The sequence below is a fragment of the Vicia villosa genome, linkage group LG7 (genome assembly GCF_029867415.1).
Source record: "Vicia villosa cultivar HV-30 ecotype Madison, WI linkage group LG7, Vvil1.0, whole genome shotgun sequence".
NCBI lineage: Eukaryota > Viridiplantae > Streptophyta > Magnoliopsida > Fabales > Fabaceae > Vicia > Vicia villosa.
Window position 1 is genome coordinate 63,589,173 of NC_081186.1, and position 144,179 is coordinate 63,733,351.

Consider the following 144,179-nt stretch of genomic DNA (forward strand, 5'->3'; position numbering starts at 1 on the left):
TATATTTATTTCAGAAAATTTATTAATGCAAGAGTGTATGCAGATTTTTTTTTTTGAAAAGTTTTTTTTATTTGGTTTTTTAGGATTACCATTTCCAGAAAAAAGCAAAAAATAAAACACATAGTGTAGGGAATTCAAAATGACACTTTATTTATGATTCATTTTTGAAACAAAGCCCTAAACACAAAACTCATTTGTCCTGGGCAGGACAAAGAGGGAAACTTTTAAAACAAAGCCCTATACACAAACTTATTTGGGCAGGACATTTAAAAGCAAAGCCCTATAAAACATCTCTCTGCTTTGGGCTAGGCAGGAGGTCAAAATAACAGCGAGGTGATTACTTTGAGCGGCGAACAACATTCATAACGTCGACAGCTTTCCAGTAGCAACGAACTCCTCTGTGTATTATGTATTCAGGAAAATTCTCCTCAGAATTATCTTCAGTAATGACATTGACCGCTGGTCGAGCAGGATTTGAAGGTTCCGGTTTGTCACCCTTGTTCTTTGTAGAGTTGGAACGGTCTTCTTCTACTTCTTGAAGAGCATAAGATGAATCACAATCTTCAGAATTTTTAGGATGTAATTCCCAATCCTCAGGATGAAGAGACTCATTGTCAGAGACACTTTCCAAGTCAACTGCGGGGCCATCTTCCCCTTCATCTTCAAAAATTGCATTAATGTGATAATAACCATCTTCAGGATTATAAATCTTGGTAGATGCGTTGAAGCCGAAATCTTCATTAATTTCAAGCTGCTGAGAAAATTGAGAGGGCTGATAAACCTCTTCTGGTTGACTATTATATTCAAAGGAATCTCCCCATCCAGTTGGTTGGATATCTTCAATCTCAATCTTTGAACTTTCAGGTGCAGTATATTTCACCATATAATCATATTTGCCACTTGGTTGTCCCAAGGTGTCCTAGACCTCTGCAGGAACAGGCGCAGTTTCATTGGCACTAGATTTCTCTGAAGGAGGATAGAACGGTGCATATGGTTCTTCCTGAGATATGTATCCTGAGTCACTGAGATAACATTTCCATTCTTCTTCAGGATCGGGTAGACCTTCTTCGATGCATTCTTCGATAAGGACATTAACCTCTTGAGGAATCGGGTTAAGGAACCCTCCACTAATGAATGTTTCTTTGATCGGACGAAGGGTTTCATCCTTCTTGGTGCAGTTTGAGAACGTTGGTGAACATCCGAGTTCTATTCTGGTTTCATTCTTGGTAGGGATCACAACTTGCCCCCAGCCAGTGGTAGTTCCATCTTTCACTACTTTCACTGCCTCTTTGTAAGAAGAGATTGATGCTTTCTTTTTAGAAGATTCTTCTTCTAAAGAGAGACCTTGGAACTGCGTTCCTTCCTCATTATCAGAACTTATGAAAGAGAAATTGGATAAATGGCTCACCATCAAGGCTTGCTCCCCACTTATTGTTACCAATTTTCCATTTGTTACAAATTTTAACTTTTGATGGAGCGTAGAAGTTACTGCCCCTGCTTCATGGATCCATGGTCGTCCCAACAGACAACTATAAGCAACTTGAATGTCCATGACCTGGAAGGTGATTTGAAATGTATGTGGACCAATTGTCATGGGAATATTGACTTCGCCGATAACAGATTTTCGCGATCCATCAAATGCTTAGACTACTACACCACTGAACTTCATAGGCATTCCTTGGTAAGACAAGCGAGCAAGAGTCGTCTTTGGCATCACATTCAAGGAAGATCCAATGTCTACCAACACGTTAGACAAAGAGTCTGACTGAGAGTTCATAGAAATGTGCAGAGCAAGATTGTGATTTCTACCCTCCTCGGGGAGTTCTTCATCACAGAAGCTTAAATTGTTGCAAGCGGTTATGTTGGCTATTATCCCATCAAAATGGTCAACAGTCACATCATGATCCACAAAAGCTTGATCCAAAACTCTCATCAGGGCTTCCCTATAAGCTTCAGAGTTTAAAAGCAATGAAAGTATTGATATCTTTGAAGGAGTCTGCATAAGCTGATCCACAATCTTGTATTCACTTCTTTTGATAAGCTTCAAAATTTCATCAAAGTTAGGATTGACATTGGTTCCACTGGATTGGCCAACATCAATGCTTGTATTACTGATAGGAGTTTCCACAGGATTCCCCACTGGTGTATCTACAGGATTTTGCCTGGTTGCAGGAGGAACGGGTTGCTTTGGAGGTAGTGGAGTGTACACACGTCCACTTCTTGTTACTCGACTTACATCAGTGATATTCACGACAGATGAAAGAGTAGGTAAAGGAACTTCTTGTCCATCCTTTATCATTGTTGCATTGTAGTTGTAGGGAACTGCTTTGTCAGAGTCATAAGTGTCATACCCCAAAATTTGGCCATACTATTTCTCTTATTCAAATTCAAATCAATACACAAAGCTCCAAGACACACTATCCTAAACAAGGCTCAGAAACTAGGGTTTGGTTTGTTCAAAAGAAAAACAGTGAATCAAATGGCTCTAAGGCATCTCATATGGCTCAATATATCCCACATTACCTCCATGACAAGTATCAAGGCCTATCTCAAAGCTCTGGTCACTCAAAAGTTCAGAAAGTCAACAGTCGACTGGTTAACCTAAAAAAGTCAACTGTGGTCAAAGCAAAGTCAAAATTCCTGATTTTTTTGTCAAGATCCTCATATTGAAGTATCATTCACCATTTGATCAAGAATTGATCATGGTTCATCAAGGAAAGATCAGAAATCAACAATTCAAAAAGTTTCTAAATTAGGGTTTTGTATAGGAAAAGTCAACTAAACTTTGACCAGCCATAACTCTCACATGGAACATCAGAAATTTTCCATCCAAAGCTCATTTTGAAGGAAATTTGTTTCTCTAAAAAATTGTCTCTCACAGGACAAATCCAAAAATGCTTCATTTGAGAGATATGGACCAAAACATTATAGGCCCTTTTCAAAAGTAAACAAAAAGACACTTTTTTTAAAAGGACATAAAATGAGCATGGAAAATAATTTTGATATGAGACCAAAGGCATTGATTAGAGGACTCTCTAAGGTTTCTAAAAAGTCCTAGAACACCTCCATACCTCAAAAATTGAGGGAGATATGCCTTGTCAAAGTGGGTCGATTTTAAGAGAAAAAATGTGAAGTAAAATGCTTCAAAATGGATTTTTTTGCAAATGGGCCCAAGTTCTTTTTATCCAATCTTGTTATACAAGTCATCTAGAAGTTCCAATCTTTATGTCACGAATTATTGATGATTAATCGATTTTATGTGAATTTTTTTTCATTAAAAAGTCAATATTAATCAAATATTTGAAAGGAAATAGGAAAAGATGGATTTTATTTTGGTTCTAATCAAATTAAATCATCATTTAAATCATATATTTGATTTAAATTCGTGCTCATATGGCTTAGTTGAAAAAGATTGAGATTGGTTGCAAAATTAGAAGTTTCTATACAAAATTTTCCAAACAAAGATTCATCGTGAAAATAGATGATTCAATATGATTTTTACCCTAATCCATTCTATTATAAGTATGCAACTTCTCTAAACACAAAGGACAAGGATTGCTGCCTAGAAAATCGTACGCTCCCTTCAACAAACTCAAAGAAAAAGCCAAGTCGATTCTGGAATTTAAAGAGGATCTGGAAACTTCTGGAGAGGTACAGATAATCCTTGAGGGTTCAGGAAGTGTGGCAAATCATTCTTGAAGCTCGAAACGCCTGGGTTCACGATCAAAAAGCCACGGTTTGCTCGTTTTGTTGCTAGTTTCGATTACGTTCTCTCATGCATCATAAATGGATTTTGTTTATGTAGTTGTTTTCATATTGATGCTTAGATCGTTTCTATACGCTTAATTTGATTTTCATTGCGGTTTGAATGATCCACCATGTTTAGGGTTTTTTGATTGTGGATTGGGAACTCTGATTACAGGTAAAATTAGCCCGAATTAGGGGCTCCATTGGACTCGAAAGCAAATTTCTAGTCGGTCCATGTCTCCCTCGTGAATTTATGCTGTGTATTTTGTGAGTTTGTTATTTGCAGGAATTGGCTACCATAAACTCGTGGCTAAATCGTGGTTATGTGGTAGCAGCAAAACCAGTCCCACGAGGAAGATGACAATGCTGGGCGCGCAAATCCATTTGAATTCTTGAGTCAATTGCGTTTTGTATAAGATGTATAATGTTGGTGTAGTTTTCAACGACTGATAAGTGGCGTAGTGGTAACACGTTGTGCTTTGATCCGCAGGGGCAAGGGTTCGATCCCTGCCTCCTGCCTTTGTTCTGCTTATTTTCTTGGTTTTTCTTGTTTCCAGATCCCATGTTGCAGCTCCATGCGTGACTATCATGTAGCCTCAGCGCACCATCATCAGAGACGTATCAAGCAAAGATTCAACGCATCAACGCTGAAGGACCACCAAGGATACTCAAAGGCCAACAGCAGGGAATCAAAAACGCTAAGTCTCCTATTTTCTTTTTATATTATTTTATTTTCATTTGTATACACTTTAATAGTTGTTTTTTTAATTTATTTCATTAAAACATTTTTTTCTTTTATCATTATAATTCCATTATTTAATCGAAAATTCGATTTTTTTTATATAATCTTTTTTTTTGTTTATATATTTAATTAAATAAAATATTAGGTTTAACCCTATAATTATTAGACTTGGTGTTGGTTATTCTTTTAATCGAACCCTCGATTCCATTAACCTTTTAGGATTTGTTTAATATCATTTTCTATTTTGTTTGCCGTGTGAGCTGAAATAGGGTTTGTATTAATAGTCATGAATCTGTAAATACACTAATTTTAATTTTTCTTCTTCTTCAGGGTTATCAATATGGTTCCTTCCGACAACGCGCCCGATCAAGACTCAAAGATAAGTACTCTATTTTATTTTTAAAAGTCTATTTTGTTTCCTTTTAAAATCAGGGTTTGTCTTGCCCTCATTCTTCTGCCTTTGCCTTTTTTCAGGGTTAACCCCGAGGCTTTCCGCCAACCATATCAGATCAAATTCGAAGCTAAGTGCCTGTTTGTTTTGTTTATTTTAAAATTCATTATGTCCTTATTTTTAGGGTTAATGCTGTTTGCCTCCGAACCGATAATGCACTCACCCTTCTGGTTATTCTTTCTTTTCCAATTTTCAGGGTTTGTCGAAAGCCAAAGCTACGCGTATTGGTAACCCTAGACCCTAACTCTAATATTTTCTGTTTTTAGTTGTTTAATTATATCCCCTGGTTTCAAAATCCCCTCTCCTCCGCTGGTTACAATTTCCCTTCCCCATTATTATTATTTATATTATTGTGTGGTTAGTAATCTTAGGGAGTGCAAGCCTTAAATAAATGTAGATAATTAATTATAAGATAATTTTCTGAATATAATCACATGATTGTTGCACACACGCACACTTTTGGGTATCCTCTCTGTTGCCTGTTGCCTGTTGCCTGTTGTCTGTTGCCTGTTGCCTGTTGCCTTGTTGCCTTGTGTTTCTTTGCAGAATAGCCAGTCCCTCGAATACGAGGATGCCTCAGCCATGTTGCCTCGATTAAAGATCATGGTCCCTAATGATGCTGCCTTCGATATACATGATCTCGACCCTCAGAAGTTGCCTACGAAAAGGCTGAGGTATCCTCTGGCTGCCTACGAAAGGCTATTCTGATCCTTCCCTTAGACTACCTGCCTCTCCATGGCATGGGTCAGTCTTATGGCGAACGATAAAGCGATGACCCTTCAACCTCCAAATGAAAGGCTTCCTGCCCTCCATGGCATGGATAGATCCTTTTACCCTGAAAGGCTAAAAGAACCTCTTTTTCAAATTATAAGGTAATTGCCCCTAATTGCCTTGCTCTGGCTAAAATGTCTTTTATCAACTTTTTCTAAACACTCTCAAGGCTACGCTCATTTACGAGCTAAAGTCCTTGTTTCTTCATCTTCTATACATTTCTAAACTTTTGGTTTCAAAACTGAAGAGCAAAGCAATTAAGAGCCCATGGAAAACCATGGGTGCAAAGGGTGCCTTACACCTTCCCTTTGCATAAGTACCCCCGAACCCTGTTTTCTTTAAAAAGGTTTTTTCTGTTCTTTTAGCCTTTCCGATATTTGGATAAAATAAAAGTTGGTGGCGACTCATGCTTACCGCGACATTTCGATAAAGTCAGTTCACCGTATTACAGAACTGGCGACTCTGCTGGGGATTTTTTCGATAAAAAGAGGGGTTACCTTAAAAGTTTAGGATTCACTTTAAATGTTTTCTATTGTTTGCTTTGTTTGTTTTATTTTTCAGGGGCGTTTTGGGAATTAACTGAAGGACGAATCCTACACCCGGATTCAAGAACACTTAAGATTAGGAGTGGCATAGTCATGGCGACCTCTTTCACATATGTGGGAGATGAGTCAATATGAAGTTCACACTTGAGTTAGGACTCCATAGCATATGCACACCTTTCTCAAATGAGGAAGGTCTATGTATGTGTCTGTGGGTGCGCCGGAGCTCAAGGACCTTTAGTTACCCTTAACCCATCCTGGCCTTTAAGAACGTAGTGGGGGTACTACTCTTGACAAATGTTAAGAACTAGTCGCTACCCGATGCTACAATTCAGATAGGTTCTTTCTCAAAGTATCATTGCATGGTGCGAATGCATCATGTCCAAGGGTGCTTTAGAAGGGCTGACAATTCTGGATAACTTATAGAACCTGTTGCTGAAATCTCCTTATCCATAGAAATACCCTTGGGAAGGACACCTGATCAAACTCCATGCAAGCCTTAAGCCAAAAATTGTGTGACTTGTGTGACTCATTTGTGTTCGCTACTAACCTTCGTTTCCTTGCAGGTTTTGTTAAAAGGACTTATTTGTCCTTACTATCTCACACTATGCCTAATGCACTGCATTCGCATAACATCCATGACATCATGACATCATAAGCATAACATGATTTAACTAATCCTTTCAAGGATCTTAGGAATTTAGGGCGCACAATTTCAGGTGCTCTTATCAAAGACTGATCTCCCATCAAGGGGCAAGAGGATTTATTTTCCTCTGGCCACGTGCCTTCCAATTCAGAGACTCGATACTTATCAAGGGGCAAGAGGATTTATTTTTCTCTAGCCATGTACCTTCAAATTCAAAAGTATCCCGAATCAGAGGCGATGACCCACTCGATATGGTGAGCTTGATTCTCAAAGAAAGACGTTCAAAGACAAAATTCAGATTTCTTCAGACAAAGACGCGACCAAATCATTTTCTAATGTTGCTAACTAAATGCCTAAAGATCCTTGAAAATACTGCATTTGCATTCATAAACATTACATCACAGGTTTCATAAAAACAAATGCCTCATCTTTCCGCTGTTTATTTCAGTAAGAAAGATGGATCTCGAACAATCTGTCAAGAATCTCCAAGCTCAGAATGCTGAATTTCAAGCCTTGATCCTGAACTTGTCCAAGGGGCAAGATGAACTGAAAGCTCTCCTGACTAAGAAGACGAAGACTCAGAAACCCAAAGGAGTGATCAACTTAGGAAGAAGGTTCAGAGGCCGTCCTAAGAAAGCTGAAGAAGCTGAAATCCCTAAGGATGAGGAAGAAGAAGAGCATGATGGTGACGCTGAAGGTAATGGGGACTCTGATGGTCAAGGTGACGACGAAGAAGAGGATCCTCAAGACGAGGATGAATTTGATGAGAAGTATAGGCTATTGGAAGAGCGTCTGAGAAGCGTGGAAATTCAGAAAGTACCTGGGCTGGATTTTGAAGAACAAGGACTCGTTCCTGGGGTCGTTATTCCTCCGAAATTCAAAACTCCTGCCTTTGCTAAGTATGATGGAGTCTCCTGTCCCAAGATGCACTTAAGGTCGTATGTAAGGAAGATTCAGCCTCACACTACTGATAAGAGGCTCTGGATCCATTTCTTTCAGGAAAGTTTATCTGGAACTCAACTCGAATGGTACTATCAACTGGAGGGTGCTAGCATCGTTACTTGGGAGGATTTGGTTGTTGCTTTCTACAAGCAATACCAATACAATTCTGATCTTGCACCAACTCGCATGCAACTACAAAGCATGTCTATGGGACCCAAAGAAAGTTTCAAGGAATATGCGCAAAAGTGGAGAGATCTAGCTGGAAGAGTCAAACCTTCCTTGACTGATAGAGAGCTGGTAGATATGTTTATGAATACATTGACTGGCCCTTTTTATAGTCATTTGTTGGGAAGTTCATCATCTGGATTCACTGAGCTCATGCTGATTGGGGAACGTGTCGAGAGTGTCATTCGAAGTGGTAAGATTCAAGTGGCTACATCCTCAGGTACTACAAAGAAGCATTTCAATGGGAGGTCAGATTCCAATGCTGTGTATGGGCAGAAAAGGATAAACCATGATCAATCTATTGGGGCAGTTCTGAGCTCCACACCGGTGCCTCAACAAGGTCGTCAAGACAAACAAGTTACACCCAGACGTCAATTCACAAAGATCAACACGTCGCTAGCTCAAGCTTTACAACATCTGTTAAAGGCAAATTTGATCACCTTGAGGGATCCTCCTAAGAATCCTAACACCTCTGCTCCTAGTTATAAGCCCAATGCGAGGTGCGCATATCATTCTAATAGTCCTGGGCATTACACAGAGAATTGTTGGCCATTGAAGAACAAGTTCCAGGATATGATCGACGCTGGTGAAATTGAGTTCGACCCTCCTGCAACTCCTAATGTGATCACTGCTCCCATGCCTAATCACAACAAGATTGCTAATACTATGGATGGCTAGAAGGATGAACTTTTTAGATCATTAGATTTACTTTTGTTTGCAATTTCTATTCTGTTTATTTAAACATTCGACTTATGATAGACATTATCTGTTTTAATAATTATCATCAGTGCATTGCGTATGTTTGTCTTGAATACATTATTTCGTTATCACTCATTTCAAATCACGTATTTACTTTGCATATGTTTTGTGTTTATTCAACTCCTGCTAAGCTGTAAGCCTTTTGAGGGAGGATGACGAAAACGATACCGCAACCTCATACAGTATGCTTTTGAATAGACTATGTTGACGATGTACAGGCATTGTTTCGATTCCTAAACAAGTGGAGATATAAGGATGTTAATCCCTCGTCAACCCCTTTGAGCCTAAGAAGTAGAAATTTCTTTCTTGTACTAATTAAAACCCTTGATCATGACCTGGGGAAGGGTAGTTCTCAGTTAATTTGGCCGTACATTCTATTTCAAGAGAATCATTCAGTACACCTTTTTTCAATCACAAGCGTTCATCCGCACACATCAAAGAAGTGTTAGAGATGTCAATCAAAAGACAATGATGGTTCATTAATCATCAAACAAGGCAGTCAATAGCCTTTCGAAAAGAAAAAGAATGATGACAAAACGTATATACAAAGAAAATCCTGCTAAGTCAACATCAAAAAGATGACTTAGGCAAAAATCAAGGCATCCCGCTGACTGTAAGCTCAAAATAGACAGTTCAGGCAAAAGTTAGGGATATCAAAAGAAAAAAAGAAGTCAATAAATTCTTGAACAACTCAAAGGTGTGACTACCAAAAGGAAGAAGTGACTGCCATCTCAAAAGTTCTCTCTGCTTGTGAACCATCATCATTATCAAAGGTGAAAATCCAAAAGTCTCTTGGAACCTGAATGCATAAGTCGAATCAACTGAGCTTAGGAATGAAGAACATCACGAAGAAGGGGATGGGTATAAATAAACTTTGAGCCTTTATCTTTTGTTTCTTAAAACCGTGAACCAAGCCACGTTACAACCCTTGAAAGTCCTAACTGAAGCATGGTTAGTTCGAAAGCATACTATCACCAAAAAGGTATCCCGACTCCTTAAGGTTTACTAAAATGCTGAGTGGATATTTCGCTTCTACAAAAAATAGCATGTTTTACAAATATCACGCTTTTACATCTCCAGTTTTAATGTTTTCAAAAAACTCAAGACAAACGTATGCATTGCATCTCATGAATACATTATTAAACATATTCTGCTACATAATTTCAAATGTTAGCAACAGAAGGAATTTGCACAGGGTACAACTAATGACTGAAAAAGACATCCCGACAGACAATATTACTCCTAGAAGCCATGTCTCTTACGTATACAAGGGGCATGACATGTTTTGCCCAATCAATCTGGGGCAATCAAGTCAAGATTCCAAGAATATATCAAGGATGCCGATCAGGGTCATGCATCCAAGAAAATCTAAAGCTACTTATCAACCAACATAGGACATCATCTCGGGCTTATGATTACTAGGGGCATGTCGCCCGTAGTGCACACCTCATAAAGTCCTCGCGAGTTGAATCTCTTCAAGTTCCTACTAGCTGGGGCAAAGTTATACAAGGCATGTTCAAAGCTTCGATCAATATCCATTGGCATGTTCTAATCAACACAAATCCAGGAATGACAAGTGCTATGATCACTGGGGGCAACTGTCAAAGACACCCATGTCTCCCCACAGAGCCAGGTTCATAAAATCACATCCCCACAGAGTAATCCTCAAAAAGATATCTTCAAACATACTCGTCCAACAAAAGACATAGCTCCTCAACAGATTTTACCTCTTCAATATTGCCGGTTCCCCGACACCTTTATCTCCTCCAACATGGGTCACTAATACTTTTGTCCCTAATCAGGGTACATCAAGTTACTGATCATCCCCAAGCAAGAATCATAAATTCCCAGCTGAGCATCTTCAAGACAAGATCAAACATCAAAATTACAACAACAGAAGAATTTATTTTCTCAATCGAGATACTTCAAATAGCATAAATCATGTCCATACATCATGTATCATAGTAGATTCATACATAACATACATACGCCTTATTGCATAGGCATAACACTCTCATTCATTTCAAAAATTACAATGCATGCATCACGACATTGCATAAAACTAATGTTTCTTTTTCAGCTTATTTCTACAATCAAATAAACATTGTCTTCTAGATATAGTGCAGAGATAATCAAGTCAAAGATTTAATTCTGACACTCATTCAAGACAGAGATTTAGTTTTGACACTTAATTTTGGATATTTTCCAGAGATAGTTCAGAGATAATCAAAACAGAGATTTAATTTTGACACTTAATTTTGGATATCCTCCAAAGATAGTTCAGAGATAATCAAGACAGAGATTTAATTCTGGTACTTAGTTCCGGGTATTCTCCAGAGATAGTTCAGAAATAATCCAAACAGAGATTTAATTCTGGTACTTAGTTCCGGGTATTCTCCAGAGATAGTTCAGAAATAATCCAAACAAAGATTTAATTCTAAAACTTAGTTCCGGGTATTCTCCAGAGATAGTTCAGAAATAATCCAAACAGAGATTTAATTCTGGTACTTAGTTCCGGGTATTCTCCAGAGATAGTTCAGAAATAATCCAAACAGAGATTTAATTCTGGTACTTAGTTCCGGGTATTCTCCAAAGATAGTTCAGAAATAATCCAAACAAAGATTTAATTCTGGTACTTAGTTCCGGGTATTCTCCAAAGATAGTTCAGAAATAATCCAAACAAAGATTTAATTCTGGTACTTAATTTTGGGTATCCTCCAAAGATAGTTCAGAGATAATCAAGATAGAGATTTAATTTTGACACTTAATTTTGGGTATCCTCCAAAGATAGTTCAGAGATAATCAAGATGGAGATTCAATTGTGACGATCATTTCAAAGATAGTTCAGAGATAATCAATTCGATGATTTAGTTCTGATACTTAGTTTCGAGTATCCTCCATGAATAGTTCAAAAGACGTAGATCTAATTCAGTTACTATGAACGGTGCTGACATGATCAATCTCTAACAAATACTTCTCAAAAACTTCTCAACAAATTGGATTTAGTCTAATGCACGACTTATCCTTCAACCTAACGCACAGTTTTCCAGACATCATCTGCTGATGCAAACTAAACTCATCAAACACATAACTCATTCTATTCTCCAGAAATGATCTAACGTACGATGTATTCTGGTTCTCAATTCTATCAAGCTCGATGGCATCTTTAAGCCCATCTCCGACAAAAGTCCCTACTTCAGCTAGGGCAAATTTCTTGGTATTCTAGTGTTCAATCATCTTCCACCTTCAGATACCGACTGACATACAAACCACTCTACATCTTCAGGTTTAAGATAATTGAACAGGGGCAGCTGTCATACCCCAAAATTTGCCCATAATATTTCTCTTATTCAAATTCAAATCAATACACAAAGCTCTAAGACACACTCTCCTAAACAAGGCTCAGAAACTAGGGTTTGGTTTGTTCAAAAGAAAAACAGTGAATCAAATGGCTCTAAGGCATCTCATATGGCTCAATATATCCCACATTACCTCCATGACAAGTATCAAGGCCTATCTCAAAGCTCTGGTCACTCAAAAGTTCAGAAAGTCAACAGTCGACTGGTTAACCTAAAAAAGTCAACTGTGGTCAAAGCAAAGTCAAAATTCCTGATTTTTTTGTCAAGATCCTCATATTGAAGTATCATTCACCATTTGATCAAGAATTGATCATGGTTCATCAAGGAAAGATCAGAAATCAACAATTCAAAAAGTTTCTAAATTAGGGTTTTGTATAGGAAAAGTCAACTAAACTTTGACCAGCCATAACTCTCACATGGAACATCAGAAATTTTCCATCCAAAGCTCATTTTGAAGGAAATTTAATTCTTTACAAAATTGTCTCTCACAAGCCAAATCCAAAAATGCTTCATTTGAGAGATATGAACCAAAACATTATAGGCCCTTTTCAAAAGTCAACAAAAAGACACTTTTTTTAAAAGGACATAAAATGAGCATGGAAAATAATTTTGATATGAGACCAAAGACATTGATTAGAGGACTCTCTATGTTTTTTAAAAAGTCCTAGAACACCTCCATACCTCAAATATTGAGGGAGATATGCCTTGTCAAAGTGGGTCGATTTTAAGAGAAAAAATGTGAAGTAAAATGCTTCAAAATGGATTTTTTTGCAAATGGGCCCAAGTTCTTTTTATCCAATCTTGTTATACAAGTCATCTAGAAGTTCCAATCTTTATGTCACGAATTATTGATGATTAATCGATTTTATGTGAATTTTTATTCATTAAAAAGTCAATATTAATCAAATATTTGAAAGGAAATAGGAAAAGATGGATTTTATTTTGGTTCTAATCAAATTAAATCATCATTTAAATCATATATTTGATTTAAATTCGTGCTCATATGGCTTAGTTGAAAAAGATTGAGATTGGTTGCAAAATTAGAAGTTTCTATACAAAATTTTCCAATCAAAGATTCATCATGAAAATAGATGATTCAATATGATTTTTTTTCAAGATTTTTACCCTAATCCATTCTATTATAAGTAAGCAGCTTCTCTAAACACAAAGGACAAGGATTGCTGCCCAGAAAATCGTACGCTTCCTTCAACAAACTCAAAGAAAAAGCCAAGTCGATTCTGGAATTTAAAGAGGATCTGGAAACTTCTGGAGAGGTACAAATAATCCTTGAGGGTTCAGGAAGTGTGGCAAATCATTCTTGAAGCTCGAAACGCCTGGGTTCACGATCAAAAAGCCACGGTTTGCTCGTTTTGTTGCTAGCTTCGATTACGTTCTCTCATGCATCATAAATGGATTTTGTTTATGTAGTTGTTTTCATATTGATGCTTAGATCGTTTCTGTACGCTTAATTTGATTTTCATTGCGGTTTGAATGATCCACCATGTTTAGGGTTTTTGGATTGTGGATTGGGAACTCTGATTACAGGTAAAATTAGCCCGAATTAGGGGCTCCATTGGACTCGAAAGCAAATTTCTAGTCGGTCCATGTCTCCCTCATGAATTTATGCTGTGTATTTTGTGAGTTTGTTATTTGCAGGAATTGGCTACCATAAACTCATGGCTAAATCGTGGTTATGTGGTAGCAGCAAAACCAGTCCCACGAGGAAGATGACAATGCTGGGCGCGCAAATCCATTTGAATTCTTGAGTCAATTGCGTTTTGTATAAGATGTATAATGTTGGTGTAGTTTTCAACGACTGATAAGTGGCGTATGTCATACCCCAATTTTTGACCTAAGATACCACCTCATATCATTTACATATGCATCATTTGCATCTCTAACAAATTGCATAGCTTGTGTTTGTTACTTGTGGCTCAGCAGGATTCAATCAGGAAATCACTCATCAGTACAAGTAATAATCAATTAGGGTTTTGTTCTCCCTTCATCTCAAAAGAACCATCTTCATCAACAATCAACATCTGGTCCTCAGAGATTCATTTCAACAAGCTCAACAGCTTTGAATCAACCAGATTAGGGTTTTGACTGAAGACAGCATACTCCTGACTTTTGCTCAGAATTTGACCTAATGACTTGGGACATGACCTCAAAACCCCAAGTACATCATTTTGACCTAATCCATTGGCTCAGAACATCTCCTATACAAAGATTGATCAGACAAATCCTCAGATCAGGGTTTTTGAACTATCAGGGACTGAAATCAGGGATCACATTTGGGAAACCCTAAAAATCCCCAGGAAGTCAATCAAAGGTTTCACTCATCCTCAAATAATCCCTATGACAATATACAATGGAAATTGTATCTCAATTCAAGACCTACAGTCATCAATTTCATCTGGTCGACAATTAGGGTTTTTTGACCTAATTCACTGAACAACTGACTTTTTAATCAGGACATGGTGCCACAACTCAAACCATGGCTCAATATCCTCTAATACCTCAATATGATTCATTCATACTATTCATTTGGTGAGGATAGCCTATTTCATTTGAAATCTCCAGAAACGCGATACGTCTGAAAAAGTCAACTGTACAAGATCACCATTGACTTTTGGGGAATTTTGGTCAACCATGACTTTTGAAGTTTTGAATCATCAATATATGATATATGAAGTCATTTGATCAAGAAAAATCAAGAAAATCAATCAAGAATCAAAAGTCAAAAGTTTGACTTTTCATACTTAGAAAAATTTCTAAGTGTTTTTCAATGGTTTTTTCCAAACTTTGGAAGGGAATTTCTCAAAATTTCACCTTCAAACTGAAAAAAACTTCCAACATGAAAGTTGTAGATTTTGATCCAATAAACAACTTTGACACATATAAATTTTTTCCATAAGATCAACCATTTAAGAGATATGGTGCTTCAAAGTTGGTACTTTTTGAAAACTTCACTTGAAATCTCATTTTCTTCAAAGTTCATGGATCTTTTTCACCCATTTCCTTAAAGGTCTTGAAGAAACTTTCAACTAGGGTTTTGAAGTATGTAATATGAGCTTTCCAAAATGATCAAGAGCATGAAAAATTATGAAGTGGAGCTATGGTTTTGAATTTTGTCATTAGAGGTCCTTATGCTTGAATTTTCACCATTTTTCTCACAAAGTTCTTATACTAGATGACCAATAATGCAAGAAATGATCAAATGAAATGATGACAGCAAGGTTCTTATCTCTAAAGATCAGATTGGAGAGAATATTATGGAACTTGAGTTTTTTAACCATGGTTTAGGTTTTTAACCTAAAGCATTAAATGGAAATATTCTCTTTTATCTCTTAAGCCAAAACCATCATTGCATTCTCAACTTGCCAAGGCTTGTAATCAGATTTCATGGCCTATAAATAGAGATGGAAATCACATTCAAAATCACACCAAACCTCTCAAAGAATTGGTTTTCTCTTTCTTTCTTAAGTTGTAAGTTTCATGAGTTTTCAAAGAGGGAGAAATACCAATTTCCAAACCTTTGAAGTTTTAAGCAAAGTGATGCTTCTAACACTTCCTAAACATCATATGGAAGTTGTGTGAACCATTCACACCTCTCAAAAACACCCAAAACACATAATCACCATTCAACCTCCATATATGCACAAAGTGAGCCAAAACTTGCCAAAACAAAATCCACTCGTGCATCCATCAAATTTCCACTTCCAACACCTCATATACATCATATAGAACTCATCCAAACCATAAAATTGCTTCTGGTATCGTGCCAATCAAACTCTCTCATTCAAAAATCAGCATGCTGCACTTTGATTTGGTCATGGAGTTTCAACAAGTTTCAAAGCAAGTTAGGGGTTGGAACACACTCAAATACACTCAAGGAAGCTAATAGGATCAAAAGTTTGCATCTGGAAGCACTCTCTCGAGTTCTGAAAATTCCAGCCAAGGTGAGTTTTTATGTGTTTTCTAATATGATCATTCATGCATATTTAGCATAAATTTTGGAAAGTGAATTGTTCATATGATCATGCTAAAGCTAACTGAATCCATAACTTGCATTAAAATTGACTGTGGCTCGAGAATTTTGAATTTGTTCAGTTAGGGTTTAATTTGGGATTTCTCAAAATTCTCCTTCATCTTTGATTTATAATTATAATAATTGACATGGTTGAATTCGTGGTGAAAATTTGAACAAGTTTGCCTTTTATATTTTTCAAATTGGTTGAGAAACAAAGAAACCCGAAATCAACCATGGAGGCTTGTCTTGAGGTTGAAGATGAAGTGGGGATTTCAAAAATTCAAATTTGTTTTTATTATATAATGAAATGAAATGAGTTAGGATAATGGATGTATCACCGCCCCAGTGGTTGCCAGCTTGCCTCTAAGTCTCTCACTCGCCTCAAGGTCCCAGGTTCGAGTCCCCCTGGGACCATTTTTTTTTCAATATTTTCTCAAAACTCTCATTTTCACTTGTTTTTCAAAATTGTTATTACAAACTTTGTTCAAAATAAAAACAAATGAAGGAATAATATAATTGAGCTACGCAGGTGGCCCAGTGGTAATACTTTTCACCTTTCAAACTCAAGTCATGGGTTCAAACCCTTCCAAGATCAAAATCTTCTTTTTTATCACTTTTTTTCTTATTTTTCTTCACAACTTCATTAATTAATTCAACCAATCAAATTAACTCATTTTTTATTCATTTTTTGCACACCTCTCATTTAATATACCTATTTTGACAATATCAAAAAAAATCACAAAAAAGGATTTATTTAATATGTTTTTAATTAGGTTTAAAATGATACATTTTTAAGTGTTTTTAAATACTTTAAATATTGTTTTTCATTTAAATTTTTAACCTAATCACTTGTAAATATTTTTTGTGATCAAACCCTAATCATTTAGGTCTTAATTGAGTATTAAAACTTGTTTTAACTTAATTAAGTTGACTTTTGTCAAATTCAAATCGTTTTAAAACAAGCGATCACATTTCTTTTCAAAGACGATAAACCATTTCTTTTTGAAACTATTGATTAAATCTTTTTAATTGATCAATTGATTTTCAAAACGAAGTGGGGCCTCTCGAATATTAGAGAGTATAAGACCCACTCTTTTTTTCCTTTTACAGTTTTTCTTTGTACAGAAAACTTTTTCAAAACAATACTTTTCAAACTGTTTTTAAAACAATAAATCTCACATCTTTTTTTCAAAACCATCCACCCTGTTTTATGAAAATAAAACAGGGGCCTCTCGAATATTAGAGAGTGTAAGTCCCATTTCTTTTCCTTTTGTACAATTTTTAAACAAATAAACTTCTTCAAAATAACAAACTTTCAAACAGTTTTTTTTAAACGACGAAACCTCGCGTCTGTAAATAAAACAGTCAACCATGTTTTGCAAATAAAACACGGGCCTCCACGTAGGTATAAGTCCCAAGCCCTTTTGTACATACCCATTCCAGTACATGAAATTAGGTATTTCATTGTACGCCTTTTTGTACATACACCTTTTTGTACATATCTCGATCAATTTGATTTTTAACTTTGAATAACAAACCAAAAGTGAAGGTTTTTCTTTAAATCTTCCCAAAAATATACCATGGGCCTCCATGTAGGTATAAGTCCCAAGCCCTTTTGTAAAAACCTGTTTACATAGCTTTGAATAAACTCAAGTGGACCTCTCCCCGAGTGTGAGTCCCGAGCCCCCGTGTATACAAATGGATCATGCTTACAGGTATATTTCCTTCATAAACTCCATTATATACACACACTTTGTCATATATATATAATTATTCATAACCTGTTCATGTTTGTTCATGTTTGTTCATACTCGTTCATATTTGTTCATATGTGTGATATGTGTGCTTGTTCAACTTAGTACAACACTAGGTTCCCCATAGCCTCCTATTGGGCTTCGTGCAAAGAATCTCCACTAGTTTAGGTTAGGACATAGAGTATGGTTTCCCGGTGAAATCGCTCTAAGAGCTCAGACCAACTATACCATGCCTCCCCTTGGGCTTTGTACAAACGAGTGACCCTCCCATAGCCTCCTCTTGGGCTTACAATGCAAGGACCCTGGATTGTCCCTCCCATAGCCTCCTCTTGGGCTTACAATGCAAGGACCCTCGGATAGCCTCCTCTTGGGCTTCGTACAAGGACCCACGGGCTTCTTATAAGCATCCCCAATATCCAAATCAAATATCCTAGGAGATTAGACATTTATCATCTCTATGATAGGAGTATCTCTTCTATATCATCACAAACAATTAATTTATCAAACTTTTTTGCCACAAGGCTGGCTAATCAATCAAACTTTTTTTGCCACAAGGCTGGCTAATCAATCAAACCGTTTTGCCACCGTACTGGCTGATTAATCAAAGTTTTTGTCATAAGGCTGACTTCATTGAAACTTTTGCCACGAGGCTGGCTGATTAATCAAAACTTTTTGTCACAAGGCTGACTTCATTGAAAGTTTTTGCCACAAGGCTGGTTAAACAAAAAACATCTTTATCATTCTAAGCACCCTAAGTGGCATGGCCCCGGGCTTATAATGAAAAGATTTTCAAACAAAAACAAACAGATGTATGTGATGATATAGATTAGATACATCGAACATTTAGATGACATTTGTCTCTTATCCTTTGCTTCCACTAGCATAAGTGGGAACTACGATTGCTCTGACTTTCTCAACATCCCTTTGAGAATACGTAGGCACAAGGTCGATCCTTGGTGAGCAAAATAAAACAAAAAACCACTCAAACCTTAGCACCCGTAGACCCCGAGCTACAGATGCTCTGATTCCCTCTAAGGGATATGTATGCAGAGGATCGCGATGATCTTTGCGAGCATAATCAAACAAACACCTTAGGTCCCACCTATTTCACAAGAACCTCTCAATAACATGGAATGAAAAAACAAAGCAAAGAAACCTATAGAGTACTATAGATACGTTGGGTGCTAATACCTTCCCTTCGTATAACCAACCCTCTTACCCAAAGATCTCTCCCCCCACTTTTAAGGTTATTGCAACTTTTTTCCTTTTCCTACTTTGGAAATAATAAAAAGTTTGGTCCGTACAAAAGAAAAATCATTTTTTTGAGCACTCGAGCCCAAAGAAGGCATCAGGTGTCTCATCCCGAAAAAAGACAACGATTTTTCCCCGCGACAGAAAAAATGGCGACTTCACTGGGGACCATCTTTTTATTGTTTCCAAAGGAAGGGTTAATTCTATTTGCTTTATTTTTCATTTCATTTTTTGTTATATGTGTGATCCTCTGGTTCTATTACTTGCGTGGTTCTGTTACAAGTGATACATTATGGACAAATCCTAACCCGGATTAAGTACACATAAGAAATTAGGTGGAGGGTATAGTCATGTGCAGGCGCACGTGAGAATCCTTCCGCTCAGTGGAGGTTCCTTGTTGGTAATATATGTTTAGCATGTTTCGTAGCGAAGACATTATTACTTTCATTGAACTGTAGAAGCTGAGTTGGCCGTAGAACCCCAACCCATCCTGGCCTTATTAGGTTGTGGTGCAGAAACTATTCAGGTGAAGACTTGGATTAGTTGTCATGCGGAGAACCACACTCAGACGAGTTTTTCTTGAGAATATTACTGGCTCATGAGTTTAATTGTGGAAGGTCGGTAATATCCGAAAGAAAAATGTAGACTCTGACGTATCAGTAGAACATGTTGTGCAGGTGATTAACTAGAACTATCCCATTTTTGGTTCTCTGACCTCATGCTCGTGACTTTGGACCGTTGAACCTATGCGTTACCATGTTTGCGTCACCATGTTTGTATATCATGTTTGTAGTACCATGTTAGTGTTACCATGTTTGAACTACCATGTTTGCTTTACCATGTTTGAATATGTGGCATCCATGCATTCATACATTCATTAAAAAACCCATCTTTTTCCATAAAAAACATGATTTTTCCAAAAAAAATTTAGAGAATTTTCTTTGCAAACATTATAGGATTAAGTTATGGAAAAAAGGTATACCAAAAAGTACGGTTTCAAAGCGCCTGATGTAGAAAGACTGATAGAGTTAGCATCTTTTGTACAAGATCCTTGTAATTTTAGGAAAAGTTATGGAAAGCTTTTGCCTATCTTGAACACTCATGTTGATGAAGGACTTCTCAAAACTCTGGTTCAGTTCTATGATCCCGTCTACCGGTGTTTTACCTTTCCAGATTACCAGTTGGTACCGACCTTGGAAGAATATGCCAATCTTTTAGGTATTCCTGTGTGTGACAAGATACCCTTCAATGGTTTGGAAGCCATTCCTAAATCACACGTCATTGCAGCAAGTATCCACATGAAAAAGTCTGAAGTAGAGAGTAATTGGACTACCAAAGGAAACCTCCCGGGTTTAACTTCACACTTCCTGGTAAAGAAAGCCTTTGATTTCATCGAGACTGGTAGCATGATAGCTTTTGAAGCTACACTAGCCTTGCTCATCTATGGGTTGGTTCTGTTTCCCAACATCGACTACTTTGTTGATATCAATGCCATAAAGATCTTTCTGATTGGAAATCCTGTTCCGACTTTACTTGGTGACATGTATTTCTCTATCCATCATAGGAATCGCCAAGGCGGTGGAATCATTGTATGTTGTGCACCTCTGTTGTTCAAATGGATTGTTTCACACTTACCTCAGTCTCCTATTTTCACAGAAAACCGAGAAGGTTTGCGTTGGCCTCGAAGACTTATGGCTCTTACTAATAATGATATCCGTTGGTATACCTTGGCTCGCTGTGGTACAGAAACCATTGATAGTTGTGGAGAGTTCGCCAACGTACCCCTCATTGGTACACAAGGAGGAATTAACTACAATCCGGTCCTAGCCCGACGACAACTCGGGTATGCAAATTCAGCTAAACCCATTGGTCCTACAGTGGAAGGATACTTCTACCGAGAAGGGGATAATCCTAAAAGTTTGAAAGCAAGAATGGTGAAAGCTTGGTACGACGTCCGATGGAAAGAAAAAGGCGAGGAAAGAAATTGCATTGCCATGGACGCCTACACCTGTTGGGTAAAGAAAAGAGCAAAGGAGTTTCAAATGCCTTATGCTTATGAAAAACCCATGTTTCCTGCAGTATCTCAACGACCCAACATTCCCACTATGGAGGAATACCAAGACACTTTAGCCAAGATAAGGATAGAGAAAGATGCTTGGGAAGAAAAGTTTCATAGAACTGATGTGGAAAATAGAAAGTTGAAGAAAAGAGTGAAAGAACATGAAGAAACTCTCTATTATCAGGATGGATGGCTCATGAGTAAAGATGAGAAGATTCGTCAGAAAGACGCTGCAATCAAGAGGTACATCAAAGAAAGCAAGAAAAAGCTTGAAGGCTCAACAAGCAACGCTCCGACTCCTGATGATTGGAAGAATATTGTTGACAAGCTGAGGACTGAAAAGGCCGAATTGAAAGCTCACTATGGGAAAGAAATCATGAAGCTCAAGCTGCACAATGCATTTGGTTCTTCGTCTGATGAAGATGCTTAGGATTTGTTTAGCTTTTTTTATTTTTCATTTGCTTTTGTAAGGAGCTACGCTCCAATGTTGTAACATTTCCCATTATTGTAATAAAAAAATTAAAAAAAAAATGAAAATGATGAATAAAAGATTTGTTTGTGTACAAATGTTTGCAAGGAAATAATCTTTAAAATGCTTGGAAAAATCATAAATTTCTTTTTGCATACATCATTCTGCATATCGAGTCTGTTGTCTAGAGTCTTATCTTTTGGATCTTTCTCCAATAGATCGTCAAGCTGTCGCGTCTCAAAGTTTCTCGACCGCGCTCGCAATCAAATCACAGATACAATACTCGTTCAAACAGAAGAAGAGTAATGGAACACTCTGAACAAGAGAATATTGAGCTTCGTGGTACAGTGACCACCCTTCAGGAAAAGTTGGAAAGTCTCACTACTCTGGTTGACTCCTTGATGGCCGCACAGAATCAGCCGCCGCCACCCAACAGTCAAGCAACGGTAACATCTGAAGTCACTACTCCAGCTTCTACAGTTGCATTCGGTATTCCATCTTTCTCCATGCCAGAAGGTTGGGGCCCGCCTTTCAGTTTTGGTACAGGATTCCGCCATAATGTTTCTGGGGTTCAAACATCCACAACTGAAGCGCCTGCTGCACAAAGTTCACAGTTTACTCCAAATCAGGGGGTAACTTTTTCTCAAGTCACTATGGCACTTTCTCAACCCACTATGACAGTTCCGACTCCTATGGTTCACACTATTCCTTACGGAGACAATGAGATTTATCATGATCAGGGTGATAGCACAAATCAGCATAATCTTGTGGGAGATCTCCAAGAGCAGTTCAACAAGATGCAGCTGGAAGTTAAAGCTATCCGTGGAAAAGATTTGTTTGGAAAGAATGCCCAGGAGCTATGTTTGGTTCCCAGTGTTCAGATACCAGCTAAGTTCAAGGTCCCAGACTTTGAGAAATACAAAGGAAGTTCTTGCCCACAAAGCCATCTTGTGATGTATGCCCGGAAGATGTCTACTTATGCAGATAATCATCAGTTGCTTATCCATTACTTTCAAGACAGTTTGACTGGTGCCGCACTGAAGTGGTACACAGGCTTGGATAACACTAATATTCGAACATTCAATGACCTAGGTGAGGCCTTTGTCCGACAATACAAGTATAACTCGGATATGGCTCCGGACAGAGATCAGCTTTGATTCATGGCTCAGAAAGACCATGAAGCTTTCAAAGAGTATGCCCAACGATGGAGAGAAACTGCTGCTCAGATTAATCCACCGTTAAAAGAGAAAGAGATGACAAAGATCTTCTTGAATACTCTCAGTCCATTTTATTATGAACGCATGATTGCTAGTGCTCCAAGTGATTTCACCGAAATGGTAAACATGGGGATGCGTCTAGAAGAAGGAGTTCGAACCGGACGTCTGACTAAAGAAGGTGGATCTTCAAGCGGAACCAAAAAGTTTGGAAGTGGTTTCCCAAAGAAGAAAGAACAAAGTGTTGACATGGTATCCCAAGGGAAGCCAAGAGGAAATGTCAATCGCCAACGACAGGTTGCTGCTATCGCACCAGCCGTTAATACTGCACCGAATCCGGGTTTTACTCCGCAGTTTCAGCAACAGCCTCGACCACAGGTTCAGCAGTTTAACAATAATCAGAACCGTGTACAAAGAGCTCCACAGTTTGATCCGATTCCAATGACCTACACAGAGTTGTACCCTGCTTTGATTGAAAGAGGTCTCGTTCAAACTAAAGCACCACCACCAGTACCTGAGAAACTCCCATGGTGGTACAAAGCTGAGGTCTCACGCCCTTATCATCAAGGAGCACCTGGCCATGATCTCGAGCATTGCATAGCTTTGAAACATGAAGTTCAGAGGTTGGTAAGATCTAATCTCCTCTCTTTCAGAAATTTGAATCCAAATGTGCAAGCAAATCCGCTGCCCAATCATGGAGGGCAGGTTGTAAACATGGTGTATGGATGTCCTGGTCCGTACCGAGTCTGTAATATCAATCACTCAAGAGCCGATTTGGTACAAATGCACGCCACTCTCTGTCGAGGGCAGAATTTTCGCCAGCATTACTATGGTTCCTGTAGCATATGTTGTGTAGATCCTCACGGATGTTCGATTGTGAGAAGAGATCTCCAAGTACTGTTGGATAATGGTACTATTCAGATCTACAGAAATAGGAATGAAAATGAAGTTAACATGATAGGATGTTATCCGCATGAGCTTTTAGTCTCAGATATCAACTCGGAAATGCCTACAGTTAACGTCATCGTTCCTCATTTCAACATGCCTGAGCGCATAGAAGTTACTTACAACAAGCCGAAGGTTCCTGTTGCTCCTTTGATCATTTGTTTACCTGGACCTGTTCCCTATGACTCTGACAAGGCAGTTCCATACAACTACAATGCTACAATGATAAAGAATGGACAAGAAGTTCCTTTACCTACTCTTTCATCTGTCGTGAATATCGCTGATGTGAGTCGAGTAACAAGAAGTGGACGTGTGTATACTCCACTACCTTCAAAGCAACCTGTCGCTCCTGTTACCGGACAAAATCCTATCAGTACACCAGTAGGGAATCCTGTGGAAACTCCTGTCAGTAATACAAACACTGATGTTGGCCAATCCAGTGGAACCAATGTCAATCCTGATTTTGATGAAATTTTGAAGCTTATCAAAAGAAGTGAATACAAGATTGTGGATCAGCTTATGCAGACTCCTTCAAAAATCTCAATACTTTCATTGCTGTTAAATTCTGAAGCACACAGGGAAGCCCTGATGAGAGTCTTGGATCAAGCTTTCGTCGATCATGATGTGACTGTTGATCACTTTGATAGGATAATAGCTAACATAACAGCTTGTAACAATTTAAGCTTCTGTGATGAGGAACTCCCCGAGGAGGGTAGAAATCACAATCTTGCTCTACACATTTCTATGAACTGTCAGTCAAACTCTTTGTCCAATGTGTTGGTAGACACCGGATCTTCCTTGAATGTGATGCCAAAGACGACTCTTGCTTGCTTGTCTTACCAAGGAATGCCTATGAAGTTCAGTGGTGTAGTTGTCAAAGCATTTGATGGATCGCGAAAATCTGTTATCGGCGAAGTCAACCTTCCCATGACAATTGGTCCACATACATTTCAAATCACCTTCCAGGTCATGGACATTCAAGCTGCTTATAGCTGTCTGTTAGGACGACCATGGATCCATGAAGCAGGGGCAGTAACTTCTACGCTCCATCAAAAGTTAAAATTTGTAACGAATGGAAAATTGGTAACGATAAGTGGAGAACAAGCCTTGATGGTGAGTCATTTGTCCAATTTCTCTTTTATCAGTGCCGATGATGTGGAAGGAACTCAGTTCCAAGGTCTCTCTTTAGAAGACGAATCTTCCAAAAAGAAAGCGTCAATCTTTTCTTACAAAGAGGCAGTAAAAGTAGTGAAAGATGGAACTACCACTGGCTGGGGGCAAGTTCTGATTCCTACCAAGAATGAAACTAGAGTAGGTCTCGGATGTTTACCAACATTCTCAAACTGCACTAAGAAGGATGAAACCCTTCGTCCGATCAAAGAAACATTCATTAGTGGAGGGTTCCTTAATCCAATCCCTCAAGAGGTTAACGTCCTTATCGAAGAATGTATCGAAGAAGGTCTACCTAATCCTGAAGAAGAATGGAAATGTTATCTCAATGACTCAGGATACATATCTCAGGAAGAACCATATCCTCCTTCAGAGAAATCCAAAGGCAATGAAACTGAACCTGTTCCTGCAGAGATCTGGGACACCTTGGGACAACCAAGTGGAAAATTTGATTATATGGTGAAATATACTGCACCTGAAAGTTACAAGATTGCGATTGAGGATATCCAACCAACTGGATGGGGAGATTCCTTTGAATATAATAGTCAACCAAAAGAGGCTTATCAGCCCTGTCAATTTTCTCAGCAGCCTGAAATTATTGAAGATTTCGGATTCAACGCATCTGCCAAGATTGATAATCCTGAAGATGGTCATTATCACATAAATGCCATTTTTGAAGATGAAGGGGAAGATGGTCCCGCAACTGACTCAGAAAGTGTCGCTGACAATGAGTCTCTTCATCCTGAAGATTGGGAAATACATCCTAAAAATTCTGAAGATTGTGACTCGTCTTATGCTCTTCAAGAAGTAGAAGAAGACTGTTTCAACTCTACAAAGAACAAGGGTGACGAACCAGGACCTTCAAATCCTGCTCGACCAGCGGTCAATGTCAATACTGAAGATAATTCTGGGGAGAATTTTCCTGAATACATAATACACAGAGGAGTTCGTTGCTACTGGAAAGCTGTCGACGTTCCGAATGTTGTTCGCCGCTCAAAGTAATCACCTCGCTGTTATTTTGACCTCCTGCCTTGCCCAAAGCAGAGAGATGTTTTATAGGGCTTTGCTTTTAAATGTTCCGCCCAAATAACTTTGTGTATAGGGCTTTGTTTTAAAAGTTTCCCTCTTTGTCCTGCCCAAGACAAATGAGTTTGTGTTTAGGGCTTTGTTTCAAAAAATGAATCATAAATAAAGTGTCATTTTGAATTCCCTACATTATATGTTTTATTTTTTATTTTATTTTTTTTTTTTGCTTTTTCTGGAAATGGTAATCCTAAAAAACCGAAATAAAAAAAAGCTTTTCAAAAAAAATCTGCATACACTCTTGCATTCATAAATTTTCTGAAATAAATATAAATCATATGTGCAGATTAACTATTGATAAACCCATTGAATGCAATAACCCTATGCCCTCTCCCAACTTTGAGTTTCCTGTGTTCGAAGCCGAAGAAGAGGAAGAAGTGGAGATCCCGGACGAGATCTCTCGATTACTTAAGCACGAGGAAAGAGCCATTCTGCCTCACAAAGAGCCTTTAGAAAAGATCAACTTGGGTTCTGAAGAAGACAAAAAAGAAGTGACCATTGGATCGCTGCTTGACACTGATGTCAAGAGTAAGTTGACAGACCTTCTCAAAGAATATGTTGACGTGTTTGCCTGGTCCTACCAAGACATGCCTGGGTTGGATACCAATATTGTTCATCATTACTTGCCATTGAAGCCAGAATGTCCGCCAGTTAAGCAGAAATTGCGAAGGACTCACCCTGATATGGCTAATAAGATCAAAGTGGAAGTTCAAAAGCAACTCGACGCAGGTTTTCTTGTCACCTCAGAATATCCTCAATGGTTGGCCAACATAGTGCCAGTTCCGAAGAAAGATGGCAAAGTCAGAATGTGTGTTGACTACCGTGACTTGAACAAAGCCAGTCCAAAAGATGACTTTCCATTACCACATATTGACATGCTGGTTGATAATACCGCTAAGTTCAACGTCTTTTCCTTCATGGACGGGTTCTCCGGTTATAATCAGATCAAGATGGCTCCTGAAGACATGGAGAAGACATCTTTCATCACCCCATGGGGTACCTTTTGCTACAAAGTGATGCCGTTCGGATTGAAGAATGCAGGCGCAACTTACCAAAGGGCAATGACTACTCTCTTTCATGACATGATGCATAAAGAAATTGAAGTTTATGTGGACGACATGATAGCCAAGTCCAGCACAGAAGAAGAACATATTGAATACCTTCTTAAGTTGTTTCAACGACTAAGGAAATATCAGCTTCGCTTGAATCCTAACAAATGTACTTTCGGGGTTAGATCTGGAAAACTCTTGGGTTTCATTGTCAGCCAAAGAGGTATTGAAGTAGATCCCGACAAAGTCAGAGCTATTCAAGAGATGCCTGCACCAAAAACTGAAAAGCAAGTAAGAGGATTTCTCGGACGATTGAACTATATCTCCAGATTTATCTCTCAAATGACTGCTACTTGTGGGCCGATTTTCAAGCTTCTCCGCAAAGATCAAGGGGTTGTATGGACTGAAGATTGCCAGAAAGCGTTCGACAGTATCAAAGAATACCTGTTAGAACCACCAATATTGATTCCTCCGGTTGAAGGAAGACCACTAATCATGTACCTTACCGTGTTGGAAGAATCCATGGGTTGTATGCTTGGACAGCAAGATGAAACCGGTAAGAAGGAGCATGCCATATATTACCTGAGTAAGAAATTCACAGATTGTGAGTCTCGTTACTCCATGCTCGAAAAAACATGTTGTGCTTTGGCTTGGGCTTCAAAACGTCTCCGCCAATACATGATCAACAATACTACTTGGTTAATCTCCAAAATGGATCCGATCAAGTATGTCTTTGAAAAGCCTGCCTTAACAGGAAGGATTGCCCGATGGCAAATGCTGTTATCTGAGTATGACATTGAGTACCGTGCCCAAAAAGCGGTCAAAGGAAGCATTCTCGCCGATCATTTGGCGCATCAACCAATTAATGAATATCAATCTCTCAAGCTTGACTTTCCTGACGAAGATGTCTTGTACTTGAAGATGAAAGATTGTGATGAACCGTTACCTGAAGAAGGTCCTGAACCTGGATCAAGATGGGGCCTAATTTTTGACGGAGCAGTAAACGCTTTTGGCAATGGAATTGGGGCAATCATCATCACTCCCAAGGGTACTCATATCCCATTCTCCGCCAGATTGCTATTTGAGTGCACCAACAACATCGCAGAATATGAAGCTTGTATCATGGGTCTCGAAGAAGCCATTGACTTAAGGATCAAGATCCTAGACATATATGGAGATTCAGCTCTCGTGATCAACCAAATCAAAGACAAGTGGGAAACTTACCACCCTGGCTTGATTCCTTACAGAGATTATGCAAGACGTCTGTTGACTTTCTTCAACAAGGTTGAATTGCATCATATACCTCGAGATCAGAATCGAATGGCAGACGCCTTGGCTACTCTATCTTCCATGTTCAAAGTCAATCATTGGGATGATATGCCTACAGTCAGAATTACGCGCCTTGAAAGGCCCGCCTATGTATTTGCAACCGAAGCAGTCATCGATGATAAACCGTGGTTCCACGACATCAAACGCTTCCTTCGAACTCAAGAGTACCCACTTGGGGCATCAAACAAAGATAAGAAAACTCTAAGGAGACTTTCTGGCAGTTTCTTCCTGAACGGAGATGTGCTATACAAAAGAAACTTCGACATGGTTTTGCTCAGATGCGTGGACAGACACGAAGCAGACATGTTAATGCATGAAGTGCATGAAGGGTCCTTTGGAACTCATTCAAATGGGCATGCAATGTCCAAAAAGATCTTAAGAGCAGGATACTATTGGTTGACAATGGAATCTGACTGTTACAAACACGTGAAGAGATGTCACAAGTGCCAGATCTACGCAGATAAGATCCATGTGCCACCGACTCTACTCAACGTTCTCTCATCTCTGTGGCCTTTTTCCATGTGGGGGATCGACATGATTGGAATGATCGAACCGAAAGCTTCAAACGGTCATCGTTTCATCTTAGTGGCTATTGATTACTTCACCAAATGGGTCGAAGCAGCATCTTACGCCAATGTTACAAGACAAGTGGTTGTGAGGTTTATCAAGAATAACATCATTTGCCGATATGGTATTCCCAGCAAGATCATTACTGACAATGGTTCGAACTTGAACAACAAAATGATGAAAGAATTGTGTGAGGAATTCAAGATCGAGCATCATAACTCTTCTCCTTACAGACCAAAAATGAACGGCGCCGTTGAAGCCGCCAACAAGAACATTAAGAAGATTGTCCAGAAAATGGTCGTCACTTACAAAGATTGGCATGAAATGCTGCCATTTGCTTTACATGGGTACCGTACTTCAGTGCGTACTTCAACAGGGGCAACCCCTTTCTCTCTAGTATACGGCATGGAAGCTGTGCTCCCCGTAGAAGTTGAAATACCATCAATGAGAGTCCTCATGGAGACTAAGTTATCAGAGGCTGAATGGTGTCAAAGCAGACATGATCAGTTGAACTTAATCGAAGAGAAACGTATGACTGCTCTATGCCATGGACAGTTATACCAAGCAAGGATGAAACAAGCCTTCAACAAAAAGGTTCGACTTCGTGAATTTCGAGAAGGCGACCTCGTGCTTAAAAAGATCTTGTCTTTTCAACCAGATTCTAGGGGCAAATGGTCTCCTAATTACGAAGGCCCGTATGTTGTCAAAAGAACATTTTCTGGCGGCGCCATGACTCTTGCAACCATGGATGGTGATGAACTCCCATATCCTGTGAATGCTGATGCAGTCAAGAAATACTTTGTCTAAAAAAAATACAAAAGAATAGCTCGGTAAGTTGAAAACCCGCAAAGGGCGACTTAGGCAAAAATGAGCGTCTCGGTGGACTGAAAACCCGAAAGGGCGGTCCAGGCAAAAATTAGAGACAATAAACAGAAAAAATTCATCCTGGTAGATTGAAAACCTGAAAGGGCAATCTAGGCAAAAATTAGGGATTTATGACAAAGTAACTGCATCAGTCCGTACTTCGTCACCTGAAGAGTCTGTACCTCATCAAAGGATCTTCAATCAAATCATCGCCAATCTGAAGCGACAAGCACAGTTGGAACTCAAAGTTATTAGAGGGAATAGTGGTTATTGCTTTCAATGTATCCTTTTCCGCATAATTACCATTTCCAACTTTTGTAAATACTCTATGGAATCATGCCTTTAGCTGATTTCCATCCTATTAAATAAATTTGAGCCTTGTGCCCATTTGTTTGCAATCTTTAATTTCTTTCAGCTTGCAAAATGACGCTTTAATTGTGTTATTCACTTTTGAAAAAAAGAAAAAAAGTTTTAAATGAATTTACTTCACTTTTCTTTTTCAAAATAAAAGCGAAATTTTCCTTTGAGTTGTGAACAACGGCAGGAACATCAGCAGTTGTCTCCGTGGGATGAACAAAAGGATTCTCCCTGAAAAATTGTTGAGACAACGGTATTCTGGTCCCAGAAAAGAATTCTTGAAGCAATTACCCCTCGAGGTAAAGAAGCTCTTCTATCCCCAGTGAAGAAGGTCTTTTATCCCTAGTGACGAAGATTTTCCATTCTCTAGTGAAGAAGCTCTTCCATCTCAGTAAAGATGCTTATCTTCCCCAGAGAAGTCTAAAGCACGCAACACCATTCATCACCCGTGTTATCTACACCGTGTTGAAGAACATTTGCCAAGTATCTGGTTGAATTGCGACGTCGGTCCCTCTCCAGTATATACTCTTTGTCTGTCAGTATCGTCAGCATGCATGCTACATTCATCATTCATACGTATTTGCATCATTTATGCATTCTTGCATTTTTCAATGTTTGATTTAAAATCACTTGTTCAGGATATATCTATCCTCAAGAAAAAAAAAAGAGAAAAAAAAAAGAAGAAAGAAGAAAAAAGAAAGGAACAAATATGGGCGTGTCATCTCTCCAAGTAGGTCGTCACCCATAAGCAGAAATAACATCTTCTTTCTCCAGTTCCCCACTGAGATCATTCCTCGTGGAAGAAGGTTGCTTTAGTTTTTCCTTTCAAAACAAAGGAGGAAATCCCCATTTGAGTTCATTCCTCATGGGAACAAAGTCTTGTTTGACTGTTTCTTTCCAATTCATTCATGGTTAGAACTTTGTCTTTACCAGAGATTCAAATTCCGATTCCTCAAACAGAGTCGTGAAAAACAGACAATAAGCAATAGCCTCGTCATCAGAGCAGCTTATGTCTCTTTCAAAAGCTTTTTTCCTCTCAAGGAAATCAATCATGAAGACTATTTGACAATCAGGGCCTTATTACTGTTCGCAAGGCTGAATAACCGGTAATTTCCCTAGCAAAGTCTCCAGAATCATTTTATCACTCGGCTGATAATTGATCATGTCTTCAAAACCACTATCACAAGGCTGGTAGTCGGTAATCCTTTTGTTCTGGTTATATTATTTAACATGTCTATCACAAGGCTGATAGTCGGTAATATTAACCGAACCTTTGAAACTCTTTTTACCTTGTCAAGTCTATCACCATGCTGATAGTCGGTAACACAGTTTCATACCTTTCACCTTCGCATTATTAAACAAGTCTATCCCCATGCTGATAGTCGATAATGTCGATAGGTAAGCTTTTCTAACAAAGCTATCATTCCCCGGTGAAGCATACACTTGCTTTCCCGAAAAGAAAAACGGATTCTCTTCCTAAAACGGATTGAGGCATCTTTCCCGATCTCTTTTCCCCAGCGGAGTCAGTTTTTGATATCCCTCGGTAGAGATATCCTTGCATCATTCGCAATTTTGGTATCTTAGGTCCAAAATTTGCGTCTTCTGATATTTAAGTCTCTTCCACCCTATCAAAACGAAGATTTTCAATCTTCATGTCTCAGGTTGAAGAAACTTAAATAGGGGCATCTGTCATACCCCAATTTTTGACCTAAGATACCACCTCATATCATTTACATATGCATCATTTGCATCTCTAACAAATTGCATAGCTTGTGTTTGTTACTTGTGGCTCAGCAGGATTCAATCAGGAAATCACTCATCAGTACAAGTAATAATCAATTAGGGTTTTGTTCTCCCTTCATCTCAAAAGAACCATCTTCATCAACAATCAACATCTGGTCCTCAGAGATTCATTTCAACAAGCTCAACAGCTTTGAATCAACCAGATTAGGGTTTTGACTGAAGACAACATACTCCTGACTTTTGCTCAGAATTTGACCTAATGACTTGGGACATGACCTCAAAACCCCAAGTACATCATTTTGACCTAATCCATTGGCTCAGAACATCTCCTATACAAAGATTGATCAGACAAATCCTCAGATCAGGGTTTTTGAACTATCAGGGACTGAAATCAGGGATCACATTTGGGAAACCCTAAAAATCCCCAGGAAGTCAATCAAAGGTTTCAATCATCCTCAAATAATCCCTATGACAATATACAATGGAAATTGTATCTCAATTCAAGACCTACAGTCATCAATTTCATCTGGTCGACAATTAGGGTTTTTTGACCTAATTCACTGAACAACTGACTTTTTAATCAGGACATGGTGCCACAACTCAAACCATGGCTCAATATCCTCTAATACCTCAATATGATTCATTCATACTATTCATTTGGTGAGGATAGCCTATTTCATTTGAAATCTCCAGAAACGCGATTCGTCTGAAAAAGTCAACTGTACAAGATCACCATTGACTTTTGGGGAATTTTGGTCAACCATGACTTTTGAAGTTTTGAATCATCAATATATGATATATGAAGTCATTTGATCAAGAAAAATCAAGAAAATCAATCAAGAATCAACTTTGACACATATATGATACATGAAAGTTGTAGATTTTGATCCAATAAACAACTTTGACAGATATAAAGTTTTTCCATAAGATCAACCATTTAAGAGATATGGTGCTTCAAAGTTGGTACTTTTTGAAAACTTCACTTGAAATCTCATTTTCTTCAAAGTTCATGGATCTTTTTCACCCATTTCCTTACAGGTCTTGAAGAAACTTTCAACTAGGGTTTTGAAGTATGTAACATGAGCTTTCCAAAATGATCAAGAGCATGAAAAATTATGAAGTGGAGCTATGGTTTTGAATTTTGTCATTAGAGGTCCTTATGCTTGAATTTTCACCATTTTTCTCACAAAGTTCTTATACTAGATGACCAATAATGCAAGAAATGATCAAATGAAATGATGACAGCAAGGTTCTTATCTCTAAAGATCAGATTGGAGAGAATATTATGGAACTTGAGTTTTTTAACCATGGTTTAGGTTTTTAACCTAAAGCATTAAATGGAAATATTCTCTTTTATCTCTTAAGCCAAAACCATCATTGCATTCTCAACTTGCCAAGGCTTGTAATCAGATTTCATGGCCTATAAATAGAGATGGAAATCACATTCAAAATCACACCAAACCTCTCAAAGAATTGGTTTTCTCTTTCTTTCTTAAGTTGTAAGTTTCATGAGTTTTCAAAGAGGGAGAAATACCAATTTCCAAACCTTTGAAGTTTTAAGCAAAGTGATGCTTCTAACACTTCCTAAACATCATATGGAAGTTGTGTGAACCATTCACACCTCTCAAAAACACCCAAAACACATAATCACCATTCAACCTCCATATATGCACAAAGTGAGCCAAAACTTGCCAAAACAAAATCCACTCGTGCATCCATCAAATTTCCACTTCCAACACCTCATATACATCATATAGAACTCATCCAAACCATAAAATTGCTTCTGGTATCGTGCCAATCAAACTCTCTCATTCAAAAATCAGCATGCTGCACTTTGATTTGGTCATGGAGTTTCAACAAGTTTCAAAGCAAGTTAGGGGTTGGAACACACTCAAATACACTCAAGGAAGCTAATAGGATCAAAAGTTTGCATCTGGAAGCACTCTCTCGAGTTCTGAAAATTCCAGCCAAGGTGAGTTTTTATGTGTTTTCTAATATGATCATTCATGCATATTTAGCATAAATTTTGGAAAGTGAATTGTTCATATGATCATGCTAAAGCTAACTGAATCCATAACTTGCATTAAAATTGACTGTGGCTCGAGAATTTTGAATTTGTTCAGTTAGGGTTTAATTTGGGATTTCTCAAAATTCTCCTTCATCTTTGATTTATAATTATAATAATTGACATGGTTGAATTCGTGGTGAAAATTTGAACAAGTTTGCCTTTTATATTTTTCAAATTGGTTGAGAAACAAAGAAACCCGAAATCAACCATGGAGGCTTGTCTTGAGGTTGAAGATGAAGTGGGGATTTCAAAAATTCAAATTTGTTTTTATTATATAATGAAATGAAATGAGTTAGGATAATGGATGTATCACCGCCCCAGCGGTTGCCAGCTTGCCTCTAAGTCTCTCACTCGCCTTAAGGTCCCAGGTTCGAGTCCCCCTGGGACCATTTTTTTTTCAATATTTTCTCAAAACTCTCATTTTCACTTGTTTTTCAAAATTGTTATTACAAACTTTGTTCAAAATAAAAACAAATGAAGGAATAATATAATTGAGCTACGCAGGTGGCCCAGTGGTAATATTTTTCACCTTTCAAACTCAAGTCATGGGTTCAAACCCTTCCAAGGTCAAAATCTTCTTTTTTATCACTTTTTTTCTTATTTTTCTTCACAACTTCATTAATTAATTCAACCAATCAAATTAACTCATTTTTTATTCATATTTTGCACACCTCTCATTTAATATACCTATTTTGACAATATCAAAAAAAAATCACAAAAAAGGATTTATTTAATATGTTTTTAATTAGGTTTAAAATGATACATTTTTAAGTGTTTTTAAATACTTTAAATATTGTTTTTCATTTAAATTTTTAACCTAATCACTTGTAAATATTTTTTGTGATCAAACCCTAATCATTTAGGTCTTAATTGAGTATTAAAACTTGTTTTAACTTAATTAAGTTGACTTTTGTCAAATTCAAATCGTTTTAAAACAAGCGATCGCATTTCTTTTCAAAGACGATAAACCATTTCTTTTTGAAACTATTGATTAAATCTTTTTAATTGATCAATTGATTTTCAAAACGAAGTGGGGCCTCTCGAATATTAGAGAGTATAAGACCCACTCTTTTTTTCCTTTTACAGTTTTTCTTTGTACAGAAAACTTTTTCAAAACAATACTTTTCAAACTGTTTTTAAAACAATAAATATCACATCTTTTTTTCAAAACCATCCACCCTGTTTTATGAAAATAAAACAGGGGCCTCTCGAATATTAGAGAGTGTAAGTCCCATTTCTTTTCCTTTTGTACAATTTTTAAACAAATAAACTTCTTCAAAATAACAAACTTTCAAACAGTTTTTTTTAAACGAGGAAACCTCGCGTCTGTAAATAAAACAGTCAACCATGTTTTGTAAATAAAACACGGGCCTCCACGTAGGTATAAGTCCCAAGTCCTTTTGTACATATCCATTCCAGTACATGAAATTAGGTATTTCATTGTACGCCTTTTTGTACATACACCTTTTTGTACATATCTCGATCAATTTGATTTTTAACTTTGAATAACAAACCAAAAGTGAAGGTTTTTCTTTAAATCTTCCCAAAAATATACCATGGGCCTCCATATAGGTATAAGTCCCAAGCCCTTTTGTAAAAACCTGTTTACATAGCTTTGAATAAACTCAAGTGGACCTCTCCCCGAGTGTGAGTCCCGAGCCCCCGTGTATACAAATGGATCATGCTTACAGGTATATTTCCTTCATAAACTCCATTATATACACACACTTTGTCATATATATATAATTATTCATAACCTGTTCATGTTTGTTCATGTTTGTTCATACTCGTTCATATTTGTTCATATGTGTGATATGTGTGCTTGTTCAACTTAGTACAACACTAGGTTCCCCATAGCCTCCTATTGGGCTTCGTGCAAAGAATCTCCACTAGTTTAGGTTAGGACATAGAGTATGGTTTCCCGGTGAAATCTATCTAGGAGCTCAGACCAACTATACCATGCCTCCCCTTGGGCTTTGTACAAACGAGTGACCCTCCCATAGCCTCCTCTTGGGCTTACAATGCAAGGACCCTGGATTGTCCCTCCCATAGCCTCCTCTTGGGCTTACAATGCAAGGACCCTCGGATAGCCTCCTCTTGGGCTTCGTACAAGGACCCACGGGCTTCTTATAAGCATCCCCAATATCCAAATCAAATACCCTAGGAGATTAGACATTTATCATCTCTATGATAGGAGTATCTCTTCTATATCATCACAAACAATTAATTTATCAAACTTTTTTGCCACAAGGCTGGCTAATCAATCAAACTTTTTTTGCCACAAGGCTGGCTAATCAATCAAACCGTTTTGCCACCGCACTGGCTGATTAATCAAAGTTTTTGTCACAAGGCTGACTTCATTGAAACTTTTGCCACGAGGCTGGCTGATTAATCAAAACTTTTTGTCACAAGGCTGACTTCATTGAAAGTTTTTGCCACAAGGCTGGTTAAACAAAAAACATCTTTATCATTCTAAGCACCCTAAGTGGCATGGCCCCGGGCTTATAATGAAAAGATTTTCAAACAAAAACAAACAGATGTATGTGATGATATAGATTAGATACATCGAACATTTAGATGACATTTGTCTCTTATCCTTTGCTTCCACTAGCATAAGTGGGAACTACGATTGCTCTGACTTTCTCAACATCCCTTTGAGAATACGTAGGCACAAGGTCGATCCTTGGCGAGCAAAATAAAACAAAAAACCACTCAAACCTTAGCACCCGTAGACCCCGAGCTACAGATGCTCTGATTCCCTCTAAGGGATATGTATGCAGAGGATCGCGATGATCTTTGCGAGCATAATCAAACAAACACCTTAGGTCCCACCTATTTCACAAGAACCTCTCAATAACATGGAATGAAAAAACAAAGCAAAGAAACCTATAGAGTACTATAGATACGTTGGGTGCTAATACCTTCCCTTCGTATAACCAACCCTCTTACCCAAAGATCTCTCCCCCCACTTTTAAGGTTATTGCAACTTTTTTCCTTTTCCTACTTTGGAAATAATAAAAAGTTTGGTCCGTACAAAAGAAAAATCATTTTTTTGAGCACTCGAGCCCAAAGAAGGCATCAGGTGTCTCATCCCGAAAAAAGACAACGATTTTTCCCCGCGACAGCGTAGTGGTAACGCGTTGTGCTTTGATCCGCAGGGGCAAGGGTTCGATCCCTGCCTCCTGCCTTTGTTCTGCTTATTTTCTTGGTTTTTCTTGTTTCCAGATCCCATGTTGCAGCTCCATGCGTGACTATCATGTAGCCTCAGCGCACCACCATCAGATACGTATCAAGCAAAGATTCAACGCATCAACGCTGAAAGACCACCAAGGATACTCAAAGGCCAACAGCAGGGAATCAAAAACGCTAAGTCTCCTATATTCTTTTTATATTATTTTATTTTCATTTGTATACACTTTAATAGTTGTTTTTTTAATTTATTTCATTAAAACATTTTTTCTTTTATCATTATAATTCCATTATTTAATCGAAAATTCGATTTTTTTTATATAATCTTTTTTTTGTTTATATATTTAATTAAATAAAATATTAGGTTTAACCCTATAATTATTAGACTTGGTGTTGGTTATTCTTTTAATCGAACCCTCGATTCCATTAACCTTTTAGGATTTGTTTAATATCATTTTCTATTTTGTTTGTCGTGTGAGCTGAAATAGGGTTTGTATTAATAGTCATGAATCTGTAAATACACTAATTTTAATTTTTCTTCTTCTTCAGGGTTATCAATATGGTTCCTTCCGACAATGCGCCCGATCAAGACTCAAAGATAAGTACTCTATTTTATTTTTAAAAGTCTATTTTGTTTCCTTTTAAAATCAGGGTTTGTCTTGCCTTCATTCTTCTGCCTTTGCCTTTTTTCAGGGTTAACCCCGAGGCTTTCCGCCAACCATATCAGATCAAATTCGAAGCTAAGTGCCTGTTTGTTTTGTTTATTTTAAAATTCATTATGTCCTTATTTTTAGGGTTAATGTTGTTTGCCTCCGAACCGATAATGCACTCACCCTTCTGTTTATTCTTTCTTTTCCAATTTTCAGGGTTTGTCGAATGCCAAAGCTACGCGTATTGGTAACCCTAGACCCTAACTCTAATATTTTCTGTTTTTAGTTGTTTAATTATATCCCCTGGTTTCAAAATCCCCTCTCCTCCGCTGGTTACAATTTCCCTTCCCCATTATTATTATTTATATTATTGTGTGGTTAGTAATCTTAGGGAGTGCAAGCCTTAAATCAATGTAGATAATTAATTATAAGATAATTTTCTGAATATAATCACATGATTGTTGCACACACGCACACTTTTGGGTATCCTCTCTGTTGCCTGTTGCCTGTTGCCTGTTGTCTGTTGCCTGTTGCCTTGTTGCCTTGTGTTTCTTTGCAGAATAGCCAGTCCCTCGAATACGAGGATGCCTCAGCCATGTTGCCTCGATTAAAGATCATGGTCCCTAATGATGCTGCCTTCGATATACATGATCTCGACCCTCAGAAGTTGCCTACGAAAAGGCTGAGGTATCCTCTGGCTGCCTACGAAAGGCTATTCTGATCCTTCCCTTAGACTACCTGCCTCTCTATGGCATGGGTCAGTCTTATGGCGAACGATAAAGCGATGACCCTTCAACCTCCAAATGAAAGGCTTCCTGCCCTCCATGGCATGGATAGATCCTTTTACCCTGAAAGGCTAAAAGAACCTCTTTTTCAAATTATAAGGTAATTGCCCCTAATTGCCTTGCTCTGGCTAAAATGTCTTTTATCAACTTTTTCTAAACACTCTCAAGGCTACGCTCATTTACGAGCCAAAGTCCTTGTTTCTTCATCTTCTATACATTTCTAAACTTTTGGTTTCAAAACTGAAGAGCAAAGCAATAAAGAGCCCATGGAAAACCATGGATGCAAAGGGTGCCTTACACCTTCCCTTTGCATAATTACCCCCGAACCCTGTTTTCTTTAAAAAGGTTTTTTCTGTTCTTTTAGCCTTTCCGATATTTGGATAAAATAAAAGTCGGTGGCGACTCATGCTTACCGCGGCATTTCGATAAAGTCAGTTCACCGTATTACAATAAGGAACAGGTCCAGGAAGGCAAATGATCAAAGGAGCAACAGGAACCTTTGGTTTGTTGTATGTAACTTCTATGCGCTCAGGTATGTTGAAATGAGGAACGATGACGTTAACTTTAGGCATTTCCGAGTTGATATCTGAGACTAAAAGCTCATACGGATAACATCCTATCATGTTAACTTCATCTTCATTCCTATTTCTGTAGATCTGAATAGTACCATTATCTAGCAAAACTTGAAGATCTCTTCTCACAATCGAACATCAATGAGGATCTACACAACATATGCTACAGGAACCGTAGTGATGCTGGCGAAAATTCTGCCCTTGACAGAGAGTGGCGTGCATTTGTACCAAATCTGCTCTTGAGAAGTTGATGTCATAGATTCGATATGGACCAAGACATCCATACACCATGTTTACAACCTGCCCTCCATGATTGGGGAGCGGATTTGCTTGCACATTAGGATTCAAATTTCTGAAAGAGAGAAGATTAGATCTAACCAACCTCTGAACTTCATATTTCAAAGCTATGCAATGCTCGAGATCATGGCCAGGTGCTCCTTGATGATAAGGGCACGAGATCACAGCTTTGTACCACCATGGTAGTTTCTCAAGTACTGGTGGTGGTGCTCTAGTTTGAACAAGACCTTTTTCAATCAAAGCAGGGTACAACACTGTGTAGGTCATTGGAATTGGATCAAACTGTGGAGCTCTTTGTACACGATTTTGATTGTTGTTAAACTGTTGAGCCTGTTGTCGAGGCTGTTGTTGTTGAAATTGCGGAGTAAATCCCGGATTCGGTGCTGTATTAACGGCTGGCGCGATAGCAGCGATCTGTTGTTGACGATTGACATTTCCTCTTGGCTTTCCTTGGGATACCATGTCAACACTTTGTTCTTTCTTCTTTGGGAAACCACTTCCAAACTTTTTGGTTCCGCTTGAAGATCCACCTTCTTTAGTTAGACGTCCGGTTCGGACTCCTTCTTCTAGACGCATCCCCATGTTTACCATTTCGGTGAAATCACTTGGAGCACTAGCAATCATGCGTTCATAGTAAAACGGACCCAGAGTATTCAAGAAGATCTTTGTCATCTCTTTCTCTTTTAACGGTGGATTAATCTGAGCAGCAGTTTCTCTCCATTGTTGGGCATATTCTTTGAAAGCTTCATTATCTTTTTGAGCCATGGATCGAAGTTGATCTCTGTCTGGAGCCATATCCGAGTTGTATTTGTATTGTTGGACAAAGGCCTCGCCTAGGTCGTTGAAAGTTTGGATGTTAGTGCTATCCAATCCTGTGTACCACTTCAGTGCGGCACCAGTCAAACTGTCTTGGAAGTAATGGATGAGCAACTGATGATTATCTGCATAAGTAGACATCTTCCTAGCATACATCACAAGATGGCTTTGTGGACAAGAACTACCTTTGTACTTCTCAAAGTCAGGGACCTTGAATTTAGCAGGTATTTGTACACTGGGAACTAAACATAGCTCCTGGGCATTCTTCCCAAACAAATCTTTCCCGCGAATAGCTTTGACTTCCAGTTGAATCTTGTTGAACTGCTCTTGGAGATCTTCCACAAGGTTTTGCTGATTTGTTCTATCACCTTGATCATGATAAATCTCATTGTCTCCGTAAGGAACAGTGTGAACCATAGGAGTAGCAACCGTCATAGTGGGTTGAGAGAGTGCCATAGTGATCTGAGAAAAAACTACCCCCTGATGTGGAGTGAATAGTAAACTTTGTGCAGCGGGCGCTTCAGTTGTGGATGTTGGAATCCCAGAGAAATTATGGCGAAAACCCGTACCAAAGCTGAAAGGCGTGCCCCAACCTTCTGGCATGGAGAAAGATGGAATGCTGAATGCAACTGTAGAGACTGGAGTAGTGACTTCAGATGTCACTGTTGCTTGACTGTTGGGTGGCGGCGGCTGATTCTGTGCGGCCATTAAGGAGTCAACCAGAGTAGTGAGACTTTCCAACTTTTCTTGAAGGGTGACAACTGTACCACGGAGCTCAATATTCTCTTGTTCAGAGTGTTCCATTACTCTTCTTCTGCTTGAACGAGTATTGTATTTGTGATCTGATTGCGAGCGTGGTCGAGAAACTTTGAGACGCGACAGCTTGACGATCTAATGGAGGAAAATCCAAAAGATAAGACTCTAGATAACAGACTCGATATGCAGAATGATGTATGCAAAAAAAAGTTTATGATTTTTCCAAATATTTTAAAGATTATTTTCTTGCAAACATTGGAACACAAACTGTGATTTTATTGAAATTATGGGAAAATGTTACAACATTGGAGCATAGCTCCTTACAGAAGCAAATGATAAATAAAAGGTAAACAATCCTAAGCATCCTCATCAGATGAAGAACCAAATGCGTTGTGCAGCTTGAGCTTCAGGATTTCTTTCCCATAGTGAGCTTTCAATTCGGCCTTTTCTGTCCTTAGCTTGTTAACAACATTCTTCCAATCATCAGGAGTTGGAGCGTTGCTTGTTGAGCCTTCAAGCTTTTTCTTGCTTTCTTTGATGTACCTCTTGATTGCAGCGTCTTTCTCACGGATCTTCTCATCTTTACTCATGAGCCATCCATCTTGACAGTAGAGGGTTTCCTCGTGATCTTTTACTCGTTTTTTCAACCTTCTGTTTTCCACATCGGTCTTACAAAACTTATCTTCCCAAGCATCTTTCTCTAACCTCATCTTGGCTAAAGTGTCTTGGTATTCCCCTATAGTGGAAATGTTGGGCAGTTGAGATACCACAGGAAACATGGGTTTTTCATAAGCATAAGGCATTTGAAACTCCTTTGCTCTTTTCTTTACCCAGCAGGTGTAGGCGTCCATGGCAATGCAATTTCTTGCCTCACCTTTTTCTTTCCATCGGACGTCGTACCAAGCTCTCACCATTCTTGTTTTCAACCTTTGAGGATCATCCCCTTCTTGATAGAAGTAGCTTTCCACTGTGGGACCAATGGGTTTAGTTGAATTTGCATACCCGATTTGTCGTTGGGCTAAAACTGGATTGTAGTTAATTCCTCCTTGTGTACCAATGAGAGGTATGTTGGCGAATTCTCCACAACTGTCAATGGTTTCTGTACCACAGCGAGCCAAGGTATACCAACGAATATCATGATTAGTAAGAGACATAAGTCTTCGAGGCCAACGTAAGCCTTCTCGGTTTTCCGTGAAAATAGGAGACTCAGGCAAGTGTGAAACAATCCATTTGAACAACAATGGTGCACAACATACAATGACTCCACCGCCTTGGCGATTCCTATGATGAACAGAGAAATACATGTCACCAAGCAAAGTCGGAACAGGATTTCCAATCAGAAAGATCTTTATGGCGTTGATATCAACAAAATCGTTGACGTTGGGAAACAGAACCAACCCATAGATGAGCAAGGCAAGTATAGCTTCAAAAGCTATCATGCTACCAGTTTCGATGAAATCAAAGGCTTTCTTTATTAGGAAGTGTGAAGTTAAACCCGGGAGGTTTCCTTTGGTAGTCCAATTACTCTCTACTTCAGATTTCTTCAAGTGGATACTTGCTGCAATGACGTGTGACTTAGGAATGGCTTCCAAACCATTGAAGGGTATTTTGTCAGACACAGGAATACCCAAAAGATTGGCATATTCTTCCAAGGTCGGTACCAACTGGTAGTCTGAAAAGGTAAAACACTGGTAGACGGGATCATAAAACTGAACCAGAGTCTTGAGAAGTCCTTCATCAACTTGAGTGTTCAGGATAGGCAAAAGCATTCCATAACTTTTCCTAAAATCGGAAGGATCTTGTACAGAAGATGCTAACTCTCTCAGTTTTTCCACATCAGGCGCTTTGAAACCGTACTTTTTGGTATACCTTTTTACCCCTTCCATAACTTAATCCTATAATGTTTGCAAAGAAAATCCTCTAAATCTTTGGAAAAATCATGTTTTTATGGAAAAAGATGGGTTTTTTAATGAATGTATGAATGCATGGATGCATGGATGCCACATATTCAAACATGGTAAAAAAACATGGTAATACAAACATGGTAAAACATGGTAATACAAACATGGTAATACAAACATGGTAATTCAAACATGGTACACATAGGTTCAAAGGTCCAGCGTCACGAGCATGAGGTCAGAGAACCAAACATGGGATGGTACTAGGGGTTAATCACCTGCACAACATGTTCTACTGATACGTCAGATTCTACATTTTTCTTTCGGATATTACCGGCTTGCACAACTGAACTTGTGAGCTAGCAATATTCTCAAGAAAAACTCGTCTGAGTGTGGCTCTCCGCATGACAACTAATCCAAGTCTTCACCTGAATAGTTTCTGCGCCACAACCTAATAAGGCCAGGATGGGTTGGGGTTCTACGGCCAACTCAGCTTCTACAGTTCAATGAAAGCAATAATGTCTTCGCTACGAAACATGCTAAACATATATTACCAACAAGGAACCTCCACTGAGCGGAAGGATTCTCACGTACGCCTGTACATGACTATACCCTCCACCTAATTCTTATGTGTACTTAATCCGAGTTAGGATTTGTCCATAATGTATCACTTGTAACAGAACCACACATGTAACAGAATCAGAACCACACATGTAACACAAATAAAAACATAACAATTAGAATTAACCCTTCCTTTGGAAACAATAAAAAGATGGTCCCCAGTGAAGTCGCCATTTTTCTGTCGCGTGAAAAAAAAATCATCATCGTTTGGGATAAGACATCTGATGCCTTCTTTGGGCTCGAGTGCTCAAAAAAAATATTTTTCTTTGTTTTTGTCACGACCAAACTTTTTATTGTTTCCAAAGTAGGAAAAAGGAAAAAAGCTGCAATAACCTTAAAAGTGGGGGAGAGATCTTTGGGTAAGAGGGTTGGTTATACGAAGGGAAGGTATTAGCACCCAACGTATCTATAGTACTCTATAGGTTTCTTTGTTATGTCCATTTCATTCTATGCTATTGGGGTTCTGTTGTGAGATAGGTGGGAGACTAAGGTGTTTGTTTGATTATGCTCGCAAAGATCGTCGCGATCCTCTGCATACATATCCCTTAGAGGGAATCAGAGCATCTGTAGCTCGGGGTCTACGGGTGCTAAGGTTTGAGTGGTTTGAGGGAGAAGTTTTGCTCGCCAAGGATACGACCTTGTGCCTACGTATTCTCAAAGGGATATTGAGAAAGTCAGAGCCATCGTAGTTCCCACTTATGCTAGTGGAAGCAAAGGATAAGAGACAAATGTCATCTAAATGTTCGATGTATCTAATCTATATCATCACACACATCTGTTTGTTTTTGTTTGAAATCTTTTCATTATAAGCCCTGGGATGTGCCACTTATGGCGCTTAGAATGATAAAGATGTTTTTTAGCCAGCCTTGTGGCAAAAACTTTCAATGAAGTCAGCCTTGTGACAAAAAGTTTTGATTAATCAGCCAGCCTTGTGGCAAAAGTTTCAATGAAGTCAGCCTTGTGACAAAAACTTTGATTAATCAGACAGTATGGTGGCAAAAAGGTTTGATTGATTAGCCAGCCTTGTGGCAAAAGAGAAATTTGATTGATTGTTTGTGATGATATAGATGAGATACTCCTATCATAGAGATGATAAATGTCTAATCTCCTAGGGTATTTGTTTTGGATATTGGGGATGCTTATAAGAAGCCCGTGGGTCCTTGTACGAAGCCCAAGAGAAGGCTATCCGAGGGTCCTTGCATTGTAAACCCAAGAGGAGGCTATGGGAGGGACAATCGAGGGTCATTGCATTGTAAGCCCAAGAGGAGGCTATGGGGGGGGGGGGGGGACAAGTCGTTTGTACGAAGCCCAAGAGGAGGCATGGTATAGTTAGTTTGAGCTCTTAGAGCGATTTCACCGAGAAACCATACTCTATGTCCTAACCTAAACTAGGGTGATTCTTTGCACGAAGCCCAATAGGAGGCTATGGGGAACCTAGTGTTGTACTAAGTTGAACAAGTATATATAACACAATCACAAATATGAACAAGTACGAGCAAATATGAACAAGTACATGAACAAATATGAACAAGTATGAACAATTATATATGACAAGGTGTGTGTATACAATGGTGTTTATGAAGGAAATATACCTGTAAGGATGATCCGCTTGTATACACGGGGGCTCGGGACTTATACTCGGGGAGAGGCCCATTGAGTTTATTCAAAGCTATGTAAACAAATATTTACAAGGGGGCTTGGGACTTATACCTACATGGAGGCCCATGGTATATTTTTGGGAAGATTTAAAGAAAACCTTCATTTTTGATTTGTTGTTCGAAGTTAAAAAACAAATTGATCGAGATATGTACAAAAAGGTGTACTATGAAATACCTAATTTCATGTACGGGAATGGGACTTATACCTACGTGGAGGCCCATGTTTTATTTTATAAAACATGGTTGATTGTTTTGTTAAAAAACACAAGGTTTCGTCGTTTGAAAACAGTTTGAAAGTTTTGTTTTGAAAAAACGTTTTCTGTTTGAAGAAAAACTGTACAAAGAAAAAGGAATGGGACTTATACTCTCTAATATTCGAGAGGCCCAGTGTTTGAAAATCAATTGATCAATCCAAAAAGATTTGATCAAGAGTTTTTTTGAAAAGAAAACCAAAAAGAAATGGTTTATTGTTTTGAAAAACTTTGATCATTTGTTTTAAAATAGTTTGAATTTTGACAAAAGTCAACTTAATTAAGATAAAAACAAATTTTATGCTTAATTAAAACCTAAGTGATTAGGGTTTGATCACAAAAATAATTACAAGTGATTAAGTTTGAAAATCAAATGAAAAAACAATATTTAAAGTATTAAAAAACACTTAAAAAACATGTCATTTTAAACTTAATAAAAACACATCAAATAAATATTTTTTTTTGTGATTTTTTTGAATATTCATAAAATATATGTGTTAAATAAGAAGTGTACAAAAAATGAAGTAAAAATGATTAATTTTGATTGGTTAAATAATTAATTGAAGTTTTAAAGAAAAATGAAGAAAATATGTGTTAAAAAAAAGGTTTTGTCTCCACAAGGGTTTGAACCCACGCCCTCACTCTCACTAACCAAAACACTTACCAACTGAGCCACGCTTGTGGCTTGTAATACAAACGCGTTCCACTGATTATATTTAAAAACAAGCCTTTGAAATTTCTGAATCATAAAAGGCGCCAAGAACAACCTTCAACTGAAATTCGAAAATCTTCAAAATTGTGTTGTTTTGATCAAGTAAAGGGTCTATCTCACTCGGTTTTGCACGAGGAACATGATGGTGATTTCACAATTTATTTATTTTTGCTCTAAGGTGGTTAATTTTTGCATGAACATGAAGAACCCTAGAACTGAAATTCAATGTGAAATTGTGTGTATTCAAGTTATGATGCAATTGATTGAGGGTTAATAATCCTCATAGGTGCAGAAACAAGATGGTATATCAATATTTTGTTTATGATGCATGTATGTATGAGTTTGAAGTTCATGAGGCTTACCTTCAAAAACGGCAAAACTAGAGATTGAATTCTTCAATAGAGGTGTTACAGATGCTTTGTAATGATCTGGATAGCTTCAATGATGATTATGGAACATGTCTGGATGCTTGGAGTGAACTGAATTCATCTGAGCATAGCCATGGGACCCGATCTGCAGTTGCTTGGAGTGAGGATCGAATTTGATGATGGAGGTGTTTCACATCATGAATGATGGTTGGGATAGTTCACATATGATATATGGAATGTGTTTGGATGATTTGCTTGGACATAATTGGCCTGGAATTGATTTTGGCATGATAAGGCTAGTGTTATGCATATTTGGAGGTTGAAGAGTGATTCTGATATTTGAGGTGTTTTGGGGTGTGTGAATGGATCAAGCACATCCCATATGATGTTTATGAGTTGTGGGAAGCATTACTTTGGCCAGAACTTCAAGGGTTTGGAGGTTGAAGTTTCTACCCCTTTGAAACTCATGAAACTTGCAACTTAAGAAAGAAGAGAGAAAACCTATGATTATGAGGTTTTGGTGTGTTTTTGAATGAAGTTTGGACCTCTATTTATAGGCCAAGGATTCTGAATGCAGAGCTTTGCAAGTTGATCAAAGAATGGTGATTTGGCATTTGGAGATAAAATGGAATCTTTACATTAAATGCAAATGGTTAAAAGTGACTTAACCATGGTTAATATTCCAAGCTTCTTATCCTCTTCCATTCTGATCTTCAAATCAGAAAATATCTCTCAATTATTGCATTGATGCATCATTACTTGCATTATAGGTCATGTAGTATTGAAACTTAGTGAAAATGGTTTGAAATTTCAAGTGAAAATGATCACTAAATGCATAATTCAAAGCCATAGCTATGCTCCATATTTTTTCATGCTCTTGGACATTTTGGAAAGCTCATGTTATGTATTTCAAAACCCTAGTTGAAAGTTTCTTCAAGACCTTTAAGGAAATGGGTGAAAAAGATCCATGAACTTTGAAGAAAGTGAGATTTTAAGTGAAGTTTTCAAAAGATACCAACTTTGAAGCTCCATATCTCTTAAATGGTTGATCTTTTGGAAAATCATTATATGTGACAAAGTTGTTCATTGGATCAAAATCTACAACTTTCATGTTGGAAGTTTTTTTTAGTTTGTAGGTGAAATTTTGAGAAATTCCCTTCCAAAGTTTGAAAAAAAAAACCATTGAAAAACACTTAGAATTTTTCTAAGTATGGAAAGTCAAACTTTTGACTTTTTGATTCTTGATTGATTTTCTTGATTTTCCTTGATCAGATGACTTCATATATCATATATTGATGATTTGAAACTTCAAAAGTCATGGTTGACCAAAATTTCCAAAAAGTCAATGGTGATCTTGTACAGTTAACTTTTTCAAATGAATCGCGTTTCTGAAGAATTCAACTGAACCAAGCTATCCTCACCAAATGAATGGTATGAATGGATCATGTTGAGTTATTGGAGGACCTTGAGCCATGGTTTAAGTTGTGGCACCATGTTCTGATTAAAAAGTCAGAGGTTCAGGTGAATTAGGTCAAAAACCCTAATTGTCGACCTGATGAAATTGATGACTGTGGATCTTGAATTGAGATGTAATTTCCATTGGATATTGTCATAAGGATTATTTGAAGATGATTGAAACCTTTGAGTGATCCCCTGGGGCTTTTTAGGGTTTCCCAAATGTGATCCCTGATTTCAGTCCCTGATAGTTCAAAACCCCTAATCTGATGATTTGAAATTTCACTGTTGATCAGTCCCTGTGTTGGAGATGTCTTGAGTCAACAGATTAGGTCAAAATGATGTACTTGGGGTCTTGAGGTCATGTCCTAAGTCATTAGGTCAAATCCTGAGCAAAAGTCAGGGGTATGCTATCTTCAGTCAAAACCCTAATCTGGTTGATTCAAAGTCTCTGAGCTTGTTGAAATGAATCTTTGAGGGCCAAATGTTGATAGTTGATGAAGATGGTTCATTTGAGATGAAGGGAGAACAAAACCCTAATTGGTTGTTGCTTGTAATGATGAGTGATTTCTTGTTTAAACCCTGCTGAGTCACAAGTAGCAAACACAAACTATGCAATTTGTTAGAAATGCAAATGATGCATATGCAGATGATATGAGGTGGTATCTTAGGTCAAAAATTGGGGTATGACAATGAGTATATGATGTAGCCCCATATATATAACGACATATCGCTTATGTTGACACTATATATATTACTCTTAAAGAAATTCACTTTCAAACCCGACATAAGCTCAAAACCTCTTAGAACGACTTTCAAACACCATAAATTATCGTTGCACCCATCACCTAAAGCCACGTTATCATCCGAAAATTGGAGAATATCCATGGATTCACCATCTCCAAAATGGAAACTCTTGAACTCCCCCAAATCCACCGCCTTCTCCAACAATTTAGTTAGGCCTTCCATCACAGTGACAAACAGAAAAGGGGACAATGGGTCCCCTTGACGCAAACCTCTTTCCACATTTGAAGTCCTCCGTATAACTACTATTTACAAGCACTGCCATAGAACTAGAGAAGAGACAAGCCTCCATCCAATCTAACCACTTAGATCTGAATCCCATCCTAATAACCAAAAACCTTAAATAGTTCCAACTCACACAATCGTAAGCCTTCTCATAGTCAACCTTAAACACCAAACAACTCCTCTTCTCCCTTTTAGCCATATCGAGAATTTCGTTCACCATAAAAATGACATACAAGATGTTCCTTCCTTTAATAAAAGCGGGCTGTTTTATAGAAATAAGCTTCCCTATCCCTCTTTTTAACCTCGAAGCTAAAAGCTTAGACATGATTTTGTATAAACTACCAACTAGGCAAATCGGTCTATACTCCGATAAAAATTGAGGATTATGGACCTTCGGATTAAGTGTGATGAAAGAAGAGGTACATGCCTTTGTGAATCTAGCCTTGTCATGAAAATTACCTACAAATCACATAACATCTTCCTTCACGACTACCCAATTCTTTTTAAAGAAATCCATAGCGAATCCATCAGGGTCCAGACATTTGTCCCCATCACATCCCCGAATCGCCACTAAAACCTCCTCCTCAGTGAAAGGATCCTCTAACCTAATCGTATCCACATCCTTCAATTTATTAAAAGATAATCCTTCCGGGATAGGTTTTGTTGTGCTAGCGTCCTTAAAGAACTTCTCAAAATGTGTCTTGATTTCAAATTTGACTTCCTTCACACCTTCCACCCGACCACTAGAAGTTTCCACTGAACCAATGCGATTGTTCCTCATCCTCTCTTTTAAACATAATCAACAATTAAGTCACCTAATTAATCAAAATTTTGATTTCTTTCATCAAATAAAGCAAAATCAAAGATTTTTTTTAGAAAATAAACAATACTAATTATTTAAACTTTGATTTTTTTCAGCAAATAAAACAATCAAAATCATGAATAAAACATTCAAAATAATCTATTTTTTTACAAAAATACAATAAACATTAAATATGCTAATTGATTTAACAAGTTATTTATTTTTAATATATAAAGCATATTCAAAGAACTAATTGATTTAACAAGTTATTTATTTTCAATATTTTCTCTAAAAATAACTAACAATACAAATAAATTATATATATATATATATATATATATATATATATATATATATATATATATATATATATATATATATATATATATATATATATATATATGGACGTATCAAATGAGAACTTTGGCTATAATTAGAACTGAGAACTTTTAATAATAACCATTGTATTTGAATTAATGACTCAGATTTACTTCGTATTTTAAATACATATTACATAAATGTTTTGTTCACTTAAACATTAATTAAATATTTTAAAATATGAGCCATTAATTTAAATCCAGTGATTATTATTAAAAAAATTTAGTTCTCATTATAGTCAAAGTTCTCATAGGATCAAATGACATCAAGGTGTCAAAGTTTAATTTGACACCAAATCTCGATTGTTAAAATAATTGATATATATATATATATATATATATATATATATATATATATATATATATATATATATATATATATAGGGGACGACTCAAGTGAGAACACTTGGTTATTATGAGAAATGAGAACAATGAATCACGACCATTAAATTTTGATTTTGTATATATATATATATATATATATATATATATATATATATATATATATATATATATATATATATATATATATATATAGGGGACGACTCAAGTGAGAGCACTTGGTTATTATGAGAAATGAGAACAATGAATCACGACCATTAAATTTTGATTTTGTTGATTTTAATGGACTGGATTGATTTCTCTTTCTATGTTGATTTAAAATAAATACTAAGGATCGTAGAAAGAGAAACCAATCCAGTCCATTAAAATCAACAAAATCAAAATTTAATGATCGTGATTCATTGTTCTCATTTTTCATAATAACCAAGTGTTCTCACTTGAGTCGTCCCCTATATATATATATATATATATATATATATATATATATATATATATATATATATATATATATATATATATATATATATATATATATATATATATATATATATATATATATAAGGAATATATTTACTCCAAGAGTAAGTGTTGAAGAATTATTCCAAATCTTAACCGTTGATTATCATTAATCTAACGACTATAATTAATTTTTAATTACTTCTCCAAGAGTAAGTTATCAAGACTTACTCTACATCTTGACCACTAATTATTATCAATCTAATGGTTAGAATTAATGAGTATTAATTTTCTCTCTCTATATTTAATTACTCATTATTTTTAGGAAAAATTATACTCAGGGTCCTTTAAGTTATTTTATTATAACAAGTTGGTCCTTTATATTTTTTTTTGCTATAAGTTAATCCTTTATCTTAACTAATGTATGCATCGTTGACCTTTTTTCTGTTTTATTTATTTTATTTTATTTCGTTTTTAACTTTTAAAATTCATATTAAACTCATTGTTGGTTTAAAAATTATGAAAAAATTCCTAAAAATATTTCTTCTCATTTTACACTTTGTGTAATTTTCTGAGAATTTTATTTTTTGTTTGATTATTTTTATTTAATTTATTTCTTTTGTGTGTATTTTAATTAGTTTAAAAATATTTTTATGCTCTAAAAAATTCTGAAAATTTTATTATAGGATTCAATGATGGTCTCTAACGTATGCTAAGTGATACATCAACACCATTAGTGTCACTTCGGTTTTTTTGGAACGAAGTTTATGAAAAAGGTTAACTGTGCAGACGTTAGTTAACATAAATGACCAACTTGTAGCGAAAAAAACATCAAGGACCAACTTGTTACAATAAAATAACTTAAAGGACCTTGGGTATAATTTTGCCTTATTTTTAAATAGATTGAGTAGAATTAATGGTCAAGATGTGGAGTAAGTCTTAAATATAATTTAATTTATCTACTATTCATTACATCTCTCAGTCTTGTTCATGGCTTTCAAACATTATGTATGTATCTTGGTCTCTTTATATACAAATTGATTTGTTTGTGTTATATTCATCTTTTATTCAATATTAGATTATTATTTATTATTTATTTTTGTTTGACAGGTGTTGATGGTTACAGTTATTATTCTCTCATTATGTCTCATTGGTATACTATATAGAGCTGAGAAAAATCCACTTTCTCATTAAAATTTATTTACCATTGCAACAGACACTCATCCATCACCACCAACTTTTCCTTCGATTGTTATAACAAAAAACGCTCTTCTTCATTCTCATGCTTGTCCATCTCGGTTGGATTCCGGATTAACTGACGATGACATTGATGTTATAGTTGGTGATGTTATTATTTTGGTGGCATTTGGTTTCCTTTTTTGGTTCATTTACCATACCAACTAACAGATTTCTAATAGACTAGTCTATAATGATTCATATTACATGTTTGAACACTAATTCTTATACCATGCTTGAATGTATCTTGAAATTTTTTTATTTTGTACTCAACTGTGAATTTATGTCTAATAAAATTCATTGGGTTGCATAAATTTTTTTAACTTGTTTTATGATTTATTTTATTGATTAGAATAAAATTTACTCTAGTATTATTAGAGTTGAGTGCTTATTTTTAAATTTTTTTTTTGAAAAGCAGTTATTTTTACCTATTCTTTACCCTGCCTTTGTTTTAGGATTTATTTAGTGACAAAAAGAATTATTATTTTTTTTATAAGCAAAGAATGAATTAGAGAGTACATAAATGAGGCCTATGAATAAATGGGTAAACAAGTGTATTAAAGCAAAATAAACAATTAGTGTTTGATTAACTATATAAGTGTTTGATTTATTTTGGGTTACAAAAAGTTATGCGTAAATAAAGCAACCCTAGATTCTATATATTTGTTATTAATTAATTATACTAAATCAATTAGTGGGAAGAAATATTTTTTACAAAAATAAATTGATTTGATTTTCAATAAAATAGGGATTAATTTTATAAAAATAAACTAAATAGGATCTTGTGAATTTTTTTATTTTATTATTACAAATGGGAAATAATCTTTTGATTTTATTTTACTTTTTTTGCTTCGATATATGCCTGAAGTTAGTTTTAAATAAATAAATTTAGTTTAATAAGAATCTATCGAATTAAATTAAAAGGTTGTTTTGTGATTCTGATTATATGCCAATACCTGTGATTGGTTTAAAAGTAAGGCCAATGCTATCTTGTTAAAAAAAAAAAAACTTTGTCGAACATAAGTATGGCATCTTAAATAGCCGCAGCCATACACCCTTACATCATGAAAGAAACACTCCTCCTTCTCTCTGGAACTCAATCCTAAACACAAACCTTAATCATAAACCTAATTAAATTCGACAAACAAACCACCACTAAAATCAAGTATAAGTAATCGGTAAGGAGTATGAAATACAACTTCACCTTTTTCGTTAAGCTTGTTTCTGAATACCAATTTAGTTCCAATGACGTGGGCATCTTTAGGTTTTTGAACAAGATCCCAAACATCATTCATTGTAAATTGGTTTAGTTCTTCTTCCATTGCTAGAATCCAGTCCTTGTCTAGAGGAGCTTCTTCAATAGATGTGGGCTTAATCAGAGATACCAATCCCAGAAGAGTTTCTTCAGTCGGTTTGAAAGCTAATCTGGTTCTGACATGGGCATTTTTATTTTCCAGAATCAATTCTTCAGGGTGTGAGGTTGTAATTTTGTTCTTCTTTTGTTGCGGGGATCAGATGAAATATCAACAACTTCAACTACAGGAGCTTCTGATTCTTTGACTTCTGATTCCTTCTCTTTGGGTTCTAAAAAGGTTATCTCCAATATGTAAACTTTTCAACTAGCTTTGACTTTTGATTCCTTCTCTTTGGGTTCTGAAAAGGTTATCTCCAAATATGTAAACTTTTCAACTAGCTAGCTTTGACTTTTCAGAGTCAAGCTTATCATCGAATCTGACATGAATTGATTCTTCCACAATTCGTGTTTCTGAGTTATAGATTTTGTAGACTTTTGAGAATTCAGAGTATCCTAACAACAGACACTTTTGTGCTTTGGAATTGAATTTACTCAGATTCTCTTTAGTATTCAACATAAAACATACACATCCAAAAGGATGGAAATAAGAAATGTTGGACTTTCTATCCTTCCACGATTCGTATGGAGTCTTTCCCAAAATAGGTCTTATAGAAGTCCTATTCTGAATTTAACAAGTTGTATTCACTGCTTCTACCAAAAAGTGCTTATCCATGTCAGTCTCTTAGATCATGGTATGTGCCATCACTTGCAAAGTTATATTCGTTCTTTCTTTCTACAACACCATTCTATTGTGGAGTTCTGGGACAAGAGAAATCATGAGATATGCCATTCTTGTCAAACAGAATCTCGAAGTCTTTATTCTCAAATTCTCCACAATGATTACTCCTGACTTTGATTATCTTGCAATTCTCTTCATTTTACACTTTAAAACAGAAGGTGGCAAATACAAAATGCGACTCATCCTTGTGCCTTAATAATTTTACCCATGTCCATTTGCTGTAATCATAAAAAATGACTTGTCCATATTTCTTTCCATTGAGAGAAGCGGTTTTCACTAGTCCAAACAGATCAATGTGAAGAAGTTTTAATGGTCTAGAGGTAGAGACAACTTTCTTAGCTTTGAAATATGTTTTTGCAAACTTGCCTTTCCGACATGCTTCACAAAGAGAATCTGAAGAAAACTTCAGATTGGACAAGCCTTTGACTAATCCAAGCTTCTTTAGTTGAGAATTTTTTCTCATACTAATGTGGCCCAAACGCCTATGCCAGACTGTAATACGGTGAACTGACTTTATTGAAATGTGCGGATAGCAAGAGTCGCCACTGACTTTTATTTTATCCAATTAGGAAAGGCTACAAGAACAGGAAAGACCTTTGAAAGATTTTGAGTTCGGGGGGTAATTTATACAAAGGGAAGGTGTAAGGCACCCTTTGCATCCATGGTTATCCATGGGCTCTTAATTACTCAGCTCACTTGTTTGTTTGAAAAGATTTTGAATAAGAAAAAGATTTCGAAGAAGAACTTTAGCTTGTAAATAAGCGTAGTCTTTTTGAATTTGATTTTGAAAAGTGTGGGAAAGATTTTGATTTTTAGAGCAAGCAAATAGTAGCAACTACCCTAAGTTTGAAAGACCGTTCTTTTAGCTTTTCGGGCGAAAGGGTCTATCCATACCATGAGAGGGCAGGAATTCTTTCAATTGGATGTGAAGGGTCATTGAAATTATCGTTCGCCATAAGACTGTCCTTGCCATAAAGAGGGCAAGTAGTCTAAGGGAAGGATATAATAGTCATTAAAAAAATTTTAGGCATCATGCGAGGATACCTTAGCAATTGGGACAATCATCTTATTTTTCCGAGGCAACATCGAGGGACTAGATGATTTTTAATCTCTATAGGCAACCTTGCTTTAGGTATCCTCGGAATCGAGGGACTTGACTATTTAGTACACTTGGAGGCAACAGGCAACAATTAAGGCAACAGTATAAGGCAACAAGAGGGATTATCCTAAAGGTGTGTGTCTGGCACAATCATGTGGTTAACTTCGATGATATTTATCTTATAATTAGTGATCTAAGTTAGTTAGCAGGCTTACACTCCCTAGAATTACTAACCATGGCAGAAAATAAAACAGTAAAAATCCTACGCTATTACAATAAACACCTGCGGGGATGGGGGAAAAATAAAACCTAACCTATTACAATAAAACCCTTATAGGGTAACGAAAAATAAAGGCAAAAAATTAATTTACACATCTTCAACCTTGATCTTCCTTGAACCTTCAATTGACTCTGATCATCTGAGAATTAAACGGACAATAATAGGGGTGAGTGCATTACAGATTCATTAACTAACTATTTGGAGTAAACCCTATTTTGGGCAAAGAGACAAAAAATAAAAATAAAAATGATATTTAAACAAATAAAGAGTTAGAACTTAGCTTTTTATTCTGAACGCGCGTGACTGCAGGATCTTGGTCCTGAAAATTAACCACGAAGAAGAAAAATGTCAGTGTATTAAAGATTCCTTGACTGTTGGTATGAGCCCTATTTTTAACCCAAAAGGGCAACTAAAAAATAAATGATGTTACAGAAACTCTGACAGGTTAATGAAAAGGTTAATGAATCGAAAATTCGATTAAATATAACAAATGATTAAAATAACATAAGGTTAATCCTTATTAATTAATTAAAAGTGTATTCGAATTTTAATATATATAGAAAAAACAATTATCGGGTTTTCGATAATAAACAATTAGAATATTTCTATATAAAAAAACTAATTCACCAAACATATATAAAATATAAAAAAGAAATTATAATAGAAAAAGAAAAAGAATGTAAATAAAACAAAATTAATTAAAACTAAATAATAAAAAATTAAAAGAAGAAGACTTAGCTCTGATTAAGTGTGGATGGCTTGTGAAGGTCCGTGGTGAGGGAGCACTCCTGGTCCCTGAGAACATCTGATGGTGATTAATTCATGGCGCATGGCATGCAGGTATGGGGCAATGCACTGGATCTGGTCCCTGAGAACATCTGATGGTGATTAATTGATGGCGCATGGCATGCAGGTATGGGGCAATGCACTGGATCTGGTCCCTGAGAACATCTGATGGTGATTAATTGATGGCGCATGGCATGCAGGTATGGGGCAATGCACTGGATCTTGTGTGGAAATAATTGAAAAATAAAGCATTCAATCCTGGGGATCGAACCCAGGTCAGCGAAGACAGGCAGTTGGTTCCTTTACCAATTGTTCACACATAATTAGTTATCAATAAAACCAAACAAAATCAATAAATATGAAAATTAATGGATAGTTGGAAAAGTCAAGATATCATAACTGGGGCCCTCCACCATCGCTGGCATCCAATGAAATATAGAGAGAGAGGGTAGAAACATTGACCGGCCAATGGAGAAGTCACGCGCGTGGTCCCAGGTTCATGGACACTATTCACCATCTTCTTCATCGTTTCCTGCGGAAACACTTGCGATATTTACTGCAGATTTACCTGCGGATTTTTCCGCAGGTCCTTCTCCTTCCTTGGCAACCATTTAAAACCTGCAAAACAACGATCAAACGAAACACAAGATAACCCAGATCCCCTAATTAGGTCCGTACGAACTCAATGGTGGGGTTTGTTTTCATTGAAACCGCATGTATGAAGGAAAACGAGCATTAAGGGTTCTTGAGCCCTAGCCATGGTGTGTAGTGATTCACACGTCAAACCTTGTAAACGATGGGCCAAACCTGTCTTAATGAACCTCTGGAACATGTTAATGATGTTATTTTGAATCGAAACATGCTTCAAATTAGAAAACGATAATGGACACAGTTTGAAAAGTATGAATGTATGTGTGGCCGTATGATGAGCATGGGGACTGTGTATGATACTATTCTGACCTTTCCTTACCCTCAGAACAAGACTGGATGGTTGAAAGTCCCTGCACTGGCCTGCCAATTCGGATTCGAAGATTCAAGTTTCAAGTGTATTTTTGAGCTTGGAAACCCTAGTCCTTTTGGCTCATTTTCCGTCCTCTTGTGCTGAATAACTTTGCCCTTATATAGAGGGAAGAATTAGGGTAAATCTTTGCTTAAGAATCAAGTTGATTTGGTGAAAAAAAATATGAAAAGATCTTATAAATAATTTGTTCAAATCTTTCTCTTTTTGTCCAATTTTCTTTCCAATCTCCTTTCAGATAATTTGTATGAGATTGCCCCTGAATATATGCTCAAGATATGATTTAGAAATAAACCAAACGCAATCTTTTATTTTTCCCATCATTTACTTGAATTAAATTGAATTTTAAAAGAATAAAATTCAAAATAAAATAAATAATAATGATAAAAATAAGATATTAGTCATGTGGGTCGTGGATGGGCTTAGGATCAAGCATCAAGACCAAAAGTTAGGCCCGTGGACTCAAAAGATCAAAATTCTTCATTTTGCACTTCATACATTTTCTCAAAATTGATCAACTTATGAAGGCCATAACTCATTCGATATGTGTCGTATGGAGATGATGTACAACTTTTTGGAAAGCCCAAAATGTCCTCTATAAGCCACTTTGGAACACTTTTTGCATTTGATGATTTTATCTTGAAGATATAGCTCCTGACAAAAAACAGCTTTTTGCGATCTTCTAGAAGGACCTGTAATGTATTGGCTCATATCTCTTATGCGGAAGCATTTCTTGACCTTGGGCCCAACATCAAAGTTGTAGAGAATCAAATTTCCTTGAGAATGAGCTTTGGTTGAGGAATTTCTGAGAAAGTATGAGAGAGTTATGGCTGGTCAAAGTTCGGTTGACTTTTACCTAGAAACCCTAATTTAGCAACTTTGTACTTTTGTGGATTTTGGAATTTTCCTTGATGAATCATGATAAAAATTTGATCAAATGATGAATATAACATTAAAATGTTGATGTTCACCAAAAATCAGAAGTTTTGATTGTATTTTGACCATAGTTTGACTTTTAGGTCAACTAGTCGACTATTGATCGTTTGGACCATTGAGTGGGCAATCTTTTGAATCAGAGCTTGAAAATTGGTATGAGAAATATATGAGGCATGTGAGAGGCCATGAAGTCCATTTGAAATATCAGAAGTTGATTATACTTGGAGAGAATCAAAATCCTAGTTGAAGGCTTGTTGTTTAGGAGACAGGTAAGTGAGCCTAATTCTGATGTAGCCTTGAGCAATTGAAGATCATGTGAATCAAAATCCATTGAAATATGATGGGAAAATTTTGGGGTATGACACAGACCCATTGCTCTTCATGTCTATGACATCTGCAGTAACAGATGCCATATACATGATTTCATCTTCTAATTTATAAACTTTACTTTTAAGATCAAGATTTGATTTTTCTAAGACAAATAATTTTTCAAACTTATCTCGCTCATATTCAGTGGATTTCTCGGTCATAACTACATAATCCTTTTTCAGAATTTTGTATTTATTACTCAGAAGATGATATCTTTTCATTAATTCAGAAAAATAAGATTCAAGTTTACTACGAGAAAGAGAAGAAAGTACCTCTTGTTCACCATCAGAGTCTGACTCATTATCAGTTGTTAGTTCACTTTCTGAGATAGCTCCACTTGAGCACGCTTTTGCCATGATGGCCATATTAGCATGTTCTTCATCAGAATCTTCCTCTTCTGAGTCAGAGTCATCCCATGTTGCCATGAGACACTTCTTGGATTTGAACATTTTCTTAGGCTTCTTGTCTTTCCTAAGCTTTGGACAACCATTCTTGTAATATCTAGGCTTACTAGTTCTATATTTTGTGATGTTACATGGGATGTTACGACATCATGCCTAAGCTCAAGTGAAGAGTTTTAATTAAATCTGTGTTATCCAACTCCACAAAACTACAGATCTGCTGGTATCAAACTCACCCGTTTTATCTCTGGACGTAACCCACTCACAAACCTGATACACTTTGAAGACTTAGCAGTCTCTGCACTATAGTGCAGGTAGAATTTCACAAGCTCCACGAACTTGGTAGCATACTCAATAATGGTCTAATTCCCCTTGTTTCAGCGCAAGGAACACCACCTCTTTCTTTCCCCTAACATCTTCGGGAAAATACTTCCTCAGTAACTCCCTCGTGAACACAACCCAAGTAATCACCTCGCCTACAGCTTCCAATCTCTGACAAGTGCCAATCCACCAGTCATCAGGCTCGCAAGCCAACAAATGAGTACCATAACGCACCTTCAGCGCCGCAGAACAATCCATCACCCTAAAGATCCTCTCGATCTCCTTAATCTATTCTTGTGCTCCATCTGGATCATACTGACCACGTAAAGTAGGCAGATTCTCCCTCTGGAAAGTACTCAAGCTACACGACTCGTCAATTATTCCAACATTAGGCTGATTCTGCATGGCCTGAAAAACAGCCACCAAGGCAACAATAATTGCAGCGTCGTTCCTTCCAGTCATAATCTGTTTACACCAAATTAGCATCAAGGTTAGAATAATTTTTTCATACTACAGACTCAATAACCTGGTCGGACGGACTGACCTGCTTTGATACCACTAATGTAATACCCTTTTAAAACACATATATTTTTGCGTATAATTTTTACGAAAAACAAAATAAACAATCACAAGGGTGTCACATCTTCATACTAAACTTCATTTAACAAATAGCCCTTCTCCGTAACACGGGTTGCAAAACACTTAAACACACACACACACACACACACACACACACACACACACACACACACACACACACACATACACACACACACACACACACACACACACACACACACACACACACACACACACACACACACACACACACACACACACATATATATATATATATATCACCTTTTGCATTACTAACCAAGCTATTTCAAACTTCGCAGCAGAAAATAAGAGTCTCAAAACTTCTTTATAAAAATAGTTTCAATACCATGTAAGGTTGTTCAAGATCAATAGATTCATCACACTTTATGTGTTATTACACCATGGAATAAAACACAAATTCATGAAAGAAATGCTAAATCCTCGAAATAACAAAAGTATTGAATTTGCAATCAAAAGATCCCAACCCAAATGTTACGTATCAAAGAAAGACCCTTTTTATTCGAAATAAATCGCTAACATACTCCACAAATCTATCCTCTAAGCTTCAAAGGACTATTCCTGATCACCTGCGCGTTACCCATGTGGAGGTAACATTCAAACAGAAAGGGTGAGAAAATCACAATTATTTTTAAAAGCATAAATAATAGACATAGTAGTCATAGAATAGGAGCAAAAACAACACAACATCATTTATTAAGTCCATGGCATAATCAACAATTTCCTACTCTCACATCAAAACACACCAACTTAGGAATCAAATCAAATCGTCACAATTCAAGAATCAAAATCAAACACATCACTTAAATTCCAAATATTGTGAAATGTCATGAATAATAAAATGCAACTTCATAAGACTCATGCATGTGGTACCAAGAACATCACTGATGACTTAGTCATTGTTATCTCCGATGATCCCCACCAATAGGATTGGTTCTCACTTGGAACCGGAGCACATCATAATTTGCACTCAATCTACACTATGAGATTGAGGCCATCACTGGACCAAAGCGTCCTAGCATCACCGGATAAAACACCCTGCAAAATTCACTAGACAAAAGTCCTACAAATGCTATGAATGCATGATGCGTAACACAACATAAAAGGCGACCACTATAACACTGCATTTCTACCCGGCGAGAATTATAAAAATCAGAGTTATAAAATTTAAACAACATACGGGATGCTACACTTTCAACTTTAAAACAAAGACAATTAATCGCAATTTAAACAGATACATAACACATCACATTCGGACGAACCGATAACAACATACTTTAGTCTTTGGAACCAAACAACTTTTTATTACTTACACAACGGAATCAAAATATTTAATTTTAAATAACATATCATCTTATTCAACTAAAACAACATGAAACGTCATGGTACTTCTTAAAATTCAACTGAAAAGTTCAGCAACATAAAACAAAGGCAATAACTAAATAACTATCGTCCATCCCCTGAGAATTACGTTTCAGGGTGACATCACCGACTCGAACTATCGAAGCTAACTAGTCTCCATTCTTTTTTATGTGCATGTTACCAACATAGGGGTAATATTCAAACAGAAGATGTGAGATATCGAACCATATAAGTGTATGATAAACAATATATTAGAATTAGAGTATATAAAATCACCACTTCATACAAACAGTTACTACAATCTTCACAACTTATCAACATAACAACTTAAATAGGCGACTTAAAATGCGACTCAAGACAATGCACGTGCATGTGGTACCATTGGAGCAGAACTCCCAACTTAAAAAACCGTCGGTTAATAGAGACGTCAACAAGGCATAAGCCTTCAACTTAGAAACAAGGGATAAGCCTTCAACTTAATATTTTCCAATCCAAGCCAACTTACAGAGCATAAGCCCCCAACTTGATCATGCGATGTATGCGACGTAATATGGATGTCATACAACAACAATAATAATGATTCAAGAACAACATACAACTTATCAACATTGTACCAATAAATAGAGGTACTCATCATCACTTCGCCACTGGCCATAGGCCTACAACTTAGTATCAACATATCAACAACGACAAATCAACAACAACACACCAATGACAACATATTAACAACAAATCAACACAAATAATTCAACGACAAATTAACATTGGCCATAAAGCCTTCAACTTTATCTTGCCAATACTTAGCGGCAATTCAACTAAATTCATCACCTGCAAGTTTACATATTTTCAACAAAGATTCCACATACCAATTCAGCCGAAACACCCTACACGCGTTCCGTAATTATTCGGAAATTTTTTGACTCAAACCGGTTAAACTTAATAATATCCTATGCGGTACTGTTTCCATCAATTTCCTATTACTAATACCAATCCTCTGCTATTAACCTTTACTTTGCTACAAGAATCTATTATCTGTTATTGTTCCTACTGTCATCAAAATGCTCCAGCTACTAACCAGTGCTTTTCTGCTAAAATTCTAAATTCTGCTACTAACTAAGATGTATATATACTTTTTCTATTTTAGTTGAGTGTGTTATCAAATTATTATCCTGCTACTAATATACGATTTCTGCAATCATGCTAAGATATTCCCATAAATTGTATCATGTTAATATAATTACATACTAGGCTGTGAAGGATAGAAAAACACTTAGAAAGGGGGGGTTTGAATAAGTGTAGCTTTAAAAGTTGACTGATAAAAATAAATTGCACAGTTATTTTTATCCTGGTTCGTTGTTAACTAAACTACTCCAGTCCACCCCCGCAGAGATGATTTACCTCAACTGAGGATTTAATCCACTAATCGCACGGATTACAATGGTTTTCCACTTAGTCCGCAACTAAGTCTTCTAGAGTATCCTGATCACAACCTGATCACTCCAGGAACAACTGCTTAGACACAAGCTAAGACTTTCTTAGAGTATCCTGACCACCACGTGATCACTCTAATTACAATTGCTTAGACACAAGCTAAGACTTCCTAGAGTATTCTGATCAACACTTGATCACTCTAGTTACTTACAAATTAATGTAATCAAATAAGAGTTTTACAATGCTTCTTAAAAGCTATAATCACAAACTGTGATATTTCTCTTAACGTTTAAGCTTAATCTCACTAATATATTACAACAGCAATGTAGTGAGCTTTGATGAAGATGAAGATTCTGAGCTTTGAGTTTGAACAGCGTTTCAGCAAGTTTTTCAGAGTAAGTTCGTTCAGGATCGTTGTTAAGAATTGTTGACCTTGCTTCTCATCAGAACTTCATATTTATAGGCGTTTCAGAAGATGACCGTTGAGTGCATTTAATGCTTTGCGTGTTCCGTACAGCATCGCATTTAATGTTATACGCTTTTGTCAACTACCTCGAGCCTTGTTCACGCTGTGTCTACTGACGTTGCCTTTAATAGCTTTTAACGTTCCTTTTGTCAGTCAGCGTAGCCTGCCACTTGTACTTTCTTCTGATCTGATGTTTGTGAATACAACGTTTGAATATCATCAGAGTCAAACAGCTTGGTGCAAAGCATCTTCTGATCTTCTGACCTTGAAGTGCTTCTGAGCGTGATACCATCAAAACTTTAGTGCTTCTGATCTCATGTTCTTCTGATGCTTCCATAGACCCATGTTCTGATTCTGCTTCGACCATCTTCTGATGTCTTGCCAGACCATGTTTTGATGTTGCATGCTGAACCTTCTGAGTCAAAGCTTCTGAGCGCTGATTTATGCATACTCTTTATATATATTTCCTGAAAAGGAAATTGCATTTGATTAGAGTACCATATTATCTTAAGCAAAATTCATATTATTGTTATCATCAAAACTAAGATAATTGATCAGAACAAATCTTGTTCTAACAATCTCCCCCTTTTTGATGATGACAAAAACATATATAAATGATATGAATTTGCGATCAGAAAGAGCAGACGGCAAAAGACAAATTACACAGCTATAGCATAAGCATGTGAATATGTCTCCCCCTGAGATTAACAATCTCCCCCTGAGATAAATAATCTCCCCCTGAAATAAATACTCGAAGAACTTTAATAAAAGACTTCCCTGATTATTTCGGTAGAGACGATCACATAAGCTTCTGTCTTTAGAGAATTCATAGCTTCTGACTTCTGCTTCCATTGGACAGCTTCAGAACTTGAATTTCTTTAGATCCTTAGACCACTCACAGCTTCTGATTCCTGCTTCCATTTAGGACAGCTTCAGAACTTGAATTTCTTTGATCTTCAGAACATTCACAACTTCTGATTCCTGCTTCCCTCGGATAGCTTCAGAGCTTGAATTTCTACCAACATAACTTCATGCTAGATTTGTATCAGAACACTGTTGAATGTACCAGAGCATCATCAGAGCATCTCTACATCCTGAAATGTTACAGAACAAAAACTAAACGACAAAAGTCAGCATGAACGAGTCAGAACATAAAATGTATATTAGAACACATGATATGTATCAGAGCCATATAGGCTTAAAATAATGTATCAGAGCAAATAGAATTTTGTCAAAGTAAATAGACAAATTTTGGATCAAATTCTATTATCAGTGCTTCTGATTCTGAAGCTTGACAGCACTCAGCTTGCTTCAGTTTCCATAAGCTTATTCTTTTTACAGAATAACTCTTCTTATGGTTTTGCTTTGAAGATTCTCTTCACTTCTTTATACCTGCAAAACACTTAAACCATATAGAACTTGCAGTTCTCGTTAGTGAATGTGTGGGAGCTTTACCCAGCAACTGATAGATTAATCAAATCATTTATCATTTATCTTCTCCCCCTTTTTGTCATAACATCAAAAAGAATATTCCAAAAGATTCAGATGTATAAAACGACAAATAAAATCACTGGAATGTAAAAACAAAGAAACTTTTCATTGATAATCAAAAGATTTTACAAAGGTTCTTATGTTTAACAAGCAGATGCAACAAGGAAAGAAAACTACTAAGACCAAAGACTAAGACCCTAGCAAGACAAAAACTGCGCCAGCATGTCTTGAACCCTGTCATAATTTGCAGTTTTCCTTGCCATGAAGGAGTGAAAACGCATCATTGACTGCTTCTTGGGCTTCCAGGCGAGGGGTCAGGGAGACTTGATTCTGATGCAGATTTTCCACAATCTCTTTCAGAAACAACATTCTCAGCAGATGAAGATGAAGAGATTTCTTTGGAATGGGTTGAGGGAGAGGAAAGGTTAGATAAAGAGGAAGTTGAGTCTTGAAGGTAAAAAGATGAGGAAGAAGATGGAGATGATGGAGGGCTTTCACCAGGGGGTTGAAACACACGTCTAGAATAGTTTCCAGACAACTTTGCTTCGAATGGATTCACCTTGAGAGGGTCATAGGTGATCTTTATCTTTTTGGGTTTGGAAGAAGATGTTTCAACAGCTTTTCTCTTTTTGTTTTCATCATTTTTATGGTTTCCTGGGCTTGATAAAGAGTTCATGATGGATTTGCAGATAATGAACAGCTAGGGTTTGATATGAATGCAGAGAGATAGAGAAGGAAAGCAAGGACAGAGTGTAATAGAGAAAATATAAGAGGGAAGGAGAAGCGTTTGAAGAGTATTTAAAAGAAAATGAAACAAATGATGAAAAGCATTTAATGTTACGTGACATGAGGAGAGATAATAAAGACAAATGAGGTGACTTGCACAGTTACCTATGGTCGGCGTCCCTTCAACTGCACGCGCGCTTATCCATGAACAGTAAAGACAGGTTTACCATCCCGAGATAAAACGTTACAGCTGTTTTGCTTTAAAAGAGGTTCTGAATCAACTTAGACAATGAAACGTTAGTAATAACCGAATCATAATTTCTAAGAGATTTTAATCAGAACTTCTGATTAACAAATAATCCACTTTCATTTCAGAAGATACTCATACATAAGAACTTCTCATCTTCTCATTCTGGGCATAAATCCATACTGATGTTCTTCAGAATGAACTTAAACCTATCTTCAGCCAGGGGTTTTGTAAAGATATCAGCCCATTGATGGTCTGTATCCACAAAGTTTAAAGATAGAACACCCTTCTGAACATAGTCCCTTATGAAATGATGTTTAATCTCAATATGTTTAGCTTTTGAATGAAGAATAGGATTCTTAGATAAACATATAGCAGAAGTATTATCACAGAATATAGGAATGTTACTCTCATATATCTGATAATCTTCTAGCTGACTCTTCATCCAGAGCATCTGTGTACTACAACCAGAAGCAGCGACATATTCTGCTTCTGTTGTTGATAGAGCAATAGTTGCTTGCTTCTTGCTATACCAGGAGATCAAATGACTTCCAAGAAATTGGCAACTTCCTGAAGTACTCTTTCTTTCAATTCTGTCTCCAGCATAGTCAGCATCGCAGAATCCTACTAAGTTGTATTCTTTAGATTTTCTGTAAACTAAGCCAACATTAGTAGTACCTTTCAGATACCTTAGAATTCTCTTAACAGCAGTTAAATGAGATTCTCTAGGGTCTGATTGGAATCTAGCACACAAACAAACACTGAAAAGAATGTCAGGTCTAGAAGCAGTCAAATATAGAAGAGATCCAATCATACCTCTGTATAACTTCTGATCTACCTTCTTACTTACCTCATCCTTACCTAGGATGCATGTTGGATGCATAGGAGTTTTGGCTTCTTTGCAGTCTAGAAGATTAAACTTCTTCAGAAGTTCCTTCACATACTTGGTTTGGTGAACATACGTTCCTTCTGATGTTTGATTTATTTGTATTCCAAGGAAGTACTTGAGTTCTCCCATCATGCTCATTTCAAACTCAGCCTGCATAGACTCAGCAAACTCCTTTCCAAGTGTAGCATTAGATGTTCCAAAAATAATATCATCTACATATATTTGACAAATTAAAATATCCCTTTTAAAGGTTTTACAAAAGAGAGTAGTGTCCACTTTTCCTCTAGTGAAACCATTATCCAGAAGGAAAGAACTTAAGCGTTCATACCAAGCTCTGGGAGCTTGTTTCAATCCATACAACGATTTCTTTAGTTTAAAAACATGATTAGGAGACATAGAGTCTTCAAAACCAGGAGGTTGATGGACATAAACTTCTTCATCTATATAACCATTTAAGAAGGCACTCTTAACATCCATCTGATAGAGAGTGATGTTATATTGAGTGGCAAATGAAATTAATAGACGAATAGATTCTAACCTGGCCACTGGTGCAAAGGTTTCTGTATAGTCAATCCCTTCTTGCTGACTGTAACCCTTAGCCACCAGTCTAGCTTTGTTCCTTACCACTTCACCTTTCTCACTGAGCTTGTTTCTGAAGACCCATTTTGTTCCGATTATATTGAATCCATCTGGTCTAGGAACAAGATCCCAAACATCATTCCTTGTAAACTGATTCAGTTCTTCTTGCATAGCAATTATCCAGTCTGGATCTTCTAGAGCATGATCGACAGAAGTTGGCTCGATCAAAGATACAAGACCTAATTGACAGTCTGCATTGTTCTTAAGGAATGCTCTTGTTCTGATTGGATCATCCTTCTTTCCAAGAATGACATCTTCTGAATGACCAGAAATGAGTCTGGATGATCTTCTGACAGATGGTTCTTCAGAAATGCTTAGATTCTCCAGAGAAGATGATACTTGATCTTCAGATTCTTTGCTTCTGAGAAGCTCTGCTTCTGATGCGTTGCTTCTTGGCTCAACAACTTCTGATACATCAATATCACAATCTGCAAAATTATCAAACTGCTTTGGTTTTTCAGAACCAAGCTTATCATCAAACCTGATATTGATTGATTCTTCTACAACCAATGTTTCAGTATTGTATACTCTGTAGCCTTTTGAGCGTTCAGAATATCCAAGAAGGAAACATTTTTGTGCTTTGGAATCAAATTTACCAAGATGATCTTTAGTGTTCAGAATAAAACATACACATCCAAAAGGATGGAAATATGAAATGTTGGGCTTTCTGTTCTTCCACAATTCATAAGGAGTCTTATTTAGAATAGGTCTGATAGAGATTCTATTCTGAATATAGCATGCAGTGTTTATTGCTTCTGCCCAGAAATGCTTAGCCATATTGGTTTCATTGATCATGGTTCTGGCCATTTCTTGTAGAGTCCTATTCTTTCGTTCTACAACTCCATTTTGCTGTGGAGTTCTAGGACACGAGAAATCATGGGCAATACCATTTTCTTTGAAGAACTTTTCAAAGAATCTGTTCTCAAATTCACCACCATGATCACTTCTAACCTTTATGATTTTACACTCTTTTTCAGATTGAATCTGAATGCAGAAATCAAAGAACACTGAATGAGACTCATCCTTGTGTTTCAAGAACTTTACCCATGTCCAGCGGCTATAATCATCAACGATGACTAATCCATATTTCTTCCCTCTGACAGATGCTGTTTTTACTGGGCCAAACAGATCAATGTGCAAGAGTTCTAATGGCCTTGAGGTAGAAACAACATTCTTGGACTTGAATGCAGGTTTGGAGAACTTGCCCTTCTGACATGCTTCACAAAGAGCATCTGATTTGAATTTTAGATTAGGGAGTCCTCTGACAAGATCCAGTTTGTTAATCTGAGAAATCTTTCTCAAACTAGCATGACCTAATCTTCTGTGCCAGACCCACTGCTCTTCAGAAACAGACATAAGACAAGTCACCTTCTGACTCATAAGATCTTGCAGATCTGTCTTATAAATGTTGTTCTTCCTCTTGCCGGTAAATAGGATTGAGCCATCCTTCTGATTTACAGCCTTGCAAGACTTTTGATTAAAGATTATATCATAACCATTGTCACTCAATTGACTGATAGATAAGAGGTTATGTGTTAATCCTTCTACAAGAAGTACATTTGAAATGGAAGGAGAGTTACCAGACTTTATAGTTCCAGAGCCAATTATCTTGCCCTTCTGATCTCCTCCAAACTTGACTTCTCCTCCAGACTTAAGCACCAGGTCTTGGAACATAGACCTTCTTCCTGTCATGTGTCGTGAGCATCCAGAGTCCAGGTACCATGACATGTTGTGCTTTGTCCTTTTTGCAGCCAAGGATATCTGCAATAGGAATAATCTTATCCTTAGGTACCCACATCTTCTTGGGTCCTTTCTTGTTAGTTCTCCTCAAGTTCTGGTGGAACTTGGGTTTAGCAAAATATTTAACAGGAGGAACAGAATGATACTTCTTATTCTGAGTTTCATGATATTTCTTAGGTTGTGTCACATGCTTTTTGGTGTGTGTAATGTGAAAGCTTTGTGCATGTGATGTGTGCCTAATATCATGGGAGTGGCCAAATTTAAATTGGTTATACAGAGGCTTGTATGATATTTTCATATCATCCACAGATTCAAGCTTGTATGGGATTTCACCCTCATAACCAATGCCAACTCTTTTGTTTCCAGACACAGCATATATCATAGAAGCTAGCTGACTTCTGCCAATGCTTCTAGATAAAAAATTTCTGAAGCTCAAGTCATATTCTTTCAGAATATGATTCATGCTAGGAATGGCTTTTTCTGTTTCAGAAGGAGATCCACTGTTTTTGGATAAATTTAAAACTTTTTCCTTTAGTTCAGAATTTTCCAATTCCAGCTTCTTAGTTTCAAATTCAAATTGCTTCTTCAACTTTTTGTATTTGATACTAAGATGAGCTTTGAGTTCCAGAAGTTCTGTTAGACTGGAAACTAACTCTTTTCTAGATAGTTCAGAAAATAACTCTTCAGAATCTGATTCTGATGTAGATTCTGATCCATCATCTTCTGTAGCCATCAGCGCACAGTTAGCCTGCTCATCTTCAGAGTCTGAATCATCTTCTGACTCATCCCAGGTTGCCATAAGACCTTTCTTCTTATGAAGCTTCTTCTTGGGATTCTCCTTCTGAAGTTTTGGACATTCATTCTTGTAATGTCCAGGCTCATTGCACTCATAGCAGACAGCCTTCTTCTTGTCAGATCTTCTGTCATCAGAAGATTCTCCACGTTCAAATTTCTTTGAACTTCTGACGCCTCTGAACTTCCTTTGCTTGTTCTTCCAGAGTTGATTTAGCCTTCTGGAGATCAAGGACAGTTCATCTTCTTCTTCAGATTCTGATTCTTCAGAATCTTCTTCTCTAGCCTGAAAAGCGTTAGTGCATTTTTTGATATTTGATTTTAATGCAATAGACTTACCTTTCTTCTGAGGCTCGTTTGCGTCCAGCTCAATTTCATGGCTTCTCAAGGCACTGATAAGCTCTTCCAAAGAAACTTCATTCAGATTCTTTGCAATCTTGAATGCAGTTACCATTGGACCCCATCTTCTGGGTAAGCTTCTGATAATTTTCTTTACATGATCAGCCTTGGTGTAGCCTTTGTCGAGAACTCTCAATCCAGCAGTCAAAGTTTGAAATCTTGAAAACATCTTTTCAATGTCTTCATCATCCTCCATCTTGAAGGCTTCATACTTCTGGATTAGTGCAAGAGCTTTGGTCTCCTTGACTTGAGCATTTCCTTCATGAGTCATCTTCAAGGACTCATATATGTCATGGGCCGTTTCCCTGTTAGATATCTTCTCATACTCAGCATGAGAGATAGCATTCAGCAAAACAGTCCTGCATTTGTGATGATTCTTGAAATCTTTCTTTTGATCATCATTCATTTTGCTTCTCGTGAGCCTTACACCAGTAGCTTTAACAGGATGTTTGTAACCATCCAACAGAAGATCCCATAGATCACCATCTAAACCAAGAAAGTAACTTTCCAGTTTATCTTTCCAGTATTCAAAGTTTTCACCATCAAATACTGGTGGTCTAGTATAACCATTGTTACCATTGTATTTCTCAGCCGAGCCAGATGTAGATGGAGTTGGATTTGCTTGAGATTCACCAGCCATCTTTTACTGAAGCGTTTTTCTCTTCCTGAATCTTTTCTAAACACGGTTAAGTGCTTGCACCTTAGAACCGGCGCTCTGATGCCAATTGAAGGATAGAAAAACACTTAGAAAGGGGGGGTTTGAATAAGTGTAGCTTTAAAAGTTGACTGATAAAAATAAATTGCACAGTTATTTTTATCCTGGTTCGTTGTTAACTAAACTACTCCAGTCCACCCCCGCAGAGATGATTTACCTCAACTGAGGATTTAATCCACTAATCGCACGGATTACAATGGTTTTCCACTTAGTCCGCAACTAAGTCTTCTAGAGTATCCTGATCACAACCTGATCACTCCAGGAACAACTGCTTAGACACAAGCTAAGACTTTCTTAGAGTATCCTGACCACCACGTGATCACTCTAATTACAACTGCTTAGACACAAGCTAAGACTTCCTAGAGTATTCTGATCAACACTTGATCACTCTAGTTACTTACAAATTAATGTAATCAAATAAGAGTTTTACAATGCTTCTTAAAAGCTATAATCACAAACTGTGATATTTCTCTTAACGTTTAAGCTTAATCTCACTAATATATTACAACAGCAATGTAGTGAGCTTTGATGAAGATGAAGATTCTGAGCTTTGAGTTTGAACAGCGTTTCAGCAAGTTTTTCAGAGTAAGTTCGTTCAGGATCGTTGTTAAGAATTGTTGACCTTGCTTCTCATCAGAACTTCATATTTATAGGCGTTTCAGAAGATGACCGTTGAGTGCATTTAATGCTTTGCGTGTTCCGTACAGCATCGCATTTAATGTTATACGCTTTTGTCAACTACCTCGAGCCTTGTTCACGCTGTGTCTACTGACGTTGCCTTTAATAGCTTTTAACGTTCCTTTTGTCAGTCAGCGTAGCCTGCCACTTGTACTTTCTTCTGATCTGATGTTTGTGAATACAACGTTTGAATATCATCAGAGTCAAACAGCTTGGTGCAAAGCATCTTCTGATCTTCTGACCTTGAAGTGCTTCTGAGCGTGATACCATCAGAACTTCAGTGCTTCTGATCTCATGTTCTTCTGATGCTTCCATAGACCCATGTTCTGATTCTGCTTCGACCATCTTCTGATGTCTTGCCAGACCATGTTCTGATGTTGCATGCTGAACCTTCTGAGTCAAAGCTTCTGAGCGCTGATTTATGCATACTCTTTATATATATTTCCTGAAAAGGAAATTGCATTTGATTAGAGTACCATATTATCTTAAGCAAAATTCATATTATTGTTATCATCAAAACTAAGATAATTGATCAGAACAAATCTTGTTCTAACAGGCTGAACCAATTAAATTAACTGTTTTCATATCAGGCTAACAATTTAAGAAAATACTTAAGAAAAAAAAACAAACTGAGTGCCCCCCCTTATTTCCTCTAGGGCGCCCACCCCACTACTTGTTGGTAGTCTAGGGCGCCCACCCCTTAGTTATGTGGCCGCCGCCACAACTTTTTTCTTCTTTTCAAAATTTCCCTTCTTCTTCTACTAATTCCAGAATCCGGTTTCATTCATAATTTCATCGACCACTTAACACAACATCCAGTATTTCCAAGACATCAATTCATGTTAAATTGACACGAACAAATTTGGCAACAACATTTCAATTTACAGAACCAGAGTCAGTTTCTTATCGATTTTAGAAAAATATCACAACACACAACATTAACACAGACAACAATAACATCAAACATCAAACGCAGTAGGAATTTCAACACCCAAAATCCCACATATCATTTATCATGATCCCGGTTATAGAGTTTGAACCTCACCCTTACCTTGGATTGGAGACCGATCTATAATTTCCGGCCGAATTTCCTATCTTCCGTCCTTTTCCTATTTCTTTTTCCTCTTTCTCTGTACTTTCTCACGACCATCACTTTCTCCAATTCATTCACTTCTCTTCCACTTCTAATTAACCTAATTTATATTAATTTAACCAAACCCTTCACAACTTATTATTTCTTTCGGTCTTAACTCCATAATTTCAATTGGGTTTAACTTTCACCCCTAACATTTCTACTGCCAACCACCGAAATAAGTCCAATTAAATAATCACTTCATTATTTCACCACCGATAATTAAACGATTAATTCCAATAAGGTAATTTAAAGTTCAATATTTCACATCCACTTCATAATTCACCCACTATTTCAAAAACAATTATTTAAATAATTAATCGAATTATTCTGGGCGTTACAACTCTCCCCCACTTAGAATATTTTCGTCCTAAAAAATCCTCTCGATACTACAACTCTTAATACATGTCTCGTATCCTATTCTCTGACCTTGAAGTCATGATTGACATCACATCAATTACTACTTATCCAGACATACCAGCAACACAACGCGCTTTAAATCAAATCCTCATGTTAACCATACAACACCTTCTCAACATAATCGTTAATAAATGCCGTACTTACAACACTTCAACACCTCAAGGTTATAATAACAACCACTACAACGCAATTATACATGGATAAGCAGCATCTTCATAATTCGTTTTAACAATATTTCCAACAGCAGAAACACACACCACGACATTCCATATCTATGTATGTCACTTATCAACATGATCAACACAATCAACTTAATCATATTATAGAGAATCATTCATTACTTTCGATAATCATCAGCCAACTAATAACAACCTCACAATGACGGTAACAAAATCATTATAACACCATATAGTATCCACTCAACGTCATAACTTCAAAAAATCCACACTCACTATCATTTTGAAACCACCATAATAATTTATAAGATCAACAAATAGTCAATAGCAACCACGATGCTCTAGCACAATATCCTTGTAACAAAAATCTACCAAATCCAACCCGTAGATCAAGACATGTTATTTTTGTAGGCTATTGATATTTTAACCCTTCACTACTAACGAGTTGTACGCTTAACAATTGCGCCACATCACACTTCAGCTGCGCAACTCTCATTATCAAACTTAAGTCACCGTCCGACGCGGTTCACGCTTTTAAAGCCACCTCTTCATTAAATCCACACAACATGGTGAGTGATTATCCTCACGATTTGGTATCCATCACTTTACATACTATTAAGATGACAAGACAAGCTTATCCCATCCACATGATTCCGTCGAGAACCATAATAAAGCATAAACCGTCGTTACCACACCATAGCGTCCTTTCAGAATTTGCACTCAAAGTCATTAACAGCGTCATAGTCTAATAATTGACTCTGAGGTCTGAAGTTTACAACTCCCACAATTTTCTTCTCACTCGATCTCATCGATGAGACACCATCGTCCAAACATATTGCACAGTTTGCTTCGTAATCACTTAGCATCACACAATTGTTAAGTATTTTCCAACTCCAGAATTACTAATATACTTGTATATCACAATTCATCTTGTCCCAACCAAAGTCGTTATCTGGGCAAAATACTTTAACAACATTCATAACTCTTGAGTTTACTCTAAATCTCCTAATATCTTTCACATCTGAATCTCATTCCAATAGGAATCTCAATAAGTTTTCTTCACATTGAATTGATGATAGAAACTCTCTACAATTCTTCTTTTACGCATGCCGCCACTTTTCCATCCCAAACACGATTTCGATCTTTCTAAAAGTTTATTTCCCCTTTACTACTAATTCACTTTTCCTTAAAAGCCATCGGCACCCAAATCATTTTTAATACCAAGCATATCATTCTCTCGACTTATTCGTCAACAACAAGTTCCACTTGACTTTGTTTTGAACAAATGCGATAATAACCGTTTATATTCAAAAAGCCTCATGTTTTTGTAATCGACTTCTAAGTATATCCATACAGGAATGCATCTACTGTACTTAAAACACTTCCATAAGGTAGAATATATTTTTATCTCTTCGTAGGTTCAAACAACACATCAATCCGATACCCGAAACACAAGATGTGAATCTTCCAAGTTATCCGAAAATGCCAACACCGACGCCATACCGTAACACACCTTACAACATCATCCAAAATATAATTTTCCTTGTATAATCACTAACACTTTAAATCCATACTCATATTTTAAAATTACTGACTCTGACTTGCGATCCCGGACCATCCAACAACCTCATCAACCTTTAACAATCACTCATATGAATCCCATGACAAAGTCTAGAGCAACTTTCGTCATTCTAACATCGCTATAATGTTGACATTAGACGTAAGGTTAATCCAAAATCGACAACCTTACGGTCAACCAGCAGCGAAGAAACTTCGAAACTTCATAAGTTCCATCTTATGAAATTATCCTTTCCACTTAGCACTCATTCGCCCAGCGAGACCCCTTGTTTTCCTGGCGACTAAAGACAGTAGCCAACATTTCATTCTTCCCAAGTCTCTCGCCCGACGAGCCTCCTCGTTCTCCCGACGAACCATGTTAGTAGCCTCTAACTTAGGCCAAATATAACCATTAGGCCAAATATAATAGTTAGGATAAACTCCCCTTACCTTTGATTGAAGCTTGATCTTAATTCCTTTTCGTGTTTCACAAGCCTTCAAAGTTCTCCCAAGCCATAACTCTCCTCTCTTTCCCGTTCTTCCAAAGATTGAATGAAAAACTCTCTTCCCTCTTTTCTCTTTTGTTTCACTTAGCCCCTTTTAATTAACTTTCTCGCCCTTGTTATACCCTAATTTTTGACCCCCTGAGATGACATATCTTCAGGATTTTCATCAGGTCAAAACAAGTAACCAAAGCAGTCACTTCATCATCTGGCATTTAATCGAGGATGTTTAAAGACAAGGAAAAACTCAGGTAAAGGATCAAACAATGAGAGGATTGATCTACAACACAATCATAGGATTCAAAAAGCCTATGATTGATTAGACACCCAGTCATATGAGTACAGGTTTACTCAGGTCATCAGACTAGGATTTTTGAGCCTATCAAGGACTAAAATCAGGGATCACCTTTGGGAAACCCTAAAAAGCCCCAGGGGATCATTCAAAGAAATCAATCATCTTCAAATAACTCATATAACAAGATCCACTGGACATCACACCTCAATTCAAAGTCTACAGTCATCATTTTCATCTGGTCGACAATTAGGGTTTTTGACCTTGTCATACCTCAAAATTTGCCCTCATATATTTGCGAATGCCATTTTATTATGAATCAAAGTAATGACATGATTGGTAAGAGGTTAAAGCTTACAGGTATAAGGTCACGGGTTCGGATCTCACTTCTTAACACTTTTACCTTATCTTTCTAATATGATAATCTTTATAATTAGGATATTAGTTTTAGTAATTATTAAGTTTAGTATGTATTATTATTATTATTATTATTATTATTATTATTATTAGGATATTAAAATGAAAAAGAAAACAATGAATTTATTTTAACTGTCACGTTTTAAAAGGTTAGAATCATTATTAATTTCTTTTATTTTTTATAGGTTTTAGTTATTATTATTATTATCAAATTTTATTTTGTTGTATTATTAGTAATAGTGATCTTCTATTTTAGGATAATATTATTATAATCCCTTTTCCTTTTGTTAATTTATAAAAAAAAAAAAAAAAAAAAATAATTGTAAAGCTAGACCCAAAAAAAAATCTCTCTCCTAGTGTGCATCAGAATGATCAAAACAAAAGAAGGGAAACAATTTTGGTTTCAATATCTCAAAACAGAAACAAATCTCAACTATCCTTAATCTCACTCAATCAGCATTTACTGAGATTCAATCAAGAATTATTCTTCAAGACCTAATTTGACATTATAAAAGCTGAAGAAAAATTCACAATGAAAGAGGCAAGAGCGGAGGCCGAAAACCTGATTCTAGAGCTTCCAAAACCGTGAATTGAAGGGAAGTTGCAGCCAAGGTATCGGGACAATTCGAGCCAAAATAAGTGGGCCAATCTATTCCTTGAAGCGTCTTGGTCGATCCCGGCCGTTTGCAACACGTTGTAGCGTTCGAAATCGCAACGTCACGGTTATGTTTTTTTCAAGTTTTTTTCTAATCTTTGATTTCATACATATAGGCATGTTTCATTAAATCTAATTATGCATTCATGTTTATAACCTTGTTTCTATACTTTCTGGAGGATTTGATTGAATTTTAAGTGCAGATTAAGACTTTCACCATTGACAGAGCTTCGAGTTCTTCAAATGGGGATTCATAGTTAGAGAAAGAATTAGCTAAAATAAAAGGCATCATTGGATTCGTGAGTTTGTTCACAGTCAATCTGGGTTGTTAATTGACATTATTTGATGATTGTTTGTTAGATTGATTCTTGCAGGTTATAGCCACATTACAAAAGCGTTTCCCCTTTTGTTCCAGCGGACTCACGAAGAAGATAAAGCGCTTTTTTTTTTTTTTTTATTTTGAAACATGGTGTTTTATATATTTCATGAAGCGCGATACTAAAACATCGTGGAAAGCTGGCACGGACGGTTGGGACGTACTGCTGACATCCTAAGAGACCTGGGTTCGATTCCCATGTTTTGCCTATTATTTTCTTATTCTTGATGACTTGTTTGTTATGTTTGTTCTGCAGATCCAATACCTTGCCTTTCCTAAGGACCACGATGCACTTTCAAATCAGCCCCACAGGATTCCCTCCATTCTAAATCAAACGTTCCAGGACTTGCATACCATCATAGACCATCACAAATCAACCATATCCAATCCAGAGCTGAGTTTTTAATTTCATTTTCTTTTATTCTAATTGGTTTTGTTTATTGTATTTACTTATTTATTGTTAAAAACCAATAATTTCTTTTGATAAATTTAATTAGTTTATTAATTTTAATGGCATATTGATTCAAGTTAGTGTATTAATTTTTATCAGATTAATTTTTTTTAGAGTGATTAGAATAATTAATTTATTTAAGATCTAATTGATAATTAAATTAGTTAGGATTATTAGGTTATATAATTAGGGTTCATAAAATTATTTTAATCGGTATTAGTCGATTCTAAAATTAATTAGGTTTAAACCAATAATTAATTTTTAGGTTTATTGGCCCCGATTAATTTAGAAACCCTACCCTAGTAGCCTTAGGTATTTTTAGGTAGGTGTTATCCACTAACGCACTTTTAAGCCTTATAAACCCTTTAGGTCATAATAAGTTTTCTTTTCAGGGTTTATAGATCTTTAATCAATTAAGGTTTATAGATCATTCATACACTAAAAGTTTTTTTTCTTTTTCAGGGTTACCCCGTATCCTCCGATCACGCGCCATCGATTAAAAAAGCTAAGTTTCTAACCCTCTCTTTGTTAATTATCAGTTTATTTTTTTATTTTGCCTCATGGAATTAAATAGGGTTTGTTTCAATATCAATGGATTCCATATACACTCACTTCCCTATTATATTCTGTTAATTTTCAGATGATCAAAGTCAATCGAGGGTTCGAGGCAGATTAAGGTTCAAGATTAAGATGATAAAATTAATTATTGATTTCTCTTATTCTTCCGCCTTTTAATTTCCCCCATCCCTGCAGGTGTTTATTGTAATAGCGTAGGATCTTTAATTTCTGCCTTTAATTTCTGCTCATTTTAATGCGTGGTTAGTAAAATAGGGAGTGCAAGATTATTAACTGAACCTAGGTCGCTAACTTATAAGATAAATGTCATTGAAGTTAACCACGTGATTGTGCACCCACACACCTTTAGGGTAACCCCTCTTGTTGCCTGTTTCCTTATACTGTTGCCTTGTTGCCTTAATTATTGCTGCTTTTAAATAGTCAAGTCCCTCGATTCCGAGGATACCTAAAGCAATGTTTCCTGTCGCCTTCAAAGTTATTGAAACTCCCTCGATGTTGCCTTATAAAATGATTGTCCCAAATTGCTAAGGTATCCTCGCATGATGCCTAAACGAATAAAATGACTATTATATCCTTCCCTTAGACTACCTGCCCTCTTTATGGCAAGGGACAGTCTTATGGCGAACGATTACTCGATGACCCTTCACATCCAATTGAAAGGCTTCCTGCCCTCTTATGGTATGGATAGATCCTTTCGCCCGAAAAGCTAAAGAAACGAATTTTCAAACTTAGGGTAGTTGCTATTAATTGCTTGCTCTATTTCAAATTCAAAATCAAGTTCAAACTCTTTTTCCAATAATTTTCAAATACTTTTCAAAAGACTACGCTTATTTACAAGCTAAAGTTCTTCTTCAAAGTTTTTACTTTTCACACCTCCTTTTTAAACATTTCAAACAAAAGTGAGCTAAGCAATTAAGAGCCCATGGATAACCATGGATGCAAAGGGTGCCTTACACCTTCCCTTTGTATAACTTACCCCCGAACTCAATCTCTTTCAAAAAGGTTTTTTTCTGTTCTTTTAGCCTTTCTTTAAATTGGATAAAATAAAAGTCGGTGGCGACTCTTGCTATCCGCGACATTTCGATTAAAAAGTCAGTTCACCGTATTACAGACCTAATTCACCAGGATAGTTGACTTTTAATTAGGGGCATGGATCCAAAACTCAAGACATGATTCAAGAACCTCTACTACCTCAATATAACCCATTTACATCACTCATTTGAGGAGAAGATCTTAATTCCACACAAAAGTCCAAAATTTCACTTTATAAGGAAAAAGTCAACTGTATGGGATCACCTTTGACTTTTAAGATTTTTGGTCAAACCATGACTTTCAAAGATCAATATCATCAATATATGGATATTAAAGTCATTTGACCAAAGAAATTCAAAGAGATTCACCAAGGAGCAAAAAGTCGGGAATTAGGGTTTTTGAGGGCATTGTGGGAACTCAAAATTTCACCTACACAACTCAAAAAACTTCCAACATGAAAGTTGTAGATCTTGCAAAATAAAACAACATCTTACATAGGAACTTTTTTCAAAAGATCAACCATTTAAGAGTTTTGGAATTTTCAAGCTTTAGGTTATAAAAACTTAGAAATCTTTCTAAGTGTTTTTAACCTAGTTTTCATCCAACTTTGGGCTCATTTTTCACAATTTTCCCAAATGATTCTGAAGAAACCCAAAACTAATGATTTGAAGTAGATGTTTAGGGATTTCCAAATTGTGTTCAACCTTCTCCAAATTCATTTTGAGCTAAGAGTTATGCTTGTTCAAAGTTGGCCTCATGAAGTAAAATTATAGGTCATGTACAATTTGAAACTTTGCAATTTTGTGCAAATGACCTCTCTTATGGATGCTACATGACCCATAACACATCTGCAAACATGCCATGCATTCATTTTTACCATGACATGAGAATTGAAGAAGATTCTAAAAACCAGAACATGTGATTATGTAATGATTACATTTGTGAATTTATGGCAAATTGATGAATCACCCAAGGAATCTTCTCACCAACCAATTGGAACACTCCTCTGCATCAGAAATGTTCCCCAAGACCAGATAAGATCAATGGATAGGAAGCTAGCTCGATTTGGCCATCATTGCATTTTGGAGATTCTTTGAATTTCTTCATGGCCAAGAAATCAAAACTCCCTCATTAAGCAAGCTCACTCTCTCAATATATACTGAACCATTTGCCTATAAATAGGAGAGCATACCTCAGTAGAAAAACACACCAAAGAAACCATATTCCTTGCTTTCTCTTTCTCTTCTCATGCATATGGTTTTTCAAAGTTCTTTGGCAAGAAGAATCGTTTTCTTCAAACCAGAGCTTCTCTTTGGAAAGTAAGCATTCTAACATATCAAGGGGGTTCATTTGAGGTGATCCAAGCACCTGGATCACTTCTGTAAGTGGAGGAACACCATTGTTGCTTTCACTTTGGAGCACTTGCAGTTGGAGGACTACAGAGCAATTCAAAAGGTTCCAAGCAAGGTTTAGTATCCAGGCACATTCCTTAGAGTATAGTGAAGCTATTCAGATGGTCGCAGCTCATCTGTAACTGCAGATTCATCATCCTCCATGTTCACTTGAAGCTCAAATCGAGGGAGTCGAGTAGAGCAATTCAGAAGGTTTGAGGCTACAACAAGCATCCAGTTAGCATCACTGAGTCCCAAGGAAGCTTTTAGGATCATTCATACAAGCCCAGGTGATCTCTAACATCCTCATGATATTCACTTTCAAAGGTAAGTTTCTCAACTCCACCTCTTTAATTCGTGTACTTTTTTTTGATAAAACTCAACACCATTCCATTCAGCATCATAAGAGGATTAAAAACCCTCTATCATCAGTCATTTATGCTTCGGTATAGCCATTTAATTTTCAAATTTTAGGGTTCTTCATGTATTTTAGATAATTCAGTAGATATAGTTAATATAAATTCATATTAGTTACATATCTGGAATCGTGAGTGAATTTAGAGCAAGTTTGGTCTTTACATCTTTGCAAATGGTTGAGAATTGAGAAAGTTCAGAAATTCAAATTTTGAAAGCTTGAGGAAGAAGATGACAATGGTGGTGGCGTGCAAATTTCAAACCTCAGGGCAGAGTTTATTTTATATTTAATGATAGGTGTTTCATAAACGAATGAATAACTTGCCCCAGTGGCCACACATGCGCTCTTAGTCTCCTCATGCCCAAGGTCTGGGGTTCGAATCCCCCTCGCCTCAGACCTTTGGATTTTATTTTCCTTTTTGCTTCTATACACTTGAACAATATATGAATTGCAATGAAGCCAGCTTACTATCACCACACGCGCGCTGGCTCAGTGGTGTTGGTTTTGGGTGTGTGACCTAGAGGGCGTGTGTTCAAACCTTGGAGGAGACAAAATCATTTTTTTACCACTAATTTCCTTCATTTTTTCTCACAACTTCACACAATTAATTCACCTATCAAATTAAATCATTTTCACCTCATTTTTCACACACTTGTCATTTAATATATCTATTTTGTGAATAATCAAAAAAATCATAAAAATATTATTTATTTCATGTATTTTTATTAGGTTTAAAATAGTATGTTTTAAGTGTTTTCTTAAATACTTTAAGTATAAATTTTCATTTTGTTTTGACCTAATTATTTTATAAATAATTTTATGATAAAACCCTAATCATTTAGGTCTTAATTAGGTATAGATTTTATCTTTACCTTAATTAAGTTGACTTTTGTCAACTTGTAAAAACTGTTTTTAATCTCTGATTAAATAAATGATTAAGGTTTTCAAACAACAAAACCTTATATCATTTCAATCTCATTTTCAACTGTTTTCATAAACAGTAAATCATTTTCAAATGGGTCTCTAATAGAGTATAAGTCCCAACACCTTTTTCTCTTCTTAGCTTGTTTTCAAAACTGTATTTTCAAAATCTTCTTTCTGTTTTCAAAACATTCTTCTGGTATTTGAAGGGCATTATTCCCGGTGAAACTCTTCAGATACCTATGTGACCTATGTCCATCTTCACTTCTTCTGTATTCAAAAGAAACATTAACTGTTTATCATATATATATTCAACTGTTATCCACCAATTATTGTTGAGGCTCTGTACATACTTCTTCAATGGCCTCCACTCCATCCAGGTTAGGCTTTACAAGCTTTCAATTTACAGTCTTTGTTTAAATTACTGTCAAATATAAATTGTGCATATATTAGTTTAGAACTACGTTGAGTGTAATCCCTAGGACAGTTAAACTATATATATATATATATATTATAGGAATATGGCCTAGGATTGAGAATGTCTTCCCGGTGAAGGCTCTTTCCTAATTAGAGATCTGTAGTTCAAACCCCCAAGATGAATTATTCCCGGTGAAACATCTTGGCAAAAACCTTAGAATTCAAAAAAATAGGGCACATCTACCCAAGAGGAATTATTCCCGGTGAAACCTCTTACCCATTTGCTTAGAGCCAAAATAAGTTCAAAACCACATAGCTTTCTCTTGTGCTATAACAAGGACCCTCGATTAGCCTCCTCTTGGGCTTTGTACAAAGACCCACAAGCTTCTTAAAAGCATTTCCAGCTTCCTCTTGAGCTTGTATACAAGGACCCATCAGGTTTCTTATAAACATAGGAACAGGTCTTTAGTCACCTTTTAACATACCCTGGTGAGTTTCTTCCAATTTAAACCAGACTCTAAACAAGCTAAGTTTGTCTCAATTTCATATTGAGTACACCTTTTGGAATGAGAGACATGGACAGTCTCTGTCACCCTTATCTTCATTAATTTTCCTTAGCAGAGTCTAGGATCCATACTTGTCTATCCTCAGTAAGTGTCAGCCTTCATCTTGGGCTTTAAACAAAGAGTCTCATTTAGATAATCCTTCTGCCATTTTTCACAAACCCCTGGAAAGGGTTAGCCTCCAAAGTCAGTTAATAAAAATCTGTTAAAAGAGTCAAAATCCCTGGAAAGAGTTAGCCTCCAAAGTCAGTTAATAAAAATTTGTCTAAAAAATGTCAAAAATCCCTGGAAAGGGTTAGCCTCCAAAGTCAGTTAATAAACATCTGTTTAAAATGTCAAAACCCCTGGAAAGGGTTAGCCTCCAAGTTCAGTCAATAAAGAGTCAAATTCCCTGGAAAGGGTTAGCTTCCAAAAATCATTCTTTTCAAAAGACAAATTCACCAGCTGAGTCAAAATCCCTGGAAAGGGTTAGCTTCCAAAGAAAAACAGTCTTTTAATAAATAAACTCTCCAGTAGAGTCAAAACCAACAAAAACAGTTAGCCTCAACCTTGGGCTTCATACAAGGCACCAAACAATAAAACTCCCCTGTCAAGAGTCAGCCTCAACCTTGGGCATTGTACAAGGCAGATAATAGAGTCTCCCCAGTGAGTTCTTCATCATTCAGTAGCCACAACCTTGGGCTTTGTACAAGGCAGATAAACCATATTTTTCATGTGTCAAAGATTCCTAACACCTAGGATCTTTTCCCCATAGAGTCATCCATACTCAGTTTATTTAAGAGTCAGCCACAACCTTGGGCTTTGTACAAGGCAGAAAATAATGTTTTCCCTAGCTAGAGTCAGCCTCAATTCTGGGCTTTGTACAGAACACCAAATAAAAATCCATTAAATAAACATTCTCCAAATAGAGTCAGCCTCAATTCTGGGCTTTGTACAGAACACAAAAATACCCTGTAATTAATCCCCAGTGGAGTCATCTCCCAGAGTCTTAATAATAATTAATCAATCAAAAAGCCTCAAGCTTGGGCCTCATACAAGCCAGTTAAAATTCAAATCTTTTATACAGTAGATAGACATAGCTTATCTCTATAGAGAGATCTTTCTTCTATCTCACCACATTCAAACAAACAAACATTACATTTCATATTAATCAAGTCTCCCATTTAGGATTTTGAAAGGCATGAGCTGGCAGTAAAACCCAAACATGTGGTAACTTTCCCTAATTTGGATGAGCATCTTTCTTTCATTTAAGAGGCATTTGACTGTTATACTTGCATATACACAAGTAAGGTCCCCCTCTTGAATGAAATGAATTCAGTTATTCTGTCACTCTTTTAAAATGTTTGTGGTGGAATAGTAGAAATACCTCTCTGTAAAGATGATTTCATGCCTCTTTACCGTAAACAGAGATTTAATTCAAGCTTCAACCTTGAGCTTCAAGCAAGGCACCAAAAATAATTAATAATCAATTAGTTCCCCGAACTACATTAAGCTCTGACTTCCATTAGGGATATGTAGGCATGAGGTTCACACGGAACCTCAGCGAGCTAATAAAATACCCAAAATAGTCAGTCTGTCTGTCTTCTTTTTAATCAATTCAATTCCTTCTCCTAATACAAAGGAGAAACTTTCCCAATAATCATTAGCAGCACAAACACATTTAGACACAGAGGAGGTTCCTGTAGAGTACTACAGATATGTAGGGTGCTTAAACACTTCCCTATGTATAACCGACCTCCCGGACTCCAGAATTTCTAGTCTAGGTGAATCCCCACACTTAGTGTAAGACGGTGAACTGACTTTATTTGAAATGTTGCGGATAGCAAGAGTCGCCACCGACTTTTATTTTATCCAAATTTATCAGAAAGGCTAAAAGAACAGAAAAAGACCCTTTTTTAAAAAGATTTGAGTTCGGGGGGTAATTATGCAAAGGGAAGGTGTAAGGCACCCTTTGCATCCATGGTTTTCCATGGGCTCTCAATTGCTTTGCTCTTTTTGTTTCAGAAATGTAGAAGAAAAAGAATAGGGACTTTAGCTCGTAAATGAGCGTAGCCCTTTTGAAGGTTTATGAGAAAGAATGTGAAAAATAGTTTTAGCCAGAGCAAGGCAGTTAAGAGCAATTACCTTAAACTTATATGATAGGTCTCTTTTAGCCTTTCGGGAGGAAAGGGTCTATCCTTGCCATGAGAGGGCAGGAAGCCTTTCGTTTGGAGGTTGAAGGGTCATCGCATTATCGTTCTCCATAAGACTGACCCATGCCATAGAGAGGCAGGTAGTCTAAGGGGAAGGATCAGAATAGCCTTTATTCGTAGGCAACCAGAAGATACCTCAGCCTTTTTTCGTAGGCAACTTCCGAGGGTCGAGGTCATGTTAGTGTATCGAAGTCAGCATCATTAGGGTTGCATGACCTTTTTATCGAGGCAACATGGCTGAGGTATCCTCAAATTCGAGGGACATGGCTATTCTGCAAAAATACACAAGGCAATAGGAAACAAGGCAACAGAGAGGTTACCCCAAAAGGGTGCGTGGGTGCAACAATCACGTGGTTAATTCGATTAAATTATCTTGTATATTTAGTTATCTAATTCAATTAGCAAGACTTGCACTCCCTAGGATTACTAACCACGCAGTTTAACATGAAGCAGTAACAATAGCAATATGGGGAAGGGGAATATGAAACCAGCGGATCCCCAATAGGGTTTGGCATAAGTAATAATAAAAGACAGAAAATATCAGGGTTAGGGTTTAGGGTTACCAATACTCGTAGCTTTGACCATCGACAAACCCTGAAAATTAGAAAAGAAAGAATAAACAGAAGGGTGAGTGCATTATCAGTTCGGAGGCAAACGGGATTAACCCTAAAATAAAGAATAAATAAATTTAAAATAATACAATAGACAAAGGTACTTAGCTCTGATTTGATCTGATAGGGTTGGCGGGAAGCCTCGGGGTTAACCCTGAAAAAGGCAAAGGCAGGGCAAAGGCAAACAGAAAAAGAATTGAGTGTATGCGGAATTCATTATATTTAGGTAAACCCTAAAAAAAATGGGTAAAATAACAAATATTTAAATAAGTGTAAAACCAGGACTTAGCTTTGATTCATTGTGGCAGCCTTTAAGGGTGCACGGTAAACCTTCAGCTTTATGTGCGTTAGATCAGGATGGTAGGAGATTGAGGATGAATTTGCGAATATTTGCAAGAATAGATGAACAGCTCGAATGTACCTCGCAATAAACAAGAAAATGTTAGTATAAATATATATAAAATAATGCTTAAGAATACAACAAAAATACAAAATATTAATAAATATAAAAAATATTAATTCTAAAGAGAAAAAGAGAAAGAAAAAAAAGGAAGCATTAATTAAAACATTTTTGTATTATATTTTCACGTATATTTTGAAATTTTGATCATGATTAAGTTAAAACATAAATACAATTAATCTAATTAATTAAATTGCTTATATGACAAAGTCAAATATTTATCAATAAATCTAAATCTAATATATCTAATAATAAAACTAGACATAGTAAAATAATAATTATAAAATGAGAGAAAAAGTTAAAATAAAAAAATAAAAAGGAAAGAGTAAATATATGACTATAATGATCTGTATTCTATCTTTTTCAAATGATAAATTGATTCTAAACTCTAACGTTAATCTAATAATGGCTAATTAGTAATCAAACAAATAATAATAAAATCATTGACTTTTCAAAATGTGAAGAAAACTAATCACTTAATGACATGTGGCGAGAGATTCAAATAATAAAATAAAAATATTAAATCAAATTAAGCCAAAAGCAAAACGTGAAATAGAATTAGCAGCTTCATGTCCAACAATCTTTCATCATTATTTTCATTCTTCTTTCCTCATACTTTCCACAATCACAATAACAAATAACTCTTCACATCAGCAAAGCAAACTTACACACATATAACATTATATGCAAAATCAAAAGTGCAATAAAAACGTTACCGAACAGAACGCCGCCAGCGGCGGGTTGTGGTGCGGTTTCGCTTCTGCTCTGATAGAGGCCGCCGGTAGTGCTGTCGCGTGCGAAGGGAGCTGCGGTTTAGAGGTTGTGTATCGGTTGCTGCAGGGTCCAGTCGGTTGAGATCGGTGATGAGTTGCTGTCGATGCGATTTTGAGCGGTGCACGGTGGTGGTGATGCTTAGTTCAGATCCGGTGGAACGGCAGTGATGACGTTGTTGCGTCTCGATGTTGATCCACGTTTGGATTGTTGTGCGGTGGATCTGAACGAAAGGAGTGTGGCCGGGAATGCGGAGTAGGTGGCGTGGGAGTTATGCTCGTGTAGATGTCGGCGTGGTTGTTTCGAAAATCTTCTTATCTGTTTCCTGTAAAAGAAAAAAAAGACTTTGTGTTGTTTTATTGAAACTCGCAGGTGGCTCTTACCTTCTTCTATTCTCAGACCGGGAATCACGTCCGAGTGCTGGGAAGATTTGTCGAAAAGAAAGATTCGCGGTGGCGGTGGCCGTCTAGATCTGTGGTTGTTATTTCCGGTTGATGCAAATCTGCTCTGAAACTTTTTTGATATTCTTTTCTTCCTGCAAAAGAACTATGTACAAATTGGAAAATTGGAAAAATTGTTGTTAGTGATAGTGAGAATAATGTTACAAACATTGTGTGTGATGTTATGGCCTTTGCTGGGAAAAAGCATTGGCATAGTATATACGTGGGAGTGAGAGTGGTAGTGAATAGGATTAGAAATTGTCTCTCCTTTTTTACAATGACAAAGTGTTTATTTATACATGAAAATTTAGGTTAACAAAAAAGGAAATAATCAATTTAATCAATAAAAAATAATTAGAAGTTCAAAAATCAATTTTATTTGATTTTGATCTTGTGATCATTTTTTAATGAATTATTTGATTCTTCCTATAAAAAGAGATTACTACCCTAAATAAAAAGTGAATAAAATATTTTTAAATCTTTTTTTTTATTTTGATTTTTAGACTAAAAATGCATAAAAATTGAGAAAAGTAAAAAATAAATATTTTTCAACATGCTTAATTAAATAATACGAAAATTAAAATTAAATGATTTAAAAACTTATTTTTTGTGATTTTTTAATATAAATGAAAATAAAATTAGAACTACAATTAAAAACAAATAAAAGAGAAAAATGTCAGAAGTGAGATTCGAACCCAGAACCTCTTGCACTTGCACCTCTTACGCTCAAATTCTTACCAATTGTGCTATGTCACTTTTTTTGAAATAAAATGACATCGCCAAATATATGAGGGCAAATTTTGGGGTATGACAGCTGCCCCTGTTCAATTTTCTTAAACCTGAAGATGTAGAGTGGTTTGTATGCCAGTCGGTATCTGAAGGTGGAAGATGATTGAACACTAGAATACCAAGAAATTTGCCCTAGCTGAAGTAGGGACCTTTGTCGGAGATGGGCTTGAAGATGCCATCCGGTGTTGGGAGTATGAAGTGTTTTGAGAAGTAGTCGTTTGAATGTTGATCGTTGCGGAACTGCTTTTAGATTTTGAAAAGTTGATCTGAAGGTAGATCGTTAAGGAACCGTCCAAGGTATCGACTTAACTTTGAAGGTGGATCATTAAGGAACCGTCCAAGGTATCGACTTAACTCCCCAGGTAGATCACTAAGGAACCGTCCAAGGTATCGACTTAGATCTAAAGGTAGATTGTTAAGGAACCGTCCAAGGTATCGACTTAACTCTGAAGGTGGATCGTTAAGGAACCGTCCAAGGTATCGACTTAACTCCAAAGGTAGATCATTAAGGAACCGTCAAAGGTATCGACTTAGATCTGAAGATAGATTGTTAAGGAACCGTCTAAGGTATCGACTTAACTCCAAAGGTAGATCATTAAGGAACCGTCAAAGGTATCGACTTAGATCTGAAGATAGATTGTTAAGGAACCGTCCAAGGTATCGACTTAACTCCAAAGGTAGATCATTAAGGAACCGTCAAAGGTATCGACTTAGATCTGAAGATAGATTGTTAAGGAACCGTCCAAGGTATCGACTTAACTCCAAAGGTAGATCATTAAGGAACCGTCAAAGGTATCGACTTAGATCTGAAGATAGATTGTTAAGGAACCGTCCAAGGTATCGACTTAACTCCAAAGGTAGATCATTAAGGAACCGTCAAAGGTATCGACTTAGATCTGAAAGGTTTTGATAATGTTTATTTGACTGAAGCAGTAACCTGAAAAAAAGCAAAGTTAGCTTTTTATGCCATGTCATGATGCATGTAATGCGTTTATGTGACGGGATTCTCAAAACAAATGAGAACCTCGCATGTTATGTACGCACTTGTCGCGATGCATTATGTATTATGTATGAACATGTATGCAATATTTGTATGAATATGTTTATGATTTATGACGTATGACTATGATTTGTTCTTTTTGACACATCTTGATTGAGAAGGTGGATCTCCATGTCATTGTAATTTTGATGTTTGATCCTATCCTGAAGATGCTCAGCTGGGGATTTATGATTTCTGCTTGGGGACGATCAGTAACTTGATGTACCCTGATTGGGGATAAAGACATTAATACGCCATGTTTGGAGAAGAGCAAAGTGTTGGAGAAACGATAGTGTTGAAGATGTAAACTCTGTTGGTGAGCCATGTCTTTGTCAGGACGAGCACATTTGAAGATATCTTCTTAATGATTACTCTGAGGGGATGTGATCTTGTGAACCCGACTCTGTGGGGAGATGTGGGTGCCTTGAAAGTTGCCCCCAATATTATAGTAACTACCATTTGATTTAGGACACACCACTGAGTATTGATCAAGATGTCGAACTGGACTTGCATAGATTTGCCCCAGTTAGCAGGAACTTTGGAAAGATTCGCCTCGCGAGGACTTTATGAGATGTTCACTATGGGCGATATGCCCCCAGTAATCATAGGCTCATGACAATGTCTCATGTTGATTGGAGAGTAGCTTTAGATATACTTGGATGCATGCCCCTGATTGTTCGAGCATCCATGAGAGATTCTCGGAATCTTGACTTGACTGCCCTAGATTGATTGGGAAATAGTTTGAAATCCACTTGGGATGTATGCCTTTAACTATTTTGGCATTTGAGAGATTCTTCGAATCTTGACTGGATTGCCCCAGATTGATTGGGCAAAACGTGCCATGCCCCTTGTATACGTATGAGACATTGCTTTTCAGGGTAATCTTGTCTATCGGGATAACTTCCAATCATTAGTTGTACCCTGTGCAAGTTCGTTCTGATGCTAACATTTGAAATTATGTAGCAGAATGTGTTTAATAACAAATTCATGAGATGCAATGCATACGTTTGTCTTGAGTTTTTTTTTTAAAAACATTTAAAATAGGAATTGTAAAAGCGTGATATTTGTAAACACATGATACTTGTAACAACGTGATGTTTGTAAAACGAGATGTTTGTAAAAACGAAATATCAACTCAGCATTTGTGGTAAACCTTAGGGAGTCAGGATACCTTTGTTCTGACAGTATGCTTTCGAACTAACCATGCTTCAGTTAGGACTTTTAAGGGTTGTAACGTGGCTTGGTTCACGGTTTAAGAAACAAAGGATAATGGCTCAAAATTTATTTATACCCATCCCCTTCTTCGTGATGTTCTTCAGTCCTAAGCTCAGTTAATTCAACTTATGCATTCAGGTTCCAAGAGACTTTTAGATTTGCATTTTTTATAATGTTGATGGTTCATAAGCAAAGAGAACTTTTGAGATGGCAGTCACTTCTTCCTTTTGGTAGTCACAACGTTGTGTTGTTCATGAATTTGTTGACTTCCTTTTTTTCCATCTTTTTGATATCCCTAACTTTTGCCTGAACTGTCTATTTTGAGCTTACAGTCAGCGGGATGCCTTGATTTTTGTCTAAGTCTTCTTTTTTGATTTGTGACTTAGCAGGCTTTTGTATATATGTTTTTTCCTTTTTTTTTTTTTGAAAGATATTGACTGCCTTGTTTGATGATTGATGAACCATCATTGTCTTTTGATTGACATCTCCAACACTTCTTTGATGTGTGCGGATGAACGCTTGCGATTGAAACCTTTGTTGAAAGGTGTACTGAATGATTCTCTTAAAATAGAATGCACAGCCAAATTAACTGAGAACTACCCTGCCCCAGGTTATGATCAAGGGTTTTAATTAGTACAAGAAAGAAACTTCTACTTCTTAGGCTCGAAGGGGTTGACGAGGGATTAACATCCTTATATCTCCACTGTTTAGGAATTGAAACAATGCCTGTACATCATCAGCATAGTCCGTTCGAAAGCATACTGTATGAGGTTGCGGTATCATTTTCGTCATCCTCCCTCAAAAGGCATACAACTTTTAGAAGGAGTCGAGTATCACAAAACATATGCAAAGTAAAGACATAATTTAAAGAGTGATAGCGAAATAAATTACTCAAGACAAACATATGCAATGCACTGATGATGATTATTAAAACAAATAATGTCTATCATAAGTCGAATGTTTAAACAAACAAAAAAAAGAAATTGCAACTGAAAGTAAAACTAATGATCTTAAAGTCCACCCTTCTAGCCATCCACAGTATTAGCACCCTTGTTGTGATTAGGCATGGTTGCAGGGGGGTCGAACTCAATTTCTCCGGTGTCGATCATATCCTGGATCTTTTTCTTCAATGGCCAACAATCATTAGTGTCATGTCCAATACTATCGGAGTGATAAGCGCATCTTGCATTGTAATTGTACCCCAAGAATAGGAGTGCCTTTAATTCTTCTTGCCCCTTGGCTGAGTTTAGAATCAAAGTTTGGGATCAGATGTTCTGAGCCTGAAGGTGTTTGACTGATTGCTCGAAATCCATTTGTGCTGAAGTAAACAGCAAGAGGGGATGAGATACCTGTTGTGAGAAACCTGTTATGCGATGTTATGAGTGCAAATGCAATATTTTCAAGGATCTTTAGGAATTTAGTTAGCAACATTTAGAAAATGATTTGGTCGCGTCTTCGTCTGAGGAATTCTGAATTTTGTCTTTGAGCGTCTTTCTTTGAGAATCAAGCTCACCATATCGAGTGGGTCATCGCCTCTGATTCGATGATACTTCTGAATTGGAAGGTACGTGGCCAGAGGAAAATAAATCCTCTTGCCCCTTTCTAGGTACTGAGTCTTTGAATTGGGAGTTGTGTGGCCAGAGGAAAATAAATCCTCTTGCCCCTTGATAGGAATTCAGTCTTTGATAAAGGCACCTGAAATTGTGCACCCTAAATTCCTAGGATCCTTGAAAGGGTTAGTTAATATGATATGTTATGATGTCATGATGTCATGCACATGTAATACATTAAGTAAGGCATATGGTAGTAAGGACGAAATGTCCTACAAGCAAATCCTGCAAGGAAATAGAAGGGTTAGTAGCATGCACAAGTAAGTCACGCAAGTCACACAAGTCACACAATTTTTGCTTAAGGCTTGCATGGAGTTTGATCAGGTGTCCTTCCCAATGGTATTTCTATGGATAAGGAGATTTCAGCAACGGGTTCTAAAAGTTACCCAGAATTGTCAGCCCTTATAAAGCACCCTCGGACATGATACATTCGCATCATGCAATGATACTTTGAGAAAGGACCTATCTGAATTGTAGTATCGGGTAGCGACTAGTTCTTAACATTTGTCAAGAGTAGTCCCCCCACTACGTTCCTAAAGGCCAGGATGGGTTAAGGGTAACTAAAGGTCCTTGAGCTCCGGCGCACCCACAAACACATACATAGACCTCCCTCATTTGAGAAAGGTGTGCATATGCTATGGAGTCCTAACTCAAGTGTGAACTTCATATTGACTCATCTCCCACATATGTGAAAGAGGTCGCCATGACTATGCCACTCCTAATCTTAAGTGTACTTTAATCCGGGTGTAGGATTCGTCCTTCAGTGAATTCCCAAGCAACCTTTAAAATAAAGCAAGCAAAGCAAACATTTAAGTGATCCTAAACTTTAAGGTAACCCCTCTTTTAATCGAAAGTATCCTCAGCAGAGTCGCCAGTTCTGTAATACGGTGAACTTACTTTATTTGAAATGTTGCGGATAGCAAGAGTCGCCACCGACTTTTATTTTATCCAAATTTATCAGAAAGGCTAAAAGAACAGAAAAAGACCCTTTTTTAAAAAGATTTGAGTTCGGGGGGTAATTATGCAAAGGGAAGGTGTAAGGCACCCTTTGCATCCATGGTTTTCCATGGGCTCTCAATTGCTTTGCTCTTTTTGTTTCAGAAATGTAGAAGAAAAAGAATATGGACTTTAGCTCGTAAATGAGCGTAGCCCTTTTGAAGGTTTATGAGAAAGAATATGAAAAATAGTTTTAGCCAGAGCAAGGCAGTTAAGAGCAATTACCTTAAACTTATATGATAGGTCTCTTTTAGCCTTTCGGGAGGAAAGGGTCTATCCTTGCCATGAGAGGGCAGGAAGCCTTTCGTTTGGAGGTTGAAGGGTCATCGCATTATCGTTCTCCATAAGACTGACCCATGCCATAGAGAGGCAGGAAATCTAAGGGGAAGGATCAGAATAGCCTTTATTCGTAGGCAACCAGAAGATACCTCAGCCTTTTTTCGTAGGCAACTTCCGAGGGTCGAGGTCATGTTAGTGTATCGAAGGCAGCATCATTAGGGTCGCATGACCTTTTTATCGAGGCAACATGGCTGAGGTATCCTCAAATTCGAGGGACATGGCTATTCTGCAAAAATACACAAGGCAACAGGCAACAGGCAACAAGGCAACAGAGAGGTTACCCCAAAAGGGTGCGTGGGTGCAACAATCACGTGGTTAATTCGATTAAATTATCTTGTATATTTAGTTATCTAATTCAATTAGCAAGACTTGCACTCCCTAGGATTACTAACCACACAGTTTAACATGAAGCAGTAACAATAGCAATATGGGGAAGGGGAAAATGAAACCAGTGGATCCCCAATAGGGTTTGGCATAAGTAATAATAAAAGACAGAAAATATCAGGGTTAGGGTTTAGGGTTACCAATACTCGTAGCTTTGGCCATCGACAAACGCTGAAAATTGGAAAAGAAAGAATGAACAGAACAGAAGGGTGAGTGCATTATCAGTTCGGAGGCAAACGGCATTAACCCTAAAATAAAGAATAAATATTTAAAATAATACAATAGACAAAGGTACTTAGCTCCGATTTGATCTGATAGGGTTGGCGGGAAGCCTCGGGGTTAACCCTGAAAAAGGCAAAAGCAAAAGGCAAAAGCAGGGCAAAGGCAAACGGAAAAAGAATTGAGTGTATGCGGAATTCATTATATTTAGGTAAACCCTAAAAAAATGGGTAAAATAACAAATATTTAAATAAGTGTAAAACCAGGACTTAGCTTTGGTTCATTGTGGCAGCCTTTAAGGGTGCACGGTAAACCTTCAGCTTTATGTGCGTTAGATCAGGATGGTAGGAGATTGAGAATGAATTTGCGAATATTTGCAAGAATAGATGAACAGCTCGAATGTACCTCGCAATAAACAAGAAAATGTTAGTATAAATATATATAAAATAATGCTTAAGAATACAACAAAAATACAAAATATTAATTCTAAAGAGAAAAAGAGAAAAAAAAAAAAGGAAGCATTAATTAAAACATTTTTGTATTATATTTTCACGTATATTTTGAAATTTTGATCATGATTAAGTTAAAACATAAATACAATTAATCTAATTAATTAAATTGCTTATATGACAAAGTCAAATATTTATCAATAAATCTAAATCTAATATATCTAATAATAAAACTAGACATAGTAAAATAATAATTATAAAATGAGAGAAAAAGTTAAAATAAAAAAATAAAAAGGAAAGAGTAAATATATGACTATAATGATCTGTATTCTATCTTTTTCAAATGATAAATTGATTCTAAACTCTAACGTTAATCTAATAATGGCTAATTAGTAATCAAACAAATAATAATAAAATCATTGACTTTTCAAAATGTGAAGAAAACTAATCACTTAATGACATGTGGCGAGAGATTCAAATAATAAAATAAAAATATTAAATCAAATTAAGCCAAAAGCAAAACGTGAAATAGCATTAGCAACTTCATGTCCAACAATCTTTCATCATTATTTTCATTCTTCTTTCCTCATACTTTCCACAATCACAATAACAAATAACTCTTCACATCAGCAAAGCAAACTTACACACATATAACATTATATGCAAAATCAAAAGTGCAATAAAAATGTTACCGAACAGAACGCCGCCAGCGGCGGGTTGTGGTGCGGTTTCGCTTCTGCTCTGATAGAGGCCGCCGGTAGTGCTGTCGCGTGCGAAGGGAGCTGCGGTTTAGAGGTTGTGTATCGGTTGCTGCAGGGTCCAGTCGGTTGAGATCGGTGATGAGTTGCTGTCGATGCGATTTTGAGCGGTGCACGGTGGTGGTGATGCTTAGTTCAGATCCGGTGGAACGGCAGTGATGACGTTGTTGCGTCTCGATGTTGATCCACGTTTGGAATGTTGTGCGGTGGATCTGAACGGAAGGAGTGTGGCCGGGAATGCGGAGCAGGTGGCGTGGGAGTTATGCTCGTGTAGATGTCGGCGTGGTTGTTTCGAAAATCTTCTTATCTGTTTCCTGTAAAAGAAAAAAAGACTTTATGTTGTTTTATTGAAACTCGCAGGTGGCTCTTACATTCTTCTATTCTCAGACCGGGAATCACGTCCGAGTGCTGGGAAGATTTGTCGAAAAGAAAGATTCGCGGTGGCGGTGGCCGTCTAGATCTGTGGTTGTTATTTCCGGTTGATGCAAATCTGCTCTGAAACTTTTTTGATATTCTTTTCTTCCTGCAAAAGAACTATGTACAAATTGGAAAAATTGTTGTTAGTGATAGTGAGAATAATGTTACAAACATTGTGTGTGATGTTATGGCCTTTGCTGGGAAAAAGCATTGGCATAGTATATACGTGGGAGTGAGAGTGGTAGTGAATAGGATTAGAAATTGTCTCTCCTTTTTTACAATGACAAAGTGTTTATTTATACATGAAAATTTAGGTTAACAAAAAAGGAAATAATCAATTTAATCAATAAAAAATAATTAGAAGTTCAAAAATCAATTTTATTTGATTTTGATCTTGTGATCATTTTTTAATGAATTATTTGATTCTTCCTATAAAAAGAGATTACTACCCTAAATAAAAAGTGAATAAAATATTTTTAAATCTTTTTTTTTTATTTTGATTTTTAGACTAAAAATGCATAAAAATCGAGAAAAGTAAAAAATAAATATTTTTCAACATGCTTAATTAAATAATACGAAAATTAAAATTAAATGATTTAAAAACTTATTTTTTGTGATTTTTTAATATAAATGAAAATAAAATTAGAACTACAATTAAAAACAAATAAAAGAGAAAAATGTCAGAAGTGAGATTCGAACCCAGGACCTCTTGCACTTGCACCTCTTACGCTCAAATTCTTACCAATTGTGCTATGTCACTTTTTTTGAAATAAAATGACATCGCCAAATATATGAGGGCAAATTTTGGGGTATGACACTTAGCAAACTCCTAGGGTTTAGTTGAGATCTTTTTTCCCCTTTCCTACTCGTAGGACAAATAAGAAAGTTCGTGTGATATGGTAGGAAGAACTGAAACAAAATTCATCCCACCACGGGCGCATTCTCCTTCCAAATTTCGCGTGAAGGGTCTAGCGTGCCGTCCTCCCAAGTGAAACGGGGAGGTAAAAAAAACGACACCACAACCCTTATTATCTCTACCCAAATATTATCCCATTTTACTTATTAAAATAATTTCAACTAATTATTTTAATTGTTCTAAAATACTCTTATTTACTCAATAATCATCATAGTACACATGAATATCCCATAAATCACCAAAACATCACATATCATTATTAAATCATCAAACATTGTAAGAACTCACGTATTCACATTAAATTAATTAAATAACTAATTTAAGTTTTTGGGGTATTACAACACCGACTCGAGTTGGTGTAATGATGCTCAGGATAGAAAATCCACAACTAGCTATGTGTTTATGTTAGATGGTGCACCAATTGCTTGGAGCTCAAGAAAAGAACCAGTAGTGGAACTGTCGTCGTGTGAAGCAGAGTACATATCTACTTCTCTTTGTTTAAAGTGTGTTTGGATGAGACATTTTGATGAGGGAAAGTAATTTTTTTGAGGGAATTTAAAATGACTTGACTAAAATCCATTGTTTGGATACAATATATGGAGAATTGTTAAAATGAAGTAAATTTATGAAGTATTTTATTCAAGTTAAATTTAAGGAATTTTAAATGGCACCAAAAAGTGAAGAAGTTGAAATTACTCTTTTAATCTATTTAATAAGAATGTTAAATTGTTTATTATTAATTTTTATAATATTTCAAAATAGTCTTCATATTTTATGAAAATTTCAAATTTATCCCAAATTTATAAAAACAGCAAATAAGTCAAAAATAATTTTTAAATTTCACAAATTACTCCGTTCAAAATTTTTAAAAATTACAAATTCCTCCCTGTTTTTCATATTTTTAATTTTGCCCAAAAGTAATAAAATTTATGAAAATGATCCAAAAAATTTAACAATGAATCATTTTAATACTCCATCCAAACAAAAGAATTTGAAAATGAATGAATTTTAATTGAATCAGAATCGCTTATAATTTAAAATTCCTTAAACATTCCCAAGTACCTCGTCCAAACATACTCTTAGTGTACAAGCAGTCTCAACTTATAAAAAGGGGGTACCCTGTCATTGTAATTGCAGTTGCATTTGAGAAAAATTGAATAAAAATTCTAGTTTGAAAGTAGAGAGAAATTCTGCAGAAACATTCATCTTCTTCTTCCCCTTTTTCTGTAAAAATCCTAACTCTCTTTTTTTCTCCAAATCATTTATCTTTCTCCTCTCATAATCATTGTGCAGCGGGATCATCTTGCAACCAAGCTGTGGTTGATTCACTCGAATGAAGAGTCAAGAACAAGAGGTGAAATCGATTGGAAGATCAATTTTTGTTCATCAAGATTGATTCGAAATTCTCCAAATTTTTTAGAGTAATTCCAACAGAGTGCATAGAATTTCAACCCCTAGCTCATCACTCATTGTCCAGATCAATCAAACCATCTCCAACATGATACGCCACATTTAACGTGAAGTGGTTATAACCACGCGTGTTTGTTAAAGAGGGAAGACATAGAGGTAATTCAATAAAATTGTAAATCAATAAAATGATATTTTGGAATTTAAAAAATTGTAAAATACTTTTTTTTATCCTTTTAGAAATTTAAAATTTAAAAGGATACAATAAGAAAAAATATAGTGATGTAGTTTTGACACAACTTTGAATCGTTGGGCATAATTGAATTATGGATGGATTAGATTTGTTATTTTGACTATTTGTAATATAGTGATGTAGTTTTGTTTTTGGATACTATTGACGTGGTTTTGACTCTTTCTAATAGAATAAATTTGGTTATTATTCGTCGCCCTGTTTTCATTCTAGTTTTTTATCATTAGGTACTAAGAGGCCCCTCAAGTTTGCTGAGAAAGCCTAACATACATTTCTAAAAAAAACAAGCTTTTAAACAGTAATTTGAAGATTTTTGTATAAAAAAAACCAGGAAACGTTTTAGGAGATACTGAATTTAGTAGTCTTAGGAAAAGTATGTCCTAGGATTAGAAAATTTGGACGGTAAATTTAAGTGTTGTTCTAGACTTCTAGTGCAAAAGTTACTGACACACAGTTAATTTTATTTTATACTAATATGTTCTCTTGCTACCTTTACTAGATTAGACACATTCTTTGAGAGAAAATAGCATATATGATGAGTTGATATTTTCATGTAAAACCCAAACCAAATGCATGAAATAGACATAGTACCAAAACAACACATATATGTGATCATTGTAACAAAAAAACCAAACATATATCTAAGTGATCATAATACACAAGAACCATCATAGTACCAAAACAGCATATACATCTCAATCTCACTGATATCTATCTGTGATGATTATAACAAAATATCTAAGTGACTATAGCACAAGAACCATCATAGTACCAAAACATCACCCTTCTAACTGTTAGACATGTTGGACTTGACTTTTAAAGTCCGTTCCTTTTTTGGTAAAGGTGTCTGATCCTGAAAGTCAGTATACTGCTGAATATCACCCCAGCAGCACACACACCTGAAAGAATCAAAAATAACTGCTTGAAACACTTTGCGCCCACACACGAAGCTGTAGAAGAGACCAGATTAAGCCCAAGCTGCTTTGCAGCCTCCTTATCATATGTTGATCCTTGTAACAAAGACAAAATTATTGATCCAATTGGATTTCCCAACATCATTATATGGCTAAATAACCCAAGGTTTTTCAAACCAAACAGCTCCGAAACCGTTGATATCATAATCGAAACATGCATTCCGTAGCAAATCCCGAGAAATGCGACTGAAACATATAAGAGGAATCTCTGAACAGAAAATGCTAAAAGAGTGTATATCACAATCATCATGGTTTGTGTACAAGTCATCCACACAGTCCTAGGGATATACATTGTCCTGAAAAATGTCAAAAACAAAACAGTTATTGTAATTCCATGAGAGATTATACAAACAGGCTTTGTAACTTAATGTATCTAACCTACCTGATAAAATGCTCTGAAACAAGTCCTCCACTAGCTCGTCCAACTGAGTTACATAAACTGAAAAGTGACACTAGTGTCGTCGTGTCTTCCACTCCTTGAGAAATTCCAATTTGTGCTAGATTATTGCTCACGGTAGCTGCACTTCCAACCCCAACAAAGTAAACAAGAATCAAAAGCCAAAAGTCCGCATTTACGATAGCGTCGATAAAGTTGAACTCATCACCGAGTATAGGATTTCGCGGATTGTTTGACAAAGATACATCATCTTCCTGCTATTTATGTTGTCTTTCTATCTCAGAGCCTGAATTGTTTGACATAGATACATCTTCCTGCACTCTATGCTGTCTTTCTATCTCAGCCGCAGAACTGTGAGCATTGTGTGACAAAGATACCGGTACAATATCATCTTCCTGCTCTTGCTCATTTATTAAAACTATTCTTGAACTAGTATTCCACCACATCTTTGCCACTACTCCCGCAGGCGCCATGAGAAGGATCAATATCATTACCACCACAATATACGAAACCGGAGCACGTAAAGGAAAAAAGTGGTGGAACACTTTGATTACACACAAATAAACTCCAAGCACTGTATATGACATCTGGATATAGAGAAAATGAGACTTCGTTTCCGAGTCATCTTCGTCCGGTGCAGGTGTATACACCCTAACCAGACTTACTCCACAGAAACAGACACAGGGAATTGCGATAATGAGAAATAAGAGAAACATTGATGGGTCATTGTGGAGCATTAAGCTGAAAATTTGTAGAACCGAGTGCTCCGTATCCTTTCAATACTCCAACCACTTTTCCTCTCCTAAGGGGAAAATTTTTGATGTTGGTTACCAGCACCGCTGTGGTCAGCCAGGTACCACTGTTTGAAGCTATTAAAACAGCCAACATTGCCTGCAAGATTCATCAAAGTTAGATCTTTTTTATCTTTCTTGGGAGACAAATCTCATGAAACACTTATGTGAACATATAATGAACATTGAGTTATGATTAAAGCGTGAGATTTCACATCAACAATTATAAAAAAAAAAACAGAATAGTTTGAATGAATAGAGAAAATCAAGCAATTTTCAAACAGAATCATCAAAATTAGAAGATGTCTCGTGGTTAACAAGTCTCAGATAACATTTCTTCATATATGCATTAACAACAAGAAAAATGAGACTTTGAATGAATAATGATCAAACAAAGAGAAAATCAAACAATTTTCAGACAAACAAAAAATGAAGAATCAATCAAAATTAGATGGCTTGTGAAAAATGAGTTTTGAATGAACAGTGATCAAACACCTATCTCTTTCAATCATTTCTTGAAACAACCATAAACTATATCGTTGAATGATTTCTTGAAAATGCAACTTTCAAAACAAACAGAAAAAAGCATGGATCAGAGGATTCACTCACCACCATGTAATCAATATGAACTGTATGGCTAACACCTAACCAAACAAGACCATACCCTAACATTGAAAATGCAACACCAACAGAGATCATAACCCATGGTTTGCACCTGGTGCTAAATACTCCAGCAAGAAAACCCAAGTGTGTACCAAAATCATTGACTACACCAAGAAATGTGATCTTTTTTTTTTTTACTTAACCCCATTCCACATTTCAATGAATGTGAATAAAGAGGGAAGGTGTGAGTGTTTGCAGAAAAAACTTCTAGCCACACAGAAGCAGCGACACATGCCCAAAGATATGCATTTGAATTCGGAGTCACCATTTTTTGTCAATGAAGGAAGGTGAGTGTGAAGTGGTGAGAGGAAGTGGAGAAGACAGAGGAAGAAGAAAAAGAAGACAGAATTCTCAACTAACTCTTTTGTGTTTCTTTAAATGTTAGTTAACTAACTGTTTTGTTATTTTTTCAGTTTCAGTTAGTTATATTCGACACCTTTTTTTTCATACGCTTTAATTTTCATCTCTTATAATAATATATATAATTACTTCTTTTGTGTTTTTTTAAATTGAGTTTACAATTTTTAATTGATTATTATTTCTATAATTATTCCATTAATATTAAAATAAATATATAATTCAAAATTTATATTTAATTATCAATTTATTACATAATAAAAAAGCAATCATTAACCATCCAAGTTATTAGACTCTTTCACTCTATTTCTATGATCATTAACCATCTAAGTTATTAGACTCTTTTACTCCATTTTTGCCGACTGCTCTAGATGTTTACTTCATTTGTGATAAAAATGAATTGCCCCGACCTCTATGAACACTCTCCTTCAACTTTCAATCTTTCTTCATCTCCTTGTCTTCTCTTCATATCTTATATTTCCACCTTCTATGCATCTTTGTTCTTCTCTAATTTTAATATCATTATTGTTATTTTAGGTGTTAGCATTGATTGAAATGACGACCCTTCTTCATCTACAAGTCTCATGTTAATGCTTTTATTCTCTCTCTTGAAGTTGGAGGTCCAACTACCAACACCTTAAAATCTCTCATTTTTCTTGATGCCGCTTATTACATCCCAAGTCTTAAGGGACTCATTCGTTAGATTAACCGTGCAACGAATCATGGTTCTTTGTCCATCACTAGTTTGCCCGCCCTTTCTTTCTACCAAAACAGACAACACATCTTTTTCATTAGTTTACTTTTACGAACATATTTTATACATGATGTTTAGTTTGTATCTCTATCCCCTTTAACCGCTTATGCTTGACTTATTATTAGTTGTCATCATCAAAAGTTGTCGCCTTTATTAAAGTTATGTCACTTAGAAGCAACCTACAAAACAAGGTTTCACAGGGGTGTGCCGACTACGTAAGAATGCGTTTAGTTCTTTGACAATGGGGTATTTGAATGTTGTATTTGGACGTGAAGAGTATCTTCGAAAGCACCCATGAACTCTTTAGGCATGCTAGGCACTATGGGGAATTGATTTCTATAGTTTGAAGTGAAAGGCGCCTCCGAATGCACCCCTAAAAACTTTAGGCGTGCTTGGTGCTATAGGTGATTGATTGTTGTAGTAGGAACTATCTTGAAACATCAAAATCTCCAAACATCTTCGCACAACTTCAACTTTGCTTTTAACCTTCTTTGACTTACCTTTAATCCCGTTCAACTTGCAATCTTTCTTCATCTCTTTGTCTTCTCTTCATATCTTATATTTTCACCTTCTGTGCACCTTTTCTCTTCTCTGATTTTAACACCATTATTGTCATTTTAAGCATTAGTATTGGTTTTAATGACGACTGATCGGAAAATTAGCAAGTGTACTATTTTTCAACAATGTAGTTTTAAAAAGAGGTTATTCCCAGTATCGAACTCGCGGACTGCGTAGGAAATACAAGTTTCATAATTATTCAATTGAACAAAATATCATGGGATTTGTTTGTTTGTAGAGAAATTATATTAATTATAACTAATAAAAGCAAAAGTAAAATAATGGTTCTTGACAATATGAGAAAGCATGCTAGGTTAGGTGTTTAAATTGCCGTGCAATGAACTTTGTTCCCCAATTTATGAAATATAGTTATAATGAGCTACTACCGAATCTCAAGAGTTGTTTTCCTTAATTCCTTAACGGAAAACCTTTGATGTTTACCTTTAATCCTAATTCCTTAGCTATTAAAGATAACAACAAGCGCTATAATAATGAATATCAAGAATTAAACGGATACTACGGTTAAATCCTCATTCCTAAGGAATTTTACCGAAGTATTATTGTGCAAATTGCGTTGAGTTGGTTTGTCCGACCTAAATCTCAACCGTGAATCCGAAAACTATTTGTCCGATAGAAAAGACATTAAGACTTTTGCACAATAAAGATAAACTCATAAAACTTCAATAACATAAATTGATGAAAATAAGATTCATAACAATAGCAATTCAGGAACACCCCCTAGCAATGGGGGGTTTAGCTACTCATAGTAATATTCGAAGAATTAAAAAGAAAGATGATAAACATTACAAAAATTAGGGAAGGCTTTGATCTTCAATTGCGATTGCTGTTGAAAATCTCCGTTCTCCGAAACCCTTGTTAGCTTCTCTTCTTCACCGTAGAATTCGTCAATATGATCCAAGATAATCCAAAAAACTCTCAAACTAGGACTAAGTAGTGTTAGGTTACATTCCATTCATGTAAAAAGTCGAAAACGCCCTTAATGAGACTTGAAATAATGAAACAGCTAAAAAAAACAATTTCTGGCCGCAACAGCTGACACGGCCGTGTCCCACGACACTGGCGCCCGTGTCAGCCTCTGGTTTCTCTTCAAACAGCATTTTTCCATGTATCAGCTGACACGGCCGTATCCCACGACACTGGCACCCGTGTCAGCCTCTATTTGCTCCCAACAGCTTTTTTTTTCTTTTTCAGCTAACATGGCCATGTCCCACGACACTGGCGCCCGCGTCAGCTACTTTCTTTGCCTTTTGGCTTCATTTTCTTCTGTTCTCATCCCATTTTTTCGGCGATTCTTCCTTACACCTGAAATAACCAATAACTACCAACAAAGTGATCAAAAGTAACTATATTACTAAAAATTATCACTGACAATTAGATTAACAAAACATGAAAGAACTACTTAAAACAAAGAACAGACCATTCACAGTGTTACCAGAATGACCGATTTTTACCAAATAATTTGCGGAGTATAAGTGAAATTTGGTGACCGATCACAACCCCAAACTTAGCTCGTTGCTTGTCCTCAAGCAATGACTGAGAAACCAAACAAAGGTCACCCCTAAATTTATGCTTCCACAATACAACCGTGTTTTTCACAATTCGACTTCCACCCTTCCGTTCAATCATGCTAGCTTTTACTCCCCGAATTTTCCGCTCCACTTTCACATTAAAATTCTCCTTCACCTGTAAGCTTTTTCACACTTCTCACCAAGTCTCTCACGGTTACAAGTAATTCACTCATAAATCACGATATGCAATATCAACTTTTAAATTTGAACAAATTCTACTTTCATACACAAACACTTTGCACACACTTTTTGAGGCCTTTGGGTTGTAACGGGGCTTAGGACAGGTGGGATAAACAAGGAAACGGATACACAAAGGTTTTGGGGGCTCGGCAGTCATGTTGTCTTTCTTGTCATTGTGCTTATTTGAATACGATGGGGTTTAACATTGAATCTTTAACTTCACTCAATTATTCGAGTGTTTCAAATGTAACCAAGTCATTTAGCCGGGACAAGTGTGTTTTTATGAGTTCTATATTTTTTCTTCTCTTTTTTTTCCGGAGCATTCAAGAGTCTCCACATTTTTTTCACACTTGCCCTTTTTGTATAAGGTTCACCACCCAAACTTAGAATTTTGCACAATTTCTACATCCACAAAGTTTATGTCGAGCACGGATAAGAGGGAATATTTTTTTTCTTTTTTGCCAAGGGGTAATATATGCGGTTTAAAAAAAACAAGCAAGGGATACAGGCTCAAAGGGGTTTGCCATGGATAAACATAAATAAGGGACGGCTAGAAAGGCTCACGGGGAAACAAAAAAAGTGTGCCTCAGTGTGTGTTATCATGTAGTGTCATATGAGTAGAACTTACGCAAATTCAAAGTGATAAAGTCATACCTGACTACTCTCTCATGATGATAAATTTATGGCTTTTTATGATCTCACCATGTTGGGCATAGCTTACAGGATTCCGAGTGCTTATTGTGTAATGTCGCTTCTTTTCCGGTTCGTATGTACCAGCTTTCAACCTCAGTCCGGTGTCATCAAGTTGCGTCCAACTACTTCTTTCGGTTGTATCAACTTTCAGGGATGTCTTTTTGTGCAAGATTGGGTTGTCTCGTTCATCCTTTTCTTACAACTCCATCAATCATCCAATAAAGCACATCAATCTATAACACTGGAAGGTTAACACTAAACAGAAATAACTAAAACAAACAAGAATAACTGAAACTAAAAACTGAAAGCAATAAAACCCCCCCACACTTGAACCAAACATTGACCTCAATGTTTAAATTCGAGATAGTGAGGTTGAACTCACAAAGGGTACTGCGACTCCAGCTTCCGCTTCCTAGCTTTCACCGGAGAGACCCACCTATTTTTTTCTGAAAACAAAACAAAAAGTAAACCGCATTATTAAAACTGTGGGTTGCCTCCCACGAAGCGCTTTGTTTAACGTCGCATGGCTCGACGGTCCAATACCCTTTATTAAGGAGGGTACTTCCTCCTCCAAACTTAGTTGCTTGTCACTTCCGCAACCACAAACTTATGAAGCAGAGAAGTATGGACCACTTTTCTCTTCAAGTTACTACCCACTTTCATCGTCTCACCTTTACTTTCCATTGTTTTCTTCTTCTTGATTTCTTGAATTAATGCAGGAATTTTTATAGGTGTAAGAGCTGAGGCCACCTTAGAGATGATACTTGAAACTTTTTCGGGATGATGTGGACTTTTTCTGGCTCCCTCACTTCTAATCATACCAACTTTAGATTGATTATTCCCACCAGTAGCTTGCTTTTTGACTTCTAACACCTTCAGTGTTACCTCCTCATCAAATGATTTAACTACGAGTTCCCCTTTTTCAATATTCAAATTGCAGCGACTAGTAAGCAAAAATGGTCGCCCAAGAAGGATTGGAGTCTCTTCATCCTCAGGAATGTCCATGATGTGGAAATCAACTGGGTAGACAAACTTGTCAATCTCTACCATTACATATTCGGCTATCCCATATGACTTCTTAATAGTGTGATCAGCGAATTTCAACTTTGTTTCACTCTCGCTTATTTTTCCATTCTCCAGCTTTTTGAAGATGGACAATGGCATCAAACTCACACTAGAACCAGAATCAATTAACACCTTCTTGAACACTCTGTCATTGATGGTGCACGGTATTGCCACCACTCCAGGGTCTTTCTTCTTAATGGGGATCTTTCTTACTGGCGAGACTCTACCACACTTTTCATTCACAATTTCTGTTTCATCTCCCACTAACCTTTTTTTTTGAAATTACCTCCTTCATGAATTTCTTGTATGCAGGCACATTTTCAAGTGCTTCAAAGAAAGGTAAGTTGATCTCCAACTTTTTGAACATTGCAATAAACTTCTCAAAGTCTTTCTCTTTTGAATCTTTCTTTGTCACTCTGGAGGGGAAAGGTAGCTTGATCGCCGGTTTAGTTTCTTTCTTATTTTTCTCTTCAAGTGGCTTAACCGGTGGTACCACTACTTTGGGTTCTTTCGGATTTTCTCTCACTTCCAGATCTACCTCTATGACTAAATTGTCATTTATTTCCTCTTCTTCTTCAGGATCTGGCGCTTTCTGACTTCTTGTGGAGACAACATTAATTTTCTCTTGGTTTTTCGGATTTGCCACAGTTGAGCTTGGAAGAGTGCCTTGTGCCTGTAGAGTGAGATGCTGTGCTATCTGACCCACTTGAACTTCCAGATTTTTAACTGAAGTTGTTGTGTTCCTATGGTTATTTCTTGTCTCTTCTTGAAACTGAGAACATTGTCCGGCCAGTCTCTCAATAGCTACTTCCCATTCTGCCTTCTGAGGAACTTGTTGTTGATATTTCCATGAGAAGTTTGGATGATTCTTCCATCCCGGATTATAGGTGTTAGAATAAGGACTGTTCTGCTTCAAGAACTTGATCTCTTCAATTTGTTGAGGAGTTGCAAAACAATACACAGTTTGGCGAGGGACATTACAAATCTCACAACTGACCGTCTGAGCCGGTTGAACTTGAGCCACAGTTTGAGTCTCAACAGTCATCTTCTTGAGTCTTCTCTCGACTTCAGCTGCAATTTGGTCTTCCATTTTCATAACTTGATTAGCCAACTTTAAATCAATCATCCCTTCCGGCTGGCTTACACTACGGTCATATAATTCCAAATGCTCATTTGCAGCAATGGCTTCAATGATCTTCTTGATACCAGTGGCTGTTGTAAAATTAGATGAGCCACCGGCAGCTGTGTCAATGAGTTGCTTAGTCTTCATCTTGAGGCCATTCACAAAGTTCTAAATCTGTTCAGTTGCATCCATATTGTGAGTAGGACATGCAACTAATAATCGTTTAAACCTCTTGTACGCATCTCCAAGTGATTCTCCTTCCTTCTGTTTAAAATTTACTATGTCATACCTCTTACGGATATACATAGAAGCAGGAAAATACTCGTTGAGAAATGTCGTCTCCATCTGTTGCCAAGTTGTAATGCTCCCAGCAGGTAAAGAGTAGAACCACTCTTCAGCATCTTCTGAAAGGGTAAAGGGAAACATTACCAACTTTTTTCGCTTCCTCAGAGTGTCCTTCAATTTTTAACGACGTGGTCATCGTGAGAAATCTCTGTAAATTCTTATTTGCATCTTCATTGATTTTTCCCGAAAAAGGTCTCTTTTCGAGTTGCTGGATCGTTGAAGGGTGCAACTGAAAATGAGCAACATTGACCGGTTGATTTACTATTGTCAAACGTCCAGTTGGAGCATTTGATCCTCCATAGTCACCGAGAAGTCTCTCCACTGGAGGTGGATCTGCAGCCATGGTTTCAGACTCGGTGTTTGAATGTTCGGAATGAACCGAGATTACTTCCTCTTCTTCAGATTCAGAAACTGTCAGTGTTGCTTTCGATCGTTCTGGCTCTGCGTCAAAAAGAAATTCTGTTGAGACCTTACCACGCATACAAAGATTAGACAATTATATTAGTAGTGAGCAAATAAAATAACAGAAAATTAAAATTTTAGTTGCAGAACAACAAAAATCCAATTGAATTATTATTAAACTTATATTTTGGCAGTCCTCGGCAACGGCGCCAAAAACTTGATCGGAAAATTAGTAAGTGTACTATTTTTCATCAATGTAGTTTTAAAAGAGGTTATCCCCAGTATCGAACTCGCGGAATGCGTAAGAAATACAAGTTTCACAATTATTCAATTGAACAAAATATCATGGGATTTGTTTGTTTGTAGAGAAATTATATTAATTATAACTAATAAAAGCAAAAGTAAAATAATGGTTCTTGACAATATGAGAAAGCATGCTAGGTTAGGTGTTTAAATTTCCGCGCAATGAACTTTGTTCCCCAATTTATGAAATATAGTTATAATGAGCTACTACCGAATCTCAAGAGTTGTTTTCCTTAATTCCTTAACGGAAAACCTTTGATGTTTACCTTTAATCCTAATTCCTTAGCTATTAAAGATAACAACAAGCGCTATAATAATGAATATCAAGAATTAAACGGTTACTACGGTTAAATCCTCATTCCTAAGCAATTTTACCAAAGTATTATTGTGCAAATTGTAACACCCCACTTTCCCATATCGAAAATAAACGAATTATAAATACATAAATAATCAGAGTAATACGAGTAGGATGTCACATCTTCTAAACAATTCACAATAACATCACTTTATTTAATATTCATTAAAATAGAATATCCTATACTGCGGCGGAATTCAAAACAGCTTATTAATTCTCATGGCACCACGACCCCAACAAATAAATCATATCCACTAAACAGGTGGTCCAACAATAATGTCAAAATCAAGATACGTAACAATTTAACATTTAACAGAAAGGAAAACAAAACACAGCGTATCCCAACATCCCCGTGATACGTATCAGAGCGACTCCTAAGACTCGATCAGGTAACACTCGAGAAATCCAAGCACTACTCTGGTACCTGGTTATCTGTACTCCCGAAGAAGCACAGACACAACAACAGAAAAGGGGTGAGAATTACATTCAATAAATATACGGTGAAATATCACATGGTTAAGGAGTAGTATCTACACCACACACAAACACAATCATAAACAGATTCTCACACCATCAATCACACAACAACATCATTACATGACATTTACAAACAGTCAGATGAATGAAAATGTAACTATCGACTCTACATGCATGTGGTACCAACAGAGCATAAGCCCTCAACAAATGCCATTATATTAGAGGCAATAACAAGGCATAAGCCTTCAACAATGCCAATACAGGCCAACAACAGAGCATAAGCCCCCAACGACATATGTATGCAATATGGACATCCAATCAACACAATTCAACAACACAAGGCTTCAGCCTTCAACTCATTTCCATTTAGGCTATCAACCAGCTCAACAATATGCAACTATAATTTTATTATTTTGTAGTTACATTCAATACAGTCAACACAAACTTATCACAATATTTTATGTCCAAAGCATAACTCTTACAGTCTCTCTATGTTTACCTAAGTCCTACAGTTTAAGTAACTCAGAAAGGTATTTATTTCACTCAAGGATCAGGAGAAAATCACAAAAATGGAAAATTCTGCACACTAGCGTAGCCATACGCGTACAGCTAAGCCATACGCGTATACCCCCTTGCCCATACGCGTATCATACGCATTTTGCCAGAATCAGATTTGCACTAAAAACTCCTCCATACGCGTATCACATTCTCATACGCGTATGACCTCTCTCTCATACGTGTACCATACGCATTCCACCAGTAGGTTGTACTATGTTGGGACAGGGCTGCGTATCATACGCGTATAGCCCCCTGGGTGTGTCCCTCGTACGCGTATGGCCCCAACCCATACGCGTATCATACGCAAACTGACAGGAAAATTGTCTTTCCAAGTCTGCATTCGCACCAGTACGTTCTCACTCGTTTTCATCACTTCCCGTCTGCGATTTCAGGTCTAAAACATCATAATTTCACCTATTAACTCACACCTTTCATCTAGATTCATTAACCTATTATGCTACATCAATTTTAACATGATAACAACCCAATTCCTACTCATCAAATTGGACAGTTTTACACTCAGATTCAGTTCTTTTATGAACACAACAACAACTCAACCAACATCCAAAACCACACCAAAATTCATCAATCCAAAACAGAATTTCATCCACAATCATACAATACTCATTAATCATGAAGAACAACATACAATTCAAATCAATTCACACATCAAAGGAGGAATCAACATGTCAATTATGAAACCTAAAGAGGGAAAGGAACCCTCACTACCCTCTCATGTTGTAATCACCATTTAGAGAACCCATTCTCCCCCCTTACCTTAGAATTGAGCTTTGATCCTTCAACAATGGTGGAGTTCTTCTACCTCTTGCCCTAGCCTTTTTCTCTGTTTTCACGTTCCTCTAAATTTTGCCAAAAGAAACTATTCCTTCTAATTTTTCTTTATTTTTATTAATCTCTCATTAATCCTTAATTTGCTAATGGGCTTACTACACACCCTCCCAATTACTAATCACTACTTGGCCCAAATGACTAATTAGTCATTTTACTATTTACTAATTAATTATTAAACTAATATAATAAAAATTAAATATCAGTTTAAGACACCAAATACACCCAACAATTACGTAATAAATAAATATCGAAAATTGGGGCGTTACAACTCTCCCCCACTTACGATATTTTCGTCCTCGAAAATCTTACCTCGTTCAAACAACTCGCGATAGGAGTCTCGCATCTTGCTCTCCATTTCCCACGTCATGCTTTCTCCGGTAGTCCCCGTCCAGACTACTTTCACCAACGGGATATCTTTACCTCTAAGGGACTTTATCTCACGATCTGTGATCCGAATCAGCATCGTCTCTACTCTAAGGTTCTCTCTCACTTGCACATCATCCATATGAATCACGTGAGATGGATCTGGAACATACTTCCGAAGCTGTGACACATGAAACACATCGTGCAGATTCGACAGGTTAGGCGGTAACGCCACCCTATAAGCGACAATACCAACTCTCTCTGAAATCTGATAAGGACCGATAAATCGTGGAGTCAGCTTCTTTGACTTCATGGCACGACCAACTCCAGTCACAGGCGTGACTCTTAGAAACACATGGTCACCTGATTCAAATTCTAACTCCTTCCTTCGCTTATCATGATAACTCTTTTGTCTACTCTGTGAAGCCTTCATCTTTTCCCGAATCATCTTTACCTTCTCTGTGGTTTCTCGTACAATTTCTGGTCCAAGTACTACACCTTCGCCAGATTCGTGCCAACATAGCGGAGTTCTACACCTCCGACCATACAACGCTTCAAAAGGTGCCATCCCGATACTAGAATGATGACTGTTATTATAAGTAAACTCGATCAATGGAAGATGAGTGCTCCACGAGCCTCCTTGTTCGAGAACACATGCTCTTAACAAATCCTCTAGAGACTGAATAGTCCTTTCAGTTTGACCATCCGTCTGAGGATGATACGCCGAACTTAACCTCAACTTAGAACCCAAACTTTCTTGCAAGCTCTTCCAAAAATCTGAAGTGAATCTCGGATCTCTATCCGACACAATGCACAAGGGAATACCATACAACTTCACAATCAGTCGGACATAGATCTCAGCTAACTTTGCCACCGGATACGTGATGTTAATAGGTATGAAATGGGCTGATTTGGTAAGCCTATCAACAATCACCCATATCGAATCGTGTCCACTCGCAGTATTAGGCAACCCCGTTACGAAATCCATCGAAATGCTATCCCACTTCCATTATGGAATTTCTAACGGTTGCATCAATCCTGCAGGCTTTTGGTGTTCAATCTTCGATTTTTGACAAGTTAAACAAGCATATACAAATCGTGCCACGTCTTCTTTCATTCTCGGCCACCAGAATATCTTCTTCAAGTCTTGATACATTTTAGTAGCTCCAGGATGAATACTCAAGTTACTTCGATGACCTTCTTCTAAAATCATCCTTTTCATATCATTGTCATCAGGGATACATATTCGATCCTGCAATCTCAACACTCCTTGCGCATCCACCCTAAAATCACTCTTCTCGGACTTGCCACAACCCACTATCATGTCTACCATTTTCACATCCAATTTCTGAGCCTCTTTGATACTGTTCAGAAAGTCATTATCAATTTTAAGCATTCCCAACTTAACACTCTGCGGTGTCACTTCACAAATCAAGCTCATATCTCAGAATTGTTTGATCAGTTCTAATTCTTTAACCATTATAGCGGACATGTGCAAGGTCTTCCGGCTTAAGGCATCAGCCACAACATTTGCCTTACCGGGGTGATAATTCAACCTGAAATCATAATCTTTCAGCAGTTCTAACCATCTTCGCTGTCTCATGTTTAGCTCCTTTTGGTCAAACAGGTATTTCAAACTCTTATGGTCACTATAGACTTCAAATCTAGAACCATATAGATGATGTCTCCAAATTTTTAGTACGAAAACAACAACAGCGAGTTCCAAATCATGTGTAGGGTAGTTCTTTTCATGAATTCTCAGTTGTCTTGACGCATAAGCAATTACCTTACCATTCTGCATAAGTACACCACCTAAACCCATCAAAGAAGCATCGCAATAAACTACAAAAGGTTCTCCTGGGTTTGGTAATGTCAAAACCGGGGCTGTCGTCAATCTCTTCTTCAATTCCACAAAACTTTCTTCACATTGTGCATCCCATATGAACACTTTACCCTTACACGTCAACTTAGTTAACGGAAGTGCCAACTTAGAAAATCCTTCAATAAACCGTCTGTAGTAACCGGCCAAACCCAAGAAACTTCTAATCTCGGTAGCTGACTTTGGAGTCTCCCATTGTAACACAGCATCTACCTTAGATGGGTCTACAGCAATGCCACTACCAGATATGACATGTCCCAGAAAACTGACTTCTTTCAACCAAAATTCACACTTGGACAACTTCGCATACAACTTCCTTTCTTTCAACACTTGCAATACCGTCCTCAAATGATCTGAATGCTCTGGCTCTGATTTAGAATATATCAAGATGTCGTCTATGAACACCACGACGAACTAATCTAAATACTCATGGAAGATACGGTTCATATATTCCATAAATACTCCTGGCGCGTTCGTAACACCAAATGGCATCACTGAATATTCATAATGTCCATATCTTGTTCTGAATGCTGTCTTCTGTACATCTTCATCTTTAACCTTAATCTGATGGTAACCCGACCTCAGATCGATCTTGCTAAAAACACTCGCACCCACCAATTGGTCCATCAAATAATCTATTCTCGGTAGCGGGTATTTATTCTTAATGGTTACTTTATTCAGCTGTCTATAATCTACGCAAAGTCTCATGCTTCCGTCCTTTTTCTTCACTAACAGCACTGGAGCTCCCCACGGCGATACACTTGGTCTGACAAACTTCTTCTCCAGTAAGTCTTCTAATTGCTTCTTTAATTCTGTCAACTCAGATGCAGACATCCTGTACGGTGCCATAGAAACAGGTCTGGTACCAGGTACAAGATCAATCGTAAACTCATTTCCTCTTTCTTGCGGCACATCGGGAATCTCATCGGGAAAAACTTCAGGGAATTCACATACTACCGGTAGCTCATCGATGATGTTCTGATTCTCGATTGACAATGTTGCCATCAATGAGAACATCTCTACCTATTCCTTCAGCAATTGTCGTACCTGCTTAGATGACACTAAACCAGCTCCTTCTTCTTCAGCAGTTGAAAATCTCATAGTCTTGTTATAACAATTGATATGAGCATAGTTATATTCTAACCAGTCCATTCCCAAAATTACGTCCAGCCCGGCTAACGGTAAACATACTAAATCAACAGCAAAGTCCCTGTCGAAGATCGACAACGAACACTTCAAACAAACAAGAGATGTAGTCACAGATCCTTTAGCTGGAACCTCAACTACCATCTCGCCATTCATCGAAGATAGCACAAGACCCAACTTTTCAACACATTCAGCAGCAATAAAACAATGAGTAGCACCAGTATCGATAATAGTAATTAAAGGCATACTATTGATGAAGCAAGTACCTCTAATGAGTCTGTCCTCAGTGCTTGTCTGAGTAATAGCCAATGCAAACACCTTACCACCAGCTTGTGCCTTCTTTGGTTTCTGACATTGACTTCCAATATGTCCTTCTTCACCGCAATTAAAACAAACCACTTCTTTATGTCTACATTCAGACATCATATGACCAGTCTTGCCACAACGGAAACACTTCTTAACGTCATCAATGCAGTAAGTACTCTTGTGACCAGCCTTGCCACATTTAAAACACACAATTGGGGCAGGAGCACCTCCCCCACTTGTTCTCTGGCCCGGAGCAGCTCTCTGTTTGCCCTTGCCAGCTGGAGTGTCATAAGGCTTGCCACGTTGCTGACTCTGCTTACCCCTTCTATCACTGACAATCTTATAATGAGCAGCATTATCTTCCTCAAAGATTCTATAGCTGTCTACCAAGTTAGGGAAAACGCGGATCTGTTGATACCCTATAGCCTTCTTGATCTCAGAGCGTAACCCATTTTCAAACTTAACGCATTTTGAAAACTCTGCACCCTCTCCATCATAGTATGGATAAAATTTGGCCAATTCAATGAACTTTGCAGCATAGTCAGTCACTGACATGTTCCCTTGTTTCAGTTCATGGAACTCGATTTCCTTCTTGCCACGGACGCTCTCAGGATAATACTTCCTCAGGAATTCTCTTTGGAACACGTCCCAAGTGATCTCTTCACCTGCAGCTTCTAGTCTAGGTCGTGTTGCTAGCCACCAGTCGTCAGCTTCGACTGCTAGCATATGCGTCCCATAGCGAACTTTTCGAGCCTGAGTACAATCCATTACACGAAAGATCCTCTCGATCTCTTTCAACCACTCTAGGGCTCCATCGGGGTCGTGCTTGCGTTTGAAGACCGGCGGGTTCTCCCTCTGGAAAGTAGCCAACTGCGAGACCCAGCATTCTCACCAGCATTAGGTTGATGTTCCAGAGCTTGAGCCATAGCCTCTAAAGCAGCAGCAATCGCAACATCGTTTCTTCCAGCCATTTCAACTAAACACTGCAACAGAAACATAGTTTAGATAACGGGATTAACAATACTCGATTTGTTAGCGACTCAACTACTTGGTCGGACGGACCGAACTGCTCTGATACCAATTGTAACACCCCACTTTCCCATATCGAAAATAAATGAATTATAAATACATAAATAATCAGAGTAATACGAGTAGGATGTCACATCTTCTAAACAATTCACAATAACATCACTTTATTTAATATTCATTAAAATAGAATATCCTATACTGCGGCGGAATTCAAAACAGCTTATTAATTCTCATGGCACCACGGCCCCAACAAATAAATCATATCCACTAAACAGGTGGTCCAACAATAATGTCAAAATCAAGATACGTAACAATTTAACATTTAACTGAAAGGAAAACAAAACACAGCGTATCCCAACATCCCCGTGTTACGTATCAGAGCGACTCCTAAGACTCGATCAGGTAACACTCGAGAAATCCAAGCACTACTCTGGTACCTGGTTATCTGTACTCCCGAAGAAGCACAGACACAACAACAGAAAAGGGGTGAGAATTACATTCAATAAATATACGGTGAAATATCACATGGTTAAGGAGTAGTATCTACACCACACACAAACACAATCATAAACAGATTCTCACACCATCAATCACACAACAACATCATTACATGACATTTACAAGCAGTCAGATGAATGAAAATGTAACTATCGACTCTACATGCATGTGGTACCAACAGAGCATAAGCCCTCAACAGATGCCATTATATTAGAGGCAATAACAAGGCATTAGCCTTCAACAATGCCAATACAGGCCAACAACAGAGCATAAGCCCCCAACGACATATGTATGCAATATGGACATCCAATCAACACAATTCAACAACACAAGGCTTCAGCCTTAAACTCATTGCCATTTAGGCTATCAACCAGCTCAACAATATGCAACTATAATTTTATTATTTTGTAGTTACATTCAATACAGTCAACACAAACTTATCACAATATTTTATGTCCAAAGCATAACTCTTACAGTCTCTCTATGTTTACCTAAGTCCTACAGTTTAAGTAACTTAGAAAGGTATTTATTTCACTCAAGGATCAGGAGAAAATCACAAAAATGGAAAATTCTGCACACTAGCGTAGCCATACGCGTACAGCTAAGCCATACGCGTATACCCCCTTGCCCATACGCGTATCATACGCATTTTTCCAGAATCAGATTTGCACTAAAAACCCCTCCATACGCGTATCACATTCTCATACGCGTATGACCTCTCTCTCATACGCGTACCATACGCATTCCACCAGTAGGTTGTACTATGTTGGGACAGGGCTGCGTATCATACGCGTATAGCCCCCTGGGTGTGTCCCTCATACGCGTATGGCCTCAACCCATACGCGTATCATACGCAAACTGACAGGAAAATTGTCTTTCCAAGTCTGCATTCGCACCAGTCTGTTCTCACTCGTTTTCATCACTTCCCGTCTGCGATTTCAGGTCTAAAACATCATAATTTCACCTATTAACTCACACCTTTCATCTAGATTCATTAACCTATTATGCTACATCAATTTTAACATGATAACAACCCAATTCCTACTCATCAAATTGGACAGTTTTACACTCAGATTCAGTTCTTTTATGAACACAACAACAACTCAACCAACATCCAAAACCACACCAAAATTCATCAATCCAAAACAGAATTTCATCCACAATCATACAATACTCATTAATCATGAAGAACAACATACAATTCAAATCAATTCACACATCAAAGGAGGAATCAACATGTCAATTATGAAACCTAAAGAGGGAAAGGAACCCTCACTACCCTCTCATGTTGTAATCACCATTTAGAGAACCCATTCTCCCCCCTTACCTTAGAATTGAGCATTGATCCTTCAACAATGGTGGAGTTCTTCTACCTCTTGCCCTAGCCTTTTTCTCTGTTTTCACGTTCCTCTAAATTTTGCCAAAAGAAACTATTCCTTCTAATTTTTCTTTATTTTTATTAATCTCTCATTAATCCTTAATTTGCTAATGGGCTTACTACACACCCTCCCAATTACTAATCACTACTTGGCCCAAATGACTAATTAATCATTTTACTATTTACTAATTAATTATTAAACTAATATAATAAAAATTAAATATCAGTTTAAGACACCAAATACACCCAACAATTACGTAATAAATAAATATCGAAAATTGGGGCGTTACACAAATTGCGTTGAGTTGTTTTGTCCGACCTAAATCTCAACCGTGAATCCGAAAACTATTTGTCCAATAGAAAAGGCATTAAGACTTTTGCACAATAAAGATAAACTCATAAAACTTCAATAACATAAATTGATGAAAATAAGGTTCATAACAATGGCAATTCAGGGACACCCCCTAGCAATGGGGGGTTTAGCTACTCATAGTAATATTCGAAGAATTAAAAAGAAAGATGATAAACATTACAAAAATTAGGGAAGGCTTTGATCTTCAATTGCAATTGCCGTTCAAATCTCCGTTCTCCGAAACCCTTGTTAGCTTCTCTTCTTCACCGTAGAATTCTTCAATATGATCCAAGATAATCCAAAAAACTCTCAAACTAGGACTAAGTAGTGTTAGGTTACATTCAATTCATGTAAAAAGTCGAAAACACCCTTAATGAGACTTGAAATAATGAAACAGCTAAAAAAAACAATTTTTGGCCGCAACAGCTGACACGACCGTGTCCCACGACACTGGCGCCCGTGTCAGCCTCTGGTTTCTCTTCAAACAGCATTTTTCCATGTATCAGCTGACACGGCCGTGTCCCACGACACTGGCGCCCGTGTCAGCCTCTGTTTGCTCCCAACAACTTTTTTTCTTTTTCAGCTGACATGGCCATGTCCCACGACACTGGCGCCCGCGTCAGCTACTTTCTTTGCCTTTTTGGCTTCATTTTCTTCTGTTCTCATCCCATTTTTTCGGCGATTCTTCCTTACACCTGAAATAACCAATAACTACCAACAAAGTGATCAAAAGTAACTATTCTACTAAAAATTACCACTGACAATTAGATTAACAAAACATGAAAGAACTACTTAAAACAAAGAACAAACCATTCACAGTGTTACTGAAATGACCGATTTTTACCAAATAATTTGCGGAGTGTAAGTGAAATTTGGTGACCGATCAATGACCCTTGTTTATCTACAAGTCTCCTGTTTCGGGTAACAAATTCAGCAAATTGGAGTTGGGCCAACCACAAGGCACATTTGGGAGAATTTAACATGTCACCCCCAAAATTATATCTGGCACCCCTTCCCTAAAAATTCTTAATATAAAAAATACCCCTTCTAAAAAAAAGAGCAACATTTTCGAACAAAATTTCCGCTACTATGATGAAAATTTCCGGTATCAACGAAATTTCGGGTATGTTACAAAATTTTCTGGAAATTTCAAAATCTTCCATTCTATACCGGAAATTTAGTTGAAACGTGAAATTTTCGGTAGTGTCTTGAGTCAAAAAATTTAACGATTGGAATTTTGCCGACAGTTTTGTAGGATTGTGATTTCACCGACAATTTTGTATGGTCTAAAATGAATCCAAGGTTATATAAATAGGGGAATATGTGATAGAGAAAGACATTTAAAAAAATGCCCTTTCCTTAATTTCTTATAAGGAAGAAGTGTATTTCAATGGAAAAATCCTCCTATTAAGTTCAAGCTTATAGATGGCGCCTCATCTCTCGCCATCTTGACAGATAAGTTGAATGAATATTTGTTAAATATTGAGAACAGAAGAGTGAGAAAGATCAAGTTTCGTGAAGATTAGGTCGAAAATAATGGAAGGGTGAAATACAACCTGATTGAGTTGAAGACTGTTGAAGATGTGACGACCATGTGGAAATTAATTTGTTGTAAGATAACTAAGGGCTTGATCGAGTTTGATGGGAAGATTTCAAGATCTCTCAACGACATAATCAAGATGTTGAAACGTCCAGAATCATCCGTTAGTACATAAGTTTTCATATTTAGTTATTTTTAATTTGTGATTGTTATATTGTCTTATGCTATGTTCATCTTAGAATCGAAACATGTAATTGTCAAAACATTATGCAATAAAAGTATTGTTAGAAGTAGTCTGAGTCACAAAATATACAACTATCAAATTAAAAGTATAAATAGCCCATACACGGGCTATGTGTACTACACGTAGGGGTGGAAAAGCGGGCGGCCCGCCCCGTCATATGCCCGCCAAAAAAAAGAGCGAGGCGGGCAAGCCCGCAAATTGAAATGGGCCTAAAAACCTAGCCCGCCCCGCCAAAGTGGTGGCTTGACGGGCGCCGGGCTTGCCCGTCTATTTTTTATTTATTATTTTTTCATTTTTTTAATAGATTTTTTTACATTTTAATTAGATTTTTCACATAGTTTTTAGAACAATTTTTTTAAAAAAGCATTTTTTTTTACAAATTTTACTTAAAAATAGTGCACATATTCACAAAATTATGTATAAAATAAAACCATCAAGAATTAGAATTAGTAGAATTAACTTAAAAAATAGCGGACTTTAACGGAGCGACAGGTTTTGGCGGATGGAGGGCTTTTGCGGGGTGGGCTATGGCGGGCGGCGGGTTTTGGCGAGGAGAGCTATGGGGGATGGCATGCCTAAAATGTCAACCCAAGCCGCCATTTTTTGCGGGTGCACGGGCCGGGCTGGAGGGCCACGACCTGTTTTGCCACCCTTAGCTACACGCGATAATCTTGTAAAAACCTCGCCATCTGGGTATATGAAACCCATGAGGTTGTCCAAAATAACGACGATCATCTAAAGACGGTCCTGGTGATTTGAGCCTGGTGGATTTGGCGGTGGAGGCACGTCGTCATTCAGTACCTCAGCATCAGAAATGTAACACCCCACTTTCTTATACGCGTATATATAATTATAGATACGGAAATAATCAGAGTAATACAAGTAGGATGTCACATCTTCTAAAACAATTCACAAAACATCATTTAATTCAATAAGTTTTCATTAAAGTAAAATCCAATACCGCATCAGAATTTAAAATGGCTTATTAATTCCCATGGCACTTCGGCCTCAACAAATAAATCATCTCCACTAAACAGGTGATCCAACAATAATATCAAAATCAAGATACGTAACAAGTAACAAATAACTGAAGGGAAAACAAAGACATAACGCATCCCAAAACTCTCGTGTTACGTATCAGAGCGACTCCTAAGACTCGATCAGGTAACACTCGAAAGTCCAAGCACTACTCTGGTACCTGGTTATCTGTACTCCCGAAGAAGCACAGATGCAACAACAGAAAAGGGGTGAGAATTACATTCAATAAATATACGGTGAAATATCACATGTTAAGGAGTAGTATTTTCACCGCATACAGACAACAATCACAAACGGATTCTCACGTTATCAACCACATAACAACAATATATGACATTAACAATCAGTTAGGTGAAATGCAATGAAACTATCGACACTACATGCATGTGGTACCAACAGGGCATAAGCCCTCAGTTGCCATCAATTTAGAGGCAATAACAAGGCATAAGCCTTCAACAATGCCAATCCAGGCCAACAACGGGGCATAAGCCCTCAACGACATATGTATACAATATGAACATCCAATCAACACAATTCAACAACACAAGGCATCAGCCTTCAACTCATTGCCATTTAGGCTATCCACTTGTTCAACAACACGCAACTATGATTTCATTTTCTTATAGTCAACATTCACAATAATCCACATAAATCTTATCATAACATTCTAGGTCCAAATTATAACTTTTATAGTCTTCCCATATTTACTTAAGTCTTACTAATCAAGGGAACTCATAATGGTATTCATAATATCCAAGAATTCGAAGAAAATCACTAAAACGAAAAATTCTGCACACTAGCCTGAACATACGCGTACAAGCTAGCCATACGCGTATGCCCCTTCTCCATACGCGTACCACCAGAACTAGATTTGCACTAAAGTTTCTCCCATACGCGTATCATATTCCCATACGTGTAGGGCCTCCCTTCCATACGCGTTTCACCAGAAGGTTGCACTGTGTTGGGATAGAGGTAGCATATCATACGCGTATAGACCTTGGGTTTCTCCCTCATACGCGTATGGCCCCAACCCATACGCGTATCATACGCAAACTGACAAAAAATTTCTTTATCCAGGTCTGCACTCGCACAGGTTCGTTCTTACCTTTTTCATCACTTCCAGTCTGCGATTTTAAGCCTAAAATGACCTATTTTCACCTATTAACTTATACCTTTCATCTAGATTCATTAACCTAATATTCTACATCCAGTTTTACATGATAACAACTCAATTTCTACTTATCAAGTTGGACAATTATACATTCAGATTCAGTTTCTCTATGAACATATCAACAACTCAACCAAACATCCAAATCCACATCATAATTCATGAAGAACAACATACATATCAAGTCAATTCACACATAAACGGAGAAATCAAACTCATCAATTATGAAACCTAAAGAGGGGAAGGAACCCTCACTACCCACTCATGTTTTAGTCACCATTTAAAGAACCCGTTCTCCCCCTTACCTTGGATTGAAGCTTGATTTTCCTCAACAATGGTGGAGTTCTTCTACTCTTGCCCTAGCCTCCTCTCTAAATTTCACGTTCTTTACTAATGTTCACTAACCTCCCTTTTTCCTCTTAATTCCTTATTATTTTTATTAAAACATTACTAATTATTAAATTGCTAATGGGCTTAGTACACACACCCCCCAACTACCAATTGCACACTAAGTCTAATGTAAATAAATCACCCTATTATTATATTATAGTTAAATTAACAAATTAATATAATAATGATTAAAATATCAATATAAGCACCAAATACACAAAATAAATACGTAATAAAATAAATATCGAATTCGGGGCGTTACAACTCTCCCCCACTTACAATATTTTCGTCCTCGAAAATATTACCTCGTTCAAACAACTCGGGGTACGAGTCCTGCATCTTGCTCTCCAATTCCCACGTCATACTTTCTCCGGTAGTCCCCGTCCGGACTACTTTCACCAACGGAATATCCTTACCTCTATGGGACTTTATCTCACGATCCGTGATCCGAATCGGCATATCGTCTCTACAGTAAGATTCTCTCTCACTTGCACATCATCCATATGGATCACTTGAGATGGGTCTGGAACATACTTCCGAAGATGTGACACATGAAACACATCGTGCAGATTCGAGAGGTTAGGCGGTAACGCCACCCCATAAGAAACAGTCCCAACTCTCTCTATAATCTGATAAGGACCAATAAATCATGGAGTCAGCTTCTTAGACTTTAGGGCACGACCAACACTAGTCACAGGCGTGACTCTTAGAAACACATGGTCACCTGATTCAAATTCCAGCTCCTTCCTTCGCTTATCATGATAACTTTTCTGTCTACTTTGCGAAGCCTTTATCTTTTCCCGGATTAACTTTACCTTCTTTGTAGTTTCTCGTATAATTTCTGGTCCAAGTACTACGCCTTCTCCGGATCCGTGCCAACATAGCGGAGTATTACACCTCCGACCGTACAACGCTTCAAAAGGTGCCATCCCGATACTAGAATGATGGATGCTATTATAAGTAAACTCGATCAACGAGATATGAGCGTCCCACGAACCCCCTTGTTCGAGAACACATGCTCTCAACAAATCCTCTAAAGACTGAATAGTCCTCTCAGTTTGACCATCCGCTTGTGGATGATACGCCGAGCTCAACCTCAACTTAGAACCCAAATTTTCTGCAAGCTCTTCCAAAAATCATAAGTGAATCTCGGATCTCTATCCGACACAATGCACAAAGGAATACCATGCAACTCACAATCACTCTGACGTAGATCTCGGCCAACTTTCCCACTGGATACGTGATGTTATTAGGTATGAAGTGAGCTGATTTTTGTAAGCCTATCAACAATCACCCATATTGAATCATGTTCACTCGCAGTATTAGGCAATCTGTCACTCGGTTTTTTGAGGCGAACTGACTCCTTGCTCTTTTTTTCTTTTATTATTTTTTTAATTTTTTGCAAGAGTTGCCACCGACTTTTATTTTATCCAAAAAAGGAAAGGCATAAAAGAACAGGAAAGACCTTTTGACAGATTTTGGGTTCGGGGGGTTGGTTATACAAAGGGAAGGTTTTAAGCACCCTTTGTATCCATGGTTATCCATGGGCTCTTAATTGCTTAGCTTACTTTTTAAATGCTTTATTGATTTGAAAATAGAAGAAGTGAAGATGGACAATAAGTCACATAGGTCTCTGAAGAGTTTCACCGGGAATAATGCCCTTCAAATACCAGATGAAAGTTTTGAAAATAGATGAGAAGTTTTGAAAATACGTTGTTTGAAAATGAAAGATGTTTGAGCAAGCAATTAGGAATTATCTACTCTCAATTTATATGACCTTTCCTATGCATTTAATACTTTTCTTAAATGATGGTATGATTAAAAAAAAAAGTAATAAGAGGGAAAACCATAGAGGTGCAAGTGTGCAAAGTGCTTTTTTTTTTTTTAAGTTTTATCTTGATTATTAATGTTTTAGCTCAAAGGTAAAAATATGGTCCAAGTGGACAAAAGGAAGATGACGGAAACATAAACAATGCGTCCAAATGGACAAAGAAAAAATAGCGGAAGCATAAATAATATGTCCAAATGGACAAAGAAAAATAGCGGAAACATAAATATTATGTCCAAATGGACAAAGAAAAATAGCGGAAACATAAATAATATGTCCAAATGGACAAAGAAAAATAGCGGAAACATAAATAATATGTCCAAATGGACAAAGAAAAAAAACAGAAATATAAATAATATGTCCAAATGGACGAAGTAAAAATAGCAGAAATATAAATAATATGTCCAAATGGACAAAGAAAAAATAGCAGAAATATAAATAATATGTCCAAATGGACAAAGAAAAAATAACAGAAATATAAATAATATGTCCAAATGGACAAAGAAAAAATAGCAGAAATATAAATAATATGTCCAAATGGACAAAGAAAAAATGACAGAAACATAAATAATATGTCCAAATGGACAAAGAAAAAATAACAGAAACATAAATAATATGTCCAAATGGACAAAGGAAAAATAACAGAAATATAAATAATATGTCCAAGTGGACAAAGGAAAAATAACAGAAACATAAATAATAAATAATAAAATAAAGCATAAAGGAAGAAATATAAAGAACAATATAATAAAATGCGGAATTTAAAGTTAATTGTTAGTATGTTAGCACGTGAATCATCTTGAAGCTAGTCAAGTATATTCACGATGTTAGTGAAGATCGATGGTGAGTGAATGATGATCTCGGATTTAAAGTTAATGAAAATTTATCAGAAGCTTGATAGAATCATAGCGACTACACGATAAATTTCCAAAAAAGTCTTAAATCAACTGCATACAATCTCTGCCATATTTGATCTTTTATTCTGATTCGGGACAAAGGAAAAAGATAAGAAATAATATTAAATAATATACAAAAATAAATATAAAACAAATTAAACTTAATTCATTCTTTTTGTGATTTTTTTTTGGAATTGATTTTAAGTTAATTAACAAGCTAATTAAACAAATAATTAAACTTAACAAGAAAAATATTATTTTATGTCAAAAATTAGATTATAAAAAATATAAACCTAAGTCTAAAAGGAAAATATTTTTGGAGTTTTTTTGATTGGTTGAAAATAATTAAAAAAAAGCAATATTTACATAATTACTAATTAATTAAGCAAAATAAATTAATTATGAAAAGAAATAAAATATTTTTATGTTAAAAATTAAATAAACATTTTATCAACTTAAAACTAAAATTAAAACATTTTTTTTTAGAAATTGAAAATATGCATAAATATGGAGTTTTTAATTCATGAACTCCTAACACTACTACATATTAAAAATTACATTGTACTTACTCTATGATGTCCCAAGAGTGGAATAGAGTGATTGAAATTGATTGAAGGTGGCTATGAGCCTTGATTTTTACAAGTTTATTGAAACTTTTGGAAAATATAAAACTTATGCTATGGCTTTGGTGTTTGTTGTTGTGCTCTCCTCTTGTTCCTCTCTTTTTTTTTCTCCTCATGAATGAAGAAATGAAGCTCTATTTATAGGCAAATGATTTGATCTTGAACCCTTGCAAGTTGGAATTTTCATGATTGATTTTGTGGAAAAAATATGATAATGGAATATTTTCAATGAGTGCATTTCTTAACCATGGTTAAAACAATCAAGTGTTATTTTTTCCAATCTCAAATATTATCTTGAAGCATCTTTGAATTGGTCTTGATTGGCAACCATGAGCATCTTTGATAATTTCTTTGAATTATCTCACTTTAATTGAATTTTAAATGAATAAAATTTAATTAAAATGAAATAAAAGTGTCATGAATCATGGATAGGTCGTGGATGCCCTTTAGACATATGGGAATTAAGATTGAATCACAAAAGAATTGGCCTTTTTGAAAAAAATCAAATTTTGGTCATTACTTGTTTCATGCATTTTTCCAAAAAAGGTCAACTTCATCAAGGCATATCTCCCTCAATTTTGATCCTATGAAAGTGTTCTTTTACTTTTTGGAAATCCCAAGATGTCCTCTACAAGCCACTTTGGAAGCGTTTTTGCATTTGGAGAAGTTATCTTGATGATATGGGTTTTGACAAAAAAACTGCTTTTTGTTGACTTTCAAAATGACCCGTAATGTTTTGGCTTATATCTCTTAGGCGGAAGCATTTCTTGACCTCGGGCCCAACATCAAAGTTGTAGAGAATTTAATTTCCTTTAGAATGAGCTTTGGTTGGAATTTTTTGATAAATTATGAGAGAGTTATGGTCGGTCAAAGTTCAGTTGACTTTTAGGTAAAAAACTCTAATTTTGAAACTTGGAGTTTTGTCGATTTCTGAACTTTTCTTGATGAATTATGATCAACCATTGATCACATGATGAATCTTTTGACAAAATATGGATGTTGACAAAAAATTGCATTTTTGACTGTCTGTTGACTTTTTGGTCAAACTGGTCGTCTGTTGACTGTTTGAGCTGTTGACTGTGCGTCCGAGCGAATCAAAGTTTGAAAATTTGTCTGGTGGTACTTTGAGACATATGGAGATCCATGAAATCCATTTGAGGTCTCAAAAACTCGTTCTCCTGAAAAAAAAACAAAAACCCTAGTTAGGGACTGTTTGTGTAGGAGACAGTTAGGCGTACCTGATTTTTATGCAGTGTTGAGTCTCTGTTGATCACGTGATTATCAGAAGACTTCTAGAACAAAAATCTTGGAAATATTAAGTACGAAAGATTGATCAGAGTGATGGTACAAATACGGAGAATTGCGCTGATAGCGGGTTTGACTAGTAACTGGCAGTATAATCTGAAACCCGGACTCCGCGCCTGCAAATTTTAATTATGTACCAACTGCGTCAGCATTATTTATCTGAAAATAAATCTTAAATAAACAGTGTATGAAGTGATAAACAGTATTTAGCGTTTATGTAAGAATAAATTTAACAGCAAGCCAAAATACTGTATAAAAAATTCTAAAAATTGAGTATTCATAAAATCAGGATATTTATGAAATAAAAATCCAAGATTGTATAAAACTCCAAATTTTTAGACAGAAGTCTGTTGACTTCTCTTTTTTTTTTAAAAAGACGCAGGCAAATTTTGGGGTATAACAATAATGATCATAACACTTAGAAAATGATGGGATCTCAGAGGTCAAAAATTGGGGTGCAACAGATGCCCCTATTTAAGTTTCTTCTATCCGGAGGTGTGAAGATTGGAAATCTTCGTTTTGACGTGATTGAAGAGACTTAAATATATATAAAAACACAATTTTTGAACCTGAGATGCTATGTAATTGATAACACGATTTTATATCGTATATTTAGCTTGAAATCCGTAGATATTCATAGCATTTTCCGTTTATTATGTTGATTTATTGTGATATTACGCGAGTTTTTGCTTTGTTTCAGGTTTTACACTCTTATTATGACTATTTGTGAAAAGGAGAAGAAATGGAGCTAAAACGACCACTATTTATGCCTAAAAGATGAAAAATGGGTGCTGAAGTGAAAAGGGAGTGCAAATAAGGCCCAAATATGCTAAAGAAGACCCAAAGGCCCAAAGGAGACGAACCAGCCCACTGAAGATCAAATGTGTGTGGCCCAAACCACACAAGCAAAGTGGAGACGCACGTCTCCACATCTCATAGGCCACATCAGCAAAAGGGAGACGCACGTCTCCAGTCCCTACATTCTCTCCACTTGAGACGCACGTCTCAAGTCTTCAACGAAGCTTCCCCAAGAATCGGAGACGCACGTCTCCAAGTCCAAGTCTGCTGGAGCTCCTCTTTTCACGCAATCCAACTGCAAAGCCTCGCCTATAAATAGAGGCAGATACTTCACTTCAATCTGTCCGATTTCTTGCTAACGAAGTGCTGCCGAAATTGTACCGTGCCTTATATTTTCTGCCTTCTTTCAATTCAAACAGTTATTTTCTCACAACGATTTCTACACCGGAAATTGTTGTGAACCTTTTATAAATCTAGCCTTACATTAGATTTATCGCCTTTTATTTTCCTTGTTTTATTTTCTGTCCGTTTAAATTCCGAAGAACGATCCAGCCAACCTGTGGTGGAAGTTCAGTACTCGAAGATTCAATTGCAATTTATTTAATTCAGGTTTAATATTTATTGCCTTAATTCAGGTTTAATATTTATTTAATTCAGGTTTAATTGAGATCTTTAACCAGATAGTAGACATAGGACATTAGTTTTAAGGATGGCAAAAGCGTATTAAAACTAATTGGGACTTATTTATTTTCAAAAATTGTTTTTACACCCGAGCGGGATGGCGAAAGCGTACGTTAGGGATATTAACTTGTTCCGAGTCAACAGAGCGAAAGTTTGAGATTAGGAGATTTAAATAGATAACAACCTCATAAAATAGGCATTTTATTAATTACGTTGTTTCCAAAAAGCTTTTCTAAAATCTAATGGGATGGCGAAAGCGTACATTAGGATTAGGATAGTAATCTAAATCAACAGAGCGAAAGTTTGAGACGAGGATTTTTAACCAATTGAATTAGTAAAGATTTTTAATTAAATTATGCAAAAGCCAATGGACCTTCGGATCACCTTAAGTTAAACGAAATACATACTGATATCTGTCTTTTATTATATTCTTTATTTCTCATAATCACTCTCCCTTAGGAACAATCAAAATTTTAGTAGCCCTAGCTTTACATAGTAACCTTAGATAACGGTAGATCGATTCATAGTCCCTGTGGATTCGATATCTTTTAAAACTACACGACACGACTGTGCACTTGCAGTCATCAGATTTATAGACACGTAAAGTCGCGATCAAGTTTTTGGCGCCGTTGCCGGGGACTATTTAAGTCGATATCGTAACTCACTGTTACACCGTAGAGACTAGGACAATTCTTCCCTTCCTTTCTGAACGATTGTATGCCAAATACTCGTTCACAAGGAGGAGATTTAATACAACGAATTAACGAGATCGAACATTTCATTAACGTCAAACGTCGAGCTCGCAATCTTCCCGAAGTAGCACCAATTCCGATCAATCAGGAATTGACTTTTACTGATCAAATCAATCAAATCACCCCAAAGTTAGAGATGGTTGCTCTTCGTCCTCTTAGAGACTATGCCGCTCCTTCACGCGCTGAGCCGCACTCAAGTATCGCACCACCTGCGATTGAGGCGAACAATTTCGAGCTGAAACCTTCGTTGGTCCAAGCTATTCAACAGAATCAATTCTCTGGAAGCCTTGCAGACGACCCCAACCTCCATTTATCTGTGTTCGTGCAATATGCCGACACTGTCAAAGCTAACAACGTTAGCTCCGAAGCTATTCGATTACGTCTCTTTCCTTTCTCCTTGAGAGATAGAGCTAGAGCGTGGCTTCAATCCCTGCCTTCTAATTCCATAACTACATGGGACGAATTGAAGAGAGTATTCTTAGAGAGATACTTTTCGCCTAGCAAAACTGCTATGCTCAGAGGTCAAATCAACGGATTTACCCAGAAAGATAACGAATCACTCTTCGAAGCTTGGGAACGTTACAAGGACATGCTTAGACTATGCCCTCATCATGGACTCGAACCATGGCTGATCATCCATACTTTCTATGGTGGTCTCCTATACAACACTAAAATGACTATAGATGCCGCTGCTGGCGGAGCATTAATGGACAAACCTCATGATGAAGCATATAACCTCATAGAGAATATGGCACAAATCATTACCAATGGGGTGGAGAACGAGCCGCTCTAGAGAAAGCCCAAACCAAAGGAGGAATGTACGAAGTAAGTGGTATAGACCGCGTTAACGCTAAAGTAGACGCTTTAACTCAAAAGATCGAGAACTTAACCATCACTCCTTCAGCCACCGCTGCTGCCGTAACACCTAACTGCGAGATTTGTGGATTGACTGGACATGTAGTTGCCGAATGTCAACTCTTGACTGGAATCCCATCTGATCAAGTAAACTATGCTCAAGGAAACCCTTATTCTAACACGTACAACCCTGGATGGAAAAACCATCCGAACTTTTCTTATAAAAATAACAACGCGTTGTACGCACCTGGACAAGCACCTGCTGTACCACCTGGCTACCAAAAAGCGCCTGTAGCTGCTCAAAACACCCCTAGGAAGTCAAATCTAGAAATCATGATGGAGAACTTTATATCTTCCCAACAACAAACCAATAAGGACTTCCTAAATCAAAACATCCACAATAGCGAGCAACTAAAACAACTATCGAACAAAGTAGATGCCTTAGCTACGCATAACAAAATGTTAGAAACTCAAATCTCACAAGTAGCTCAACAACAAGCACCTATTGCCACCCCTGCTGGCACGTTTCCTGTTCAACCACAACCCAATCCTAAAGGATATGCGAACGCGATAACACTACGAAGTGGAACGAATTACGATGGACCCATTGATCCTAGAACTCAAAACTTACCCATGTCACAACAAGAGCCAAAGGAAACCCAAAATACATTAACTGACGATCAAACTGCTAAGACTGATGAAAACAATAACGAAGTGGAACCTGAAAAAGAAAAACCTTATGTTCTGCCACCACCTTATAAGCCACCAATTCCTTACCCTCAGAGATTAGCTAAATCAAAAACCGAAGCGCAATTTAAAAGATTTGTAGAACTTCTGAAACAATTAAACATAACCATACCATTCACAGAAGCCATAACTGAAATGCCTTCGTACGCTAAATTCCTAAAAGAAATCCTATCAAACAAAAAGAAACTCGAGGATAACGAAACTATAACGCTTACCGCCGAATGTAGCGCTATCATCCAAAATAACATGCCTCCTAAACTGAAAGATCCTGGTAGTTTCTCTATACCCTGCGTAATAGGAAAAACCATCATAGAGAAAGCCTTGTGCGACTTAGGAGCCAGTGTTAGTTTGATGCCTCTTTCAACCTGTAAGAAACTAAATCTGGGTGAGCTTAAAGCAACGAGAATGTCTCTTCAACTAGCTGACCGCTCAGTCAAATACCCTGTAGGAATGTTAGAAAATATCCCTGTTCCTGTAGGTCAATTCTACATCCCAACTGACTTCATCATTATGGATATCCAAGAAAATTCTAACATCCCGATCATACTAGGAAGACCATTTTTAGCAACCGCTGGTGCAATTATAGATGTCAAGCGAGGAAAGCTTACTTTCGAAGTAGGAGAAGAGAAAATAGAATTTATCCTTTCCCAATTCCTAAAAGCACCTTCTATAGTTGACACATGCTGCTCTGCCGACATAATCGACGAGTGTGTTAATGAAATACAATCAGAACCAAATAAGGAAACCGAGATCCTAAAAATTCCTATACCGCCAATCTTTGAAGATGACAACTGGCGTGGGGAATATCAAGATAACCACCTGAGTGAATGTTTGGCACTAACTCCTGATCCTATACCTGGACCGAAGAAGCCTGCTATAGAACTGAAAACATTGCCTACCGATCTTAGATACGAATTCCTAGACGAAGAACTAAACCGACCAGTTATAGTGAACGCCAACTTAGGACAAACCGAGACTGTAAAATTACTTACTGTCTTGAGAAAATACCCAACCGCTTTAGGATATAACATATCAGATTTGAAAGGAATAAGTCCTTCCCTCTGTATGCATTGCATTATGCTCGAAGACGATTGTAAAACCTCTAGAGAACATCAAAGGCGAATAAATCCTATTATGAGCGATGTGGTTAAAAAGGAAATCCAAAAACTGCTAGAAGCCGGAATAATATATCCTATATCCGATAGTAAATGGGTTAGTCCTGTTCATGTCGTACCAAAGAAAGGAGGAGTTACTGTAATCACTAACGCAAAAGGCGAATCTGTAGCACAACGTACCCAAACTGGATGGAGAGTGTGCATTGACTATAGGAAGCTAAACAAAGTTACCCGAAAAGACCATTTCCCTTTACCTTTCATAGATCAAATGCTCGAACGCCTAGCTAAACACTCGCATTTCTTTTATCTGGATGGATACTCCGGATTTTTCCAAATTCCTATCTACCCTGACGACCAAGAGAAGACCACGTTTACCTGTCCTTATGGTACATTCGCTTATAGACGAATGCCTTTTGGGCTTTGCAATGCACCCGCAACATTCCATAGATGCATAATGGCAATATTTGCCGACTTCCTAGATGGAATAATGGAGGTCTTTATGGACGACTTCTCTGTCTGTGGAGGAAGTTTTGAAACATGTTTAGAGAACCTTGAACTGGTACTTAAACGATGCGTAAGCGTAAACCTAGTCCTTAATTGGGAAAAATGCCACGTCATGGTTCGACAAGGAATTGTACTTGGACACATCGTATCTGATAGAGGGATCGAAGTAGATAAAGCAAAAATCGAAATTATCGAAAACCTTCAACCTCCAAAAACAGTTAGAGAAATAAGAAGTTTTCTAGGACACGCTGGTTTTAACCTCTCTGTTTCATTAAGGATTTCTCTAAAATAACAAAACCCTTAACTGAATTACTAATGAAAGACGCTGAATTCATTTTTACCGATAAATGCACTGAAGCATTTCATACGCTTAAACGAGCATTAATCTCTGCGCCAATTATGCAACCTCCCGACTGGAACGAGCCTTTCGAAATAATGTGTGACGCGAGTGATTATGCTGTAGGAGCCGTTCTAGGGCAAAGAAAAGATAAGAAACTACATGTCATATATTATGCGAGTAGAACCCTAGACGAAGCTCAAATGAATTACGCCACGACAGAAAAAGAATTACTAGCTGTCGTATTTGCATTAGACAAGTTCCGTTCTTACCTGGTAGGAGCCAAAATAATCATATACACTGACCACGCCGCCATTAGGTACCTCCTAACCAAAAAGGACGCCAAACCGAGACTTTTGAGATGGATTTTGTTACTACAAGAGTTCGACCTGGAAATTAAAGATAAAAAGGTCACTGAAAATGTCGTAGCAGATCACCTCTCTCGATTGGAAAATCTAAAACCCGAAGAAGTACCAATCGACGATGATTTCCCTTATGAAAGACTCATCGCTCAGTTAGAAACCAATGAATTCGAACCATACCATCCAAACGCTGAAACCAACAACTTAGCAGAAATAGCTTTAGCTCGCTCTGACACACCTTGGTATGCAGATTTTGTAAACTACCTAGCTGCAGGTGTGCTTCCTCCTGATCTAAGTTACCAACAGAAGAAGAAATTCTTCCATGACCTAAAACATTACTATTGGGACGACCCACTCCTGTTCAAAAGAGGTCCTGATAGAATCTTTAGACGTTGTGTACCCGAGGAAGAAATAGGAAGTATAATAACACACTGCCATTCTGCACCGTGTGGAGGACACCATAGCACATCTAGAACCTGCGCCGAAATCCTTCAATCTGGACTCTTCTGGCCCAACCTGTGGAAAGATGTTTATCTTGCTGTACTAAACTGTGATAGATGCCAACGAACCGGAAATATTTCGAGACGTGACGAAATGCCTCAAAAAGGCATTCTAGAAGTAGAAATATTTGACGTCTGGGGAATAAACTTTATGGGACCGTTTCCGTCATCATTTGGAAATCAATATATACTCGTAGCAGTCGATTACGTTTCGAAATGGATAGAAGCTATCGCCTCTCCTACAAACGATACACGAGTAGTTATCAAACTCTTCAAAAACGTCATCTTTCCTAGGTTCGGTGTGCCAAGACTGGTAATTAGCGATGGTGGTTCCCATTTCATTTCAAGAATACTTGAGAAACTCCTTCGAAAATATGGAGTGAATCATCGAATAGCTACACCATACCATCCACAAACAAGCGGACAAGTAGAAGTATCTAACCGCGAAATAAAACAAATATTGGAGAAAACTGTTGCTATATCTAGGAAAGATTGGTCAACCAAGCTAAATGAAGCTTTATGGGCTTATAGAACCGCTTTCAAAACTGCAATAGGAACTACCCCATTCAAACTCGTTTATGGAAAATCATGCCACCTCCCGGTAGAGTTAGAACATAAAGCCTATTGGGCCATTAAGAACTTAAACCTAAACTACACTGCTGCTGGTGAGAAACGACTTCTGGACATAAACGAATTAGAAGAAATTAGACAAGACGCTTACGAAAATGCCAAAATCTATAAAGAGAGAACGAAAAAATGGCACGACAAGCATATATCTAGGAAAAATTTTAGCATAGGCGATAACGTACTTTTATTTAATTCTAGACTAAAATTATTTCCTGGTAAGTTACGATCTAGATGGTTTGGCCCTTTCGAAATAACTAACATATTTCCGAGTGGAGCGTTAGAAATCAAAGGAGAAACCGTCAAACCTTTTGTCGTAAATGGGCAACGTCTTAAGTATTACCATCATCTCGAACACAATGAAAACATCGAACGTTTTAAACTTGACGAGTTGCCCGCTCATTCGAAAAAATAGTTTTCTATTTTAAAGTCGTCGAGCTTACGACATAAAACAAAGCGCTTGGTGGGAGACAACCCACAATTATTTTTATTTCTTTTACTATTTTATTTTTATTTTATTTTAAATTTTTTAATTTTCGATTCTATTTTGAACTATTTTAGTTTTTCTACATCTTTATATTTTTCCTACATTTTTTAATAATTACTATAATTATAACCGCTATCTTAAATCGAGAAAATATTTCCTTTTTATAATTATATTTATTATTATAACTTGTTACTTAATTTTATTTCATTTTTATTTTATTTTTAAATAAACACTAGCCTAGTTCTAACTTAATCTTAATATTTTCAACTTCTAGGTTTTTTTAACTACTAACTAAGATGCAAGAAGTCGATAATATGGAAGTTGTGTTCCGTGGCAGAGGACAAGAAGCAAGATTTGATAAGCTTACTGAAAGACAAATGGATTTGACTTGCTACCCTCACCAACCGACTATGGTAAGACTTGGTATCGAAGAAAGCGTTCTGTACTTGCTAAACCAAATCGGTTGAACTGGTTCTCACCTGTTCCGCAAGTTTAGTACCTACCGGAAGATCACTCTGGAATTCTTGAGTTCTTTGACCTATCTTCCTAACTGTGGACAAGGACTGAGAAAAGGAGTCATTCTCTTTAGACTCTTTGGTATGGAATTCAATTTTTGCATCCGAGATTTTGCTGAAATGCTAGAGCTACCTCATGGATCAGACGCATACACCAAAGTAGCTGAAGACAATCTTGCATACTGGGAGTTGGAAAAATATTGGGGAAAGATCACTGGAAACGACAACCCTGAAGAGAACGAATTTCAATATGAGAACATCCATAACCCCGCCCTCAGATACTTCCATAAGATCATTGCTCACTACATCTTTGGTAAACCCGATAATGTCACTGAAGTTTCTAGAGAAGAGTTATTCATCATGTTCTGCTCCTCTCAGAATCGCCTGGTCAATGCCATCGCATTCATGCTAACAAACTTCGAGCGCATCACGCAGGACGAAGTTTCACCTATTAGGATCGGCGGATTTGTCACTATGATTGCTAATGCTATAGGAATGAGAATACCTCTACTTAGATTGACACCTCTTGGTTCCCACAATTCTATGGACATTCATTTCTGCTTTAATCGAGGTATCATTGGTAACCTTGGGCCTGATCAGTTTGACTTGCTCATTGACAACAAAGTATTGGATCAGTTCACCTTACCGAGTCCTAGGACGAGTGTGCACAACCCTTCCAACTGGCTTTACTATGGTCAGATTCCTGAGAGAGAACCCTCACCTGAAACCCCTCAAGCCTATGAACATTTTGATGAGGAAATGCACGTATCAGAATCTGAGCCTGACACTCCTCCTGGATACTATGACCCTATACCTGAAGATGAACCCATTCCTGAGTATGAGCCTGAGACTCCTTCTGAAGATTCTGCTGATGATTACACTGCTGATATGATTGATGTCGAGCTCGAGGCACAACAACCCGCTGCATCCACCGCATCGGTGAATCAAAGAATGCCTAATCTGAACACGCACGAGCAAGCCATCACTGCACTACAACAAGATGTACAACATGTGCGCAACGAGCTACACACTTTGCAAATGCATTTCTTCGATTTCATCGACACCGTAAATGCTCAGTTCGACGAAGTTTTCAAACACATTTATTCTAATGTGCACGACAATAGACGTGGCTAGATGTTACCGTTTAGATTATTAGATTTTTTTTCTAGTTTTAGTAATTTTCAATTCCTAGTTTAGAATTTAATTTTCTGCATTTTTATATTCTGTTTCTGTCTACATTCAATACCAGTTTTTAATTTGAAATGCAATATTTTATTCATTACTGCTGCTGTGTTATAATATTCTGTTGTCTGACTGCTATATATTTATGAATGCATATAACTCACTCAGTCTGGTATTTAGCTGTTAATAGTAACATCACATGTCCCATCTGTGTTATTCTCATAATTTTGTATCTGTCAGCACGTGACTACAGCACCACATGCGAAATGGGCATGTCCCTAGGCTAGGAGACGCACGTCTCCACCTCTGTGGGACCAGACTCTGCATGCAAAGGACAGGAGACGCCCGTCTCCATACTCTGTCCCCCAGCAGACTGACTGCCTGAGACGCGCGTCTCCCAAGGCCAGCAGTCTGCGTTTGACCACGCAGAAGCATCTTTACTCCCTTTCGAATTTTGAATTTGAATTTCAAAATTCATCATTCAATCTTCTTCATTCACCCCATTATTTCTTCCATTTAAACACCATTAACCTCATTCATCCTCCATCATTTACCTCTTAACTCCACATCATTTCCCATTTCTCCATTCCATTCAAACTTCAAACACCACCATAATTCCATTTTTAATTCTCCATTAACCACACCATTTTCAAACCTCACTATAAAACCACACCACCACCACTCTTCTTCTTCACAAAATCCAAACCATTTTCTACTCTTCTACACTCCATACTATTTTTCTTTCCAAACTCATCATGCCTCCACGTTCAATCATCCGTAGTGTGCGTCCAGAGAGACCACCTCCTAACCTTGAAAATATTATTTTCCGAGAAGACGACAACGATGCTCAAAGAACCAAATACCTCGCGTTCTATGAACGATCGGTTGTTCCCACAAAATTTGTGAACATCGAATGTCTAGAAACTCTGGGTCTCATTGATGGTGTCATCCGTTTACTCACTAAATCTAGCCTACACCATCTTTGTACCGAACCTGTACCTACTTATGAGCCGCTCGTCTTAGCGTTCTTGAGTTCTTTCAACTACGACACTCCTTCTGATCAACCGCTCTCAACCGGTAGCATCCAATTTCGGATGTTCAACTGTGACTATACTCTGGATCAAGAAGTAGTGGCTACGTATTTGCATTTTAATAATGCACCAAATGCTCACCGCACAATCTTTCAAGAACTCAATGGTCGATCTTGGGAGGAACTCGCTTTCGAATTTTGGTTTAATCTCACTGGCGAAATTCCTACCGGTTGGAGATCTCTACATGCTTCTCACATTCAAAACCCCGCTATACGTTATTTTCAACGTGTTTTGGGGCATACTATTTTTGCGAGATCCAACAACCACAAGGTAAACCAAAATGAATTATTTTTCCTCTACTGTGCGCTTAACAATATTTTTTTCAATGCCGCACCGTTTATGCTCCAACACATCCAAGGCTGTGTCAACGCCCCCGCTACAAACCCCTTCTTGTTTAGCGGAATTATTACTTCCTTGGCCTGTTGTCATACCCCAAAATTTGCCCATACAATTTCTCTTATACAAATTCAAATCAATACACAAAACTCCAAGACATACTCTCCTATACAAAACTCAGAAACTAAGGTTTGGTTTACCCAAAGGAAAATCACTGAATCAATGGCTTCAAGACATCTCATATGGCTCAATATATCCCACATTATCTCCATGACAAGTATCAAGTCTCAACTCAAAGAATTGGTCACTCAAAAGTTCAGAAAGTCCACAGTCGACTGGTTGACCTAAAAAGTCAACTGTGGTCAAAGCAAAGTCAAAACCCCTGATTTTTTGTCAAGATCCCCATATTGAAGTATCATTCACCATTTGATCAAGATTTGATCATGGTTCATCAAGGAAAGATCAGAAATCAACAATTCAAAAAGTTTCTAAATTAGGGATTTGTATAGGAAAAGTCAACTGAACTTTGACCAGCCATAACTCTCACATGGAACATCAGAAATTTTCCATCCAAATCTCATTTTGAAGGAAATTGAATTCTCTACAACTTTGTCTCTCACATGCCAAGTCTAAAAATGCTTCATTTGGGAGATATGGACCAAAACATTATAGGTCCTTTTCAAAAGTCAACAAAAAGTCATTTTTTTTAAAAGGACACACAAGGAGCATGGAAAATGATTTTGATATGAGACCAAAGACACTGGTTAGAGGACTCCCTAAGGTTTCTAAAAAGTCCTAGAACACTTCCATACCTCAAAAATTGAGGGAGATAGGCCTTGTCAAAGTTGAGCTATTTTGGAGGGAAAAATGTGAAAGAATTTGAAGACTTTTACAAAGAGGCCCAAGTTATTAAGATCCAAGCTTGATCCACAAGTCACCCAGGGCCCCAAGTTCAAATACCACGAATTTTTAATATTTATTTAATTTTATATGGATTTTTTATTCATTTAAAATTAACATAAATCCAAAAATTCAAAGAAAACATCAAAGATTTGATTTTCCTCCAATTTCAATCATCATTAATCATCAAAATATCCAATAATCATTATAAAATTCGTGCAAGAGCAAATTGGTAGAAAAAAGATTGAATTTGGCCAAATTTGGAAATTTTACAAATCAAATTTTCCAAGATTTGCAATCAAAGATTCAAGAAGATTCAATCCACTTTTGTTAACCTAAAACCTTCACTTATAAATTCAGAATTTTTCCAACCCTTATTTTCTCGGCCTTTCTCCTACGCACCAACAATTGCACCCTATTTTCTAACCCTCGCTCTGCCAAACAACCATGGCTACACAACCATTCCATCGTTATTAATCACTCAAGCCTGCAATCAAATTAACAGCAAATCCAAGAAGTTTATACAAATTATTGAACCACTGACATATGAATTGAAACAATCTGTTTGGTTATTTATTTTGAATACAGGAGAAACTAAAGAGGAAGAACGGGAAGAGGATCAACATTGAAGCAGCCAACCAACCCGTGTCGCCTCCACGAAACCGCTCGATTCAGCAACCACCGAGTCTGCCTCTAACGACGAAGAGCCGACGCGTCGCCTTCCTCCGATTCGGAACGCACAACCACCAAAGCCATGATCTCCCATCTCCGACGAGGACCGAGCAACCAGCCACCACCGGACCGTCGGAGACCTGCGACTCAACCACCCTGTTTCCGGTTCGTCTTTCTCTTCAATTTCTTGTTTATGATTCAGTTACTGTGTTATATTTTGATTCAATTTAGAAAGGAGATGTTTTTGTGATGTTTGAAAAGAAGTTTCTGTGAGAAAGAGCAAGGGAGAAACTGAGAAGAAACTGGGTAGGTGGTTTGTGTTTCGGATCCGATTTTCTCTCTGTGTGGTGTTAATACGTTTGTTTTTATGTTTTATTTATTTATTATATAATTATCACATATTGCATTATGATTGGATGGCTTAATGGTCTGAAAAGTCAAATTGTTTCCAATTTAACTCTCTTTGCAAGGTGCCACTCTGTTTTGTTAGTAAGACTCACTTAATATTTTTTTTTAAAAATAGATAGAAAAACGTAACAGATGTCCATATTTTTTTAGTTTCTACTAACATGACTTTTTAGTTAAGCATAAATCATTGTTTAATTACTTTGGTTAAGATTATTTGGTTTCAATTGATTTGGTCTAGTTTATACCTACACAAAAAACAAAACATGTACATCTTATTTTGGTTAAGTTCATATACTAAAAAAGGTTAGAACTTTTTAACATTTCCATGTTATCTAAACTATTTAGTTATGTTAACTTTTAATTAGTGAATTTTAGTTTTTAAGTTTAATTTAATTTTTAACTAAATAAAAAATACAAAAACATGTAATTAGATTTTTTTTTATTAAGAAACACAAAAATAATTTGTTTAATGTTAATCTCTCTTTTAGAATCAAATATAACTATTTTAAATCTTTTGTCTTTTAATTAACATTCGTTTATAACTTCGCTATTTTTTTCCTTACTACCATTTTCTTTTATTGCGAGGTACATTCGAGTTGTTTATCTATTCTTGCGAATATTCGCAAATTCATCCTCAATCTCCTACCATCCAGATCTAACGCACACAAAGCTGACGGTTTACCATGCACCCTTAAAGGCCGCCACAATGAACCAAAGTTTTTCAGGGTTATCGTCATGGTTCGTCCGACTACGCACCATGTCAGATCAAATGCAAAGCTAAGTGTCTTTTCGTTTATCTATTCATTCTTAAATTCTTTATCTTCTTATTTTAGAGTTAACTATGATTGCCTCCGAACCGATAATGCACTCACCCATTTTTTTGTTTATTCTTTCTTTTCCAATCTTCAGGTTTGTTGATTGCCAAAGCTACGAGTTTGGTAACCCTAAACTCTAATCTTTTATTCTTTCTGTTTAATTATTACTTGTGTCAAACCCTGATAAGGGATCCGCTGGTTACAATTTCCCGCCCCCTTTATTGCTTTATATTATTGTGTGGTTAGTAATCTTAGGGAGTGCAAGCCTTAAAATGAATTAGAATAACTAATTAAAAGATAAATATCTGAATCGAATCACGTGATTGTTGCACACACGCACCCTTTTGGGGTAACCTCTCTGTTGCCTGTTGCCTGCTGCCTGTTGCCTTTGTGTTTTTTGCAGAATAGCCAGTCCCTCGAATACGAGGATACCTCAGCCATGCTGCCTCGATAAATAAAGGTCATACGACCCTAATGATGCTGCCTTCGATACACTATATGACCTCGACCCTCGGAAGTTGCCTACGGAAAAGGCTGAGGTATCCTCTGGTTGCCTACGAATAAGGCTGTTCTGGTCTTTCCCTTAGACTACCTGCCTCTCTATGGTATGGGTCAGTCTTATGGCGAAGGATATTTCGATGACCCGTTTACCTCCAAATGAAAGGCTTCCTGCCCTCTATGGCATGGATAGACTCTTTCACCCTAAAAGGCTAAAAGAACTCTTTTTTTTCAAAATATAAGGTAATTGCCTCTAATTGCCTTGCTCTGGCTAAAATGTCTTTTATCAACTTTTTCTTTTCTAAACACTTTCAAGGCTACGCTCATTTACGAGCTAAAGTCCTTGTTTCTTCATCTTCTATACATTTCTAAACTTTTGGTTTCAAAACGAGCAAAGCAATTAAGAGCCCATGGAAAACCATGGATGCAAAGGGTGCCTTACACCTTCCCTTTGCATAATTACCCCCCGAACTCAAAATTTCTTTTAAAGGTTTTTTTCTGTTCTTTTAGCCTTTCTAATTAATTTGGATAAAATAAAAGTCGGTGGCGACTCATGCTTAACCGGATATTTTCGATTATAAAAGTCAGTTCACCGTATTACACCTGTGCTTTAGGTCTTGGTGATGAGCTCCTCTCACTCTCTCATCTCATGATGCCTGCTCAATCACTCGACCTCACTTACTGCCGTGACTCCCACTTGGTTTCACCCCGCCATGATGGCCGATACACTTTGGTCGTCAACAAAGTTCTGATTCCTTATGTCGTCCTTCCATGCCCTGAAAGAATCAACATCCGTTATGTTCAGCGTTGGAGGCTTATTGAAGACAATCCTCAAAATAACCAACCAGAACATCCTAATGAACCTATGGATGCAAATGAAGAAGAACTCAACCAAGGGCAAGCTGATGTCGACCAACCTCCTCAAAACAACCCTCCGCCTATCACTCTTGATGCCATGTATGCTGCAATTCTACACCAAGATCAACTCGTTCAAGCTATGCAGACAAATCAAACTGAAACAATAAGGCTCATTCGAGAGATGCAACAAGAGCACCGTGAATATGCTATTAGGAACGAAGGTCAATACACTGAAATTGCTACATATTTGCATGATCTTAACATTCGTGTAAATGGCTCTCCTACTGATAGACGTCGCCATGTTCGTACAAGAGGCGCGAGCAGTTCTCGTACCCGCAACACTGAGGAGTAGTTCTCATGCATTGAGGACACTGCATCATCTAAGTCTGGGGGAGTCGTATTACTTGCTTTAGTTTTATTTCCTTTTAGTTTATTTCCCTTCTTTAAGTTTCATTTCCCTTCTCTGTAATGTTTTTCTAATTCAATAAAGAATATTTATGGAATTTCAAGTCTTATATGTATAATTCCGTAGTTATTACAATTTCTTCCATTTTCTTGAGCCATAACAAAATTTTTACTCCAAAACGATAAACGCACAACCCCACACGTTCGAGAAATACGAAGCTACTCAAACACTCAACGCATAGAAATTGAATCAAGTCAATATCCTTATTGTCCCAACACTCTAAAACCCCCAAGTATGCGTAACTGATTTGAATACCCTTTATACCGAAACCATCGATTTTAATTTTTGAAGTAACCCTTAGTAGTTTATTCTAGCAGTCGACACCGTCTTAGATACCAACTACGCAGAGAGTCGATGAATATAAGTGTAAGATCCTCATAATAATGTGCTTAACCGTAATAAGAAATGTGCCTACTAAGTAAAGTGATCCTCACAAGATCATTTAACCTAACGGTCGCAAATCTCAAATACAAGAGAATTTAAAAACTCATTGTTGATTGGTTCAGAAGTCATCTGGTACTGAACTTGGTAGGAAGGACTATTGTCCGATTCCCCACAATCTACAAGTGAGCGCTAAGGAGTATGCCACATAATTGTGCCAGAACTCCATAAGAAGGATCATAGTCACTAACCGACTACTCTGCTATGTGCGTGTCAAGATAAAGGGCTTAATGTGATTGCGCGCGAATGAAAAGGGTAAAACATGATGACGAGTCAAGGTTAAGCTATAATGGCATGATTCGGATTGGTATGCATACTGGGAGTTGTCTAGTGTCGCTACTATAAGTCTATTGCTAAGATCTGCATCATTATTTTCAAACAAAAACATTATGTAGCTGAGTATAACCGAACGACGTGGTGGAAGCGTATTTCATTTCGCTACCCTCCTATCTTTACCTTATTATTTTGCTTGAGGACAAGCAAAGGTTCAAGTCTGGGGGAATTTGATAACACAATTTTATATCGTATATGTTAGAACAAGATTTGTTCTTATCAATTATCTTAGTTTTGATGATAACAATAATATGAATTTTGCTTAAGATAATATGGTACTCTAATCCAATGCAATTTCCCTTTCAGGAAATATATAAAGAGTACGCATGATTCAGCGCTCAGAAGTTGTATCTCAAATGGTTCAGCATGCAACATCAGAACATGGTCTGGCAAGACATCAGAAGATGGTCGAAGCAGAATCAGAACATGGGTCTATGGAAGCATCAGAAGAACATGAGATCAGAAGCACTGAAGATCAGAAGATGGTATCACGCTCAGAAGCACTTCAAGGTCAGAAGATCAGAAGATGCTATGCACCAAGCTGTTTTGACTCTGATGATATTCAAACGTCGTATTCACAAACATCAGATCAGAAGGAAGTACAGGTGGCAGACTACGCTGACTGACAAAAGGAACGTTAAAAGCTACTAAAGGCTACGTCAGTAGACACAGCGTGAACAAGGCTCGAGGTAGTTGACAAAAGCGTATAACATTAAATGCAATGCTGTACGGAACACGCAAAGCATTAAATGAATTCAACGGTCATCTTCTCAACGCCTATAAATATGAAGTTCTGATGAGAAGCAAGGTTACCAATTTCCACATCTATTCTGTGAATATCAAACTTGCTGAAACGCTGTTCAAATCAAAACTCAGAATCTTCATCTTCATCAACTCACTACATTGCTGTTGTAATATTTTAGTGAGATTAAGCTTAAACGTTAAGAGAAATATCACAGTTTGTGATTATCGCTTTTAAGAAGCATTTGTAAACTCTTGAATAGATTACATTAAGTTGTAAGGAA

General features: G+C 36.9%; 2 protein-coding genes and 1 non-coding gene across 3 annotated transcripts; all 3 read right to left on the reverse strand.

The window, feature by feature from the left end:
- Nucleotides 1–49,116: 49,116 nt before the first annotated feature.
- LOC131619203 (uncharacterized) lies at nucleotides 49,117–49,518 on the reverse strand. The gene has a single exon (XM_058890326.1). It carries the CDS (start codon nucleotides 49,516–49,518, stop codon nucleotides 49,117–49,119), a length of 402 nt encoding a protein of 133 aa, XP_058746309.1.
- A 10,479-nt stretch (nucleotides 49,519–59,997) lies between these two features.
- LOC131619204 (protein NUCLEAR FUSION DEFECTIVE 4-like) lies at nucleotides 59,998–100,416 on the reverse strand. Its single transcript, XM_058890327.1, has 5 exons — nucleotides 100,138–100,416; nucleotides 99,815–100,083; nucleotides 99,422–99,728; nucleotides 99,117–99,173; nucleotides 59,998–60,174 (listed from the first exon to the last, which is right to left on the reverse strand). Exons 1-5 carry the CDS (start codon nucleotides 100,414–100,416, stop codon nucleotides 59,998–60,000), a joined length of 1,089 nt encoding a protein of 362 aa, XP_058746310.1.
- A 29,203-nt stretch (nucleotides 100,417–129,619) lies between these two features.
- LOC131621218 (small nucleolar RNA R71) lies at nucleotides 129,620–129,726 on the reverse strand. Its single transcript, XR_009289543.1, has one exon. It is a non-coding gene; the product is annotated as a small nucleolar RNA R71 (small nucleolar RNA).
- Nucleotides 129,727–144,179: the final 14,453 nt, after the last annotated feature.

Bases quoted from the DNA above. Each gene is read 5' to 3' on its own strand.
- LOC131619203 (XM_058890326.1), bottom strand. From the start codon at position 49,518: ATGTCTAAGCTTTTAGCTTCGAGGTTAAAAAGAGGGATAGGGAAGCTT.
- LOC131619204 (XM_058890327.1), bottom strand. From the start codon at position 100,416: ATGTCATATACAGTGCTTGGAGTTTATTTGTGTGTAATCAAAGTGTTC. The intron at 99,729-99,814 runs GTAGGTTAGATA...GACATTTTTCAG, and splicing joins GTTTCAGAGCATTTTATCAG to GACAATGTATATCCCTAGGA. The intron at 99,174-99,421 runs GTCTCTTCTACA...TAATCATCACAG, and splicing joins AGCAGCTTGGGCTTAATCTG to ATAGATATCAGTGAGATTGA.